We start from the raw sequence: 117,141 nt of genomic DNA, 5'->3' as shown, positions 1-117,141 counted from the left end.
ACTTGTTAAAAATATTTCCCAGAGAAATAGGAAGCCAGCAGCAGCACAGATCTGTTTTTTCCTCCAGCTTGTTATACTTACAATAGTTTTTAAAGTTTCTTCGTGTCGTCGTAAACAACTGGTTTATGCTAGAAACAAGCTAATTGTGTTTGGCTCCCAGTCTCCACTGACCCACACTGAGTCAGATATTTGCAAAAAGTTGTAGCTGAGCACTTTTTGAATCTGGAGACCTCAGCAGGGGACACAGCGTTGCAAAGGTAGGTCTCATTCACAATGAATAGCAGCTGTCTCTGTCCCAGCTTTTTGAATCCGTATGTGTGAGCGGTCCATTAGTCTCGTTAAAAAAGGCTCCGTAATTTCTTAAAACAGCTGGTCTCTGTAGTTTTTTCAAAAAATGCTACTCAAACACGAATCAACACTGCTATTTTAAACTGTGAATGTGGTGAGATTAGGTGTACATTGGGGTTGACTCAAAATATCCCACAGTGCCTGTGTTCATCCTTATGAAGGAACATGGCAGTAAGTGCAACCATGTGGCTCACTGATGTGTTTTTGACAGTTTTTGGACAACGCTGTATGTCTATGGCTTCCGGCAGATGGGTAGTACTTAAGTAGAATCAACACATTATTTGTTTTGATCTGTTCATCAAATTTGCTGACAGTCAGTAACTTCTGACTGATTCTCATCTTTGTTGAAAGAGACTGGCAGATGTGAATCTGTCACTTGATAGTCTTGATTGAAGTGGTGATTGTCAGACCTCTTGACAAAATCAGCAGCTTACATTATTTTATTTTATTTTATTGGCTCTACTGGCACCTCGATGCCCCACCTAATTTATTCTCTAAATAGGAAAAGCTGAGGAACAGCGCCGCTAGCAGAGAAGCAAATTGCAAAAGTGTATTTTCAAATTACTGTTCAAGGATTGTGTTAAACCTCCAAATGGAGTGCATGTGTGCAGCTGTTATCCTCACATGATAACACCAGACTTGCTAGAGGCCTTTTTAGCAATGCTGGTGTGTCACCAGATCACCAAATGGTATCAAAACTCTTAAGAAATTATCATCAAAACTACAAAATGAGGTTGTAGAAATCCTTTATGCCTGCCTGATACACAGTGGATGAAGCATTTTCTCTGTCCATGGTCCTGAAGACAGAAGTAAAAGTCTGTGTAGCACTCCATGGTGCTGAAACCAGACACTAGAAGGAGAACTACTGAGGCAAATGACTGCCGTGAATACTAATGCTGTGAATGACCTAGACAGAGCATTTGGCAGAGACTTGGAAAAAGATGGTTGACCCTAAATGAGCCCAAGGAGAAATCCAGAAAGGAGAGAAGAGAGACTTCAAAATAGATGACAGTAAGTGGGCAGATGGGAAACACAAATTTAATAGACAGAGGTAGAGAGGACCGGGGGGAAATGAAAGAGACTAATGAAATAAGTTAGACAAAGAGAGATAGAGAATAAAACTATCCCCCACAAAGAGGGTGGCCATGTCCGGTGTGCACCACGTCTAAGAAGTGAACCTGCGTCATATGCTGTGCCCTCCTCCACTTCCTCCTTACCTCCGCAGAGAGTTAGGACGGCCCTCATTATTTATCACCAGTGAACACAAGCTTCATTAGAGGGCTAAACCGTGGTCTTTCTCCTGGTGACTCATCCCGTATCGCTCCATGTCCGTTCTCTACTCTGCTGGGCAAAGGTGGCGGGATGGTAATTGTCATTCTCCCTGGTTAACGGGAATCCCCGCTGTCACGTCGTCCACCCACGCCCCTCTGACATTCAGACAGCAGCGATAAATGAGCCATGGAATCCCGTAGATGATGCGGAGGATTAAAGGTCTTAATTCGTTTGCGTGATGAGGGGGACCACCACACAGACACTGCACTCGCTCATCCCATCTATCATTATTTTCTTCCCACTTTCTCTTGAACATTTTGTTCACACTCTGGCCTCTGTATCAGACACTTGGAATCATTTAATCATTAACTTACAAATGTATTCAGTAAATCTTTTCACTTAGGATCAAGCATATTGCACCAGTTCAATAGCAGATTCCTTGAGGATTTTTTCCCTCAATAGTCATTTTTCATTAGTTTTCAGGGAAATATTCCATATTTAACACTTGATATCAGCTGAATACAAAGCTTTCCGCCTCCTCTGAGTGTGTACAGTGAATTGCTTCAGCTGCACCGCAAGCACTTCATCCTGCAGCATTGCATGGTGTTGACAGTGATGAGATGGCCCTTTGCTCTACAAAGGCAGCTAACACTGTCAGCTCTGTCATCTGTATGCTCCTGAACAAAAGCAGGCTCTCTTCCTAAGAAGAGCCAGGGCAAAGCTCCTACAGCTATGCGGTCAAGCAGTCACATCTCCCTCCGCAGTGCTCTCTGACAACAGAGGCTGTTAATTCAAACATAGCACTGGTTAAGTGTAGTTAACCAGTACGAATACCTAATACCCAAACTGTTCAGTTTTGGCAGAAAACTATGTACATGTACTATGAAGCTGACTGGGGAAAAATGACTTCAGGGGATTTTTAAAGTCAAGCTGTTACGAAATAATTGCTATAGATTTACTACAGATAGTAATGTAATGAACAAAAGACTTGACTGATTCATGATTCGTTTAAAAGACCTACTGATCTAGGTAGAAAATTTGAAGTCAACAAGCTGAAACACATCTTATTTTATGATTTCATGTGTATGTAGTAGATGGAATACAATATGCCAAGAAAGGAATATATACAGCTTTACTAATGTACTGCAGTAAGATATAAAGTGAGTATTTGTATTTACTGGCTCTATATCACATGGAACCATTCAGTACAAAAAAAAAAAAATCAGATCAAGAAAATTGAAAAAATCAAGCCGCTTTTATTCAGATGTGGCGGGAGATGAGTTGTCATGTATATCTGCCCACTGCAGTGTAAGCGGGTGAATTTATGGTGTTGTAAAGGGTGATATAACTCTCACAGGGCAGTCCCCCAATCTCATTACTGGCCCAGAATCACCTCTGAGACTAATGACATTCGTGTCAGCTCTTAAGGTTCAACCACAGTGCGTGTGTGTCTGTGTGTATGTGTGTGAGTGTGTGTGAGAAAGAGAGAAAGAAGAGGGAAGGCCTTCTCCGTACGTGACACCCATGCCTATCCCCACCTTGTCTCACCTTGATACTGCAGCACACCTCCCTCCTTCCATTTCTCCTCCTCTTCATCCTTACCTCCTTACTAAATCACTCGTAACATCAGCTCCCAGGTGACATATTTCCACTATGGTGCTTAATAGGTTCCTGTGCTTGCTGGTTGGCTGAGGATCTGTGCTTTGATTCTTTAAGAAATAAAGGAGAGACTGGTTAGAGAAAGGAGAAAAGCTGATGGGTGGAGGAGGAGGTGTGAAATGAAGGGGGAAGGAGAGAGGAAAGTGGAAGAGATTGGGATAAATGGGAGCAAAAGTGGAGAAACAGAAATGGGTAATGTGCAATGGAAAATACATGATACATGTTGGGGTGGCAGCTGCAGGGGGAGATAAGAGTCATGGTTAAGGTAGTAGGTGAAAGAGGGACTGAACTGTTTCCCTTTGTAGCTTGGATCTGTTTGGTGAGATTTACTGTCTAATGTAGTTTTTGGCTCAATCTGTAGCTACAGTTCGACCCCAACAAGGCCAACATCAAACAACATACGTCAGACTTCAGTGAAAAAACATCTAATTCATATTGTATTTATTCGGATCAACCCCAAAATGTATTGTGTTCTTCTCCGCATATAAAGCTGCACTTTGAAGTTATAATCCTTCAGATTTCCAAGAACTCAAATGAATTTATGATTGTCATTTTTTTTTCACTAATAGCCACTCGGTTTATTAACATTCTGTGAATACCTCCCAGTCAGTAGAATTCATCCCCTTGGGACCGTGGATGCCTGTACCAAATTTATAGGCAATCCATCCAATAGTTGTTGAGACATTTTCTTTTCTTTTTTTTTTTCTCATTTGACCAATTGATATAAAAGAGAAAAGCCACAGATCCTCACATTTAAGAAGCTGGAAGTAGCAAATGTTTGATATTTTTGCTAAATAAATGTCTTAATCTATGAACAAAATTGTTGCAGATGAACTTTAATTGACTAATAAACTCAGCAAGTAATCATTTCATTTGTAGATTTTTCCCATCTTACAGGCAGCTCCTGGTTTCACTTCAGTCAGTGTATGAGAATCATTTTATAGTAAAAAGGTTACTGTTTGGCAGCCAAACCTAAAATCTTTCATGTTGTCCTTGAAGACACTGGCAGGAACCTTTTAAGACATAGTCCCCTGCTCTAAGTGGCATGAAGAACACTTGAAGTCCCCTCTTGAGGTAGCAAGCTGCATGTCACAGCTTCACTAAGCTATAAAAATGGGAACAGTACAGCTCTGCTAAGCTATGAATGTGATGTGCTGTGTGTATGTTTGCATCATATAAAACTACAAAACAGTCATAGATACCATGAAAAGGCTTATTATTTATGCTACAACAGCATGAATGTGCTATTCTCTTATCCAATGGTCACCCCCCCTGCAGAGCTGGCAGGTACTATATTGTAAACAAATTTGAGTGGTTCCTCAGGAAGCATCCACTGGGTATATTTAGGCTTTGCTTAAAGTGAATGGGGCTCCTCTACATTGGTGTTACTCTGCAGATGAATGAGAGACTGAAGCCAGTGCTGGCTGTCCTCCCAGAGGCTGAATGATGAATTATGGAGGCCTGTTTGTCTGTGTTTACACAGACGAACGTGCCCTCGCTCGGTTCACTTACTTCCAGTGTGTATGCGAAAGAGGGAGAGACGCTAAGGTTGTAAAACTGCATCTCAGTGATGTCACCAGACGTCAACTGACAGCAGATTTCCTTCTCACACATTCACAAACAAACTAACCCTTACTCTGTCAGTGCACACTGCCAGAAAAACCACCAGGAACAATGTGTCCTTTGCAGGGAGGGTAGTGATTTACTGCTGCTCGGGGAAGCTGAAGCTGAATGTGAAGCCAAAGTGCCACAAAGTGTCTGTCTGTCCTGTGCTGCAGCTCTCCTCCCTGCACAACCACTAACAGGCAGACAGAGGCAGAGACGAGCAGAGGTACAGGAATGTGTAATGACACAGACCAGCTGACAGACACACATAAAGAAAACCAGATATGGAGAGGCGACTGGTGAACTAACAGGTAGACAAGTAGATCAAAACAGGCACACAAACAGACTGTGATGGATTAAGGGTGCAGATAAATAAAAAATCAGACACCAAACACAAGCACAAAAAGCTTGGTAAGATGCGTCATATACTACATGTCACTGTGTGCATCAGTCATTAATAAGGGAAATTTCCAATGTTAATATATATTATGATATGACAGATGTAGTCAGATTCACTGAAATAATCAAGCTTCTCAACCAGTTCAAACCAGTGAACTGTATTCAACTGCAGTCCATTATATTAGACCAAACTCTTCACATATGTAAAACAAAACTACCTCTCTACTATAGATCAGAGAATGTTACACCTGTCATTAAAAAATAAACTTCAAATACCGTGACTGTTTTTACCCATAGAGACATGGCTCTAGGGATGGAAGTGTCGGTTGCTGGTGAGTTGGTCAACAGCTTTGGTCCAGACTGTACAAAATTTGAATCCATCTTATAGTTATCAGGATAGTTCAGACATTTATGGTGCTCAGAGGATGAATCCTACTGACTTTGATGATCCCCTGATTTTTCCCCAAGTGCCACCAGCAGATCAGACCTTTCACTAATGGTTGAAATATCTCTACATCTACCAGATGGACTGGTATAAAATTTTGTGAATTCATGGTTTCCAGAGGATTTCTCCTTTAGATTTTGATGATGCCCTGACTTTTGTGTGAAGTACGAATGAGTGCTACTTAATAAGCTAAACTGGTGATTAAGCTAAATATTACACCTGTTTAACAGTGTTCAGTGAGTGATTGATGCGAAAATGATTTATCATATGATTTTGATAAACCTGCTTAACATTAATTTTGAATTACTGATGTATTATTATGGATGTATTACCGATGCATCAATATTAGCAAGTGTCATATGATACGTAACAAGAAACTTTGTTTTAAGGTGCTGTAGAAACAGTGTTGCCATGACACCTGTGGTGTCACAGGTAAAACAAATCAAGCAGATTGAAAGGCAGAAAGACAGTTGGACAGAGATGGATGGCACACAGAAAATGGACACGTTGAGGAACAAACAGACAACAAATGGCAGACAGATACACAGACTGACAGGGCAGACAGCGAGATGACAAAGGGCACATTGATCTGATTAAACCTCTTTGCTTCCCAGCTCCCTGCTCTGTCTCACTGCTTGGCTTGGAAAAGGTCATTTCTTTCTGACTCGGTTTCTCACTCACTGTGGCCTAATGCCTCTGAGGGCAGCCCTACCAAAACACCTTAGATCTCTGTGGGTTGGCAAACAATGAGAGAGAGACGGTTTACTGTAGGTAGTGGGGCTTTCCTGCAACAAAGACAAAAGAGAGGGGACAGCAAGAGCAGTGAGAGATGCAAATGTACTGAATGATAGGTGGATAGGTGCAGATAAAAAAAAGTAACCCATACATGAACCTATGAATGAGCTCAAAAAGAGAATGGGGAGATGTTTTCACTGATGCAGAGCAGGAAGGGGATGAAAAAAGGGAAGGAGAGTACAAGCCAAGTACATACAGAAATGAAAGATAGAGGGGAGGGGGCCGGTGTTGACAGCCCATCCAGCACAGAATCGAACAGACAGGCGAGCGAAACGAGAGAAGAAAGTGATAAATGAGCGGTCAACGGAGAGCTGGGTGGGTGAGCTATGGCAGACCGTGGTGCTGACTGACTGTGCGCTCCCTCAGACCCCTGACACTGATGCACACACTTCCACACACACCAGTCTCAAGGGGAAGGGCGACGCTACAGTACATGTCGATGACAGCATGAAGAGAAATGGATCCGTGTTTACAGTATTGCTCTGGGTAAAAGAGAGTGACACACACACACAGTCAAGTCTTATTTCTAAACATACTCAACATGGTCTGCAGAAAACAAGGAGTTGGGTTTTTCCGCCTTCTTCCTAATAATTCCTAACAGCTACTTAAAAAACTGTCACCAAAATACACATTTAAGAATTAAGAGCAAAACATCTCATGGAAAAACTTCTTGAGAAAAGTTGGTTGATTTTGTTCTGACTTTCAGAATGCATCCAGTGAACTGCATCAGTGTAATTTTACATTCACCGGTTTCTGCTTCTTGTCAAATATCCTCCTTTGCATTCAGTAACTTGTCTCCTCCCATGATCCCGCTGCTATAGTCTCTCCCTTGTGATTTGCTTGTTGAAATCACAGCTTTAAGTCTAGTTTTACGTGATCTGGCTTCAGAAACTGCAAACTGGATCCTGATGTTTCATACAAATGTTGTTTGGTAAATCTTCTAAGGGTTTCTTCTCACAGAGTAGCATGTCAGAATCAGGGGTTTAAAGTGTTTCTGTTTATGTGTTTGTGATGTGATTTGTAAGAGTTCAGTGAGTTCAGTGAGTTCATTTCTGATCCAAGACAAGGACAAGGGGGCAAAGAAAACTACTCATAATAAGAAAACATGAGACTTAAAAGGCCTAAGAAAATAAAAAAGGAAGAAGAAGAAAAAGAGTGTGTTTTTCAAAGCCTCTGCAGAGGTGAGCAATCACACTAAAAGTCATCAGAACTGTATTAAATGTATCTTTTACATAAACCAATCCCAAAATACAAAACATCTGACCAAACCTGAAGATGCCAGGTGTAAAAATACATTATTCACGTCACTGCATTCTGTCTTTGCTCTTATTAGGCTTTAGCAAGTGCATGGGAGTATTTCTGTTGCGCAGAGAATATTGAAAAACCCATGGCCCTGTTTCTATCTGGGGAAAAGTTGTTCTTCTTTTAGCAGCTGCAAACCCCAGTGACGTACTTGGACAGCAAGGTGCTCTCACCTCGTGTTCCCAGTCAGCAGCGTTAGCAGGATATTATTAGCCTGGCAGAGAGCTGATAGAGGCAGCAGCTCTGCCCAGACCTTATGCTGGATCAACCAGCAGCTGTGACTCAATCTTTGTTTTCATCCCGACCTCCGATGGCTGTGTGTCTGCTAGCGTATTACACAGCACACAGGACCCACACTCCCACGCACAGATCCGCAGCCATATTCTTAGTCTCACTGGGTTTTTGCAGTCTCATATCCAGGCCCACATAAACTGCCATCGGAGCATATGATTTTATTTTAAGCTGGCAACATAAGTTGCTCATACTTATTTCCTTTCCACTGTACATCTACCTGGAAGGTTGATGTTGATTCTTATTCCTTTGCATTTGGTTTAATGAGGCTTGAAAGCTGCGCTCAAGGGGCAGTTTGCGACATGATTTAGAAGTAAACAATATTTAGTCAGCAGTGTTCACTGGCAATGGGATAAAGTTGATTAAAAATAGTTGATTAACAGTGTTTCCATCACTGTGGTCTGTCCTCTCGAGTGAACAGCAGAAGTTCCAGTATTCCAGTCTCAAAATGGCCCTTTTTTAGACAAACCAGCGGTCGTGTCAGTCAGTCAGTCAGCCCACCACTTAAATTCAGACTAAAATAACAACAATAGATGAATTACCATAAAATTTCATAAAGACATTCATGGTCCCCACAGGATGAATGCTTATGAGTGTGGTGATTCCCTGACTTTTCCTCTGGCGTCGTCATGAGGTTCACCTTTATGGTTTTGAATGGGAATCACTTGCCATGAAACCTGACAGAAACATTCATGTCCCCGTCAGGATGAATCACTCACTTTGATGATCTTCTGACTTTTCATCTACTGACATCATCAGGTCATAGTTTTAGTTTGTCCAACACTTTTACATTCCCGTTAGCCTCGGCTTTACTTTAGGCTTAGTGCTAAATAGAAAATTTTAAGCATGCTAACATGCTAAACCGTGATGGTGAACAGTAAACATTATACGTGCTAAACAATAAAATGTTAGCATTGTCACAGTGAGCATGTTACCATGCTGACATTGCTCAAAGCACCTCTGTGCCTTCGAAAAGCTTTACAGAGTTGTTAGCATGGCTGTTAGCATGGCTATAACATGTTTCCTAATTGTTCATGGCTACGAGTGGTAAAGGTTATCTAAGGTGAAATTTCTATGTGAATGTGTCCTGCATATGGCTTATTACTTTATCGTTGACAGACATTTCCCCAAACACAACAGTGATGCACTTATATTAACGATTGCAATGGAATCAAATTCCCAGGTGTTGCTTTAAATTAAGGCCCTTGTATACATGTTAATTTTATATTAATTTTATATTTGTGTATTTGTTTTTGTAGAAATTGAGTGTAAGGCTGTAACAGCTTGATACCATTATAAATCCCACCAGAAGTCAGTTTTACAAAATATAAGTCTGTATTAAAGGAGAAGGGAAAGGAAGTAAGAGTTTCCATAGTGGTTTTGACTCCTGTTCAGTTGATTCTTGACTATTTATGTTCCAGATTTTGCCTTCAGACAGGATACTTCTTCCTTCAAACACGCCTCTTTTCCTGTGATCATAGCAAAAGCAGAAACCTGTGTGGTGGGCGAGTGTTCTCTGGTTATTCCTACGTTCTCATGTCCTGAATTCATCTCCTGTCAGACAGTAGCACTCACCTACAACAATGATATTGTTACAGGCAGCCTGCAAGTCTCAATTATATTTCAGCATTTTGTCATTGGTAATTAGGTAATCAGTGATGGCTGATTTGAGTGTTTGAGTAGTGTGTGCTTGTGTGTGTGTGTGTGTGTGTGTGTGTGTGTGTGTGTTTTGACTGATCTCTGCAGTAATATGAAGGCGTTTAAGTGGTGAGCTGTACACAAGAGCAGTTCAGGCATGCAGAGGTCAAATCCTGTTACGTACAGAGGCGCTTCAGCGGCGTATTTAAGTGCTCCATTACATTTACTCTGAATGTTTAAGCATTTATGTCTGAGAGTCAAAATGTGCGTTATGTAAAGTAAAATATGAATCATCACTTCTGTGGGCCCACATACTAGAAAAAAAAAAAACTGCTGAGAAAAACACCCTGGTAGCAACAGCTGCATGTTGATGGTGTCTGTACTGGTACAGCAGACAATCTCATTTTCTTCTTATCGCTCCATCCTGTACAGGCCTGAGGCAGTGATCAGCTGACTCACACTGAGACAGATTGAAACCCAGACAAAAAAGGGAAAAATCACAGACACAGCCTTAAATTATTGGACCCCACTGAGCCCAGAGATGAGGAAGAAAGTTGTTGGATACAAAGTTCTAGTTGAAAAATTACTTCGCTGGATCTTGCAGCTCTCATACTAAATAAATCTAGTTTGCATTAGTTTTCTGTGCATGACCAAAGAAGAGTTACCAATATGTGAATATTTTTGTGAAATTTTAGATTTGGTTCTCTGGGTGCCATTGCTTTGTCACTGATGCTGTAGTTCTTTTAGACAACAGAAAATTAATCAGTAGCTATTTTGATAACTGATTAAACATGTCAGCCATATTTCAAGCAAAGATTACAAAATACTTTGGTTCCACTTTCTCAAATGTGAAGATTTGTTGGTTATTTTGTTTAATCATATATGAAAGTAAACCGACTGCCTTAAAACAAGCAAATGTAAGACATCGCCGTGGTTACTGTCATTACTGAGGAATCATTAGGTTTGTAAAATATGAAAATGCGAAAAGTGTCCATCACAAGTTCCCAGAGTTTACGGTGAAGTGCTCTGATAGCTTGTGTTATGTGACCAACACATGCAAAGGATGAAATTGTAAAGATATTCAATTTACAATGATAAAAGAAAAAAGAAAAGCATGTTCTCACATTTCAGAAACCAGAGCCAGCAAAGGGTTGATATTTTGTATTCATACATGGGTAAATATTAATTGATTATCACATTTGTTCTTCATTAATTCTCTAATTGATTTGATTTATTGATTAGTTAGTCAGTTAATAAGCACATTGAGATGTCTGAATGAATCTGGATATGTCTCATTTGGCCTGTTCTCTTTGCACTTTTGGTTGCAGTGCCTTGACAGCATGGTAAAAAAAAAAAAAAAGCAGGTAGCTACTGTGAATTGAAATGATTAAAATGGTCCACTGCCAGCAGGAATTATTTGCAAAATAGTTTTAAACATTCAGAAAAATGTAGTTTGAATGTTCTTCAATGTCTATTTTATTAGATTAGATTCAACTTTATTGTCATTGCACAGGGGACAAGCACTGAGACAACGAAATGCAGTTTAGCATCTAACCAGATGTGCAAAAAGCAGTAAAGTGTAGAGTAACGTGTGTATGTATAGAGTTACAGTGAGGGGTATATATGAATATGCAAAGATATGTACAATATGTACAGTATTAGCAGTTTGAACAGTGAAATGAATACACAAAGATATTTACAGCATTAAATGCAAATTCCACGCTACTGTTCCAGACAGCACTTGGATATCATGAGCTAATTTATTCTGTGTACAATACATAGTCACATCTTTTGACTGGTGCTGTATAACTCCCCCCATTAGGTGTAGCCACTGACAAATCTGTGTTTCTGTCTGAGCTCAGAATCACTCTTACCACAAATACACCAAGTGCCACACAAATACAACAAATTCTTGAAAACACAAAATTTGCATCTGTGCTAACCTGCAGACTGGAACATCAAACACACACCAAACCGATTATGTGCAATAAAACACTACCGAGACAGACACTTCCAGAAATTAGTCTGCAGCCGTGTAAACGTTTTTACCTCAAATGAGTCTCGGTGCTGCAGTTAGAGGAATCACATCCATCAAGAGCTGTTCACTAAGAAGGGAGTGTGTTGGGATCGGCCGCTGCTTCTGTGCTGGAACAAAGCACATGTCTGGTGTTATGGATGGCAGAGACAGATTGAGAGGGAAAGGTTTACACAAGCGATGGCTGCAGGGCTGATAGAGCTCCGACCTCGAGGGTAGTGAAGGGAAGTGACTGCTGCAGAATGATTTCGCCTGCCGGGCCTCGCCTCAAAATCAGTCGGAAATGATTCCTGTGCTTTGGTGTAGCCCAACCTGAACCCACGCTCAAGATGGAGAGAGAGTGGTGTAGTCGGACGCACTTTGTTAGGACTGCATCTGTCTAAAATACCTCCTCACTGCTGTCTCCTCTAATTCATGGCTGCCTCCTTTTGTGGTTTAATCAGTCATATTCATGTAGAATAAAAGAACTGAGAGTGAGACAGAAATGTGCAAGTCATTCTTATTTGTTTCTTTCGCACATTTAATTGTTACTGAGCACCAGAAACAAATTCGTGGATATGTTTCTCCTGGTGTTTGTCTGATCACTGACCAGCTGCAATGGGACACAGAAAACTCAATTAACTGCAATCAGTTGATGGAGATCAAAAATGATTTATATGAGTATATGAGTACAAATGAGTATATATTCTTTTTGCATTTAGAGTGCTTTGGCTGACTGTAACTAATGATTATTTTTATTATCGATTAATCTATTGAATTATTTTGGAGTTGTCGTTTCATCTTTAAAATGTGAATGTGGGACTTCAGTCAGTCTGAGGTCTCCGAGGCTGTACTTCGGCACACTGGTGCTTTCAGCTAAATGCTTTGATGAGGCTAACATGCTAAGGTTTAGCATGTATAATACTTACAATGATCACCATCTAAGTTTGTTTGGTTTATGACCAAATACCTGTAAAACTAACGACATTCCCATAAAGCATAAGTATCAGACAAAGTGATGCTTGGACCTAATGATGGCACTACAGATGTCACAAAAGTCAGTCCATCCAGCACTTGTTGAGATTTTCTGATGTAGCTAATTTGTTGCAAATTTTTTAAGTGTAATTTAAAAATTATTGTTTATTCAACTTTCTTTTCAACTGACAAGTTGCAAGACAATGAACTGCTACGTGTCGTCTTATCACCTTCACATAGTGGTTTTGAGGTGAATAGCATTTGGGAAATTAGCATTTTGCCTTCAATAAGCGGTGCCAACACACTTTTGGAAGGAGACCTTTCTGTGTGCTGACACACTATTTTTGTATTCACACGTCACCGAGGTACTTTCACCACAGCAACACAAAGTGTGACCCACTTACCTGGTTAAGTCTTTTTGTCCCCATTTTCCAAAAGCCTGTAGGCAAGGGGAGAAGAGCGAGAGGCGAGGAAATGAGCGGGAGAAAGGGAATAGAGCAGTGCTGTATGGATGGAAAGATGGAGAGAAAGAGAGAGAGGGGTAGATGCAGTGTGTGGCTCTGGACCATTACATATAACCTTCTATAAATCAAACTGTCTGTCTGTTTAAGGTCAGAAACTTCCCCTTGTCTCCCTCTCCCTTTCCTTATGTTTCCATAAATGGCTCTTCAAATCTCCTGCTACCTGTCACAGTAATTCAGTCCAGAGTGGGGTCACTGTCTGCCGACACACCGGCACAGTGGCACCTCCTGTTCACTGTCAACCTTGACTTCTCCGTCAAAAGGCTCTAATTTCCTGGAATCCCGCACTCGTTCACCCCATGTTTTGGCCGTCCGATTCCCTCCCTGTGATGGTATCGATCGACGGCAGTGACACTTACTCCCCTCTCGTGCTCTTCTCCCAGCTCTTCCTGTGACCTAAATTCCCCCCTGTGTGCTCATTAATTAGCTGATGAAGGTCTGCGTTCCCCAGGGAGGGTGGGAGATTGAAAAAGCTCGTTATAGGACACATCAATAAGGTGGGATTAATCATCCATTGGTATGTGGGCTCTGTGTGTGCGTTCGTGTGTGTATGTGTAGCTAACAGGCCCACAGGTGTGACAGCTCCTTATTATGATAATCTCACACATTCTCCCCCGAGTTTAAAATAGCACAAATATGGTTTCTTCAGTCTGTATTTCTTCTTCTAAAAATCGGAGTCTTTCTCAAACATTTACTCATCGTACATCAAGGGGCAGTTTAGTGTTTCAAAATGACCCGGGCTGCAAGTCTTTGTATTGTCAGAGAAGTCGTACCTTAATGTATGTTATAGCATTGACTTTTTTTTTTTTTTTGGGGGGGGGGGGGTTTGTGTGATCTTGATCTCTGGCGTTGGGAGGGTACTGGGGTATAGTAAAGTTGAAAAAAAATACCTTCTAGGACAGTGGTTCTAAACCTAGGGATTGGGGGTCCAAGATAAATCTGAGGGGTCACATGATGATCAATAGGATAAATTTCTAGTTTCCTTTTTCATGATTTTACATGTTTTAATCTCTTACAGCCTCTAAAATCCTTCAAATTAAAAAGTTTGAGAAGGAAAATACACACAACACAGCGGTGGTATGTGATGATGGCTCACAAGTACACGTTGCCTCATTTTAAGGTGTCAAAAGCCAAAACTACGGCTGCACTGTGGACTAAATGTTAGGCACACCTCTCAGTAAAGTACAGTACACTTCAGCAGCACCGCAAACCTCTCTGTAAGAGTTTCAATACTATGACTAACGAAGGTATGATTTATTGCTGGACTGTTGAACTGGACTTGCAGGGTGGATAATCACCAACTCCAGAGTTGAGCTCAGGCTGCTCTCACTTCAGGCCATTTAACAATCAAGCCACCCAGCGGGACCATTTCCTCATTATATGATATTTTATTTATTTTCTTACTGATGCTTTCTTCACTCAGGTGTGTGATCTCATTTGGAGATGCCTGCAGGAAACGGCACTAAGCATATTTCTGAATTATGGCGTTAATTAAAGTAAAAACTTGAGATCTTTGCTCAGAAGTGTCACTCCTCTGTCAGGGCTCTGAGAATCATTTCCCACTGGCTCATGTGGTCCTGATTAAAATCTGTTGGTTCTCTCTTTCACATAAACTGCAAATGGTCACGCTGCAGAAACGATGAGCTGATTGGCCAACAGAAAAGCAGTAATTTTGACAAATGATTTATCTTTGCAGTCGTTTGTTGTTCCAGCTTCTCAAATGTGAAAATTTGCTGATTTGAAAATGTGGTTCTCACAAAAGAAAAATTTGAGGTCATTTTCACTATTTTAATTTTATGGACCAAATGAATAATTGAAAAAAATAACTGGCTGTTTAATCATCTTCATTTTCATCAGGATGAAAATAATTATTTGCAGCCCCAAATGGTCCCATTTCACACAAAAAGTACAACAATAAACAGTGGTTTATTAGTAACAATTGATTATCAATAACAATATTTATCAAATAACATAAATATAGACAAGTAATTGAAGTCATATAGCACAGGCTTCTTGGTAAACTTCATCATTGTATATTAATCATCAAAACAAATACCAAATGAGGGCACAAGTGGTTGATTTTCCATACAGGTCATCTAAGGCTTTGTTACATTAACTTCATGGCACAGTTCCACACATTACATAAGCACGTTATCCATCACCTTGTCCCATTAAATAAAGTACTGAAACATTCATTCTGCCAGACAACATCAATTCATTGTGCTCGGCTTTTGGAAACCACCCAAAAGTACAACAAACACAAGTGCAAACACCATCACCTTATTGGTAAAACAACAAACGGTTTCCTATCTCCACTTTGCTCACACTTTCTGTGTCCAGACTGTTTAACCAACAACATATGGAAGCGCCATCTTGTTTATCACAGGGTTTCTCCAACTGTCTACACATGCAATGTTGCAGGCACTGCGGCACTAGTATTGTCAAAGATCTCAACTTGATACAGTGAGGCTCACAGGGTGCTACATCAAGTGGGAAGGAAAAGAAATAAAAGAAAGTTGCATTGATGAACTAATAATTAGAGCCTGACCAATAGGTTGGCCAGCTGATATTAGCTTATTGCATGGTATATTGGTGGTATGACCTACTGTATGTGTCGCCTGGTAAGTAACAAGTAAACTGCAGTAGAAAATCCCAAAAATATGTTGCACTAGTTAAAAAAAATGGTGTTGCCATTTATATTGTTTGTCTGCCAGAGAGCACTGGCAAGATTATTTTCCTACTGCTTAATGTCTTTCTCAGTCATTTATAATGTTTTGCTATGCATTTACATTAACATACCCATATATCTGCCCATGTACTGGTATCTGACTTTTAAAATCTGAAATGTTTTTATCAGTATCAACATCAAAATCCAGTACTGGTCAGGCTCTGGTAATACTGTGATTAAAGCTTAAACAATACATCAACAGATCAACAGAAAACTAATCAAATTATTTTGAAAATTAATTAATTGTTTAAGTAAATTTTTAATTTGATGGTTCCAGCTTCTCAGAGTTAATATTTGATACTTTTCTTGACATCACATTTATTGAAGAAACTGAATATCTTTGGGTTTTGGATTGAAATTGTGATATCCATTTTTCATCATTTTTTGACATTTTATCAACTGAGCAATTAATCTGTTAACTGTTAACTAAAAAAAAAATCACATTAATCATTAGTGCAGCTGTAGTTAAGATTGATAGTATAATGTCACGCACAGGCATGTTAATCGAGGCTATATAATGAGTTGTTAGTCTCATTGTGCATTGCATTGCATTTCTGGAATGATTGTCCAGCTGTCGTGACTTGTGCATAAAATGTTCTACGGCTTATCTAGGCTGCATACATTCTTGGTTTAAACATGAAAAATATTTAAGTATTCACTTGTTTGTAAAATATGGATGTAACAAAAATCAGATCAACTTTACGTCAGGACACTACAAATTTTTTTTTGTTTTCTTGAAACAAAAAAAAAAAAAAAAGATTTAAATCACTGGGGAATAAAAAGCTAAAAGACATCTCGACGAGCCAAATAATTTGTGTTTCATCATGTTCCTGTAAAGAACTGCCCTGCTGCTGCAAATAGCCCCTGTGCATAAACTGTACTGAGAGTTTTTTTCAGAGTTCACCCACTGTCTGCTGCTCAGTCTGTGTCTGATAGATTCAAACTAGAAAACAGATGGGGGGGAGGGGGCTCTCACCAGCCGAGAGGGAAACTAGTGCTTTGAAGTATATTGCAATCATTACTTCCCTCCATGTCCCTGGCACATTGGCTATGAAAAAACTGTGCTGACAGCCATGGCCATGGAGTGTGCTGCTGGTTTCGCTCTCTGTTTTTAAAATAGTGTTGGTTGCCAAGTGTTGGTGAGGATCATCACAAAGACTGTGTACAAAGCGTGTACAAAATGTTAAAAGGACAGGTTCACATTTTTTAAAGTCTTTTTTTTTTTTTTTTTATATACTTCAGTACAAGACTCAGATGCCTGCAGTTTATACACTGAGAGTTATTGGTTGTTGTAGCTTAGCTCGGCAACGAAGCACCGTTTACCCTTGGAAGATACCCTCTTAATTTGTCAAACTCAGACTGTTGAAGCCATTTTAGCTTCTTTTTTTTTATGGCACACTTGGTGAATGAAATAGCCCTGTCTTCATACCCAATCACTATGCACTTTGCTAGGGCAGTTAAGACACGAGTTGCATATTACAAGATGCAGTTCACTGGGTTTGTGTGCCTGTTAACAAATCATTTTTTGGTTCACTCTCTATTTAACCTCCCAAAAAACTAGAAAGTTATCAATTTGCAGCCAGCATGGAGGAGAAGGAATGATTACAGTGTGCATGAAGGCATATGTATGCGATTTAAAAAATCTAAACCTATCCTTTAATGTATCCTTGGTACAGCGTTTTGTCACGTACTGACATGTTTTAGTCTGTTTTAAAGAGTCGGTTCATCCAGATTACATAAATAAATGTGTCAACTTCTAAACGTCCATCTGTACAGTCTAATCCAATCCAATACAGCTGTCCTGCCATAAAAGCTGCTTTCATGATAACCATAATGTTAAGTTTTTGTTGACACTGTCAGAGTGTTAAATCAATTATGTTTTATCACTGAGGTCGTAGTCAAGTGTTGTACTAGACTGCATTATACTCAGTGTTGTTTCTAATATTCTGCCCTCCTCGTTTGTAAAAAGAGAAGACAAAAGATTAGCAGCACCTCTTTACACAGTGCTGTCCAATACAACACCATCTTTAACTATAACCTCAGTAATAAACATATACATTTACATATTTCTAACTGACACCAGAAACTGAACATTATTGATTTTGTAAACATAGGTGTTAAAGCAGTGTCGCTGCGTTGGACTGTAGTAGATTGTACAGGTGTATCTCATAAAGTAGCCACTAAGTGTATCTTTCTTACTCACCTCTAGTCGTATCTAACCATGCAGACAGTTTTGATTTTATTTGCCCAAATTTCAAAATATCTGTCTCTGAGATTTCTGCTACTCTGGAATTTTGTTTTATCAATGGTGTGAGAACCAGCATTGATAAAACATTTTAATCTCACTCATCAGAAACGGTGTCCCACATCCTCAGGACTATCCACAGACTTCACTGTCGACTGTTTGCATGAGATCTACTTTCTATTGAAGAATCGGTCCCTAAGAAAACTATGGACAATGTGTCCTGTGGATTATACAAAGTAGCAGCTGACATCATTTTTACCTTCTTCCTCTTTTAAAATAAAGTCTACTTGTACCCCTCATCACAGGTTATGGTGTGATTTTACCGTCTTGGGCTCTTTCATCTGAAGGATTTTCAGTGGCCTGAGGAGGTGCACATATCCAGTATTTGACAAGAAAGGGGCAAACTTAGTGAAACCCAGTGAAAAATTAACATAATTTTGAAAAAAAAAATTTTTTTCTTAAACCTTCAATCATCTTTGGACGTGGTTGCTGTTTTTCATGTTATATTTTAATGCTGTGTTTGTCAGAAATCTCAGAGGTGGAAACTATCTGCATGTCTAGATAACAGAAGTGAAAAACCAAAATGTTTGTTATTTAGGTGAACTGACCCTTTAACTCTCCCAACAATCTTACAAGTGTTATCAACAAAGATTTCATGTGATATATATATTTTATGGACATAGTATCTCCTTACCTCCGTCTTCTCATCATCTTCCACTAGGCCGTTGTGATTCATATAAAGCTACAGAAACTAATGGTAACTGTCTCAATATGAGAAATAACTATGTTTGCATAGGACCTGCAGCTGAATAAATGTTGTACTTAATAATGTTTGGGTTTTTTCTTAAAGGGGCGGTCAAGTTGGTATCAACCACACAGCTAATGAAGCAAAATGGTAATCCTGGTTACTCTGACAGTCTCAGGGCAGGGAACAGGTTTTGGGTAAATGTGGGACAGACTGGAAGGTAAAATGTGGCAAAGACAGGCAGGTTAAATAGTTTGAGCCCAGTCCATTCGACTAATCCTCACTTGGACTGTTAGGGAAGGACTTCCTGGTTTGGCGGCACATTCGGTGGAGTGTCAGGGACGGCAGGGGACTGAGTTTGGCTCCTGGTGAGTGAGGTAATGTTGCACACACGTCTCCCTTCCAGCTCTTCATCCTGAGAATCAGAAGCAAGGTGAGGTATCGGTTAAGAGCCGAGGACTTAAAATTACATTTCATCAGAATAATATTCGACACATTTGATCAAATTATAAAGAAAAAGTGCACAGAAATGCTTAAGACTACTACTGAAGGGCTCAGTCTCAAATGACATGCCCCCTGTTTTCTATTGGTAATTTAATTTTGTTCCTTTTGTGTTATTTATAAAGCACTATCCAAGTCTGGAGAATTTAGGAAATTTAAGAATTTAAATTAATATAACTGTGTAGTAAGAAACGGCTTGTATTAAAGTGTGTGTGGTACTTTCTTGTAGTGTCTCAACATACAGTGTTATACATAGTATTTGAAGTAGTGTAACAGCTCTGATCTAGTCAAAATATCGGACTTTCAATTCAACAATCTGACATTTCATCAGATTTGAACTGCTTCTTAATCCATAGATGTCTGTCATAACCATTAATCCTCTTATTGCTATTATGATAATTATTTCATTTGACAGTGGGAATGATTTGGTTTTTTTTCAGATTTTCACGATACTACACATCCCCATTCACCACAGAGTCCAGTACACAGAACAGGTATTTCTCCAGTACCTTCTATAATGGCTTGGGCTGGATGCCTCCAATCTATTCTCACTAATTATCTCCAATTAACTCCAGTTTGTGTCTGAAGTACAAGAGACAGATGTGTATAATCAGCTGGTCGATAAAGAAGAAAAGGTGTAAAAATTCAGTCATTCCTGTTTAAAACGTACTAACACAGCTTTTCAGGCTGAGAAATGCTCCAGCCAAGTATTACTTGACCTTTCTGCTGCTTTTGAAAATGAATCACAAGGTCTGAATTTACAGTCTCTGAGACTTTGTTGGAACTTTACATTTATCTCAGTTGGTTTGTTTCAGTCCTTACAGCTGAAATTACTTTCACCTCTTTTGGCAAAGTTGAGCTTTATAGATTTTATCTAGTTTTATATCAGACACACACTTCTTTGTTACACAGCTGTGCTAGTGAAACCCAGTGAATCAAGTAAGGTTTATTCTTTCATGGACTGGGAAGCAGATTTGATTTTGGATCAAGTCATACTCTTTTTGTGAAGAAAATACAGTTGCTCAGTCTTTCAATCAGCTATGAAAGAAACTGAGTCAAGAATATGTTCTGTTATTTTATTTTTTTCATTACTCAAGGCCTAATTGATTCTTGGAGTAACTACAGAAAATCCCTTTATTTTTGACTCAAAGTCAAAACTCTACAACTTCCCCTTAAGCCCTGCCCCTTAACTACAACTAAACATTATTTTATGTACTAATTAGATTCCACAGTGTCCACACGTGTACCCAGAGGTCCCCACCGTGTCAGCAGTCTCCTCCCCTTCAGTGTGCTCTCCATATCGACTGTATAGCTCCATGTCAGACAGAGCGCTCTCCACTGCGTCCTCCTCATAGTCAGTGTGGTAGTCTGACTCCTCTGATGAAGGGAAGGAGTGGACGACAGGAAGCAAAGAAAGCACTTTGTAGGTGAATAAGTAGGAGTATGTGGAGTGTAGAGGAGGAGAGAAGAAGAAAGTTGGAGATGGAGCTAACTGAGAAAAACGAGATTTGTAGCTTTTTTTTTTTTTATGTTGCACGTAAACATGATATCCAAATATAATTTAAATATGCAAATTGTTTCCATTTGGTTGAAAATGATTCATCTGCATGTTAAATTTGCCTAGGCCCTACTTTCCATCAGCATGTTACAACCTGCATGTGTGCAGTGAACACACATACTAAAATTTCTCCTGCAGTGGGGTCGCAGCAATCCATCTCCTCTTCCACGTGAAACAGATTCATTTGCTAATAGAGTGTGACAGGAAAACAAAAAACCCTTCGAAAAACAAATAAGAGCTAGCATAGGAAAGACAAACATGAAAGAGAAAAAGTAACAGTATCCCTTCTCCCAGACACTGTGTACACACACAAAAAAAAACATGTGCTTGTGGGTGTGGCTGAATGTGAGAGCGAGTGTTGCAGTGTGTGTTGGTAGGTTTACCATCCACCAGAGCAGGTTTGACAGGCTCGATGCGGGAGACAATTTCTGCCAGGTCAGTGAAGGAAGCATTGGGACATGTCACCACCTGGAAGACACACACAAACATATACACACATTAAAGAAATGCTGAAAATAGACTAAGCCAACAAACAGACTCTGATATTCTATTGGTAGAAGCTAACTAACCAATTGTGCTCTAACTATGCCAGCTGCCAGGTGTCAACACCTCATCTGTTAAAACGCTGTGATGAATTCCTGCTTACGTGCACTGATGAAAGCATAAATAGCAGCCAGCAGTTTCATTAAGGACAAAGGGGGAGAGCTAGGCTGTATGAAATCTTTTTGTCTCCATTTAAGCAACATTGTGCTGATGTACCACACCTTTAAATTGCTGTACTGTGAAAACTTGTGAAAACTGTTTTTATTCGGAGGGTGAAAAACCACAAAAACCACACCACAACACAAGACTGAGCCCCTTCTACACAATGTAAAACAAGATACTAATTATTATAGGAAAGAACAAAAAGGAAACCAGGGAAAGTTGTGATGCAGACTTTCTGTTGCAGATCTGTTTTTCTGTTTTCATTTTTCGTTCTGTCAGGCACATACGATCTGAACTGGATTGGATTTACTACTTTTAATGCACCTTTAGAGTATATTACATAGAAATCTACGTATTGTTTAGGGACCAAATAAAATAGTACTGCTTGTCACATTTTGTCATTTGATCACTTTTCCATGGAGTCTTCAGCTGCTGATACTGGGTCTTTTTTTTGCAACACTACTGAACATACAGTGCTATGTAGAAACCATCACAGGAAGAGCTGCATTATTTCCCCTGAGAGTTGCACCCTACAGTAGCATCTGAAAATGAAAAGAAAGGCGCTCATTAACTGCCTATGTGGGAAGGCTATTGTTTTAAAGAATGAGAATGGGATTTATTTATAAAACAGTCTGAAGCATTATTGTTCTTCTCTCCACTGTTGTTCAGGTGCATTTGTTAGTTTGTTGCTTTTGAGCTACTATCATGACCCCTCAATATGAATCCTACTATTCTTCCCTTCATCATGTTGTTGCTCAGATTGTAGGTAAATATCTCATATCCATCATCCTGTCTTTTCTCTTGTTTAGTTGGTCCTTCGTCTTTCTTTGACATTGCTGGGGGACAAATCTGGTGTACGGTAACTTTATCTCTCTGTACTTTAAGAACAGACTGATTCATAGTTTTAATGCTGTTACTTTAACAGCAGTGTAGCCCAAGGACTAAAATATGATTATGGTATCAATGAACTGCAGCAGACAATGAGGATATACTGTAGAAACAATAACAATAATGAGAGAAAATGTCAAAAATATTTTATAACCATTTGGTCGATTACACATGCAGGGACTGCAAATGAGAGGACAGATACTAGAGAAACTCAAGTGAAATTTGTCTTGCAGATGTGAGGGTTTTAATGGCTAACTGTTAGACATTTTAGATGTGTGAGCTCATCTATTTGATATTACATTAAGCATGTAAGATTACTATACTTCTCTTTGTTTGATTTTCTTTCTGACCTTTTGTTTTTTTTTCAAATTCAGCCAAATTTTCCTGCCTGTTAATGGCTCAGTTCACTTTATCAGGGTTTTACACTTACTGATGTGTTCATTATGTGTACACAATGGTTAAAATGATTTGGGCAGTCCTACAGAATCTACGAACATTTCTGGTGAGGTTATAACTTTTGTTGCATAGAAATGTGTTACAATTTAAATAAATGTTCACTGTGAGGGTGTTTATTTTTTTGTATATTTGCTTAACTTAGTTTGTTTTGCAGTGATTTTCCTCTGTTCATTTCAATTGTTCTCTCTCTGTGCAACCATGCAAAACTAATTTTTAGCTCTGAATTAAAATCTTTGGCTATACATAAATAAATAAATAAATAAATAAATAAATATATATATACTTTTTGTGCTTCCACAAAAAGTTATTCTGACTCACTGTTACGTTGCAACCCAGTGATTAGATCCTTTTCAGTTATGACTGAGTCTACAATGACAATTATTCCCTTGTGGTTTTCCCTCCCTTCATTCTTACATTGTTCTTGCTTTGGGTGTTGTGGAACTCCTCCTGGTGTCTGTCCTTCAACATTTTCTCCACCACTCCACTGCGACTCCACACATCAAACACAGTCTTGCCGTGCTGGTATCCTACCTCCTACATCACACACACAAGCACACCAGAAAATGTTGAACATGAATTAATTCAGGATACTTTGTGGCAGTTTGTCTGATATTTGCTACTGAAATCAACATTTTGATGAGCATGGCTGAAACAGAGTAAAGAAACAGAAAAAACTGCCTACAGATGAGGAGACAACAAAATAGAAATAAGAATCACAAGAAGAGAGTCTCTCTCAAACTTACAGCAATCTCATCGAACTTGCCAAACTCCAGTGTACGGTATCTGTCGATTGGAGGTCTGATATACTCGCAGTAGTCACTGTTCTTCACAGACTCCAACTGCCTCACACAGCACACGTAGGCTAGCCGAGTCTGAATCTCTGCCATGTTCAACACCTAAGACCACAAGTGTAGAAATGAACATATGCATCACTGAAAGAAAAAAAAAACACATCCAATAATATCCTCATTGGTATTCATTGGACTCATTTATTTTTAAGACACATCCTTACACAGTATGTTGTCTTTATTTTTAATCAATCCATTACCTTGACTTTCTCAGCTAGGGGGTTGAGGCGTTTCCATAGCAGCCACCAGCCCGAGAGTGAGTCGCCATAATTAGTGAGGTTGGTTTCATCCCGGCTGCCTACGTCAATAGCTATCACCACTTTGGCCCCCATGGAGCGCGCCACATCAGCTGGGAGAAGAAGAGACAGAAACAGAGGTGGGACAAGGGAAGGATAAAGTTTTTTGCTTAAGAAAAAAAAAAACATAATTAAACATAGGTGGTAAAACAAACAAAATGACACGAACCAACTAATTCACCACAGACAAGGGAGTACTAAAAGTGGAAAGACTGAGTGTAACAAACCAGGCAGGTTATTGATGTAGCCTCCGTCCATCAGTAGGTGTCCATCTTTGGGGTCACAGAGAGGAGGCAGATACCCAGAAAGAGACATGCTGGCACGAACATACCGCCACAGAGAACCTAAAACAGTAAACAGGCAACTCTTCAAGTTTTATGCCTATTAAGCACCATGTACTTAATCGAAAGCAACCAAGCTGAACCAACAGAAAATTAAACTCATGCATGAGACTAATGAAAGGGTCAATTCATCAATGAGGACAGCAGTGGCAGATATCTCAAATAGTTAGAATTACCACTTTGCACTTCTATGCCTCTGCCAACCAGTTGCAGAAAATATGTCCACAACCTTCACTTCTGTTCCTCAGTTACAGCACTGATTAACAGCCAGAAATGTTTTTACAGAACATTATGATGTCACCATGAAGTTGACCTTTGACCATTTAAATGTCATCACGTCATCATTTTATCCTATTAGACATTTGTGTTAAATTTTGTCATAATTAGCATATCAATTCTTCAGCTTTGGCCAAGGATCAAAAAATCTAATCAGTTCGTCCTTAAGTTCAAGTGAACATTTGTACCAAATTTGAACATTCACAAGAATGTGTTGGACCGTCTCCAAATGGACGACCCAAAACTATAATAAAATCTAACAAAAACTATCTGCACGGAAAAGTCTCACTTTACGTAAACAAAAGTTGGGGGATGAACTGACCTTTTAAACAAACAAGAACAAAAGGATTCCTTAAAAGTGGAAAAAAAAAAAAAAAAAAAAAAAAAAAAACTAGAATTACCGCCTTGCAGTTGTGTGCCAGACTACATCTGTGTTTATCCAGAGTCGTATAATTTGTGTGAAATTTTGTCTGTGTGAAGGCTTGAGTGATGGTGAAAAAGTGTTTTGTGAGGTTACACTGACCTTGACCTTTGACCACCAAAATCTGATCAGTCCATCCCTGAGTCCAAGTCCACATTTGTACCAAATTTGAAGAAGTTCCGTCAAGGTGTTACTGAGATATTGTGTGGGGATGGGAATGGTATGGACATACATACGGACACACAACCTGAAAACAATATGCTTCTGGCCCTGGCTATCGCCAGCACAGAGGCATAATAAGATACCTAAAAAGAACACTGTACCTACCATCAGTATGTACTCTCATGGCTGAGGCAGTGATGTCAGTTGTGATATTGAAATACGGGATCCAAAGGTCCTGCATACACAAAAGGTTACATCGAAACAGATCAACATAATAATGTAAGTTCATGATACATTGGCTTATCCAGCACCACAACCAGATTTCTCTGCATCTTAAGCAGCTGAAACTAATTCAGTGCCATCTGTCCAATCTCTCTTCTTTCTTCTTTAGTCCCCATTTACATTGTGATTCTGTTGGGTGTTTGGTAACCTCATTTCACTCACCTCAATCTGTTTACTCTTGAAGACATTGCTGATGCTGGAGTTGAAGGCAGCACCAGAAAACATGGAGGTGACTGGGTACGTCAAATCCAAAACCTTCTTAAACACTGATGTCATTTCCTACAGGGGAAAGCCAGAGAAAAGAAAGTTCAAGTGGTTTCTCTACTCCACACAACTGCAAGATGTACCATTACCTCAAGTATAACGCAGAAATAATCTGTCAATATTAAAGTTTAATGTGATGTTAAAGAAGGTCTCCTGGATTTTTATTTATTGTATTTGTGGGAGCTGTATATGAGGGATTTTTTTCATTACTTCTTCCTCCTCGTGTGTACACATGCTTTACTTGGTAAACCTTCCAAAAGATAAATTCACTCTCTATAAAGGGCATGATTATTTCAACAGATCAGCCCATCCTGTTCTCACTTTATTCATCTGACTTTGCTAAGGATAAACTTTGTTCTTGCAACAGTGGTTCTTTTAATTTGACACTAAAGGGGCAACAAGCCAGCCAGCTGCTTCTACAGGGAAGGTTCAGAACCAAGGACAGAGCCAGAGCAGGAGGCGCTGGGAACACTGAGGGAAGATAAATCCTACCACATGCTCTGCCTGCAGACAGAGCAGGTGTCTCAAATTAGCCATCATGGATGGTCACAGTATTATAAACCTGAGGATGAATTTCATATCACAACTCCGTTCATGAGTTTAATGTGGAAGCCATCCAGAGCTGTAAGTACAACAATAACTCATTACTTTTGATGGTTAATCAGCCCAGCATGGTTAATTACAGGACCCCACTATATATAGTCTGCTAAACTACATGAGAATTAAATCTTTAGCTTTAAGAAAGAGTCACCTTCACATTCCCCTTCATTGTGGAAAATCGAAAACCAGAAAATTGAAACAGCTTGAAAATATTCCTCTGTCCAAGAGACACTGGGTTGTAGGAGCTGAGGAGCTGACTCTGCTCCTCTTCTCCAAAACACAACACTGTTTATCTACTAAATGTTCCTTTAAAGTATTTTGTCACAATTATTTGGATGGATTTTTGCAGATAATAGAAATAGATGGAAAATGCCATTTAGGGAGAAAATGTTTTTTGGTCATCTATCCAAGCTCTACACAGCTGCATGATGTTATATAACATCCAGAAGATGTTTGATCAAGGCCATGAATCATTTAACTGTGAGCCCCCATCTTTCTACACTAATTTCCCCCCACAAAATACTGAGTTATAACATTGTGGAGAAGAGCCTTCAGGATAAGTGTGATACAATTTGTGATGCAGATCAAACTATCATCAGCTCTTACATTTGGCTCTTAATATTTGCATTTCTTACAAGACTAGTGTCATGTTGTTTTTGTTGCTTTGACTCTCACCATTGCCCATTCTCTGGCCCTCATCCTCATGCGGCTGTGGCTGCGGTCCTCAGCATACAGTGCCCCCATCAGAGAACCAATAGAAGTGCCACCAATGAGGTCGACTGGGATGCCAGACTCGCAAAGAGCTCGCATTATCCCCACCTGGGAACAACCCCTGAGTAGGAGGGTGGGGACAAAACACAGAGAAATTTAACTACTTAACCGAAAAGACACAGATATACCCAACGAGCAATAAGATTATGAACCAAAAATCTTTGATGCTGTGATGCTCTGACAGTTCAGACGAGGCATCACATTTCAAATGATATACATAATTTCTTGTCCTAGATTACAATTTCTTCTCATATGAACTTAGAAAGAAAGACAAACTGTGGGGTGAATGTTACCTAGCCCCTCCTCCTCCCAGGATAAGGGCAATAGCATTGCCTGTGAGGACTCGAGCCAGGCGGGAGAAGTCAGAGTGGCGATCTGCTGGCTTCTCAAACACACGTTGATACAACTCCAACTGAAAAAAAAAAAAAAGTAAGTGACTGTAATAAAAGTAGAAAGAAGGAATGAAAGGATGGCGAAGAATTGAATGGATGACAATACAATATGAAGACGCTATATTAGATATAAAAGATCATGAAAAACTACTAAATGTAGAGGATAACAGGAGATAAATTGCTTTGATCTGCAGTTGAGAAATGAGGAATGTAAACAACACTCTGGCCATATTTTCCATTCCTACCAGTTTGGGCAGGCTCCTTTTAGAGAAGACCCTTCGGGGACAGGAGAGGTGCAGGTGTCTGGAAATCCAGCTTCGCATGTTCAGCCAGTCCACAGTTCCTTTGGGTGGGGGACCATCTTCTCTGTGCAACAGCACCAGCTGCTTCTGGGCACGCACTGCACTTCCTTCCAACATGCGCTCCAGCTAGAAGGGAGGTATCAGATAGGAGGACAGATATTTGAGAACATTTTATTCTCCTCCCGTTCTTCAGAGTGGCTCCTGTGTTGTGCTTGCACGGTTGGAATTTTGAGCACAGAAAAATACTGAAAACTCGCGACTACCAGAGACTTCATTGAGTTTAAGTGAGCACAATATCAGCACTTGTATGTATGTGATTGCAATTCCATGTTTATGTTTGGGAAATAATCTCAGGTGTGCTTTCAGGGATGAATCAAGGATCAATTCCAGAAGGACTCTTATTTTGAAATTTATCATTTTTATGTGAACAGCCACATTGTATTTATATTAATATTTTAGAATTATAGGAAGCAAGCTGAGCAACAAGAACAAAATAGGAAGGTTATCTGAGAAATGGGTTTTTAAATGCATTTTTATGTATTTCATTCACAATTTCTAAAAGTGTAATCTTCCAGCTGAGGCATTTTTATGAAGGAACTGAATGAGCAGTGGAATTAAAAAAAGGCTAAATAGTCTGAGAGCAAGGTCAGATCTGCCACACAATGGGCCCTCTGCTAAAGGTTTAGAGTATGTGCAAGGTGAGAGGGTGTGTGTGTGTGTGTATGTGCCCTGAAAGATATAATCAACCCAGAGCAATAACTCGTTCTGTGCCAGGGCAAATATTGATCTATCTTTTCATTTCTCCTACCATCTGCTGTTAAACAGGCATAGATTTGTTTCTTTTCTCTATGGCCATTTTCCCCATAAAGGCAATTACCTCTCCTTCGTTGGACGTGAACTTCCTGTCTTTCCCACCCCGCCACTCTTTCACAACATCTATCCACCCTTTGCTCATTTCTCCCATGCCCAAAGGTCAAATACAAACCATTCAGAGCCTGTGTGACCATTATGTTGGTTAAACCCCTGGATATAACCATTATTCAAGAGGAAAATGATCAGAACTGACCTTAATATCACACCAGACAGAGCTCTACCAAGGCTCCTGCCTGATAACACTTTTGCAGTGTGCAGAGTGAACAAGAGATCAGTTCAAAATAATTGGTGTGATTTCTCTGGAGAGAAAACTCCAAACAAGGCTATACTTTTTAAGTATGATTAAAGGGTAAGTATAGTGATACTCATATTTTCCTTGTGGTCCACAAATCCCATGAAGAGATCAAAATCAATGCTGAATTGATTATTCTAGCAATTATTGTCTGTGTATCTAAAGCCTGTAGCTTAATGCTCTGTACCATAGACCGTCATGTGTTGTACTAAAACAATTCAAAACACATCAGTGATTCACCCTCTTGCACTGGGTGACATGCTCTTTCATTAAAACTTACATGGGTATGGTAAATTTTTTTTTGACTCAGTCCCACTGTACACTGTCTTGCTGCATTAAATATCACTATCTCAACCAAATCTGCAACTGGAAATAAACCCAAACCATTACAGCATTTACTTCTGTTTGCATAATGTTGACTAAAAACTACAGTTCCGAGTAGTTTTAGGTAATGAAGTAAATATATACCGTATATGTAACCAGCAGGATTAGTGCCAAGACAGGAATAAAGATTGAAAGAAGGACTTCTGCACTTCTCGTTTTTTCATTGCAATTGTTGGCAAAAACAAAAAAATGGAACATGGCCAGTTTCAAAATGCCAAAAATTGACTGGTTCCAGCTTCTCAATCTTGAGGATTTGCTGTTTTTCTCTGTTATATATCATTGTAAATTGAGTAAAATGAATATCTTTGGATTTTGAACTGCTGGTTAAACACAACAAGCAATTTGAAGACATTTATATACTATTTTATGACATTTCATGGAACAAATTAATAATCAATTAATTATAAAAGATAAGAGGTTTATCGATGTTGAAAAAACATTACTTGCAGCCCTAATAAATCACTGTTCTTCTAACGCTAATTATAAATAGCTAAGTTTGTAATTAATTCAAATCTAACTTCTCCTCTCACCTACCCCTAACACCTCACCTCCCCAACGGCAGGGTCCTGCTCCCCTAGTCCCACGATGATAATGCAGTCAGCCTGACGGATGCACCGCTGTGTCCACGGGGTCAGTGTGTAGTCCGTCTGGTAAAGAACGATACGATGGATGTCTTCCTGTTGGCCCAGCCAGCTGGACAGACGGTACTCGTGGACACTGAAGAGAAAAGGAGTCCATTAATGACTGGTGGCATTGCCTGTCTGGCAGCACATAGTAGATCCATTTTCCTGCTGTGCCAATAAAGCATACTTGAACTGAATTTAATGAGTCAGAAAAAGGGAAAGTCCACAGAAAAAATAAAATGGACCACACAGCAGTAGGACAGAGGAAAAGATTAGATGTTGTGGACTGTTCTGCCACAAATATACCTGTCTAGTGCTGCAGCTCCAAGTCGCTGTTTGATAATATCACTGGTCAGCAAAAGAGTGGGACCTGTATGTGATAGATCACATCAGTTACAGTCAATGTCTGGTTGAAACACTTGATTAAACCCACTTGATTTAAGTCACTGCTCTGACAGTCACTTCCTAAAGAATTCAGTGCTCATTATTGTGAAAACCTTAATTCAATTTTAATTACTGGTAACCTGTATTGTCTTACTTGAGCCAAAGCACACACAGCTTTATTGTCAGCTGAAAGGAAGTGTCCTGGGGGCTCAGACCCAGTTCAATTTAGGGACGGACGTAAACAGGAAGTCTTTACCTATTGCGATAAGTGCATGCTGCAGCTCCAGGGTGAAGGCAGTGAGAGGTACCTCCTCTGACACAGGCAGGACTGTCACAGTGGAAAGGTTGGAGGCTTGGTTCCCTGCATCCCATTTACTGCCTGGAGTGTGGAGGGCCAAACTGCGAGCTGGGGAACGAAGTACAAATTAGTAAACCTCTGCTTCAGCAGTAAGCTGTGTTGAGCGCCAAAACCAGTGGGACAACCCTAAGGTACCCTTAGTGCTGGCGAGGCGGGTACATGTGTTGAAACAGGATAAGCCAAAACCAAACATTATGGACAGCAATGCACACACAGACACACACACCTGTCAGAGGACCATTGACCTGCTGGAGGATCTTCTGTCCAAGTAAGTGGATCAACCTGGTGACAACCTGAGATGCACAAACATTTTCCAAGCAGCTCTGTTAATCATCAAGCAGACAGCTGCAGCTTCCTCACCATGTGTATAGCAATGCTTCTTTGAAAATGTAATTCATGTACAGTAAATTGATCTTGATTTTATATTCAAAATGTTAAGAAATGTAAAAGAAAAATGGAAATAATTTTGGTAACCCTTTACCCACACTATTGTCCAGTTGAAGATTCATTATTCAAGCTGCTCATTGTTTGAGACAAGGCTCAATCAACTTCATTCCTTTTTAAAGCAATCGATTTCATTCATTTTCTAAGCTTGCTGTTCAAGAAAAATAAATTGTGGTTTCTCATTTGCTGAATTTAACTTAACACTTGAGGTTCACCCTACCTGTGGGAACTTCCTCTTGATGGAGCTGAGAGCTCCTTCTGGTAGCTTGGCCAGTTCAGAGTCTCGTACAGCGTGCACTGTGGTGGCTCTGTTCTGATGGGTCAGGGCTTCCACCTGCAGAAAAAAAAAGGACACATCACACTGTTAATTTGGTCAGAAACAAAAAGGTTGGTCCCAAGTGAAAAGAAATCTGAATCATTCCTAAACATTACAGCACATATTATGATGTAAAGAAATAATAAAGACAACAATAATTTACAGAATGTCCCATTTAAAAAAATTAAAATAAAATAAAAATGTATGTATGTAATTTAAGATTTAAGTCAGTGTTAAGTTTTAATTGTCCATGACTGCTGAGCCTTGAACTGTCACTTGTAAAATTTGCAGAGTTGACTAAGTTAAAAAAAAAGAAGCTATAAATAAGATTTCTCCATCTCATCATCCAGACCTGACGTCAACAGAGAAGTGCTAAATATGTCTCTGAATGTTAGCCACCTTTCTAACAATCTTATTCCCACCATCACAGAAGCTGCAATGACAGCTTCCCTGCTCCAGGTAACAGTAACCATAGCACCCATCAACCCAGATTTTATTAGAAACATCATCATGGCATGAACGTCATGGCAGAGACCAGTCAGAGCAGCCAATGGGAAAGTGAGTGAAGTGTAACAGTGATATTGCTTGACAAAACTGATACTAGTCTACATTAGTATCCAAATTAGTATCTATTTTTAGATGTTAACCCATTAAGGACCAGGACTGGGAAATATATAATGACATGTCGTATATGCTTGGTAAATGTTGCTATGCTGATATGCTGGATAGCTTAACAGGTACTAGATACAGACTTTCTTCTTACAAAAATGTAATCAAAACAAACAAGATATGAAACGACCAGACACATTCCCTCCGGCAGACTGACTAGTGATGTTAGTGCAAACTCCTGTCTAAATGTGTTTGAAGTTGTCTCAAAAAGAGCCTGAGACCAAGTGTTTTTTTAATGATGTATCCTGAATAAAAGTTTCTGAGTGTAAGTACAGCATGTGAGGATAATATAGATTAAGTGTTATCTTGATTATTTTTTAGTTAAATGCCATTTCAGCTGGCTTGCAGCTACTGGTTAGATACATTTTCACCCTATATATTCCTAACATGTACTTCATAAGATGTGTTTTACTCACTGGCACTGGTCTTATGTTCATGCTTTTGTAAAACACACTGGCGGCCTGTGTTTTGTCAACAGTATGTACTAACAGTGAATATGCTATGAATGTGCTGATTAACTATTGTTCATTTTAATGATCTTCCATTATGCATATTCAAATATGCACATTTTTGATAGATCTTCAAGAAAAACATTGTTTATGCTGATCTACAGTCATCAATATTTATGAAGCTACTTGAAATGAAAACAATATCAACATAGTGCACACACAGTAGACATTCATAATTTGTCACCCACTATCCAACATCTGTCTTCCCCCTTGCTATCATTTTCCTTACCACTCCAATCAGGTCACCACGTCCATACTCTCCTATCAGCTCCTTCTTGCCATCCTCCTTCATGATTACAGAGCGCAGTCGACCACTCAGCACTATGAAAGTGCTGTCTGATTTCTCTCCCTGCCTGAAAAATATACAGATAAATTCACTGCACATCTGTAAACAAGTTTGTGACCCAAAACCAAATTTAAGATTTGAGTTGACTTGTTTGGAAAGGATCTAAAAAATACTGACTGCTCCCACATGAATACAGAAGTCCTTGTAGAGTTGGTGTTATTTTCCAAAAACCCTTTTTTTCAAAAGATACAAAGCTATCAGTAAAATACCTGTAGACGGCCCTGCCAGCTTCCACGGCCATCCAGTCGAGAGCAAAGTCTATCTGTCTGACAAAAGAAGACATCCTCCTCACCACTGTATGAGCAACATTCAGCACTACTTTTGGCTCCACACGCATTATCCTGAGGAAGAGAAAAGCATCAACAGACAAATGAGGTCAAAGAAAAAGAACACACCACTAATTGTTAGGTGCAAGTATGAATACACTTTTTTGCATGGATGAGAGTGTATATATACGTTAACGTGACTGACTCATAGAAGTGGGTTTTGGAAATGGAGAGGAAGCTGCAGTCTCGCTGGGCTCGGACTGTGAATATGAGGGGCTCTCCGGTCAGGACAGCAAGTTGACCGACAAGCTCTCCGGGGTGCGTCACAAACAGACGTGTCTCTTCTTCTCGGTCAATCATCCGCTGGTAAACATGGAGGAGGCCAGAAATCACAAACTGGATGCTCACCTCCTAAAGCATCAAGAGAAAGAGAGAAGAGCAAACATTTGACAATCTGAAGATGAATGCCAAGACTCAGGTGTGCTAATGGGACACCTTGATCAATCATCAAGTTGAAATTTTATTTCACAGTAATATCACAGCATTAGCTTTACTTTTCTAGCATCTCATTTAGATATGAGAAATTTCAACAGCAACATCTTGATATGCAAATTTTATCACACCAGAATTACATCGAAAAAATAAATAATACTATTGAACCACTGCAGAGACCTATATTTGAGCACGTCATTTGGGACAATAATTATCTACTTGCTGCCAAATTAAGTGTGCTAAAATACAGTAAACAAATAAAAGACACAACGCTCTACCAGTGAACCCCAACCCATGGCTGCCCCTGAAATGCCTCTACATCTGTCAGGGGAGATATGCCTCACAGTTTTAAGAACCACAGCACTAAGGCATATCAATAATAAGGAAAAAAAATTACAATTACAGTTCTGACCTGATCTCCCTGACGAGCCACCACAGAACCAGCTTTGACATGATGGAGTGTCACTCTGCCCTCAAGGAGAGTTGGATCCTGCAAAAGAAAAATATATCCAGAATATCTGTTTATTATAAAAAGACACTAAGCTCTCCTGATGTAGACCTGCAGTAGGAATTTCCCATAAAGTATGTCACATTGCACAACATGGAGTACAAGCAAAATTATGATTTTGCTTTGTTTTAAAATGATGTAATCCCTGACGTATTTATACCAGTTGATGTTAATTTTCTGTGATCAACCTCCCACCTGCAGCTGGATGATTCCCAGCAGGTCCTTCTTAGCAGCCTGGAAGATTGTGCCGCTCTTACTGAGGTGGATGGCATCAGAGTGCCCCCCACTGTCTGTGTAGTGAAACACTTCAGAGGGTGTATGCAGCATTGTCACACTCTTCTTCAGGCTGGACTAGTGACACAGACATAAGAGAGCGACTAATAAAGCAGAACATGACAAACAGCAGCGTCAGATGCAGTGGATGCTGGGATATGGTGTTATATCTACACAGCCAACCTCTGATTCAAAGGAACAGGGTGACATGGCAGGGAAGTCTTACCTTTTGAGTGACAGGACTGGATGGAGCCTCATCTATAGTGACCCGAGCTCGTTCACAAGCCATGTTCAGGTCATTACCTATAAGGAAGAGGATTATGAGTTTAAGTACGTCTGCATGCGTCTGTATGTGTCTGTCCCTGCTTTCAGAACAGTGACGATGATAAGTCTGTACAGGATATTAATACAGGCATATGGCATTTGGTGATCGCCTCTGTTCAAGACACTGACCCCCACCTGCGCAGTCTGTCGGCATCGAGATTGAACGCAACTTCCTGTAGCTGTTTGGAGGGCTGTCCTTTACAGCATCTGTATAATGTAAAGTGAGGTTCCAGTACTCGATCAGTCTCAGCACAAAACACAATTTTAAATGTATGTTGAAAATGATATCTGTGTGACAATGTGACCTGTCTCTGTAGGGCTCTCCGTGGTCCCAGCAGATAACTCGTCCTGAAAATGCAGACGACGAGTTGTCTTCCCAGAATTTGCCTCTCCAATTACACTGTTTATATTGGACAAGGGTACCGCCTGGCTGTCCTGTCAATTAGCAAACAAAACAAATCAGTTAACAGTCCATATTTTAGTTAGTCAGGACTACAGTTAAAAGTGCAGTTACCCTAAAAGGGTTTATTCAAAAGCCATGGGACATTGACATAAAAGATCATCACAAATTACAAATTTCTAGAAAAAATAAGTGTGGGTGAGTGGGTAAAGCACAGCAACAACACTGACAGTTTAGGTGCTTTGATTACAATTGCAAAAAATAAAATAAAAAATAGTATGCAGCCAGATTCGTCTATTAAAAAATTTAAGTGAAACAACTTCTCAACAGAGTGTTCAATAGAAACCAAGTGGCCCAGTTTTGTGAAAAAACTGTTTCTGAACATCCACAGTTCAGACTATCATACCGTAGTAATGATATCCAAATACTATTTTTTCCAGGGGATGCCAGTTGCGTTTATAATATTTCAATCTGTGATATCCCGTGGAAGAACACGTAATGGTATTTAATTTATTAGTTATTTGCATTAATACTTTTCTAAAGCCTTCAAAAAAGTGGACGCACTTCCACATATTTCCTTCCAGAAAGCACAACACTAAAGAATATTTTTGGTGATCATGAATGTCAGAGCCAAGCCAGGTTTCAAGGGTGCTGGTCTTGTAATCATTTTTATTCATTTTCACTTCAGCTTTATGAAGGACTGTAAGTTATGACACTGTGCTTAATGTTGTGTGAAATTAGCTAGCATGTGTGACCCAGTGTGTATGTGCCCTTCTGTGCTTGTTTATGTACAAATTTAGAACCACTGGTGCTTAGGTATTCAATGAGAGCCTTGCTGTGTGAGTGTGTGTACACACAAATAAGTGTGTACTAATTAATTTCCCTCCTACCGGATTGAAGAGCTCAGTTGTCAGGCCCAGATAGTTATGTAACGCCAAGAAGGTGACTCTTTGGAGGCGCACCATGATTATCTGCAACACACATCACATCAAATATTGAGGTAAACAGAGCAGAACATATTCTTCATCAGATTGTAGTTACATCCAAATAGGATCGAAATGACAGCATTAATTTTGTTCCAGAGGGAGGAGAAATTGTCTCAAGGAAAAGAAACAATACATACTGGTTATTTATTGTTAGGCAACCTGTTACCTGAATGACGCGCACAAGTGTCTCTGGGTATTTCTTAAAAACAGATTCAAAGGCCGATGCAGGTAAACGTAATATAGTGGAACGAGTTGCAGCCCGTGCCAGTACAGTCTTATATGGAGCTGGATAACCCTGGCAAAGGCAAGAAAACAACTGTTAGAAAATGAGCAGACAGAGGGCGCTAAAATCTCACCTCCACCTTCGACCTCAGTGTTGATGGCCACCTCATTAGAATGGTCCACAGAGTAATTAAGGCATTTTACCTCTCAATTTTATAACTGTATGAACTTGTACTTAGTGCTTGCAGCATTTTAAACCTGAAGCATGATTAAATGTACAAATGCTGTCAAAAGTCTGACGACATCACTTCAGTTATTTTCATGTTGTGATTAGTGTTAAAAATTTATATTTCCAACAAGTTTTTCTACACTATAATCCTTTCACGTTTATCAATTTTCAGTGTTTGAACTAATGGGTTAGTGTTAAATGAAATCTGATCTGAGCAATAGCAATATGAGTGGCTGGAAAATGCAAATTGTTCAAGGTGAGGACAAATTAAATACATGTTCTTGACCATCAGAGGAAGCTGAAAGGAAGTTTCATCTGAGTGGATTAGCAAAGGTATGACAGGAAGGAGAAACAAAACAGAACATGCCCTGAGCAAAATATGAGGGTATGAGGGTAATAAACGAAAAAACTGAGTTGACTAGGAAGTAGAAAAAGAATTGCTTCTAAATGAATGCATGCACTGAAATAGAGCCTGGATGGAGACACAGAGAGATCAGAGTGCAAAAGAGGACGGAAGCAGTACAAGGTAGTCTGATGTGAAGATGGAGGAGAAATAAAAAGCTCACAGTGATGATATCCAGAATACTGAGCAGGCTGTGGACGCTGTCTCCTGGGAGCACATCTTTCACCAGTGGTTCTGTGCCATCCTATTTTTAAAAAATAGACAGACACAATTAAAGAAATGACACCAACAACAGTCTTTACTCAAACTTAACTGTGAAAACAGTTATTTTGCACCTTTCAAACAAATGTACAGGATTCCAGTGGTGTGGGAGGAGAACTTCAAAAAGTAGCCATGACGGGGAGAGGTAAATTAACTAAACTATGGAGTGCGATGCCACTCATGATTTGTACATAACAGAAGCAAGCACCAGACATGAAAATACATTTATATGCAGATAAAGGTGTGAAGTGCTGCCATTTTTCATCTTCTTGTGTTCTTAAACAGCAGAATGCAGAATCTAGTTAAATATTACATTACCTGTAACTGTCATATCCTGTTCATATTTTTTCATGAGCTATGCACAATGGGTATTGGAAGGTAGTGGACAACAATGAAACTTACAGAGGGCTAAGTGTGCACATGCCCTTACTTACTTTCATGTATCCCAGTGTGGGATTCATGTTTGCTACAGTAATGTACAGTAATGACTTTAAACTTATTTCATTGAGTTTATCACCCTGCCAAAAAGCAAGAGCCTTGTAGAAGCAATTTTAAAGCTTTTCTGTTTGAGATTTTTGTGTATTAACAATCATCAATAACTGCATTTACACACAAATACAGCAAAAGAACAGCTATATTACAAAACCAAATTAATTTAGTCTGAGAAGACCGTCAACTGAAAACCATCATGTTATCCACATACGTTCTCCTGGATACAGAGCTCGAGTCGTCCATCCTGCACCACGTAGATACTATCATCATCGTCTCCTGGCCTGAACAGACCTTCGCCTTCCTGCAGCTCAATAAACACCATGTGGCGACACAATTCCAGGAACAAGGGCTTCTCAAAATGACCCAAAACCCTAGAGCAAGTTGCAGAACAAAGACATTATGAACAAATAATGGAAGAGGCTAAACCTGTACAGAAGTTGTTTATTTGTCTACCTGACATTCTTCAGCATGTAGAGGACCTCAGAGGGCAGGTTTGAGCTCTGCACATCAAACTCTGTTAGATCAGCCTCCAGCAGTGAGGGAGGGGGTTCCTTGGGCTGCAGGGTGGGAGGGTCTTTACGGATCCTAAGGATTCTGTTGAGAAGTACAGAAAAATTATTCAACAAATTCCAATAAATCAATAAGCTCAACAAGGTTCAAAACAAATCTAAGGAAATGTTTCAGGTTTTACTTGCACACATAGAATTTTTTTTTTTTAAGTATTAATAGAGCATACTTGCGAGCTATGCTCAGAACTTTGGTTCTTTTGCGTATGCGCTGCGGTTGCTTTGATACTGAGGTGGAGGTGGGGGGAGGAATCGAGGAGAGCGTCTGGACCTTAAAAACAAGAATACAGAGACACATTTAGTTTCATGCTAAGAAAAAGTAGAAAATTCTATTTTGTACTGCACAGGTAGTAAAAATACATACCTAAATTACCTAAATTGTGTATAAAGATGAATCTACCTGACTGCACATGTATGTGTGTGAGTGTGAGACAGAGATGGAAATAGAGAAAACCTTTCGCATTATCTTCCTTCCATAGAAGAGCACTTTATCTCTTTTTCTGAAGCGATAATGAGGTACACCAGGCTGTTGTTCACCTTGTTACACAAGCCAAAAACAAAATGCAGATAAAGTCATGTTAAGACCACATTCTGGAGAAGATTGAAGAGGCTATATATATATATATATATATATATATATATATTTGTATTTCCCTAAAGAGACCTATTATTTTAAGTACACAATAAATAAATGAAAGAAATATTACAGCCTCAGAATAAATATGAGGTTCAGGAAGTGGTTGGATAACTCACGAGCAAGCTTGAATCTCCTGTAAAGGAATAGTACCACAATGCCAATCAGTGATACTGCGACTGCAGCTCCAATCAGTACACCGGTGAGCTAGAAGACAGACAAGAGTATTGCAACAACATATGGTAACATGAGAAGGCACTGAAGTCTAGTTGCACACAGCAATGTGCATTTAAATTGTCCATTTACTAACATTATCCTTCAAAGTCCAAAGTTGTGTCCCTGTTGAATACTACGTACTTATTCTAAACAGGTTTTGAGAATGTAGTGTTAGAAATAAAGTGACTAAATAAATTCGCAAAATACCAAAACAAGCTAGATGTAAGTGTGTTGTTGATGTGCAACACTGTGCTACGTTGAAATATGAAAAAGAAAATGCTGCTCACTGCTGGGGGAAAAAAACCCAACAAATTTTGAACAGTTAAACAAAGAACAAAGCAATGAACAAATAAATACAAAAGAACAAATAAATATTAGATCTTAGGTAAAACACTTTGCAGTCTGTAAAGTTTAATTGGCACTAGCACTCCAAACATACGGATTGTTAGTACATGGTACCGCATGGTAGTGATTTCTTGTTCTCTAACTGGAATTAGCTGTGTACTATGAAATTTATAATACATATCGAAAACACATAATATTCTATGACCTTGGGACATAGCACAAGTTTTTGACTTGGGATAACTTTATATTCAAGGTTAAAACTCCTCACTTTTTGTACATGAACAGATAGAAGTCTTTAATCTCATACTTGAGGAAGGAAATGTTGAATAGGAAAAAAATGTAACATAATTGTAGTAAACTAAAATAAAATGTGGTCTTGACAGTTATCAGTTATCTATTACCAGTTGAGACACGCCTACTGAACGTAGTTCCCTGCCAATTATACTAAACAGGGGATTGGGAGGGACTATATGGTGGATTATATCATAACTTTCAATGAAAGTGAAAACCGGGAAAACCTCTCAATCTGCCAAATTCAGCTTGTTGAAAGCAAAGGCTGTCAATGACTGGTATTTCATACCATGGTGGTCTGCATCCTCTCCTCCACAAACTGTTGCACCCGTGCTCTGATGTCATTTTTGCTGTTCATCAGCACCTACAACACAGGTTAGGTTAGCACAGAGTCTGACTGACTCAACTGCTCATGAGCTGCTACGTCTGTTGTTTCACACATGTTTTAAAAGAAACTGTGGCGCTTACTGAACTGGCCCATCTGCACAGGTCTCTATCATCCTCTCCACGGCAGTCCATCCTGTAAGACAACATTTCTCATTAACGCTACGCCTGGGACCCACACACGGAGCGACACTTGGATACAATCGCAAATGTAGTCAATCGAGACAGTAGCGATATATGTGAGAGGTTAAATTTCATCACAAGTTCTTGGAAAAAAGGGAAACTGTGAAAAGGAGAACATGGATTTGTGACTTAGCAGAACTCCGCCTGCCACCCTCATCTACTGGCTCCCCTGCCTTTATTTAAATATAACTTAATGACATAACAACTCAACGACAAGCTAGCATAATTAACCAGCGACAAATTAACTCACGGTTCATGTTGTTTATTTAATATTTTCTCAACGTTAGCTATACCCTACCGTTAGCTAATATAACAGCTAGCAGCTGTCTGGTTGATGTCAGCCGTTTAACCAGTTATAATGAATAGCCAAAGTCGACTATGCTGTGCTGACTGTACAGAAAACACAAGGCTTACTTTTCGAGGATTTCTGTCGCGCTGCTTTAGGCCAGTAACATTTCCACACCTACGATGGAGCGAAGTTAGCAGGTAGCTAACAAAGTTTTCAGTCCGTGGTCACTTGCTTAGCACCGCCTATGACTCCACGTCCACCAATAGCGTTATGGATGTCTGCCGTTGCCTTGGTACCGCTTAAAGCAATCAGCCAATCAGGAGCCGAACAGCCACATCATGGTCTTCCTGTTTACAACATTAAAAAAAGGGGCTCTCCTAACAAAGACCTTCTGCACCATAACGTTTTAACAAAGATATTCTATCTAAACTATACTCTAAAATAAGGCTTTTAACAGTGTTTGGTCAGAAGCACAGTGAGACAGTATCATTTACTGTAAGCACTGTTACAGATAAAACCTTAAAGCTGCAGTGGTGGAAAGGTACTAAGTAGCCCACATTTACTCAGGTACTAATTAAAATGCTGTTGCAATGCTTAAAAATGCATTAAAAATCAAATTAATGAGATAAGAATAAAATAAACAACTCAACAGTAGCCTATATAAAGTAGCTAGTTACGATTACCACCACCTTGACCAGTTACAATGCTGCTTACATGTTAATGCCTTTGTGATGATGATAATCCAATGATATAATACAGCCTATAAATAACAATAAAACATTAACAGATGCAATTTTGCTTGTGGAATAAAGGAATGAATGAATGAATGAATACTTCAGCCTCTTATAAAATGTTTATTTTATAACATAAATGTTTAAAATATATATTTTAGATATCTCATGATTCCATGATAATACGTTCCTTCTTTTACGCTTTTATTAAATTTGTGTGAAATTATTTCTGTTTCTGGAGGAGGAGAGACATGGAAACACATTCCTACAAGAAAAGGTTAAAAGACAGACAGACACACACGTGCAGTCATGCAATATATACACATTTTCATTCAGCACAAATGTGTACAGATTTGCTCCTTTCCTGAAAAAGATTATCTCCCTACCTCTTTATTTCTTTATTCCCTCATCCAAACTAGCCTTATAACCTCTAACAGTCAACATTTTTCATTTTAATATTTATTATTTTATTATTATTTGCATCATTATTTTTATATACTCTCATTCATTATTCTCTTTCAATTGATTAAAAAGTTGGAAACGTGGACATTGATTCTGTCCTTGTATCCTCTGTCATGGTGACAAAGGTTATTTGTCAGTTTAAAAAGTGTGTGTCTGGCTTATCCATAGCAATTTGTTTTTAACTTTCTGAATGTGTAAAAAGACATAAATCTAGATTCTGTTTCACCAGATTCACACATACATAATTAATTATCTGCAATTAACATTAAGTAAATGCTCAGACACAATACATGCGTGTACAATAAGACATAACATTAAATATTCTGTGGGATTTACAGTGCTTTCTCACTTTTACAGGGACTGAGGAAGGAATCCACATCAGTATAACCAGAGCATGCCACAGTACAAACAGTATACAGTGTACAAGAACAAATTTGAAGCTACTTTGAAGTAACAACAACACTTTTTATAGAAATATAATAAAAACAACTCGTTATTTTCACACAAATACGTTTACAGACATTTTGCCACCTTTTCTCTGTTGTTTTTTGGCATTTTGATTCTCCTCTTCTCCTCCTGTTCTAACTTATACTGCCTCATCACTGCCCCTTGATTTATTTGTTTAGGTACTTGGCAACAGACTGGTAGGCAATGAGGATCTCTGAGTCATTTGGGCAGGTGTAGCGAAACTCATCTTGTTTGTAGGCGTTCTCCAGGTAACGTGTCAGACCTTTCAGCTCTGTAGGGATGTCAAAGTCACGGTACTGCTTACAGACAACCTGGAGGAAGAAGGATTGAAAGATTATGTTACTTGCAAAAACACATCAGTGGAATTTAGATAAAATATTGGAGGGAAATGTCATTGCTATTTTGATAATGCCAATAACATTGAATCCAGAACATTAAACTCATTTTACAGTAAGTCCTCTTCACCATTGAGATGATAATGAAGAGATTTTTGTCCTTCATGATGGAAATAAAGTTTTTATACAGTGAGTGCTATCAAACTCTGCTCACCTTGACAATGTTGAGCTTGGGAAGCAAGTTACAGTCTGCCAAGGTGAGGGTGTCACCATCCAGGTAGAGGCGTGAGGACCCAGTGGCATCCGGGTTCTTGTCCAGCTCATGGGGGAGAGGCGTCTCTAGGTACATGTTCAGCTTCACCAGAGTTGATAGGAATTTCTTCTCTAGCACTGAAAGACAGTCAGGTGTTATAGTCTCCCTTATGTGGCTACATATGAAACATCATATACTGTAAATTCATTTTTGAACTAATGCCCTTACTGTCATTTAGACTGGGAACGGGATTCTTTATATACGCTGAGAATTTTCGGAAGATGTCTTCTCCAGCACCATTGGACTCTTTGTATCGACAGCACAATTTTGGATACCTGCCAGTGGTAGAAACAAAAAGGTTATTGTGCTGGTGAGTGTGTGTTGGTGCAGAAATGAACCAAATATTCAGTATTTTTCAAGAACTGAAAAATCTGAAAATAAATTAAACAACAAGCTTGTGTCTTTAAATGTCTCTGTGTGTTTGATTGAAAAGAGGATGTAGTCCACTCACTGTGGGGGGGCTAAGGTCTCCTCCAGGAACTCCTCAATCTTGTTGGTGTCTGTTTTGACCTCATCGTTATAGATAAGGAAGGGAGGCTGAGAGCCTGGGGCCAAATCCTTCAACACATCAGGTGCCCTGCAACAGAGGCCAAACACAAGCATCTCTTTTACATAATAACTGACTGTTTCCTCTAATTGTCTTTAGTTGCATTTCCTTATTCCCAAGTTTGTCGTTTACAGTTTGTTGGTAAATTAACAACAACATTTATTCTCACCATTTAATCTTATTTTGGTGCTACTGTTTCTATGCCTGCTTCTTACTGTTCTGTGAATTCTACTTCCTATTAAGTGGAGTTTGATCTTGCTGGAAAGGTATGCCTCTTATCTGTGTTTGAGCTAAAATGGATGAAGGACTGAAGTCCAGTTAAGGAAACAGTTAAACGTGAGTTGTTTTTTTTCTTTCAACCATTACACTTTCTTTGCAGTCACCATGAAACACAAGAGGATGGGAACGAAAGGTTGAACCCCAACAAAACATAATCCAATACAATAGTCCTGCCATAAATGCAACCTTCAAAAAGCTTTAACTGGGTTGAGATTTCATCAGAAAGCAGCTTAGTTAATTATGTAAAATAAATATATAAAATTATATATTACAGATAAAACGTACACTATACTGTAAATGTATGTGTTAATGTGTCTAACCTCTCTAACCTCTGTCAGTCTCAAAGACAAGACTGAATATTTTATGAAGAATGAAAAAAAGTGCTCTTACCTCTTCATGTCCACAGTGGTGAGGGTAAAATTGACCCCTTTTAACCAAAGAATCATGAAGAGTCTCTGACAGAAAGGACAGTTCCCCACACTCTCAGCATCCACACTGGCCTGACAGACAAACACACATTACATTATTAACACACACGTTTGTCACTGTTCGCAAACGCTGAGGCGAAATCAAAGCAAATACGTTTCTGAAATAGCATGCGGGGTAAGGTGTCTTGGCATTAGTGCAGTAATGTATCCAACCATACTGTGAATACCTTGCACAGGCATTCTTGTCGATCCTGCTCTGCTCTGACAGTCTGACAGCAACTGCTTAGGAATTTTAAATGGAGGGCTGGGGCTGCCTCCCACACAGATTAAATCTAGTATTTAAATGATGCTCGCCATCTCAGCTATATCATAGTATATTTTTTCCACTACAGCCTGATATTACTTAGTCACAGGCTCGTGTGGGAGCTAAGGCGTTTTGAAAGGGCAGGACACAGGTTTCCAAACTGGACAGGCCTCTTTTCAGTTTCTATTGTTCACTGATACAACAGTCCAGCACAAAGGAGACACTACAGCTGTATCATTTCAACTATAACCATGAAGTGCATTATAGTACGATCACATTTGTCTTGCCTTTAGGCGCTGGCATTTTGTAACAAAGACACTGTGAGTAGCTAGACAGCCATGTTTTAGAAGTCCCATACAATATCAGGAAATAAATAAAAGATAATCAATTAACAAAGTAACTAAGAAATACTTGATACTTGAGATTGAGGTCCACAAGGAAGCCAACTAAAGTAAGTAAGGGAAACTACTGATTTAATAGATACTGCATTTATACTGTTTTATCCACGCCTGTTATTCAGATGTCAAGCAGTTGTTTTTTCAAACACAAAACACTTCACAATTATTGTAGGTTTTACCTTAACGAAGAGTTCAATCTTCGGGGCCTCGGCCATCTTTCTTTCTCTCTTTCTGTCTTTTTCTCTCTGTCTTGTGATGTCCACCTATCTCCTCTGGATTTGTTTCTGTCACTGTGGATGCAAAGACAAGGCAGACACTTTGATAAGAAGCTGTGATTGTGAAGTTGATATTCCCATGTAATGATGTCTATGACTTTTGCAGTCTCATTCTTTCACTCACACACACGGTAACACACCCCTCTCAAGCTTTTGAAGAAACTGGTATTAAGAAGTATTACTGAAGCTTATACTCACACACTGGTTGTCACAGTGCCCCGGGTGCTAGAACACTGCTTTATCTTCACTCCACCTGTAATTTACTTTTTTAATTCCACTCTTTCACCTCTCCCTATCCTCCCTCTCTTCTCTTCTCTTTGCTGCGTGTTTCTGTTTTTTGTTCGTCTCTCACCACACCTGTCATACTTTGAGAGACAGCCTACTCCCCCTCCGGCCTTTCCAGTCTAACCAGCAAATCTGGATCTCTCCTCTCAACCTTTCAGGCTTCCAACATATTCTCTAAAAGGAATATCTCACTCTCAATCTGTTGCTGTCCCAGTTTGTCCACTTTGGTCTAAATCTGTCTCTGTCCGCCCCTGTTTTCTCTCTGTCTCTTCCTCTTTGTAAAATTGATGAGTTTCGTCAGTAGTGTAGTTGGATTATTATAGGTTGATGGTTAACTTTATTTCAAATCCTTAATGTTCAGAAAATATATGACAAAGATCCAGTAAAATAAATAAATTAGAAAAAACATTGCATATGTACAGCACCATTCATTTTGGTAATGAGTTTAAAGGTGTATAATCATTGTGCACAATGATTAAACACCATGACTAAGTTTATTTCCCTCAAGTACTAAATTTAATTACTTTTTGCATTATTTGGCTAAAAGTATGTTGACGACCAAACATTACACTCATATTTGATTGCTGATCATCTCAAGCCAAAACTGTATTATGTTGCTGTCACAGCTCCTACACTTCTGAGAGCGCTTTCCACAGGATTTGTGGAACCTGGCTGCAGGGATTTGCAGGTACTGAGTCACAAGAACATTAGCAAGGGATACTAATGTGAGGCCACAGGTCTGGCTTGTAGTTCGTGTTTCATCCCAAAGGTGTTGGATGTTGCAGGCCAGTCCAGTTCTTCCACCCCAAACTCAGACAAATGCAGTATTTTTGTGCACAGCTGCATAACTTTGTGCGCGCGCCACCGTCATACTGAAACAGGAACGGGCTTTCCCAAAAACTGCTGCCACAAAGTTGGAATCCTGTGTAAAGTATCATTGTATGCTGTAGCATTCAGATGTCTCTTAATTAGAGGAAAGGAGACAAAAGACAAAACAAAGCTATACAAAGTAACTGTCCACACACATTTGGTCATATAGCCAGTTTTTTTTTTTTTTTTATCATGTCAAAAAATCTTTCGGATTGGGGACATGGTCACGCTGAGGACACGGAAGTCATTGCCATAGAAATCAAATACCTGGCCTCACCCCCCCCATCCTCTCTCTCTCTCTCTCTCTTTCTTGTAAACAGTGTTTCTGTGTTTTGGTGTCTCTAGATCATTGCCTGCCTTCTCCTCAGTTCAGTGTGTTTGTTTTGCCTTCGGTTGCTGATCAGCGCTCATGACCTGCACAAAATGCTCTCATGTAGCAGGTATTTGCTGAGGACACAGAGGTTTCTGTGATTGGAGACAGGAGGAAGATTGTTGTCACAGGTTGTGACAGTCAGTCATTAATAACTTGTGCTGTGGAACAAGTGAGATCCATAGATTATTTAAGGTTAATTAAACTTTACTTTCTTGTAAATAATATTGTTTCTCAGTGAAAGGTGTTCTCCCTTCTAGGATTTCACACATCGCTGCTAACAGCAAAAGCTTTTCTTTATTAGTGTATGAAGCCAATGGATAATACAACATGTTAAAATCTCCAAAGCAACCATGACGAACTGAAAGGCATTTGCTGATTATCAACACCTTACTTCACTATTGTTCGAGTTGACTGTTCAAACAATCCAGAAACAAACTAGTGAATATCTCTACGATGACATTAAAAAATATATTTTGTTGTATTGTGTAATACAAGGAGTAAATCAAATAGCATTAAATATCTTTCCCCCCAAAGATTCAAGAGTTAGAGTGAAATGTTAAGCAACAACCATAGTAAGATACTAACATAAGAATGAACTTTATTTCTCCTAAGGGAAAAAATTGTGCCCAGGCTCCTCAGTATACTGCACATGGTGTAGAGTGGAATAGAATATAATACAAGTTAAAGGAAAAAATACAATTTTTGTATTGTGCAATACATAAATTAAATTATAGGGTACTAAATACAAGTAATGTGCAGAATATTTAGATATTTTTTATATGCAGATGTGTTTATATTTCAAAGATCATTTGCCCAGTGATAATTAAATGCACCAACAGCATTGGCTGGATTTTTTACAGATAAGGTAACAATGCAGGAACTGCACCAAATGGTTTTCTAATTTATTGCTTCAGATTACTAAGAAAGGAAGGGAGGAGGGAAACTGCAGTCAGTCATATTACCCACGAAAAACAAAAGACAAAGCATGACCATGCATTAATAAGGGGCATTAACTTTACCAAGTCCAACCTGAATGCATTGTCAGTCTTACGCTGTAGCACACTCCCCTCTTGTGGTCTTTATAGCATATAGCATAACTGTAAACTTTGACATGAATTTAAGCTGCAGTTTAGGATGTGGATGGCACACAGTTTTGATAGCACATGCAGAAGAAGCTGGTACATAGATAATTTAGCCCCTCTGTGGTGTGGAAAAGGATCTCTGATGATTGTTTAGGTATTCATAAGATGTGAAAGTCAGCTGGCAAAGAAAAAAACTTGTGAGCTAACAAGAATCTACAACTGCATGACTCAGTCATGTCTGCACATTTGCTCACCCAAAAAACATTTTGTAGAAATGAGGTGACAACCAGTAGTGGAATAAACATACATGTTTATAATGAACACAATGAAACCCCTTTTAGACAAAATAATAAGAAAAATTTGTAAGAAAAATGTTAGATAATACAATAAAGCAATCAACATTTGTGATGATAATGGATGAATAAAAAAGTTAGCATCAACATTATACATTTCAACAGAGCCAAAATCTCATGAGGAGTCATTTATGACCTGAAATATAACCCTTTTTCTTGAGAAATAGTTGTCGTTTCCTGCTGCTGATACTTCTGCTTGTTCATGTCTTAGAGCTAGAGGTGCCAGCCTAAGCCAGTGGAAATATGTGAATAATATTCTAAATCAAGTCTAACTTTTTAGTAGTTTTTGGCTTTTTTCCCCTCTACAGACAACAATACACTTGTTCACACAGCTTTTTGCTGCTCAGACTGGTTTGGAACAGAGTCCGAGTGAAAAGAATATTTGTAATGCAGTTTTACTTCACTGATGATGACTCACTGGTTTATGTAACCACCATCCACATTCTGCGCCATACTCTGCATTTCCTCTTTTTCCATCAGTGCACATATGCAAAGCAAATTTTACTCTATTGTTTTTACAAAGTGCTGCCATATCGATAAGGAACATATTCATTCATATTCATATTCATTAGAAGGCAGGAACTGAAGAGGGAGGGCGCAGGCAACACAATGCTGAGCTCAAATCAAGCGCCTCAGCTTCCTTAAAAGCAGCTGTCTGGTTTTTACATGGTTCAAACTCAGCTTCATGCAACCTACCTACCAGCAGTGACCAAAAATGATATCAGTGGTGACTGAGGAAGGAGCACAAACCACTCGTCTCATAAACAGGTCAGTGGCGGAAGCTTGGGGTTTTCTGTTTCTTGTATTTCTCTGGTCAATGGGGTGAGACTTATGAAATGTATTATATATCTGTCCTCTCTATTACAAGTTGTACAAAATCTGTATGTCAGAGCTTACTCTTTGCGCTTTGCACTGCCAGTGAATACATACATTCAGGATTAAAAGTAAATTAGCATGACCTTGGCACCTTCTAACCCCCATAACGCCTGGTGAAGAAAGCAGCACAGCTGCCAACGTAAAGCGTTCACCACATCCTGTTCAAAATTGTCTTTTAGTTTCAACTGTAAAGGCTAAAAAATTAATTCAATCAAATCTTGATGCCCTCATGTTTTAATTATTCTGGTTATCAAATTCTACAAAGACATGTACGTATGGTTGTCTCTGTATATCAGAACCTACTTTTTCTCATTATATAGTTAACAACCAAATTATGTTGTTTAAAGTAAAGATTTAAGACTCAAGAGAAAGTGAATGAAATAAAATGTAGCTGTGGTTTTCCTTTGAGCACCTCTGTCTAGTTTAGCAGCCTGGTTCTGCTTATTTTATGCAGTAGACTGCTAACAAATGAATTTTGTGTTAACTGCCTCAGAGCACACAATTTACACAAGACTTATTGATACAAATATGGGTAATTATAGCAATGGAGCTTGCAAACTGATGAAGGATAAGTTTAGCTCTGTTGCTTACTGCCCTGTTATAATGTGCAGAGCAGTGCGAAGAGCAGTGCAAACCTGAACAACTGGACTAAAGCAATATTAGTGAATCAGCCTCAGTAAGTATTCAGTAACAGCAGCAACATAATTTATGAGGTGGAATTTAAAGGAAAATTAAGCATAGTTTACATTATGCTTGTTCTGTTATTTTAGACAGAAAAATGAAAATAAAACAGATAATACCATCTGCTCTCCTGTAACCAATAAGAAAGTTTGAATTTTCAGGTCCCATCCAAAATTCATAATGTTCACAGTTATAGTATGAGACTAAAAGGTGCTCCTTGATAAAATAAGAAACATATAGAGGGTTATCCGTGACATCCTTCCATCTTTATTTACTGCACATTTTGCAATAGTTTTTACAGATTTGTGCAAAAATTGAAAGACTAAATACACGTGTAGTTATGAAATTATTAATTAAAGTTATTTTTTCATATGTGTGCTCAATTTTCCACTTTCATGCACACATACCCAAAAAAGAAAATATCTACCTCTCAACAGCTCTATGTCCTTAGTGTTTCTCACATCCGTCCTGATGTTTTATAAGTTCCTTATTTGTACATAGTTCAGTAATAGGTCTTTTCCTTTGTCTTACGCAAAGTGAAACTCTGTAGTATGAAGTCTGCCAGTTTCGCCATTCTGCTTTCTGTTCATCTTTAAAATTTCACATTTTCTACTGTACTTTCCCCATAGAAAACGCATACATGTAATTAGCCAATCAACTTTAAAAGAAGGGAGAGATTTATCACAAACACAAACAAATATCTGTAAGTAGATGATATTCAATTAACTATTTCTCCTTTTAAACACAATTGGATTTATTACAAAACAAAGCAATAGAAGAAAAAAAAAAAACCGAAAAAAAACCCCCTTTGAGTTTCATGAAATTCTTGTGGCCACAACCTGACAGTGAAGTTTTGTGTTTCCTAAGTGAATCCTGGTTAATTCTTGATTTTAATGATGGACGTCAATAGATGGGGCAGCAGTTATTTCTCTAAATACTCAATTTCTTTTTTCTGCATAGGAAAAAAAACAAGCTTACATTCATTTCTCTTGAGTTGTGGTGGAGCAGAGACATGTCATGGTCTCTGATTTGAGTGGGTGACGTTGAGTCATCTACACACTGGCAGCCACAAGTTGTGCTGGAGTATCTGACGGTAAGTCTCCATTCCAATGCCAATGCTGGAACAAACATGCACAATTATTCATTGTTCGTCTGTAGCTCTGAGGAAATTTATTTGCATTACTTATTAGTGTTTATACTTTACACTTAAAAGCAAAAACTGCCACACCCCAAGAATCCCCTTTTGAGTTGGTGTCTTTTCCTGTTTGTATGTCAGAACAAGGTCATGCTAATCAGCTGTGTGGTAACTTCCTTCCCCGATAAGAGCTTTGAGTAAATTTTAAATGACATGAAAACTTTCTAAGTAAAATGAAATATTGTCACTGAATGTGCAGGGGTACTTTTTATTTTGTCATTTAACATTTGCTCAAGACAAAAGGAAAAGACACAATTACTTAATTGCTCCTTCATAATACCTCTACATTTCCTTTTGTGACAGGGGAATGATGACACTAAAAAGACTCTACTCAGTTCAATGAAGAAGCACATCTTCCTCTTCTCTCTCAGTGTTTTATTGCTGTGTCTCTTCACTGAATGGCCGAGAGGATTCCAGCCTCTGACAGCCATAAATTCCATCAACAGCAGTGAAAATGTGACCACCATCTTGCTGTGGTACTGGCCCTTCAATAAATCATACAGCCTGAAGGGTGATGTGTGCTGGGACCTCTACCGCATCCCTCACTGTAGACTGGTGGACCAGCGCTCCTGGTTCTCCTCAGCCGATGTGGTGGTCTTCCACAACAGAGAGCTGGTTGAAGGCCGCCAGAAGCTGCCCTTAGATTTTCCACGGCCACCGTGCCAGAGGTGGGCCTGGATGTCCCTGGAGGCCCCTGCTCACAATGGAAACTTGCGACCATATGCGGGTATCTTCAATATGACCATAACCTACAGGAGGGATGCTGATATCATTGTACCCTATGGGGAGCTGATACCAAAGGAGGCTGAAGAACATCTGGTGGAAGACGTCACTCTGAATAAGAGCTCTCTGGTCTGTTGGGTGGTCAGCAACTACCAGAGGCGCCACAAGAGAAGCCAAGTGTACAATGAACTCAAAGCCGTTGTCCCTGTGAAGGTTTACGGGCGCTGGACGAAGACACACCTCACCTCTGGAGCCCTCTTACCTACAATCTCTCGCTGCTACTTCTATTTGGCTTTTGAGAACACAATCAGCAAAGATTATATCACAGAGAAGCTGTGGAGGAATGCTTATCAGGGTGGGGCAGTGCCTGTTGTCCTGGGACCATCGCTGACCGATTACAATGCTGTAGCTCCGTCTAATTCTTTCATCCATGTTGATCAGTTTGCATCAGTGAAAGATTTAGGAAAGTTTCTACAGGAGCTGGCAGAGGACAAAAAACGCTATAGTGAATATTTTACCTGGGAACAACGATGGAAAGTGAAACTGTACACAGACTGGAGGGAGAGACTGTGTAAGATATGTTTACAGTATAACAGTTTACCTCAGCAGAAAGTTTACTCTGACCTAGAAGCCTGGCTTAAGGCTAATAACGAGTGAGCTTGCACATTTGTGGTTTTTCATAAATTTACAAATTGTGAATTTAACCACATTTGAGACATATTTACAGACATAAAACCTTTATTTTCTGCATTGCAAACTAATTTCTCATCATTCTATGATTTGTAATACATTTTTTATGTTGTTTCTTTGCAAGTAAAGTAATTATGCAATCAGAATTAGTCAGATGAACAGAAAAGGGAAGAGAAGATGGTAGAAAAATAGGGGGAAGGGCAATTGTTATGAAAACTGTTATGAATCACATCCTCGAGACTCATGACACCTTATTTCACAAAAGTATTCAGATCCTTTGCTGTTGCACTCCAAATTGTGGTCAGGTACATCCTGTTTGCTTTAATCATCTTTGAGATGTGTCTAGATGTGACTTGACTGAAGTCCACCTGGTAGATGAATCGGCTGTATATAGTTTAGAAAGGCACAGACCTGTGTATAAAAGGTCCCACAATTTACACTGCAATTGATTCATTCAATTCATCATTTCAATTCAAAAGACTTAAAGTTAGAACAACTCCTGTTTCTGGAGTGGTCTGAAACACAACATTCAGTCCATCTAAAATTAAATCTACAGCACAAAGTGTGCAAAAAGCAAAGAGGTCTGAATGCTTTCTGTATGTACTGTGTATAACTTGCCTTAACTACTTCATATTAACAACATTGACCCAAGTGATGTAAATCTCTAGCACTTTATACCAAATAGCTGACCTCTCTGTGGATAGAAGAATAGACAGACATTCTGGGAAATAAACTTATTCACATCATTGCTGAAAGTTAGATGTGAAGATAAATCTCATGATGTATGAGAAGTGTAAAGCTAGAGCCAGCAGCTGGCTAATTTAGCTTAACGCACATCAATGTGTGTGAAACCGCTAGTCTGGCTCTGTCCCAACTTAGAAAATATAAACAGTTAGCTCGTGGTTGCAGATTGAAAGATGCTTGTAGGCAGGTTTTGTTACCTTTGGACAGTGCCAGGCTAGATGGTTCCTCTGTTTTACAGCAACGCTCAACAGCTGCTGGCTGTGGCTTCACATTTATCATACAGATTCTCATCTGACTCTCAGCTCATAAGTGTGCTTCCCAAAATGTTGAGCTATGATATCCCACTCATTAAAACACATTCTGTGCATTAATGCCCAGGCTTGAACACATATAAAAGCACATAACAGTCTGACCTAATTTAATCCATCAGTTAAATAAGTACATCTTACATACATCATCCATTGAAGAATGCTGATCCCTGGTAAACACATTGTGGTCTATACCTTTAAAAGGCAGACATTTTGGTTCCATGTTAAACTCTTTCGTATGGATGTCATCTTCCTTGAAATTACAGGAAGGATCCCCTGAACAAATACAAAAAGTAACCAATCATAATACAAATAGTTTGTATAAAGGAGACAAAGCCTCCAGCCTGAAATTGAATCCAGGATTCTTTGCACCGTCACAACTTAAGTGTCTGTGCTGAAACCAATTAAACAATCACTGTAAATTAAATGTCTTATAAATGTAACCTTTTTTTTAAAAAAAATTATGCTGTTACCATTAATAGGGTGGGACTGTGCTTAATAATCGATATCAAAATCCTATACTTGATTTATTTTATCTGTATTGTATTTGTCTTCAGTTGTCAAAAAGTCATTTCATGTTTAGTCTGTTCAATTTTATCTTCTTGCTATTTCATGTCTTTCTCCACTTCCTAATAAAAATCATAACACTCCAACATCCCAGTGTGTTCAAACCTGTGTAGAACAGGAGATATTCTCCGTGTCATGACTCAGTTTGCCATCATGCTTCGTTTAGATAAAATAAACCATCATGTCTGTTCCTCACTCCTGGTTCTGCAGGCGTTAATCAAACCGGATTGTAAATCAACATTGGCCTGGTGCAAGAGTACAGAGGCACAACAAAGGAGGGTTTACTTTTGGTGAGACATGTGCAAAGATTTACTGGGAGAAAAAGACAGTAATGCAGAAGTTTGCATAGAAAGAAAAAAGTTCATTTTGCTTGATGCAGATACACATTTAGGTTTAGGGTGTTATGAGTGGAAACATCCCAGTGTAGCCAATGTTTCAATAAATTATAATTAATTTACAATCTTTTGATGAAATTTGTTATATTGAACTAATTGCTAGAGTCAAACTTATGACTGCACTCTTACAGTAAATATTCAAGTGAGTTATTCATAAGGCAAGATCATCTTACCATTGATACTGAAGCAACTCTGGTGCTATCAAAGATTATTCTAATGTTTAAGTGGCAACTTTAAGTTGGCTCTTAATAATTTCATGGTCACTCAGGGATTCAAAAGTCACGTGAGGTATTGTGAAGGATAATAAGTGACATTTAATGTCTTCATTACTAAAACTATGTCATTGGAGTAAAAAGCAATTTAAAATACAACTCCAGTGAGCAACACTCAGACGACTCAACTTAGTATCCAGTGTTATTTCATCATTTACATAAAAAACCCTTTACAATAAAATCAAAATGAGGTGTTTGAATACAGTCCGTCAACTTGAGAATGGTTGCTTGAGTCAGGTCAGACTCATCTCACTGCCATTCACCTGAGACATTTAGAGAAAAATATTGACGGTGTGCAGAGGTAGACTTAGCAGCTAAAACATCTGTGAGTAACAAGACATTTGTCACATTCCCTCAAAAATATTACTATGAATCTCATCACCCCCCCACACTGATGCCAAAATATTTGCTCAAGGAATTCAATGACAAACAATAGGACAAGATTTGGGTTTGGTATACAAACAGGACATATTTTTAAAAAAGAATATTCAACATTACAAAAGCAACTTGTGCAAAAATAAATGGAAAAATTCACCCAATAAGAATTTATATTTTCCATTTCAATGGAAGACAGTTTAGACAAATACTGCAGCTGCTCTTTTCAGATGGGACACAGAAGTATTGCACAAATATTGACCCAACTGTCTTTGATGAATTGTGTTTAAAGAGGCATTCCTCACGCAGTGATTCCCTTGATAACCCAGGTCTTTCCTCCTCTCCACCACAGAAAACCTCCCCAGGATTTAGCATAAGAGGAAGGAATACCCTGGTTCTTTAACCCTGCTCATACTGACACCATGGTCGTTTCACACCTGTGTTAAACTGTAGTACTAAAACCTACTTACTGTTTGAAAACTGCAATAATTAAAGCCTATGGAATAAGTTACTATGAATAATCCAAGAACACAAAGGCACATTTAACATTCAGTTCAAAGCAGTTGTTGGTGTGGAGTTTCAGGTTGTGGTTGGAGGATGTGGCCCATGGCAATTTGTTCAGTTTCCATGTAAGAACAAAAACAAGAAGCTACTTTGATCCCTCTCATTGCTGGAGCCAAGAGAAGAGCGTCCTCCCTTGATTAGTTTTTATCATGAGATCCACCGATATTATCGGCCAATCAGGTGATTGGATTCAAGGGCTCGTCTCCAGCTTGAGTTGGGATTGGATAGAGAGGCTCGGGAAAGTAATCTATGGATTTGGGAGGGAGTACCTGAGCATGTTTATCCAGTCAGGTGACTAACAAGTCCGGGGTGAAGGGCTTGTTTCACGATGTCTGGCCGATGAAGTTGGGGCATGTACAGTGTGGGAGGAGGGGCTCCAGGATAGCTGGAAGCAGGATAGCTCTGACTGGGAATGGGGGAGGGAGCCATGTTCAGTGGGGAAGGGCTCTGCTCGTAATACTGGCCGTCACACTCCTCATCCAGCGGTAAAGCCAGGCGCTTTCCTTTCTGTCTTCGGTTGCAGAACCAAACACGCACCACCTGCCAAGGACAGCATTAGTCATTTAAAACTGAGACCAACGTGACACATTCTTTAGAAGGCAAACTCCTTCACTTTTGTACTTACGTCTCTCTCCAGGCCCAGATCGTCTGAGATGTGTGTGATCTCCTGGGTGTTGGGTTTGGGACACTTGATAAAGTAAGACTCCAGAGCAGAGCGAACTGCTCCCTCCAAACTGGTCCTCCTCTTCCTCTTTCTGGTGTCAACAAATACTCTCTCAATCTTGTACATCTGGGGAATGAGAAATATGTGAGCACATGTTTGTGTAGTGTCAAATACACCATTAATTATGAGGACGTGTGTGCCGTACAATAAGCACTAACTAGGACCAGTTATGTAGGCTACTGTAGGCCTTTTCACATGAGCGAGGTATGGAGGTTTAGGTTCAAATAAGGTTCCAGTAATTACTAAAAAGCCAAATTACAGCCACTAGAGGGCATATAACACTTCATGAGAACAGAGCTTTGATACAGGTTAGCTCAGCAGGAAGTTAGCTCAGCCTGAAAAGACCAACTGATGTTGCTGATCTTCTGTTGTCTTGTAAACTAGTCGGCAGATGTCAAGAGTTGCAGACTTACGTCCTGGGGATTATCTGAGGTCTCTGCCTCATTCAGCCATCTCTGAAGAAGGGGTTTCAGTTTGCACATGTTCTTGAAGCTGAGCTGCAGAGCCTCAAAACGGCAAATTGTCGTCTGGCTGAACATCTTGCCTACAAGCAAACACAAAACATCAGATTTCACATGCATGAAACAAGACATTTAACAAGATTTCAGGGCTGACAGATCATGGACATCCATGTAGTTTTTAGAGTAGCTCTAAAAATATCTAGGTTTAACAACTCTGAACTGAAGTGAGCACAATATGAAGTATTTCTATATGGGAACTACACTTACCATAAAGGTTACCCAGGGCAAGGCCAACATCAGCTTGAGTGAAACCCAAGGTGATGCGTTTGTGTTTCAGTTCCTTAGCAAACTGCTCCAGTTCTTCAGTGGAAAGGTTTTCCTGCGTGAAAAGAAAAATGAAAACTATTTGAAATGGACAACATTTGTAGATGGCCTATCCTATAGCCTACATAATCATCTGGGCAGATTCCTTCCATGTTCTTACCTCCTCGGAGTCGCTGCACCCGCCACTGGAGGAGCCGCTGCTACGCGTGGAAGAGGCCGGGTTCTGTGCCTGGGGTCCGGGGGCAGCTTGGGTCGTGTTGACGCTGAAAAACGCGTTTCCTGGAAGCCCATTGCTTGGGGGTGAGGGGGACATGGAAGGCGACGATGCAGAGGATGTTGAGGGATTTTGGTTATTGCTACCGGGCGGGGTGATGTGGGCGATCCCCGGCCAGAAGGACGGGTTCCAGGCCGCAGGGTAAAAGACTCCATGGGGCATGGCGGCTGAGGCTGGGGGTGTCGGGTACTGCTGACCCTTCATCTCCGTTGAGTAGTCATCGCCGGTGTCCTTCTCAGTCTTTATCTCGGGCAGTTTGATTTGCTCCCGGGTCTCGGCTATGGGGGGACTCAGATTTGTAGGCTGGGTGACTGCAGTTACGCCGGGTACCTGGCCGGTGTACTCGGGCGCAGCAAAGGGATACCAGTGCTTGGGTTGCCCAAACTCTCCAGCCTGCAGGTCGGATCCCCTGTAGTCACTGGCCACGGATGGGAAAGGGAAGAACGTCTGCGCAGAGGCCGGTGTGATGCCACTATAAGCGGTTTTGTTGTAGAGCAGGCTCGGGTCTGGCAGAAGCCCGTGAGGAAGCTGGAATGACGCAGCGCTGCCCAAACCATCCTGACCCAAAACCTGAGTGCAAGGGTTGGCCCGGCTGAAGTCATAAGGCCTGCTTTGGCCCTCCGGACTCTGCGACCTTTCAGACATCTTCCAAACGGCGTGAGGGGCTGTTAACAAACAAGGCGTCCGAAATTTAAAGTAAAAAAATAAATAAATAAAAATTAAAAAAAAAAAAATTAGCAATGGTTGATTTCAAACGTGCTCATTCGTTTCAAGTATACACACAAACCAAAAAAAAAAAAAAAAAAAAAAAAAAAAAGAGATAAGAGTAGGTGATGTCCGAGTAAAGTCCGTTTAGGGGGAGAGTTTGCGCAAAAATGTAGGCCTACGCAGTCGCCGTTTGGGTGCAACATAACCACCAATACGCCTACGACCTACTCCATGGAGTCCAGTCTTTAACACCGCCGCCACTCACCTCACTTTCAAGCTCAAATGCTCCTCTCCTGCCAAGGCCCCGCAGGTTTTCCTAATCACAGCCGCGGGTGTTGGAAAGCCTCCTGTCTCCTCGCCCATTGGCTGGCGCAGACAATTGCCCACAGCTGATGGTGAGTTTGTGAATGACCTTGATTCCTCCCAGAGTAGTGGGCGTGTTTTCACCTAAACTTTGAGCCTTTTTTTTTTTTTTTTCTTTCTTCTTTTTTTTTTATGTTTTCTGCTTTTACAGTGAAATTAAAACTACTCGCTGAAATTAAACATTACTCAGGAAAACATTAATAATTCAACAGTTTTAAGTCACATTAAAAAGCATATTTACATTGCTAAATAGGCACGAGTCACAGCTGCTGTAAATACATACTGTAACACTATAACCTCATACATGAATTATAATGCCAGGTTTGTTTCAATCATTCCCCTTTAAGGAGATGGCTTTGATATTAAAATCCCTGTCACTGAATTCATTTCGATTACTAACACTTAAAATAAATAAAGTGAAGTTGGTCATTGTGATAAACAGGTGTTTTGACAGCTGATTTATTTGGACAACAGATATCCTACTGCAAAAGAAAGAATTTTAATGTCTGAAAGGGAAACTGAAGCGAAACGTGTAGACAGCAGGAAATAGACCTATGCCCAGTGCAAGGGGAAATGTGCACCCATGAAAGATGGTGGCAGATAGGGAAGTGGTTTTAAACTCGGTTGTGAAAGTCTTTAGAGCGAAGATAATTTAGTCTTCAACTGAATTTTTTTTATTTTTAAGCACCTGCATTTTCTGTAACTATGCTCTATCTGAGGTATGTGACAGCTCTGTATTTGGATCAGGGGTTAGGTTCGCCTCTTTTACATCAGACTTTTTGCACGTTTAAAGAGTGAGACTTCAGCCTTGATACTGCTTTGTCAAGATGGATATCTGTACAGTATAGCTCTATGGTTCCACTAAAACCTTGTATAGGCTGGATTTGGACATAGTGATTTTTTATACTTATGTATTTATTTATTTTAGACTTCTTGCCATACAATAAATTAAAAAAAAAAAAAAGGCGGCTAAATCAAAACCACCAACAACATTCAGGTGAACTTCTCTCATTCACTCTTGATCGGTGGCCATTCAAAAGCCTGGATGGTCGATTCACCGGTGCAGATGCGCTCCCCCAGAGCGAGTCGTTGGCCGCAGATTGCGGCAGGAAGACGCACCGCGGGGAGGGAGGGGGGGGGTACCATTGTACGACCTGGCCCCGGGGCACCCCGTGGATTTCAGATCCCGAGTTGCGATGGTCGACCATTAGCTCCTTTTCAGATTGAAACAATAAGTCTCAACCCTTTGATTCCGCCCCACACCCACCTCCTCCCCCCTCCTCCTGTCCCCTGAAACAAACACCAGACACAGGTTTCACTCTGGTCTGCGGGTCCGGGGGTTCACTGTGGGCAAATACCTTGGCATCCAGTCTGAAATGCCCTTAAGGTCCAGAACAGGTCTGAGCACCACGGTGTTGTCTGCAGGTGCAATCGTCCAGCGGTGTAGGAAAATCTTCTGCATGGGTGGTCTCCAGCTTGAAATGAAGGACCATATTTTTGTAGCTTGTAAGTTTCAAAGTTTCTCAATTTTTGCCTCCTGGCCCCTTATAATGGAGTGGCTCCTGACTGGTGAATAATTTGATTGAGGGATCACTTTCACTTTTGCACATTGTGCTGTTAAATTACATATGGGGGGTGGGGGGGGGGGGGGGGGGGGGGGTTTAGAGGCCTAAACTGTATATACATGTAAGAAGTGGAATGGAAAAACACCAGATAATATGACAATGAAGATGTCAAGCAGAAACATAGAATTATCTTGCACCTCCATCTTATCCCATGGTCTTCTTGGGGGCCCATAGTCCCAGACTGAGAACTGCAGTTGGACTGAATTTCTTCTTCTGAACCTCAAATATTATTTCTCCATTCACTATAAGCAGCATATCAGTACTCTCTCTGCCCTCACAGATATAAAGCCATGAAGGTCCAGGATGAGGAAACCTTGTGGAGACCACGAGAGCTTGCTCAATAGCTTAAAAGACATCAAACCCTAACTATACAAGCATTGTCCTGGGCCATGGACTTGGGAGTACGATTGTCATGCAAAAGACTGACAGCAAGAGAGATGGTAGACTTAAGGCAGGGCTTCAGAGCACAGTGCTCTCAGGGTGTCCAGGGAGAGGGGGGGGGGGGGTCTTGAATAGCTCGATACAGTGAGGAGGAGATGTGTGAGGGGAGTATCTAGGGATTTGGTTGAAACCCCCTCCCCAGATGTCTCAGATCTTGTCTTTAGTTCTTTTTAAGTGGCCTCTTCAAGACACCTCAGAGGTCTGCTCGCTACTCACAGGGCAGGTCCAGTCGAGCAGAGAAAGGAGGAAAGTTTGAGATAAAAGAAAGCCTGTTGGTAAAGCAGCGTGAATGTGCTGCACACCCCAACCAGTCACGCCAGTGAAGAGAAAACTACCTCTAACAGTTTGACCAAAACAACCCCCAAAGTATCAGGCTTTAGTTGTTTTCACTTGCTCTTCCTTTAACCTTTAATGTTGCCCATGTAGATTTAATGGAAAGTTATACTGGTGATATATGTGTGTGTGTGTTATTGAGATGTGTTGTTAACGTTATTATTTTATGGGCAGTTGGCCCTGCTGTAAAAATGCTGCTGTCCCATCCTGTCCTAAATGTAGAAAATAATGGTTACAACAATTGTGTATGTTCAAAAATCCCCCAACTGCTGTTTATAGCAGCATATAGCATCATCTTTCATTTGAGGATGTATGGGTTTGGTCATGTCTATACAAGCACTTCTGAAAATTACACATTGGTTTAACTGCACTTGTCACCTCAGGACGAGACAGTTTCATACAGCGGTTCATGTGGTTGCAAGAAAAGCGCTTCTGAGAAGGTCATAAGAATGTAAATGTAATAGCTCATAAAATAACAGCTCTATAGTTTAATTCACCTTCCCCCAGAACACAACTGAAAGGTTGTTTTATCGCTTAATTGTGGGGTTTTTTTAATTCAAAAAAAAAAAAGAAACATGAAAAATGTTTCTTTTTTTTTTTTTCCAAGAAAAGAAACATGAGAAATGAACCTCAGACATCATGAACCTTAGACATCATGGGCAAAAATCTCAGTCAAAAGTTACTGATTGAAAACGTCACTGGAATCTAAATACCGCCCCTCCTGTTGAGCAGCACAATCGTCTCCCACAAACAAGTCTGATGGCTTTTTGATTTTCTTCCTAATGGCCCTGCCTTTGACTCCCACCTTCACAGACCCTCCACCCACTCAGGTCTTCATCCGAGGGCCAATGGCTGCCTTCCTTCCACTGTGCAGCGGCACAAAGGGCTTTAATGGCCCTTGGCATGTGGCTCAATGGGGACAGGAGACTGACTTATCCCCTCCCCAACACATGCAGACATATAACCACACATACAACACCCAGATAAAGGTACATACAAGCTTTCTCTCTGCCCCTACCCCCAACACACACACACACCCTTTCCAAGTATCGTCATTTGTGCCCTTAAGGTTAAACAGACACCAAAAGCCACACAGAAAGTCAGCAACACCTTGAGGCAGAGAGGCAGCAGCACGTGTGTCACTGCACGGTGAAGCAAGTTTCTGTCACGGAAAAAGTATATATAGTCTTGCCAACTGAGCAAGACTAGATATATATATATTTAAATCTTTGGTTCCTTTATACCGTCTGCTTTCCTGTAAGTATTCTGTGGGTTGAACAATGTAAAGCCCCTTCTTTCTCCTGTTTTTTTGTTTCATTTTTGCTTGTTGCTTTATTGTAACTTGAGTTTTAAACCTCAGAGTCTCTCAGTTGAATCTGGCCAGGGAGCTTTACATCCTTCTCCCTTATTTCTTGTCATTTCTTCATCATCACTATCTAATGAAGGCATAAAATGTCCAAAACAAATCTTTTGAGTCTATTGGATGCATACCATGGAAACCACACAAAGAAAGGCAAAACAAAGTCATTTTCACATGTGGTAAAAAGTTTTAATTCCTTGGTCTGCATGTACAAATATCTATAAAAGGTGAACACTTTCACGCTTTGTATGTACATTTTGCAGCACGAGGTTAACTTGGGACTGACAAGAGGACAGAGAAGAAAGAGGGACGATACAAGATAGTGATATTTACCACCTACACATCCATCGGTATAGTTTGTCTCCAAAATTTCATTCAAGTGCTAAGAAGTCACTTTTACTGTACATTCCTCCTCCATCAACAGGATGCATACATACAGGAGGCAGAATAACTCATCAAAGCATTGCCATGATTCAAACACAGTACAGTAAACCATGCAAACAGACTTTATCGAGTACTTCATTTCCAGATATATATTTATATTCTATAATCTTAAAATCTTTATGTGCAGCTTATATGACAAGACATAAAATTAGGAACACCACTGGTAACATTTTCAATGCTAAACCCTGTGTTGTGTTAGGGAGTTTTTACAGAGGTATCAGAGGTCTGATTTTACATATTTCCTGTGTATCTGTTGGGAATGTGGTTTAGCCACTAGCTAGGCATGACAAAATGCAAGGGAGGGCACCTGTTTCTCAACTTATGTATGTGTGTGTGTTGTCCACATGTCTGATATTGTATCACATTCTTTGGAAATAGCTGCAGGAATAAAGGAAAAATAACAAAGGGATGTGAGGAGAAAATTAGCTTAACTCAGACTTTAACATTTAAACGGGACAAACACCTATAGAGACAAACCTAGGAGGACTATGGAAACCATATATTAAAGGACAGGGATGCTCCAAAACAGTAAGACAAATAAATTAAAAAGGAACCCAACAAACATTTGTAGTATTAAAAGCCGAGCTGGGGCAGATATAGTAAAGGGCTTACGAGAAAATAATCAATTTTATTACCACACCCTCTGCCAGGATCAAGCAGTATCTTACAGAGAAATGGCTTGTACGCCTGCATGTGTGTGTTTGTCTAAGTGTGCATATGTGTGGATGAAGTGTTCAGCATTCATTTGTGATTCCCCTGATAATGTAGCGTTGAGTCGTCAAACAGAGGGTTCTTTACTTCCATCTCTCCAGTCTGTTAAGGAGGGAAAAAAGGATTCTCGGTCATAAAACAAACATTGGAAAAGATAAGTTTTGTGCATGCATGTGTGCGAGTGTGAGTATCTACCCACCGGTGCAAGTCCGGGGCACTCATATACTGTAAAATCTCCTCCCACCTCTTCCTCATCTGATGTGACCTCGTTGTCGAGGACTTTCTGTTCAGGTTTATGACTGATGGGGAGAAAAAGACATTCAAGTTAAGACGGAGAGGTTACAAGGTCAGAGGATGTGGTTGACATTTTAAAAAATGCATCAAGACATAAGGGCCAGAAAAAAAAAGGGAACATGAGGGTGTAGCAGTAAGTGTGAAGAAAAACAGGGGAAAGGAAACATACTTTCCCATTGACAGCATCTGTTGTTTCTGATGTTGATAGTGATACATTTGGGCGTTTTGGGCCAGAGTCTTATCTCCCATCTGGAGGCAAGACAGCCGTTGTGTTAATGATACAATGACATGTAGAAGTCTAAGTCATAGACCTTGTGGTTACTGCAGATGAAGAGGTGTGAAACTAAGGCAAGCTCTAACAATAGTGGTACAGTGAAGGAGGAACTGTGATCTTACCGAGGTACCAGTGGCTGCGGTAGCAGACACACCCGCCTCTCTGAAAGCAGGGTAATCCACTTTCTGAGCCAGATGCGATTCTTTCTGCAACCTGTGTGTGTGTAGGGGGGTTTATTAACTTATTAGTGTTAATTAATCTATACAATTAACAATTACACAACAAACTAAGATTGGTCTAGGGTATTGTAGACAAAATCTAGCTTCCTCTTGCCTTACTATAAACTTTATGAGTTCAGACTTACTTGATGAAACAGACAGTTGCCAGGATTACTGCCACAGTGCCCACCGTGACGCACAGCGAGATTATGACTGCACATTGATACAAAAGAGAGAGGGTAAAAAAAAAAAGGGGAATACAGAAGGTTAACCAGTAATAGCAATAATGAGTGATTAACCCTACTGGGAAATGTATCATGACTGCTGAATATAATTATATTTTAAGTCATTTGCTCATCATGAGTAGTTATCGTCATGGTGAGTAAAACGATAAGCAACATAAAAGCAATAAACACCCTGGGATGTTAAGGATTAACTGCTCTGTTGGGACAATTAGAAAACATAAGCAGTGAAATCTTGCTTGAGAACATCCAGGTAGTGGACACCCACATTTTTTAACAACATGTAATTACATTTAATTTGTATCCGTCATCAGTTTAAATCAGTACTGAATTCCCCACCATCAGGCTTTCACTTTCTGAGTGTAATAAAGCCTTCTAGTCTCTTACATTTTGCTGTGTCACTGTGTTGAGGGCATAGGGTCATACTCACTGACAATAACTCTGTCATCCCTGGGTGCTGGAACCACTATAGGACCAGCTTTGCCTGCAGCTCCAGTGGCCCTGGGCTGTGGGGTCGGTGTGCTGGGGTGGGCAGTGCCTGTAGGGCCAGGGGCTGTAGTGAAGGCATGCACGCTGTCAGATGAGGGACGAGCCTCGCTTTTCTGTTGGTGTCTGGAGGCATTTGTCTTGTTTTTTTTAGCATCTGTCTGGGAGGTGACGGCAACTGAGAGAGTGAGAAAGACATAAAGAAAGAAAGAGTCATAATCAAAGGCTACATGAAGGGAGAGTAGTAAACACTTCCTATACAAGAAAGGCAGCGTTAGGGCTTGAAGTAAAACACACACATCTTAACTCACGGAAGTGACATGTTTCTTGCTTACCTATTATTATATATATATATATATATATATATATATATATATATATATATATATATATATATATATATATATATATATATATATATATATATATATATATATATATATATATATATATATATATATATTATATTTATATACGTAAATATTTTTGTCTTAAGCTTGTTCTCAGGTTCTTACCAGGCCTTTTAGGTGATTTGATCTCTGACACTTCCTGTTTTTCAATGACAGACTGAAGGTAATCGATCTCTTCGTCCAGCTCAGGGAAGTATGGTCCTTAACAAGATAAACAAGTTTCACTGATTAGCATTTGGCTTTGATAGTCTTGAAGCATGAGCTAATGATAAACAGCAGGAAATTCAGCGTGCATAAAACGCTGCAGCATTTACAGTGACACTGAAGGCCTCTTATAATAAACAAGGCAACTTCATTCATACACGTAACATACAAATCACTGACAGCAAATTCATATACATCACATACAGAGTTACCAGGGAAACACACCTACTGAGATTTCTACATTAACAAATATTTAGCCACAATCTACAATTAATCTGAATACTGAAAGGAAGTGGTGTTTTTTTCTTTGAGAGGTGCAACTAATCCTTCTTTTGATGATCATATTCTATTTGTTCATCTGCCAATTAATCGTTTGGTTTCTGAAATATCAGACAACAGTGAAAAACTTCCAGGATTATTTATTTTACGATCACAAACAGAAAATCCTCACAACACCGTAGCTGGAGCAAGGTAATTTGTGATATTTCTGCTTAAAAAATGATTTACACGATTAAAATATCAAAAAAGATGCAGATGAATTTGCTGCCAGTCTTAAGGCTGGAAAATCTAGTTGGTTTCATGACTGTAGGTAATGTGTAACTATTGCTGTGTGTAGGGGAGGGAGAGACAGAACACATGCACTTGGTTTAGGCTTGTGTTCAGGCCTGTTCCCAATCTTCACATGTGTTTTTCAGGGCCTTGTCTCTGAAGTGATGGACAGGGAGTGTGCCCATGTGTCTTGTTTGTTTGTGGACTGGTAAAAAAAAAAGGAGACAATACTAAACTGTTGTTAACAGCCCTTAAGGCCAGACAGCGAGCCACATTCCTGCTGTACTGTCGCGGTCTCCAGGGAGACACACAGTGTGTGTGTGGCCGGGGGGAGGAAGCACCACGGGGGGCAGGAGCAATCAGCCAAACCTTTGCCTCTCTGGGCTTGAGTTGCTATGTTTACAATAGATCCCATAGCTCGCTGCTAATGGAGGTGATCAAAGTGTTGTTTCCCTCTGTAAAGTTACGCTGCAATATATCAAATATCAAACTACAGGTATTCAAACTGCAAAGAAGCTAAAAGTTGCTTGATCATCTCCGAGATCGTTTGTTCAGCATTCTGGGCCAATATGTCCAGCTGATTTGTGTGACATTGATGTCATATGTGCCAATGTGAAAAAAATAAATGACAGATGCCAGTAAATTTATCTAAACAAATGTGTTATTACAAATTATTATGACCATCCACATCACTTTTAATGATTACAGTGTCACTTTCACTCCAGAAGGCTGGCCATCTGGCTGAGCTAATGTGTATGATATGACATGCCAGCACTTTCACTGCCTGCTTTGTTATTTTCTTACCCCCCTCTACTAATGGCCATTTAGTGCACTCCATAGCAGGTGTCTGTGGAGGCGGGATGCACCATCTGCACTTTGCAGGTGGCTGAGAGCTCCAACTGTGCCCGAGTGCTTGGCAGGAGCGTGTGGTAGTACAGCTTTGCATTTTAGAGAAGAGAAGAGATTTACTGGTGGTGTTTTTTAAGAGTGGATCGATTTAAAATCTGCAGGGAAACAGCTGAAAATGGTCGAGAAGAGAATTTATTTATTTACTTAAGGAAAAAAGCCCGACAAGGCCAAAGTTGATGACTCACCTAAAGGAGTGTCAATTGTGTGTATGTGTGTAGTTTGTCACACACTGACTAAGCACGCACACCTCTCCTTGTGTAAGAGAGTTTTGTCACTGGCTTGATAATGACCCATAACCTCTTGAGAGGCACCCAGGGGGCAGTCGGGTACAACAAACAAACACTAAACAGCTCAACAGGGATTGTGGGTCACACACATCTGTTGCTGCTCTCTTTTCCCACTTAAAAACCATTCACATTTCTTCCCCCCCAAACCCACATGCAGGAACACACACACTACTTTCCTGCCCCCCTTCTTCTTGTTTAAACCTCACCTCTGAAGAACGTAAAGACTTTTGGATCTGAGTATCTGTTTTAATTAGATTTGGAAAGGAGATTATCTAGTATTTCAGTCTATGGTCATTTCATTTGGGATTAGATCAGAAAATTGGAATCACTTAATGACTAGTATTTATATGGCCTCAACCAACAACAACAACAACAACAACAACAACAACAACAACAACAACAACAACAACAACAACCATCATCATCATCATCATCATCATCATCATCATCTAAGTGAGGAATACCATGCATTTAGGATGCTTTAAGGTGTATTCGATAAACTACTTAAATGATCAATCAATTAAAGATTTATTGTTTGACGGATGTTCTGTCCAACAACCAGTCATACTGAAACAAAATACTCCCTTGTTTCCAAACTACTAAACCCACTTGATATGTCCCTTTTTGATTTTTTCATGCCACTCCCTCACTTTGAGTATAAGTCAATAATCTATGAGTATGGCTAAGGACAGGTTCTGTGTGTCGTGCTGCCCTCTAGTGGGTAATTTATGGCATATGTAGAAGACAGGCTACATGTCAGTCTTACATGTGGTCTGTTCATTCTCTGTTCATTCTCAGATCCTCTGAAACCAGATTTCCTGGGCCTGCCAGTTTCAGATCTTTCTGATTCATGTGCTAGTTTCTGTGTTTGGAGGAAACGGTTGACAAGATGGTTCAGTTAAAAAGGGCAGGAACCAGAGAGGTCACAGTTTTAAACAGAGACTCATGTCTGTTGAGGGAGTGCCATCCAGTTAAAATGCTATTTTGCCTGTGAAATCTAAAGTTGGAAGGGTGGTGTACCTCATCATTTTGGCAGTGAGTCACCCTCCCACCTGCTATAAAAAGTCAGTCCTAGCTGAATGCACCGCTTTAAGCCAATACGGGAAATCTGAACAGCAATATTTTACCCTTCAATAAACAGTCCCACCTGTCTTTACCAAAGGAGCAAAGAGAGAGAAAAAAGACTGCAATAAAATACTGTAAATGTTTTACTCTTTTTCTGGCTGTTAGACATTAGGTCAGTTGATAATGTCATGTGCTTATTAACAAATTGTCACTTAATTTCTAGAATATGATATAAATTCAATTGACAATTATTAAAATATATAAATATGAATATTCATAATATAAAAATATGAATGTTTAAGATTAAAATGAATATACCTGACAAAGTGAACAAAGTGAAACAAATATATTCAATTTGATATTGCAACAACAACAATTACTCAACATTAAACACACTAACAGTTACAATGTATGACTGTTTACAAGTGTAAAATTGTAAACAGTTGACAGTAAATGTTACGCTGAAGCTATCTGACTGATTAGATCTTCTAAGTGAAATAGTGGAAGTTGTATAAATGCTGGGAATGACATCATCAACCATAAAGCTGTATAGAAATGAATGTAACTTACACAAAACAACACCATTATCAGAAAGTGGTACCATTCATTTCAACCAGTTAAATGCAGTGTGCCTGGTAAGAAATTCATTTCAAATGAAAAGCTGTGAAACAACGTTTATGTTTCATTTGTTGCTGAACTAACCAACTTGTTGTTTGGCTTTCCATCAGTTTAGTGATCTAATCTCATGCCAGCAAAGTAAACTGCTGCAGGATATTTGTTCGTACTGCACGTCCCTATAAAAACAGCTGTCAGAGTGTCTTGGTCTTTTTGCTGTTGTCACTTTGTTGACTGCTCTGTTGTATATTACGTAATGTAAAAATGTCTAAACCAAAGTGGATGTGGATGTAGGAGAGAGAAAAAGCTACAGGAGGACAGAGGGAGACAGTCCAAAGAGACAGTCCAAATAAACTCTGGGCAACAACTCTGCTTTTAGCACAAACACAATTTAACTGCAGTAAAGGATACATACTTAGTTTGTGCTGCTTCTGAACAAAGGACATGGCTTCAAGGCATAGTGTATGTTTACCAATGGCACGCCTCTATGTCAAATACAAGCAGGTTCTACTTACAATAAAAAGTGCTGCCTGCCTCGCTTGTTCACCTGCTGTGCACTCTCATCCTCCATGGCCTGAGTATGTGAAATTTAAGACTCCATTCAGAGTGATTTCCAGTGAGTACCAGTAACTCTGAATTGCTCTGATATACAGGCAAAATGATTTCAGGGAGAGATCATCAAGTGCAAGTGCCACAAAGGTATAATAACTGTGAGTGTGATTTAGCAGAGAGGAAATTAGAAAGAGGAGCATCAGTTTATATTACAGTGAAATACGTGGCGTGACTAGAGTGTGGAGTTAGTACCTCCCACAGTCAGGATAAGCCCATGAAGTTACAGGGAAGACAGAGCTTAACACTGGCCCTGCCGTTGATATTTATTTAATAGAGCAAAACCTTCGTCCCACAATTTCTTTGATGAATCAATTAAATCAATTTAATCCAGAAATAATGTAAAAATCCAGTGTTTCACTTCCAACTGTGGATAAGCTCGAATAATTTTGTCTGACTTAACATATACCCTGCAACTCAAAGGGGAGCACTGGTCATCCACAAACTGGACTAATGATCTTGTGGTTATGAATGCACAGAAGTATATTTATTATTATTAATGTGATTCCAGAGATGTGACAATCATTTAATAATGTAAAAGTGTAATATTCTGGGCCACAATATATGGCTAATAAAAAATGTTGCAATCAACCAAGACACTAACGGCTGATTATTCAATAGATCAGTTAGCAGAGGCAGCATGGAGGCTGAGCCATGGCCTGGTAGTATGAGGTAAAGCAATCTTATGGGAGCATCTATAGTAGCTTCATGCACAGTACTTCCAGGAGTCTGAATTTGATGCGACTTGCTGCAGGCAGCCAGAAAAGGCAAAGCAGGAGGAGACTGACAAGGTAGGTGAAGAGGACGGCAGTATCCTGGATCAACATGACTGCCCTTCAGTCTCCTCTATTCTAAGGACATAAGTACATCCTGCCACTCTTGTGCACTGTGGGCTGCTGAGCTGAGAATATATCAGCATCTATAATTCTCTCAAAAAATGTAATTGTTTGATGACATGATCATGATTATTCTATAGATCAGTAGAAAGCTGAACACTAAACCGTGCTGCAGAGCCAGTGAGTCAGCTTGAGACGTGGTTTTGTAAGACTGAAATTAGAAGCTAAATCGGAAGAACAGCCAGGTAAAGGAAACTAGCTATGAGCTTGAGTGTATATGTGTATGTGTGTGTGTGTGTGTGTGTGTGTGTGTGTGTGTGTGTGTGTGTGTGTGTCTGAGAGAGAGAGTTAGATAAAAAGAAAAAGAGAGAGAGAGACAGAGTTAACTGACATTTGGTATGCTGGCTCATCATGTGACAGAAATTCAGTGCATTTCTCATGCCTCAAAAAGCACACTAACATTTTCGACAACTAGATGTTTAGTCCTGAAAACACAGCCACCATATTTCCTCTAAAGTGTAATTTGCAGTTAGTAATGTTGCTAAACAACAAAGTCAGCAGCTGGACTGCAGCTCATCATTGTGTTTGATGTGTGCTGCATTTTGTGCGTATATATGTGTGTGTGTCTGTCAGTGTCAGACTCCCATGCAGATCACTGTGTACTGTGGTCTCTCTGGGGTTTATGTAACCACTTTAGGGAGCTTAGCCGTGGCCTATGATCTGCTGGATTCACAACACCACACACACACACACACACACACACACACACACACACACACACACACACACACACACACACACACACACACACACACACACACACACACACACACACACACACACACACACACACACGTTAAGCTTAAAATTGAAAAATGCACAGAGGCACAATCCAAAGTATGAGTGAACTGCAAAAAATAAATAAATAAATAAAATAAAATAAAATCCTCTGTACTTGTGACCTTTCTCTCCGACACATCCTCACACTCTTCCCCTTCTCATGTTTACTTCCCTCTCTGGTGCTGCCACCAATAATTTGAGCCAAGTTTGTACTGTATCCTCTCCTGCTGCAGACCCATCTTAATTATTAATCCTGCAAGAGCACGCACGTGCCCACCAACAGACACAGTCATGTACACTCGCATTCGTGCAGAGGCAAGCCAGTGCACTCATATATACACAAGATGTTTCCTTTTCCCTCTCGAGTTCCTGGAGCGCCTTCTTGAAACATGGTGTAAGTGCGAGCAGTGCGATGCCACGCCGTGGAAATCAGAAAATAAGATCTATTTTCGCAGCTTGGCTCTATCTTTGAGTGGTATTCGACTCAGTGATGGAGACGAAGGGCAAGAGAGAGAGGGAGAGAGAGAGATGCATGTCATCTAAGTGATTAAAGCTGGCAGTGTGTGGGGGTGGTGCGTGTGTGGGTATGTTGCAGACACAGCAGGGGTAGGGGCGGATTAAAAAACACAGAGGATCAGACTGCACCATGATGCGAGACAAGGAGGCAGAGCAAGGACCACAACAAGGTCGTAGAGAGAAGAGAACAGGACAAAAAAAGAACGAGAGACACGAGATACTGAAAGGGGGAGAGGGAATAAAGACATCAAGCTAAGACTGATAGAGGAGGAGAGGGAAAGAACAGAATCAATAGGCAATCGAGAGAAAAGGGTGGAGAGGAAGAGAGATTTGGGCAGCAGGATAGAGACATCAACTCAGAGAAGAGGCTCTGACAAAGAACAAATGTGGAGTGAAGGAACAGAGAAAGAATGACAGTGAGTCAGTCAGTGCTTTAACATTCACTCTAATAATTCAATTATAACTGGAGAGAGGGAGTTGTTTCAGCTGTCATTTAAACCCAGCGCAGGTTATTTCACTGGGACTGAGGCTGCAATCAGAATAAGCATAACCTCCATATTCATTATATGGAGGTCGTAAAATTTTCATTCAGCAAACAGGCTAGTCATGCAGTGACTAAAATACCCATTACAATTTCCTGTAGCACAGAGTGGCATCTTCTTTCGACTAAAAACTCAAAGATATTCAATTTGCAAAGAAATATATTTGAGAAGCTGGAACCAGAGAATATTTGACATTTTTGCTCAAGAACTACCTTGAAAATTTACTTAAACAATTAATACATTATCAAAATAATTACCTGCTTGTACAACAGCTAAAACTAACTGATGGTTAAACTAATCATGTCATCTCCAGTTCCAACAGAAGTAATGCTACGTATTAAGGTGTGTTGACTGTGAAAACATCAGGGGCGATGATGGACTTCATCGTTCTGTCCCTGACAGTCTGATGTATTTTGTAAATACTGTATTTGAGAGTGTTGTCTGTCTAAATCAAAGCTCTAAATTCACTGATGTGAAAGATAAAAGAAAGAAGTCAATCCATTCTCCTTCCTCTTCTGTTTCTTCGTGACGTTTTAAGACACGACCCTGCAGGGTACTGTACGTCCTTCCATTAATTTCACATAAAATTACCTTTACATGTCAAGTTTGTGATCACCTGTATATATACACACAATAAATGACTTCGAGTGTCACTGTGAGTGTATCAGCTCAGTTTCTTGCGCTCAAAAGAAACAGCGGTAGCTTGTGTGTACAGTGAGTGTGTATACAGAGTCATATGAGTGTGTTTGTGTGTGAGCATTTTTTTTTCCTCATACCACGCTGATGGTGCTTCCTCCTGTCCACACAGCGTCCTTCCTCATTCTCACGCAACGGGGAGATGCAGGGGCCACAGTGAGAGGAGCCGGGCTTGCAGAGGTGGCGTCCCTGTTTGGCACAGTCTATATGGCGGGGGCATTTACTGCCAGATGGGGCTGGGTTGGCGAGAAAGAGTGACATCAATAGTTTTATTAGTGTCCCAACCACAATGCTGTGAAACAGAAAGAATGCTAAGAGCTGTTATTACTATTTTTATTATTATGAGACAGTTAAATGAGGATTTTTGTGAGGAATGAAGCACTATAAAAATGTTCAGAATAAGAGATGCTTCAACTTTATAACCGACACTCTTTGCATGAGCAGATGTGTCAGCTCCATTCTGCTCTAGAACGGTTACGTCACAGTTTTCAAACAGGTTGTTTAGCTTCAGCTGTAACCTTATCAAGCCTTCCACAAAGGCAGGGTTTGTCAGATATGACAAGAATGTTTGGGCAGTAAGAGAAGTACATTTTGAATAATCCTCTGCATTTCACAATGTGGTGAGCCCCACCTGTTTGGCAATGGAGGTCAGGTTAAACCAAAGTAAAGAGTTAGCGACAGCTGCACACAGATCTGCCCGCAATCAGGTGAGATAATCCCTTGACCTGATTACTGCCAGTTTGACACAAAAACGTAGCCCAGACGCTGTATCTAGATATAAATATATATTTATATACACGCACACACACACACGCCCACACATACACAGCTTGAGTACACCACAAAGAAAGAAGTGGGTCACAGCAGGTCTGTTAGGTAGCAGAGGGCAGGTAGAGCACCGGGGGACGCTACCAGAGCGGATAATGAGGATGCAGCAGAGCGGGCCAGCTAAAGGTGAACAGCACAGTGGGTGATGATAGACAGGAGGTGGTAGCAGGTGGGAAGAAAGTGGAGGAACCCAGTATTTGTAGGGATAATGGGTCACCGTTGTCAGCGTTGTTCAAGTCCACAGGTGAGAGATCAGCGTTGTAAAAACAGAGGAATCAAACGATTTGAGCTTGGTGGGTCATGCCATTGCTGTCGCTTTTTTCTGGATGCATTATTTTGAGATTCAATGTCTTTAAATGATGAACAAACAGGCTTATTGTATTAAATATTTCAGGTTTAGATTCTACAAAATTCAATTAAAAAAAAAAAAAAAAATGTCGAAAACTTTGGGGTTTTTTTGTGTGTTTTGCAACAGACTGCAGTCATTACCCCCCAACATTTTCTCAATTGCTACATAAGAGGAGAGAAGTACACGGCGGGAGATCGCTGTAGGAGAAATCTCAATGACCTCCATGGCAACAAGGCCCGTAATATCAGGAATGATGTGTTTTCCAAGGAGCACATGTGCAAAGAGGAAGTGTTGGTGAGATGAAGAGCAGCTGGAGGAGGAACACTGTGTACACATACTTATGCTTTATTATTATCCATCCATCAATACATTTTTATTCACACTTTTGCCATTTAGAATTTGCATTAAACTGAAACATAAAATCGAGACTAATCAGTTCATTTCTAAGACTCTTTCTAAGGCTCATAACTTTGCACTTATGTGGATGTGGATACATATATATATATATATATTATGATGTTTTGAGTCCACATATGCTACTGCTGCTTTGTCTTATTTTCCAATTTGACAAAATCCACAACTTCCTCTCTCAGTTCCTCTGTCTCCCCTACACTCAGATTTAGTTTTTGGTCAATTTCTGATGTATCTGTTGATTTCTGTTGTTTAAGGTCACATATATCTGAAACCCCACTGCTAATTTCATTTTTTATAACACAATCCCTGTTGCAATAAAGCTGATAACACCTGTTCTAAACTTCTGTCAAACCTTCCCTGTCAGAGATACTGAAACTACAGTTGAACTAAAAAAACAACATCAGCAACAAGAAAAGTGGTGAAAATCTCAAACGTTTAACAACATCACAAGTGTGCTAACACCACAGGTGGCAAAACAAATACACATGCACGCCTGTGAAAACACACAAACATTTCAACAAATCTACACATCACAGTTACACCACAGGGAGATGGACACGCACGTCCACATCTTCTTATGTCACTGACTGGCCGGACTCCTCAGGGAGAGAGCGGTGAGTGACGCATGTGTAACCTGAGACGCTTTGTTTTTGTAGTCTGTTTGAGTCAAAGATACAGAAAGGAGGTGAGGGTGGTGGGAGTGGTGGGGTGGGGTGGGGGGGGTGGTGGTGGGGGGGGGCTGGAGATGGGAAGTCATGAGCATTTCTAATTTTTGTGAGACATCTGTGGCTGACAGCAAATGGAGTATTCGCTGTTGTATTGTTGGGTAGAAAAGCAAATGTTTTACTTAGTGTCACAAAACTAACATGAGGGTGGACAACTCCCTGAGCGCCTTTGATCGCTGGTTCTTATTTACTGTCGACGCGCCGTCTCCGCACCCACGATCCACCAACAACTCAGCCACCTGCAAGTTTAAATGCTGCCTCACCTGCTCGGCCCCGTTTCCAAATTATTCAACATCCCTCTGACTGCAACGTGGTCATGTGCCGAGCCCCCCCGCCCATTCCTGGTTACGTCAAACACTGCTCTCTGTCTTAATCATTTTCTCTCGGTTTCCTCCCTCAGTTGTCGTGGCTTCTATTTTTACCTGCCACGTGCCTTCCTTTTCATTTCCCTTCAGAATATCAAACCTTTGCCTGATCTTTTCACATGTTCTCATTCATTTCCTTCAACCCTTTAACCTTAGAGAGATATATAGCTGTCACTTGAAAATAGCTTGTTCTCTCCTTGTGGTATTTCATATGACTGTGTCCACTTTGTGTCACTGGGAATTAATTCTCAGGCACATGTTTGTGTGCATGTGCATGTAGATGTGATGAGAAAAAAAAAAACAATAAAACACAGATTCACTCACACGCAACATACATCACAAATCTGTCCCTTTTACTGCCACAACTGCAGACTCTGGTTTATTCTGATATCAATTTTTTTATTGATTTAATTTGGATTTTATGTTGACTTCTGCATGGCTGTTAGTGGTTTAACACTAACATTAGTAAATGTCATTGTGAGGGGAAGAGCAAGAGCCTATAATCAAGGCCAGCTCAAATAACACAAAGTCAAGGCTCAAAACACAGGACCGTGCTGGTATCTCCTAAAGCACACCGAAAGGCATAAGGTCTCCTGCTCATTATAAAAACCTTTAAACCTCCTCCCTTAATTAGCTCACGCTCCCTGCCTGTCTTCTGTCATCCTCATCACCTCAGCTATGAGTCCCATTGTCAAATCATTCCATCGTCCATTTTTCACGACTCTTTGATCCGGTAAGTGTTTCAGGAGCGAGTGCCGTCTAGGTGAAGGTCAGCTGCAGATGACTGCACCGACTCATGTCATAAAGAGAGCAACCCATGCACGTCTCAAACTCCACGCCCTTACCTCATGCTGGCTAATCCTCACAATGAGGTAAGGGCGTAAGGGTAACATTTGTCAGAGAAGAGCCTGTGTGTTTGTTTGTGTGCGTGTTTACAGGGCTGGGAATCACAGGCGTATTCGCCAAGTGATGATTACCAGCACTAAAAGAAGATTAAATCAAACTAAAAGAAGAAAAACTACCCTGAAAATATTTATTTTTAGCCGTGCTGGAGTCCAGTGCCGTAATCTGGTCAAAAGATTTTAATATAGCCAATAATTACAAATGGCTAGCATAGCTGACTCTTAAATATTCTTTAAACAGTGTAAAATTTTGCCCAGATGCTGAGTCCAACATTTTCACCCACTATATTTAACCTGTAATACAAGAAGTTATAATACGCCCTCTGAGCAGCTCTGTGTCATCAGGGCAAATTTGAGGCTACAGAGGCTACAGGCTACTGTCGCTCCACCACTGGAGAGTCTTCTAGACTTGTAAGTAAACAGCTGGTAAAGCAGCAATAGCAAAACTTAGATGTAACTCCTTTAATCATGTTTCATACTCATATTAATTAATTACAGTAAAGCGTTTCAAGACCAAACTAGCTCTTTGTCAGGCTGCAGTTTGAAGGATTTTTTTTTTTTGTATAGAAGCAGGGATTTATCACATATTAATTAATTTATGGACAAATGAGATGAAGAAAGGCTTCAGTCTCACACTTTTTAACATACGCACACACACAGTATGTTCACATGTGCTATCATTTAAATGTCAGCCATCCAGTGATCATACAGCACCAGAGTCTCTTTGCATTGCTGAATCACTTACTGTATTTAACCCAACCCCTGAATAACATCCTGCAAAAAAACAGACATCCAATTTTACATTTGCTATTCCAGCCACATAAATGAATTGCTGTCGTCAAAGACAAAATGAGAAGAGGGATTTAATCACTGTTATGAAAGGGAACCATCAGGATGTGTTCTATTTTCTAAAATATCTGCACTGCACTCTTGATGATAACAATGCAGCTCGAATCTCAACACCTCTGGTCAGCACTTCATCTGTTATTCATCACATGGGAAGTTAATGTGGTGGAACCTATTGCAGTCACATGAATGCAGATAATTATTCTCCTCACACACTAGAGGCCATACAAACACAAACACACTCACAAACCCAGTGCATGTGCTTCATTTCTAAATGTGTGGGCCGGTGAGAAAAAGATGGTACAAAAAAGTGAGAATCAGAGAAGAGCTGCAGCCAAATTAAAACTGCATTCATTACCGTTCACCAGCTGTTGTTGTGTAAACCTTTTCTTATAATTCTAATATGTTTATGCTGAACCAGTTGGGTTAAAGTATAAGAAGGCTTTATTAGTATTATTTAACCAAACTTACATAACAGCACTTTTTCTAAACACGGCTGAACCAATAAAAGACTCATCATGATAATCACGCGACAAAGCAGCTCAAATCAATACAGGAGAATAACAAAGGAGCCAGAGAAGAGAATGTGAAGTCGCCACAGGACGTGGCCTTGCATCAACGTGCCTCCCACGCAGTGCTGCCGCTAATTAGACAGCTCAATCAAGGAGACAGAGGAAGAGACACAGACAACAAGAGACAGACAGGGAGATGGAGACCGGAGAAACAGACATGGTACTGCGGTATATCAGGTGGTTTAGTATCAGTGAAGGCTGTAGAGGTGTGAAAAATCATTATGCAACTCAGGGACTCAGAAAGTAGTCCTTGGAACGAGAGAAAAATGACTTTCCTAACCATCTGCTGCTGCTGTTGCCAGGCTGTGTGCTCAGCAACATCTCTGCCAGGAAGAACAGAGAGGCAAACAGAGGCATTCTCACACAGCCTGGTGAACACCTACACTTACAGACACATGCATGCAGGCACAGGCACAGGCACAGGCACAGGCACAGGCGCACACACACACACACACACACACACACACACACACACACACACACACACACACACACACACACAAACACTTTCATGTTCATAAGCAAGTGCACAGTTTCATGTCACCGTTAACCTGTGCTGCTTCAAGAAGCTCCACAGATATAATACAACAAATGTCACAGACTCCCTAATTGTGTGTGTGTGTGTGCGTGTCTATGTGTGTGTGTGTGTATATGAGTGTGTGTGTCTGTGAGAGGTTTAGAGGGGAGGTAGGAAATGGGTAGGCCAGGAGGGTCATACCCTCCCATTGTGTGTGTTTCCTGACCCTCTGATAGCAGACAGGAAGTAAGCCAAACACTCCAAATCAAGTGGAAACATTAAAGAGCTCTTCACTTGATACGCAGCCAGTGTTCATTTCCACATGGATCAAGTGCGTGTATTATGTTCCCGTTTGTGTATATTTTGTGTAGCCATGCTGCTATGTTCCTGTTTATCCACCATGCCTCACTCTCAAATGACAAAATCAAACAAATGCCAAGCAGCCTGTTTCCGAAGCTTTGTTTTCATTGGCATCAGACGGCAAACACTGCCATTGCATGCTGGGAATTAGAATCAGGCCATATGATGATATACCCTGGAAACCATGAGATTTTCATTTTCATTTTCTTTTTTACAACTATTCAGTGGTCGCTATCCTTTTTGGCTTCTGGTCATTCACCATCTAGGTGGAAACACAGTCGATGGCCTTTTGAAGCTTTCCTATAAAAACACAGTGGACCTGTGTTTATATCAAATTTTGAAGTGTTGAAGTTGCTTTGATTTTACAGCTTGCTCTTTTAATGTATTAGACAAAAAAATCCTGTGTGTTTATTTCATCTCAAAACAAGTCCTCAATTCATTTTCTAGAACATTTCCATTATATGTTGATAACAGAACATCAGCATCAACAGTGACAGAGGATTTTTTTTAAGGCGGTTAACATAGCAGCTATCATCTATATTAATTTTTAACTTAAAATAACATTTTTGTACAAGTTGTAATTTTCTAATTACATCATGCAGCCTTAATTGAACCACTTACAGTAAGGTAACTACTGACCACACATAACATTTAACATCAGTCTTCAAGTTTACTCAGAAAAATCTCACATACAAAGATCGAACTTGGGATTTCAAGAATCGACAAACCCCCTTGGCGACAAGACAGATTTTCTGAGTCTTTAACAACATAGTGGAAACGATGGCAACATCAACCGAGGTTAGTTAAATTCTCAGAAACCAGCATCACAAAGCCATGACCCTAATTCAGATGACTTCTGTGGAAAGTTTGTACCTTATCAGTTTCAGGTAGGTGTTACAGTTCTCACATAATCTGATGCAATGACTCCTACGTGTAAAACTTTTTTGCCTCAGTTGGCGGAAAATGGGGCATGACATAGCACCTGTTAAACACATGTGCAGGCACCAACACATAGACGGACACATCGTAATGCTGAAGCAGGAAATATACTAGTGATTGCATGAGTATAGAGAGGTCAAGGTGAAAAGGAAGCAAAACAAAAAATGTCAAAGAATTTCTTTGTCGGTGGAGTCTTTGTTCGTCCCCCCTCGTGCTGCTGTCGTGTCTCTTCTGCCTTATCGCTCCCTGCGTCTGTCACTTGTCTTTTCTGTTGCAGTAACTTCTGTCATGTCAGACAATGGCGAGTCTAACCCATTACACAAGGGATAATTACTGTGTCATTATAATTAGAGTGGAGCAGAGCAGCACACCCCGCAGCAAACAGAACAACGGTTAAAGGGATTCATACAATGGCAACATGTTGGTGGCGAATAAAAGATGCTTTTTTTTCTCATTTTCTTTTTCAGGTTCGTCATGTTTGTTGGTCTTTGGCTGATTCACTTGTTACAAAAGTGTAGTTCAACTGTTCAGTTTCCTTTGAGAGCTGATTCAGTGACTGGGTATTTCTTGAAACAGTTACTTCGCCAAATTGGGTCACATTTACCTTCATTTACCTTTTACTAGATATCAAACAGATTACTTGGTATGAGCACAAAGGAAGAAGCGTCAGTGATGCTTCTACTTAGATTATATAGCACAGACGCTGTCATTCTTAGTAAGGATGTGGCTACACACAAATGCAAACCTGGGCATGCAAAAAAGCTGACACAGTAAATTAAATAAGTGAATAAGTAACAAGTAATTTAAATTGGGCCGTTTTCATCACAAAATGAGCTTGACGAAAAAAACTATTGTTGTAAACTAAATCTGAAGGAGCAATGTGTTCATTCCAGCTAAAACTGTGATGACTGCGGTTTGATCAGATTTCTGTTAGTGATCTGTAAGTTGATTAGATAATTGCGGTCCTCCAATTTCCTGGAGAGGTCTGCTTGCCAACAGTGCGCTCTCAAATGAAGAAGCCAAATATTGCGCTAAGAGAAGCCACCACAGCAAAGCCTTGGCTGACTTTTTTTTTTTTTTGTCAGACCTCGAAGTTGAGACAACAGGGACCACAATGGGGCCAATCAATATGTCTTTCCTGGCTGTTACGTAATTTCAGTGTGATGGTTACCACCGTTTAACTGGGTGGTAATTTTCCCTTTTTCTCGCTTGTGAAACAGCAGTTGTCAAACCCCCTCAAAGACCACACAGGCAATATCACAAGTCCATTTGAAACCAGACCACTTGCTAGCATTAAACTGCTTTTTCTAAATGACTTCCTGGAAGCACTGAGTTCACACACAATACGTATCAAAAAACAAGGTCAAACAACTGAAGGCAAGTATATGTATGTGGGTAAGTAGAGTATATTAATTTGGCCGAGTACCAGTGATCATTTGCGTCACTGTCCACTGTCTAGAGTTTTGGAAAATAATCCCTTCTTCATTATCTTTGGGTAAACACTGTCTTGTTCCTCATTCCAGCCAGACCGTCACTACCTGCGTTTCCTGAAGTCTGGTCATAACCCTGCAGCTTTTCAACTGTTCAACCTACAGAGCATTAGTGATTTTCCATCAAAAGCTTTTAGAGGTTATTATTATTATTATTATTGACAGGTCTGGACAGAGCACCACTTCAATCTGATGGCTCTCATTAGTTTAAGGATCAAATTTATTCTTGAACCCAAAGGAAAAATATTATCCATCCCATAATTGCATACTAATATATGCAGACTACACTTCATCTCCAGTCATATGAGGATAGGGATCATTACATATGAACCTGGTCATGGAGTCAGTGGTGTGTTTGTCCCCTGGCAGTGTGCAGGTGTCGTTCCACCTAAGTTTTCACTGCTCTCAACACCCACTACAACGCAGATGGCTGCAGGGAAAAAATAAAAAAAAAAGGTCGGTAGCCGTGTATGCATGAGAAAAGAATGACAGAGCATGACACTGAAGATATGAATCGTTAAAGTTTAATCCTGGTGGAGGAAAAGGCCGGAGGCAGCTGCTCTCTGAATAATAATGACGCCAATTCTATGTGTGGCTTGGTGAATGACAAACCTGGCATTTAAACGTGGCAGCACAACAATTACCAGGCTGAATTAGAATATTGAGAAGTGAAGATGATGTGTCTGCGGAGAAATGCTAAAATTAGAAAAGCAAGACCATGCAAATAATTTGATTTTTTTTTAGGGAAAAAAGTGACTTTTCTGGTGATACTAATTCAAAATGCCCCCGCTGAACCTGAGTTAAACAACAAATTCTGCATGCTAAGATAATTAATTCTGTATCTTGGCCAGCAGACTAGACGTAGTTTATGTAATTAATTGGGTTTATGGAGATTTTGGATTACTTCCATCCCAAGAACTCAATGTTCTGTGACAGCTTTCTGGCGTATTCACACATGATGATGTGTCGACACCTGATTGCTATGCACTTCATGCTGTTGTCACAATCCAGCAAAATCACCCTGAAAGCTGACTCACTGCAATACTGGATGTGCTTTTTGATGTTCTGTGGAGGCCTCCAATGTAATTAATGATCTTTAATAAAGTCCCTTACGGCCCGGTGGCGTAGATATGATCCCAGTAGCACCGCTGTACAGCCACATTATACAACAGTGCTATAAATCCTACTCATCTCATATTGGCTTGACACAAAACTGTTATTCCGCCTCGTCCTGTGATTTCAACACAACATACATAAACAATAGCCCACGTACCGACATACTGTCACACGCTGCTGTGAACAAGCTGCATTCAAGTGTAACAGGTGTCGTGTCGATATCGCAACCCCCATCACTGTGGAAAAATCCTACTTCTGCCAAGGAGACCACTTTTTTCTGAGCATGTAAAACAAGAGCCACGTCACAGACTACGGTGTACGGACAGTTTCGTCTGTCTCCAGCTTGTACAAAATGCTGATTTTTGAAAAACTTCTCTAGGTCATCTTCCTCCTGCACTTCTGTTTCCTTTGCACTTGAGCGAGGAAAATAATGACATTTGCATTGGTAGAATTTCGATCTGTGAGGAGATGAAAGGGGAAAACCACTGGACTTTTCAAATTTACCCTACTGGGGAAAAAACAGCGTCATAGCCTCTCTGTCCTCTCTGTTGTGCAAAACAGTGCAGCTACACACCCTTTTGATTTCACGCACAGACTTCGATGGACTGAACTGCTAGATGAGTGCATGGGTGGGTTTAATGGGAAAAATATATTGACATCTATAAATTCACACAAATCTGTGACCAGACCAAAGCAGTAAATGTTCAGTGAGCTTGTCTCTCTCTCTCTCTCTCTCTCTCTCTTTCTCTCTCTCTCTCTCTCTCTCTCCCCAGATAAAGGCTAAAGATTACATGTGATAGTCCATCTGTTGGTTCTCCCACAGGGTTTCTGTGTTAAAAACTGAGACACAGATTATCTCCACTGTGAACATCAGCGGCAACCATCACTGTGAAGGGACCCATAACACACACACACACACACACACACACACACACACACACACACACACACACACACACACACACACACACACACACACATGCTCATAAACAGACTCAAACCATTTTCCAGCCTCCAGATGAATTACTTATAATTAGCTTACTTAATTGAGAAAATGTGAATTAACAATTTCCTGTTTCAGAAATGTTTTGCTCAGTTACAGCTCATGTAAATACAGTTACAGTTTAAATATACAGAAAAATTATAAACAGTTGCTTGCACTTCTCCTTTTTCCAATATCTGAATTGTGTGGCTGCTGCTCAGATTTAGTATTCAAGCAGACCTGTTTTCAAAATGTGATTATGGACTCTCAGTAACTTTGTGAGGATTTATGGTGAATCACCATCATTCGTCAAAATAAGACTAGATCAGTGACCAAATTATGAAAAAAATACCAGATCTACATATCTCACTACATTTGGGCTGGGTCAGTGTTACATTATCAACATAAAAAAGCTTTTTCAAGAGCAGTGCATAGGAGGAAATGCACTGAGAAATCTGACAAGGAAGGAATTTTTTTTTGTTTTCACTATTGTCTTTTCCTTGTGCTCTTCTCACCCCTTGAAAGGCACATACATAGGCCTGCTTTCTTGTTTAACCTGTCCAGAGCGGCTATATTTACTACAAAACTGTCGCGCCTGTTCTCCTGAGGTAGAGAGCCTCTGCCTTTCTGCCTGACACCTGCCCACCGTCTGTTTAAAGACGCGTTGTTAGAAAATGAGCTTACGGTATCGAGGATAATTGGTTTGTCTGCTGCCGGTGTTAGTGTGGTGTGTATTTACCAAGGAGGCCGGCACCGACAGAGACGACACAGAGCAGGACCGCGGCGAGCGGCAGCCACAGCGGCGAGGCCCGGCGCTGGCGTCCGCTCCGGGGGCTAGAGAGCAGCAGCATCCTCGGGGTCTTCTCGGGGACGGAGAACCGCAGGCGGGGACGGAGACTGTTGTCATTCCCCCATTGCTTTTGTTTTAGGTTATTATTTTTGTTTTTCTTCTATGCGAGCGAAAGCTTCGGAGCGACACACACACACACGCAGCGGTGAGCCGAGCAGGTGACACCGGGAGCAGCCTGTCCACACACTGCGCACTGTAATCCGGGGCAGAGCTAAAGATAGCGGAGCTTCAGGAGGGAAGGAGGGGGCGTGTGCGCTCCTGCAAGTGCGCGTCCGTCTCACTTGCTACCTTCACGGTCTCCTCGTAAACTCCTGAAGGTAGTCTGTGTACATGTGCATCACATCTGTCCATGATCTGACAACAATAAACGATTGAAAGATGTTTTTGTACTTTGTTTTTTTTTTTTTTTTTTTTTTGGTGTGAGCGTGTTTAATTTTTTTTTGGGTCAAACTGCTTTCGAAGACAAACGTGCAAATGTGACAGTGAATATTAATGTCAGCGAAATAGTGCAATGATTTAAAATGTGCATTTGAACTTCAGGTTTTTTTCATATACAGTCTCCACTTTGACACCATGACAAATAAAACACCAGTGGAAATTTCCAAAAAATGTAAATGTCTTTTACCGTAATGACAGTTTCCCCCCGCAGCACCTGAAGGCAGCATCTTACCGACGGGCCACCACGCAGAATTACGTGTAACGCGATGACGTCGAAAAACCGGTTTCAGTGCGCTTGTGTGCGTGGTTTAAGCTCTGCTGGAGAGAGGGAGGCGTGTGTTGACACAAAGTCACAATCTTATTTGGATGTTGGTGAATTTACATGTTTATCAACCAATCACTCATGTATTTTTTTTTTTTTTTAAAAATCATTTCCTAATGAAGCAACATAGACGGGTTAATAATAACCTAATGAAGATGGTGGTAGAGGGAGAAAGATAATGAGCAAATAAAGCAAGGGTTTGCCAGTGTGGCAGGATGGAGCAGGTGCAGCAATATTATGCCTTGGGACAAATTTTGAGAGGTATGAATACACATCAAATGAACAAACATCATGTATAATTTCTTTCTATTGTTGTCCGTACAGCCCATTAACTTTATTATTCTTTACCAAACACAGGCCAGATAGTGAAAGGCAGCTGGTGTTTGTTTGCTTTGAGCTGAAAGACCATGTCCAAACAAAGGCCAAGATTCAGTGACCAGGGCAGAAACAAACATTTAGCTGGCCAGCATCAGTTAAACCATCTACCAGTACCACACATTTGCTTGTTGCTAACTCTTCCAAGTGGAATACATCAACACTGAATATGAATTTTGTGAAAATGAAATGACTCATTTATCCTGTGGAAAACAGATGTTATTGAATTTTAAGGCAGTAAAGGTGAATTTTAATGTGCCACATCACCACCAGTAACCTAAAACACTAAGAAATGTTTCCAATGCTTCATCTTCTCACACATACTACACTACAGCATGTGACTCATTTGAAATTTTGCAGTATAATGTTTTCCCATTGATCTTGTCAGCATCACCGTCATTCTCGGTAATGTCATCACTGTTGTCATGGTGCTATTCTGTGTCAGCTGTTACCATCTGGCACAAAAGGTTTCAAGGTCTGTCTCATATCTTACCAAAATACAAGTACACAGGCTTGGTTTTCTGCTTTTTGGACACATTTAATCCTCATATTTCCTCTCTGAAAGAATATGTCATAGGAAAAGACAGAATAAGAAATTGCATAAGGAATTATATTGTTGTGCTCAACCCTTTACATAAAAAAAAAACTGCCTCTTACCGAAGTAGAATACAACCAAATTGTTTTACAGTAAAATTCTTCAGCACTTTCAGCGTTCAAGTTGCTTGAGTGGCCTGATTCCAGACTTGATTTCTTTAATAGAATAAAAAAATGTATTCCTACATGGGTGTGTACCAGTTAAAAATTAAGGTGGTCATTATTACAGTAAGAAAAAACTTGTCTAGTTGTTTCCAATTACAGTTGCGGTGCAGATTAAATTACAGGCATAAAAGAGGAAAATTGTCAGATTGAATTTATTGACAAGACTGCCTCAGCTCACAGCCAGAAACCAAATACAGAGAAGATGTGGAACAGACACCGGAGCCTTGTCATGCATCTCTTTTGGCACTTTTTGAGCTACAGCCATTTATCAACAGAAAGAAAACAGAACAATGTTAAATAGCACGAAAAATAATAAAAAAGAGTTCTGTACTTCTTATCCATGGTCCTTCTTTCTGTGTGAACACTAACATACTCAGTCCTGAGGTATACGGGTTGGTAGTGCCTCATACAGGCTAAACAAAAATAAAATGTCATGTTGGATTAAGACTTGAATAGAACTCAGCAGCATCAGGAAAAGGTCCACTGTACAAAGGTAAAAGAAAACATAGTCTGGCAAAAAAAAGTGCTTTCCCAACACCTCCAACTTCAGCTCACATACCATACCACGAAGACAAAAACATGCAATGAATTAATAGTGAGAATAAAACAAGTGAATGTGAACAAACTGATTAAAGAGTTCTGTTGCTCTCAATTGTTGCATAAAATTTTTACACATAACAATGCCCAAAAACTACTAAGTTTGTGTAGAGTGCGAGTGACAGAAATAAATTTGAATACATTTCAAAGATGCATCCAAGAAATTTGTGGAGTAGAACTGTATTAGTCATATTTTGGACACAATGTGCATGATCCCATTGGCCTTTACAGTTTAACAGTTGGCATCTTGGATGATGCAAAAACCTTCTAGTACTCCAGGAATCCTACCAGACATCACTATTACAACACACACACACACACAAACACACACACACACACACAGGCTGAATGGTCATTTCTCACAATCACAGATGATCAGAGATGCAGACTAGATCTGGAGCCAACCACAGTTACCGTGCATGTAGAGTTTAGTTGCAAAAAAACAGCTTTGGTGATTTTCGCAATGTTTTTAAGATGATATAATTATTACAACTTAACAATGATTACACAGTTATTTATCGGTGCGGAAAAGAAGTAGTTTACAGAAAAACAAAATCATGGTGATCAATTTTACAGACTTTTTACTCTTAATTCCTTGGATGATGATTCTGTAAAGATGGGAGGGTTTCTTCTGATAGTGATGATGTTCTAGCTGAGATTCTGTCTTGGGTACTATAGTTATTACACACCTTTGTGTGTGTGCGCACACACACACACACACACACACACACACACACTCTTACACACACACATTATAGCAAAAAAAAGAAAAAAAAGAAATGCAGAACACACTTGATGGTGTCAACCTAGCAAACTGCATTCACTCTTGAAATTCCCTGAAGTAGCTTACTATTAAAAAGTAAAATAAATTTTCCAAATTGGCCCCAGTTCTTCTACTTCATCTCCCAACATAATAGTACTGAGGCCGCGGTAGCTAACACCACCTACTGGCCAGTAATTCATCATTACTAAGTTTTTAACAGTACTTGTTGATGTGAAAGGTGCAGTTTAGACTGAAAACAAATGGCATTGCATAAAAACATAGCTGAGTACATTTCTGTTGCCTTATCTCCTCTAAGATGAGGTAATTTCAAATTCTAGTTAATTATCTACGTCAGTATCACCATGTACACCTTCTATGTAGCTACAGTAGCAATACTACAGGCTAGGTCTAGGCAGCACCAACCCAGCCAGCTCATCCTACAGTTTTTGGCCACTAACTACCTAGTTTAGTCACATGAGATCATAAAACCCCTCATTTCCTGCACCACACAGAATAAGAGCTCCACTTGACCGTCTGCCTAATAAATTAAGAGCCATCTTCATGTTTCAAAGTCAAGGCAGGATGTGAGTGTGGCCATCGCACTGCTTGATCCTCCTCCATCGGCTGTAAACATGCAGGCTAGGTCAGTCAGGGCTCCATGTAGGGCAGTGAGGGACTCTGAGGCACATGCCATTCAGAAACTGACAAGATCAGTGTTAGGAAACTTGGCTGCTTCGTGATCTGCAGTGGTCAAGGATTTGTGTCTGGTCCAGAGTTTGGGGTTTGTGATGAATCTGCTGAACATGGTTCAGTTCTTTCATTTTCTGTTGCCTTTGCACAAAACTGCTGCTGCTGTGATTGTCGTTCTTCTCCAAGCGCCTCTTCTTTAAGGAGCACTTCATCTTTCTCCAAGACAAACTCCAGGGTGGGTCCTCTGGATGCTCCTTCCTCCAGCTCCCCCTCCTCTGCCAGGCGAAGTTTGATGTTCATGCCAACAGGTTTTTCTGTTTTATCTGGACAATGTGGAGAGCCAAGGACATGTGAAATCAGAATGAGAGCACAGAGAAGAATTACACCTGAGAGAGTAACCAAGATTTGACCTTTGATGCAATTTTGTTCTTAGCTCCAACTACAGGTCACCTTCTCAATAATCAGTGTATTTTTGAATGCTAAAATCCAGCTGTGGGACACATCATATGCCCCAGTGTCATCAAAATGAGATTTTGTATCTGACACACAGTAGATGAGTAATACAATGTTGAAATGCTCTGCCATGAGCTGGTCAGAGCTCAGTAGAAGAGAAATCAAAAACTCAAAATGCCAATTCAGTGGTGAGATTTGTACCTAACTTTTTGATCACCAACGGTCAGTGCAACGTTCACAAATGTACAACAGAAATGCAGATGGGATGTAATTTTTAAGCACTTTCAAGACCCACAACACAGACCAACAAGTTGTTAAAAGGTCTAAGATGGTGTGCGTAAGAGATGGATAAAATGCAACAAGCCCCTTCTCAGATTTTATCATGAAAAGTCATTGTGAAGGTTTAGGGAATTGTGATAGGCCAACATCAGGAAGATCAGTTAATTCATGAATATGTCATTCAGTTGCTGCCTTTATACATGGATTAATTTTGAATACATCCTACATATACAGTCATGCTGTCTTTAATATTCAGTACAGCACATAATCTACAGCTGACAATAGTCCTTAGCAAATACAGAAAAGAATACTGTATATAAAATATAACTGCATATTTGTGGCCTGTTTTTAAAGATGTAGGTCTTCAGCTAAGTACTGAGACATGCTGGAGAAATGATAAAGTACTGAAAGACAGTTGATTGGTTTTGTCTTGGAATAGGATTCTTCTTCTTCTTCTTCTTCTTCTTCTTCTTATTATTATTATTATTATTATTATTATTTATTATTATTATTATTATATTGCCTTATTGTCTTATCCTTCAAATCTGTCTCTTCCTTGTTCTTACCATGTCCCAGCTGCCTCTCCTTGGGCAGCAGCAGCACGTCCACATTGTGATGCTCCTCCAGGGCAGCTGTGAGCACTGCACCCTCGCGGCTGAACAGGAAGACCAAAGCTATGGTGACGTCTTCAGTGGAGTCTCCATCTCCAACCATCTGAAAGAGGGGAGTTTCCTCGCTATTACTTCCTTCACGGTGGTCTGAAAAAGACAATAGGAGAATAGTTAGAATCAATTAATTTCTCTGAGGTCCACTCTTGATAGTATTTGGCAGTTATTCTAAACTCTAAATACTGAGCAGCATATTGATTTCAGTGATTTCCATTCCTTACCTATAAAGATGACTCCTATGGCTCCAGCCTCCTGTAGCCGACGAGCCTTTGCAGCAAACATGCAGTCACCCCGCAGTGCCAGAGCGATACGGCCTTTAAGCTTCGCTGCGTTATCTATTGGCCCACAGGCAGTGTAGGGGGAGGCTTTTACGATGCTGCCCTTCACCTGCGCAACATGAGTTTGAGTGTTTTAGCCATGGCTAAAAACAAGTCCATAGTTGTTATTGTTATTATTGTTATGTTGTTTGTAAAGGTCCATTTTTTGGTCACACTGCTAAAACATTAGTGATTTCATAACATCATTAAACACCTGTTTCTATAGGGGTAAGCTATATGACTTGTTTACGAGATTTGATATGGAGACTGTATACCATATTACTGTCACATTGGAAACTCACTCCGTGCTCCTGTTTGGAAAGGTCCATTCCAAACTTAGCAGGTCCCGCTGTGAGGACTGTCCGACCAAGAAATGGGGGGGATATAAGCTGAACAACATGAGGCACCACCTCCTCCTCCTCCGGTGTCTGGCTTACCTCTGCCACAAGTTTTACCCGGTAGACTCCTTTATGCTCCTGAAGGGATTCATATTTAGAAAACTGGATTGAAAACAGTGTATGTAGTAGTTTCGTAACCTACATTCCAGGCATTTTACTATTAAAGCGGTACATTCATTACCTTGATCTAATTTTCACTCAATTAGCTTAGCTATTAAGCCAATCCTTATAACCCTTTTAAAAATGCAAAATGAGAGTAACCCATTTGCTGTGACTGAAACACTCCTTTCCCTTTCACTGTTGGAAACCTCATGATACCAGAGAAGGCATGCTTACTGCTGAAGTAAACACAAAGCATAGCATAGATGATAAGATGATCAAGAAAGCTGTTAGAACATCTTTGGATTATAATTTTCTAAATCCATGCAGCTCAAAGCTCAGTTATTTGTATAAACTGAAAAGATATAATTGGTTCCACAGCAGGTTATATAATTAATCTGCTCTGGTAGCTCTGGTAGAAAAATGCACGGATCAATTTGTTTGAGTGCTTCACTGAAGCCAAATGAACCAAATACAGTGTTACATGAGGAAGTGAAAACATCAGGCAAGTACATAAAGTAGATAAATAAGGGCCCAATCCTTGCCCCTGCCTCAACCTCATGTCACCCATAACATGAATTTCCTATATCTTTTTAAATATCTGCAACTCCATGATTACACATCTTAGTGACTGTATGCTACTTCAGAGAAACATCTTGCGATGCATTATCCAAAACATATTATCATCATGGTTAGGTGAATCACTACAGCTTTTTAGAGAGATTCAGTTTGGTGCACTGACTCAACTTTAAGGGGATGTTTTCAGTTAAATATGTCATTGGGACAATGTTGTGGCTTAGTATATTCATTGTAATGATTTGGATTTACTTTCCTACAGTTATGGGTCAGTTTAAACAAGGATAAAAATAGGCAAGACAGGCAGAACTTCAGGTCTTGAGATTAGTACAAAGTACCTTCTGACTTCCGGTGTCTCCTGCTGCAACCTCATTCAGTGGAGTGAGAGAAATGCCCATGCTTTTCAAAAACTCCACTGGCTCCATGCCATTATCATAGAGTGGTAGTTCAATTTCCCTGTAAATAACAAACACACACAGGTTAAAACTCAAAAATAATAATGGATAAAAGGTTCCACTAGTGATTTCACTGTAAAATCAAAACCCCCTGGCGACTGGACATACCTGACAGGTAAGGGGCGGAAGGCTCGTCCCACCCCAGTGAGGTACTTGTAGCTGTCCCGGATGGTTTTTGCAAACGAAGGGTTGTTAGGAAACAATGTCTCTGTGCTGGGGCAGGAGTGTGTGAACAGATCGTCTTCTTGAGAAACAGGAACAGTCTCCTGGAGAACATGACATACATATTAAAGGGTTAGTTTGCATTTTAACTGTGCACAACATCTACAGCACCATCATAAAAGCCAAATGAATTATGAAGACTTCATCTTGTAATCCCACACAGAATTATAACATTGATTTGTAATACACAACAATATAAAGTCATATATTTATAGTTATATAAATAATATCTTCTAATTATATTATATAGAGTAGTGTCATAAACTAAATGAACAAATAAGTGTTTTATACAGAGCTAAATTACTCTTGTCATGCATGTTTGAAGTATCAGCTTATATCAATCAGAGATTCAAAATCAAAAACTGTACTATAATGTGTGTACCTGCGTCAGTGATGAAGCAAGAGCTCTCACCGTAATGTTGCCTTGGCAGGGCCGTTTGGTGGTAGAGAGAGAGACAGGGAGGAGGTGAGCCTCTGTGGTGAAGATGTAGTCATCAATATCGATGGGCAGCTGGCTCTTCTCCGAAAACAGCAGGTACAGGTATTTAAACATCTCTGCCAGAAAGAAGGAGTCCATCCTACACACACAATGACACACATACACGTTCATATATACACACACACACACACACACACACACACACACACACAGAGGATTGCGATGTATTATTAAAATGCATTTTAATAGACCACACATTTTAAGTTAAGTTTAAACATGTTTGTAATGGTATTTCTCTCACATGATACCTGTCTTCATGCGCCCCAGTGCGGACATCTTGCACAGCAGCAAACCCGCAAGGCACCCTGGCATAGGCATTGAGCTTTTCCACAATGGACTGTCCCACTCTGAGGTAGTAGGGGTCACCAGTGGCCTGCAAAAATCAAAATATCATCTTGACCACACGTCTGTGTGATGGAAATCTTGCGAGGTGGATCAGGATGTTTTCAGGAGGCATCGATGTCTAAAGCAGAAGATTTATTGTTGCTCGATGCACTGAGGAGATAGGCAATGCAGAATTACAAACGTTAACTAGCTCACCTGTTACCGACTATATTTCCAAATCAGGCTATTCCATATCTCTCACATACACATGGGAAACTTCTATTGGGCACTGAAACCCAAACTTTATCTCATGTCTTACCTAACTCACATTGAGGATCTTCCTTTACTTTTCTCTAAGTATGCATACCATCTGTCTCTGGGACTGTAGGCGCCTTTTGCTCTCCCTCAAAATTTGTATCTTCCTACACTCATTATCAATAAGCAGCCTGCTAACCTTGGTAGCTATGGCAACTGCAGATGATAGTGGAGCAGCCGCAAACTCACAAGGCTAGAGATAAACAATGGGCTTTGGTGCCCTGTGACCGACCTTGTGTGTAGACATTTACAGACTAAATGAAAAATGTGTACATATATGGTTATATGGTAGTGTTTGCCATGAAAAAGCGTTGTGTATACACTGATGAGCCAAACCTTCATGGCCACCACTGCCTATATGTTGTTGGTCCTTCCATGCCACATGCACCATTGTTATGACATAATAAACATTATTCACTCATGTTTTTGCTCATTGGTGTACAGTACAAGAGTGGAGTAGTTTCATTGATTAGCGTACTTCTAAATGATCTCAACTTTCTTTACTACAGGTTTATTTCTGTCTGTGACACTGTCCTCCCAGCTTTTTCACCTTATAGAGGTAGTAGGTGCTTTCTGCAAACTCTGGTCTCAGTAGGTGTTGGCCCCAATGAACCCTGAACTCTGTAGTGAAAGCCTGCAGAGATATTAACCAAAGAAGGAGACTGTAGTTAGTGACAATTGCTTCTTTTAAAAATATTTTCATATTTTACACTGATGAATAAATTTGACAAAGAAGAAGCCACAAGAAATTTCAACTTTGCCAATTTGCCACAGCTGCTGCACACATACAGTATTTGTTGATTATGTGGATTAAATGGATACATTACATACCAACTTTAGCATATATATGTCATAACCTGAAATATGCTGGGTATAGGGGTACATACACTACCAGTCAAAAGTTTAAAAAATAAAATGTGTTCCATATTTTAAATGCTTTACCTCAATGACAGCTTTGCACAATATTGGCATTATCCTAACCAGCTACTCTTGAGTATTATAAATATACACCAGTAAATACTACACACAACTAAATAGAGCAGAAAGAGTGTTGAGAGACTAGTTTACCTCTGGAAGAAACTTGTGCTGTTTGGTGACTTGGTAAAGCATCTCATGAGTCTCAATAGCTGGTTTCAGATCTCCTGTTAAAACCTGAGAGAAAAATAAAAAGTCACTTCAACAACATGCATACATGCATTAACTGAGCTGCTATGACGTTTTATATATAATTAAATGAAATAAGAAGGTTGAGTCTGTTGTTGGTCTGAGGCTGGTCACACTGGAGGAGGTGGCTGAGGACTGGACAATCATGGGCAATGTCACCCTACACCTCCATAAAACTCTAGACAAAGAGCACATTCAGCAGCAGACTGATACTACCTCGCTGTGTAAGGAAACGTTACAGAAAGTCACTTCTGTCCAGTGCAATCAGACTCTATAATGCATCTCTATAATTCACCTAAACACCCTTGCACTCTCACCCATGCACACTTGTCCAAATACATATACATATTTATCTATATTTATGTCCTTCTCATTTGTATTTGTATACTTGTGGCATTTCTGTGTATTTTTACACTTGTATTTTACTGTATTTTAACTGAGCTGATATGATGTTTTAATTTCCCTCCAGGGTGTCATAAAGTCATCCATCCATCCATCCATCCATCCATCCATCCATCCATCCATCCATCCATCACCTGTCGACACCTCTCTGCTATCACCCTCTGCAGCACCGTTTTAATGGGAGGAAATGGGATAAATTGAGCGCATCTCAAGACAGGATCCCCGACCTGTAAGCCAGGGAAGAACGCCAGGAGAGAGTCCATCCAGCTGCGTACGCTCACAGTGGGGTTGTGCATGTGTACATTGAGCAGTAGGGGAGGCTGACTGATGTACTTCATTATGGCACTGTAGTGCTGTTATAGACAAAAATCATGAAAAATAGATTAGCAAACAATCAATGCAAACAATATAAACAAAATCAATGTCAGGCTAATAATACTGCAATATAGAGTGAGAATACTGCAGGTGCCAAATGGATAAGACTCTAGGTTTATAGACTACTAGTGTATGGAGGGATGCAGTGATGGAGAACTTACAATGTTGAACCTCTCCAGAAAAACATTATCTCCTAGAAGAATGTAGGCCTTCATCAGATATTCATAGTATGAGTCGATACCAGCACCAACTCCACTGTCTGCAAACACAGAAGTGAGACGACAGTCAAATAACCATGATGTGGTTCAAGGAGAGAGCTGTGCATTTATGTTTATGCGTTTCAGTTTCTGTATTGTGTGGACTGTCCACAGAGAACATCTGTAGTTCCAGATTTCCTCCCCTTCCTTTACCAAAGTTTTAATGATTTTATACAATGCATGTGTGTGTTCAAATTGCCTCACCCCTGCGGACCCATTCTCCATTGTGGATATTGATGACAGTGCCCACCAAGTCACTTCCTCTCTGTCTCCTCTCCCAGAGGACATCCATAGCCTTCCTTGCATGTTCCTGTAAAACAGTGAATATTTTGTCCTTAAAATCTTTCTGGTAAAAACATAATTCAATCATGTTTTCATCTTTCAAAAAGTGAAATCAGTCATAGCCAGCTTTATTTTGTAACAAAATTAATACTGTGCTGTATTCTTATGTTAGATCTCAACAACTTCACATTAAGTGTATATTAGAAAATCAAAACAAACATTAAAAAGCCAAATTTTCTTGAGGTGCAGAGGGAGGTAATACCTCAAACACAGACTCTCCTGACATTCTGCTGAGGGCAGCAAACTCCAGGATCATTGTTCCTGCACAGGCCGTGCAGGTGTCTGATTCGGTGCCTGTGCGTGAAAGTGGGTTCAGGACTCCATACCGAAGATTCACCTGGTAAACAAAAAAAGGAAGGTTTATGTTGTCACTGCACTTAGCTTGTTTTTATTAGTCACTAAAATCAGAAATATCTTCTTCACTAGTGTCTCTGTGGTGAATTAACTGAGGAATTGTTCTCTATCAATGCAATGACTCAAGTGTCAGGGTCACTCATAATGAGATCTGACAACAGGCTGTCTGCCCCATCTGCAAATTTAAGACCTAAAAGAAGATCCTGTGATATATAACAATACAATAAGGAGTACCTTAGGGTAGGGAAGGCCACTTGTGGTGTTGAAGGCAGGCAGTAATCGATGCCCCAGTTCTTTGGCCATGTGTAGGAGCTCATCTTGATACCACAGCATCCTGTCTCCACGCTGACGAAGCAGGTCAGCCATCACATGGGCACCTAAAAGCCCTCTGGTGACAATTAGACAAAGGAAGAAAAAAAAGTTCTTCTTTTAAAAATACAGAATTAAGTGGAAAAATTGGGGCGGACAGGTTGAGATATTTTGTACAGCAGGAAATTTCTATTGAGTAATGTTGATGTGGAATAATTCAACATTCAGAATAATTCAAAAATCCAAAACCTTCCACATCAGACAGATTTTGTTATTAAGACCATTCTATTAAAAAACATGATAAATGTATATATAAGTAAAAAGGGAAATAAATTACAGACATGTTTCATACCCCAAAACTCTGATGTTGGTCTCAAACACAGACACCACCACATCGTTGTCCAGGCGTACATCGCTCACAGCCTTCCTCACTGCGTCCTCAAACTCATCAAGCTTGTTTAACACCTGCTTGCACACAAGCAGATGGTGATTAATACATTTACTGCCACAAGGGAAAAAATACACAAGTTGAGAAAAAAAAAAACAAAAGCAGAGAAAACTAGCTTCATGCTAGAGAACACGAAAAGTACTCACCACAAGGGTATCAAGGGTGTCAATCAATGTGAGAGAAAACCTACAGAGAAGGAGGAAGAAATGTTATGATGAGAGGCACAGCACAGTGGAGCTGGTGTCCCAATTTACCACTAATCCAGTTTAATTTGTAACAAACCACAGACTGTTAAATTACAAATCTGTTGCATTTGCAGTGAAATTACATTATGCAACATATCTGGCACATAAATGGATGTGTTGTACTGTAAGTCCATGATAAAGACTTAAATTAGCATAAACTTTATGTATTCCAGATGAAAAACAGGGCATCTATTCCATGTCAAATTCAATCTGTTTTGAAGAGAACAGTACTGCATAAGCAATTTACTCAGTCAGTTTACTCAGTCCCTGTCTTATTTGAAGATGCAAAATGTTTTGCATGAAGAGATGACATCACATCACATAAACATCACCATTTATGTTGCTATATGTTTGCTCAATTTAATGCTTTATTTTAATGTAGCCTCTATCATGGTGAGAGATATAAACACAAAGACAAATACAATTTTAAAAAATTGCAAAAAAAACCCCAAAAAACGCCCAGGCCTACTTTTATAGTTAGTGAGGAGTTTAAAGAACAACTGTGGCACAGCTCTTTGAAGGAATGTGGTAACGACACACAGCACTCCAAGCCAGTTACTGCAGACTTTCAAAAGACACATGATGGCTTTGGTCTGAAATGATGGCGACTGATGGATTAAAAATAAATGGCTTGTTTGCTTGAGTGAATTTAGCTGTTATGTCTGAAGTAACCTCAGTGGATCCTTCCAGACTCCAGATGCCAAGGGAGGATGAACTTACTTTCCCAAGGAGTCATCTATGTCGCCTCTATTGGGCTCCTGTCCACGGACTCTCCCCCTGCAGCTTAGAGGCATCAGCTCGTCTGCTGGATAGGCATATTTCTGCAATACAACCAACAGTGACTGTCTTCAGGTTTCATTTATCGGTCTACAGAAAAACCTGTCTACAGTGAAACAGGCAAAAATACCCTGTTTTGCACATAAGATGTCATTGCCTCAACTAGTGCGAAAGCATGTTAACACCTGCTTCCCCAGTGGTGCAATAAGTAAGTCACCTTCCCTTGGTATACCACAGTCAGGGGTTTAAAACCCCAGATGGCTGAGGTCCTGCTTTGGCAAAAATTCAATAGCAATTAATTAATATAGTAGTTACAATGCTTGTGAGCTGCTTGGACCCCGATAATTGCAGCTTTCTGTATCTCTCACTCTGCCAGGCCCAATTTTTTTTTTACAGACCCAGGTCACATTAACATTCTGGTCTACTGAATTAGTTGAGCCACCCATGACCCATCCATCTTTGGCTTGTTTCACATGAGGAAAAGCCTGACTCCTGGATCACAGAATGTTCAGCTGGCATCTGTTGCACCAGGCTGTCGCTGTAGCTGCAACCAAATCCTGCATCTGCACAGCCCTGCTAAATCAGATCCAAATGCACTGAGGACTCTGTCCGGCCACTGATTCAAACTTTTCTTTACTGGAGACAAGACAATGTGTTCTTGTCACGATTGAGTTGTTCTTTATACTACAAGTGTAACTGGAGTTGTGACTGAAACAGCTTTTTTTTTTTTACTTTCCTCCAGTCAACTGCAACATGCAAATATTAATGTAGTAGTAATAACAATTAGTACATCCAAGTGAACACCTTACCATGTAACTGCCATAAGCGTGATCGAACATTTCAATAATCTGGTCCCTGCGAAAATAGAGAAAATATAAAAGAATCAAATGAGAAAATTGCACGTACTCTGTGATATTTTTCACACTATTGTAAACTTCTGCAGTCGCAAATTTAGAAACACACAAAAACAGCGTTATAGTGTCTGTCTAGACATTACTCACCTGATAACAGTCTTCTCCTCCGACGTCATGCTCTGGCTCTCTTGACATTTCACCCAGCCAAGAAGACTGGTGATCAGTAGGGTCTTCAGCATCATCCCAACGCCAGAAAGGTGGACCCAGCAAAGTTTATTTTTTTATCCTCCTCATGTAGGGTTGCCTCAGGTTTGGCTTTAAAAAAGGACAAACAAGCTCCTGTCCTTTGTCCAACGCCCGCAGAGAAATCAAACAGCCCAGCAGACACAGCTGTCCTCCTTTAGAGCCCCAATATCCCTCATTTTTGATGGAGAGTCGCCTGAGCAGCTCTGGCTAACGTCGGCGGACGTTAGCTACCTTCCAGCTCCATTTCCATATCTCCAATCTGGTTGTTCTGTAGTCGATCCAGTCTTGTTAGGACCACCACATGCCACACACGGAGCAGTCCAGCTGACCGCTACCCATGTAAACACATGTAAACAACAGAGGCAGCAAGCTACAGCTGAGCCTCCTTATTGAGGAATATGTATTAACGTTACCCTGTAAATAAAAACAAGCACCCAAAACAGCGCTGATTGAACATTTCAGAGATCCAAAAGTGTGAAGTGGTATGAAGAAAATAATTACCAAGCTAATATCAGAGTGAGACAGTGCGGCTAATCTTCGCTAGCTGTCACAGTGCCGATAGCCGGCTAACAAGTTGCTAGCACACCGTCGGTCTTTACGCAGTGGCAGTTAGCTACAAGCTTACCGACATATACAGTGTCGGCTACAGAAAGTTAGCTTGACGCCTTCGTTTGAAAACAAATGATCCAATTGCCGTGTAAAGTCACGGTCGTACAGTTGAATGGTCGATGACACGTCCTCAAGTATCGCTACCACACGGTGCCCTGATAGCCGTCGAGTACCGAGCTGTCAAAGTACGGGCAGGGTACTTCGCTCCTCCACCGGCTGCGGGGGCTGTGCTGCCAGCTGGTGAAATCCCTGCCCTGAAATGGGGTCTCAGGCAAGCCTCACCTCCACGGAGACGAACGCGAAGTTTCCACCTACACAAGTTCAACCCTTGAAGTGGTTTAGGGTTATGTGACAGTTAGGTTAGGGCTGCAAACTGACTATGAAACTGGCGTCGGGTCGTTACGCAGGCAGGTGGGGGTTTCCTTGCAGTCGTTACTGAGGGCAAACTCTCCACAGCGCGGCAGACTGACGTCATTAGGTGGGTGGAGTCAAGGAGGGTGTATAATATACAGGCTATATAAAACTAGAAAATGCAGTTTCTGAAGAAATTACAGTGGGGCCGGACATAATGTCATTGTATTAAATAAAACGACAAAATCATTTTAAGCAGCTCTTCTTTTTACAATGAAATGTTTTTGAAGCATTCTTAGGACTTAAGAACATAAAAGACTTATCAATCATTAATTTAAACCTCATTGAACATATACTGTAAGAAAAACAAGACTAGGTGAATAAAAGTAAATAACTTTATGCATGTGAAAAAGATGTGCACGTAGAACAGATTTGTATTTATTTAAAAAAAAAAAAAAAAAAAGATGGTGTACAAATGATGTCAGTGGTGAGGTAAAACAAGGACACTGTGAAAAACGAAATGCTTTGGTCAGATACAGAGCAGGAAACCTGTCACTCATAGTTTCTACAGCGTGTGACACTGAAGTTACAGAATTTTGACCCTATTTTACACCTGAATCTGACTGGACAATGACAGTCCATTTACAAGGCAGAGTCCAATCAGAGGGCAGGTTTTATTACCTTAATCTCTGCTGCAGATCCTGAGGGTCTAGTAGGTTTTCAAGCCCATGCCATCGTCCATCTCTGCTCTGCTTTATGATTTGACTAATATAATATAATATAATATAATATAATATAATATAATATAATATAATATAATATAATATAATATAATATAATATAATATAATATAATATAATATTGCTGTTTCTAATCTCTCAAAAATGAGGATTTGATGCTTGTGTTCGATATTGAACTGAGTCTGATTGTATCTTTTAAATGGAAATGTCTAAATGTTTACTCAGTTAATATTATTTTGCATTTCCAACAAGATCACAATGGACCCGAAACATTTCATTCCTATACCCGCAGAGAAGAATTCATGCAGTTGAATCATTCACAAACCCTCATATCTTATCTCTCTATTTTTGGTCCCTTGCCCAGCGCTTCTGTTGTGTTAAGGGTCAGCCACTAGATGTCCCAACTGCCCCTCTCCCCTCTGCCCATCGGAGCAGATCCTCCTATTTTATTCATGTATTTGTTAATAAAAACACTTACAGGATATTTTTCCCATGGTGCAGCAGTGAGCGCAAGCACGCTGCCCTCAGGACCCGGGCTCGGCCCAGATGTTGGCAGCCTTGGTTACCTCTGGTAACAAACATCTGCGGTGAGGTGACACGGCTCTCACACACATTCACGTTTGCCTCCGCATGCAAAGTAGTGCTTAGCATTTCAGAAAATATTGCTCTGACTCCATAGAGTTCATTCACTCCTTCATTATTTATTGTTTATTACAAGTAGATTTGATTAATTTATTATTTATTATCATTATCATCTAAAAAAAATACATTTGAGTTAACTGAGGTTTGGTTGAGCTCTGCTAGAGGAAGAGGCAGTGATGAAATAAAGAGATGGGTCCGGCTTACAACAAATATTATTTTCCTGTTTCTTGATTTCCTTCCTTTCTCTGACTCACACCTTGATGCCCCTGCCCTGAGCAAACATGCCGTCAGACCCATCACGGAGCTTGGGTTGTCACTGAAATCCAATCGCATCCGGGCTCACTACAGTGTTGGGAAAAGCTCATGTGATAAATACTGTAGAAGCAGAGAGGGCGTGGCAGAAATCCCAGGGAGTATGCGCCTGTGTGCAGAGGACCATGGCTGCAGAGTTACTGTGTACACATGAGGAGGAGTCTCCATGACTCAACTTCCCCCCAGCTAATGATGGGCGTCGCCATCTCAACTTTTCTGAAAGGTGTGGCGATTTTGCCATACTGTGAGATTCCTCCTTTGACATCAGTCCCGTCCTCCCACATAGGTAAGACGAAAATCAAACAAAAATAATACAATATTCTGACTTCTCCAGATTTTTTTTCCCTTTCGTTTAACGCTTTGCATTTCAGACTGCAGCGGCCGACATTACAATGGTATGGGTTTGATTTTCTCCAGCTCTGCTCGAGTGTATGTTGGATTACTCAACCTGTAACCGCCAGCTCTGGGTTCAGCTCTGGGTGCTACGTGGATTTAAAGGCGGACATTTAGAGGAAAAACCCAGTGGATCTGTTTATGTTATGGCAGTGAAAGTCAAGAGGATGAAGTGAAAGAGAAATGTGCAGAGAGCAGAGATAATCTGAGGCAGGAGTCCATAAGTGAAGAAATACATTATAACACTATGCAGTGATGTGAGGATATTAATACTATGTGGTTCTTTTCTCCCTAGTTGAACACCTTCCTATACAAACACAACCATGTCTGTTTGGGTGAGTAGTTGTAGGCAATCTGAGAGTGATGGTGAGATTTGAATTTGATTTTATTCTTGAAATATGAGAAAATGACAGGTGATAACGTAAGCACGTGTGTTGACTCCTATTCTAGGATGACCTGGACCTGCTCCTAGACTCCCCCTCCTCACTGACTGTGACAGTAGGTTGGACATACCCTTACCTTTTCCTGTGCAGGGTCTTTTTCACGGAGATGATGACGATGATGGTTCCGATTATTATTATCACACAGTTTGCTAATGCTTGAATGGATAGGGACAAATGGGACGGCTTAGAATATAAGACATTGTCAACAGCAAGTAATACAGTCATGTGGTTACTGGGTGATAATATTTCATTGTTACGTGTGAGCCTGTCAGCATGTGCCTTTGTTCAACAGTCCAGTGCAAGAGGAACGATAAAGGACAAGGCAAACTTTAAAGCAGAGGAAGATGTGGCTGCACTAAGGAAGGCCATAGAGGGCCTCGGTAAGCTAATGGTTAACTGTTATCAGCATATATCAGAGAAACATGCAAAGCGCTTTATTTTACTAAGTGTGTGCATATTGTCTTTCGTGCAAGGTTGTAAACCCATGAACTTTCCCAGTGCAGTGTGAGTGGTAAGCCTGTTTTGTGTTGTCCTCTTCGTTACAGGTACGACAGAAAAAACACTAACTGAGGTGTTTACCCAGAGAAGTAATGCTCAGCGTCAGCTTATTGCCAGTGCCTATGAGAAGGCCACAGGAAGGGTACATCCGTGCATATTTATTCTCAATATTAATTGTAGGACAAAGAGAAAACGACAGGTGGAGTAAGACATGTATTATTATTATTATTATTACCTTCCTCCATCAGAAATTAGTGGCTGACCTGGAGGGTGACACCCATGGAGACTTTGAAGACTTGTTAGTCGCCTTGGTAACACCTCCTGCTGTCTATGACTGTCATGAGGTCATCAAAGCCATCAAGGTGAGAGCATGTGTCTGGCTCAGTGTTGCACAAGTTGCACAATGTAATTTGGCTGAACAGGCTTATTTTTCCTCAGATTTGCTTGGATTCATGAAATTTTACTATATTTGCATTGAGCTCTTAAGAACTCCATCGTCATTATTATTGTTTATCATCATTTGTTTGTGTAGATCGCATTTTGTGTGTATCACTTGCAGGGTGCAGGGACCACAGAGAGTACTCTGACGGAAATCTTTGCCTCGAGATCCAGCAGACAGATAAAAGCCATGTCTGAGGCGTACCTGGCAGGTTTGTACCGTCAACACACTGTATTTGTAATTTTGTAGTTTAGATAATAACTTTAGATGGCAGACGTTCATGATGCCATGTATCTGATCATTTTGGAATTCTTTGTTTGCTTCAAGAAACGGGAAGATCGCTGATTCATGATCTGCAGTCGGAGGTATCTGGAGAATATGGCAAAGCACTGCTCATCTTGGCTGAGGTATTCTATACTAAAATTAAAACTGTGACGTCCTATCAGAAGGCATTTCCAACAAATGAGATCAGACCCAAAGCGATAAATTTATTGTAGCCCTATCCTGTCTCAAAAAATGTCATGAAAAAATCAACCTGCACTTTCTTTTTCTTTATATCCAAAGAATGTACAAGATGAAAATCCTTATATGAAAAATGTTTCCTATTTCTGATCTAGAACTGGAAGTCATGTTTTTTTGTGTGAGACAAAACGCAATCAACACAATAATATAATCACTCTTCAGTTAGAGGCCTTAATTGTTTTCTACAAGATCTGTAAATCTTTGGAAAGCTTTGTTATGAGGTGACAGGGGTGAGATTAGATGTTGAATCGTGACAAGGATATTAAATATTCCATTAAAAAAGGCTCACCAACGTAATCAATTTCTGAGCAAATGCCAAATGGATTGAATTTATTCCATTTTCCTGTGCTCCTCCTCGCAGGGGAAGAGAGACGAGAGCACCAGTGTGGATGCTGCCAAGGCTAAAGCAGATGCTAAGGTACATTCACTGCATTTAAATCATTCGTTGTGTAATCCACCCTTGTTTTCCCGCCTCTTCCTGTGTTTTTTCAACTTCGTCTGACGCAGTTTAGCTACTGTGTCAGACATGTGTCAGTTTGATATTTTTTTTGCTTGAGATAACACATTCAGCGGGCTCGAAGGCACCGCTCACCTCAGTTAGCACACCTCACTGTGATGCAAGTCTGAACCTGCTCGCTGTTCCCGTGCCCGACATGTCAGTGTCCCCCTTTGTATTGCACTTACTGGATTTGACCTCGAAAACAAAAATCCTTTATGTGACGTCATGCGGTTTAGCTGAACTTTCCACCAACAGAACATTTGTATTTTTAGTGTAAAGCTGCATGTACACTTACACTCATTTTCATTCCAGGCGCTGTATGAAGCAGGGGAGAAGAAATGGGGTACTGATGAGGACAAGTTTATTGACATCCTGTGCCACAGGAGCATCCCCCAGCTTCGACAGAGTGAGTACACCCCTTACATATTTTTTTAGTACAGGTCAATTTCATTAAAAAAAAAAACCCAAAATACACTGAGAGTCTATAACCATGCTAGTGTACTCTCTCTGGTTGCATTGAGCTAAATGCTAATGCCAGCACGCTAACATGCTCGCGGTGACAATGCTTAAATGTTGATGCAGTTATGTTAACTATGCCAACCATCTTAGTTTAGCATGTTGGTGTGTTAAACTTTGCCAGTTAGAGCAAAACACAAAGCTGAGGTGCTGAAGTGTCATTACTTTTTGCACGTTTAGTCATAAAACACCATACTGGACAAAGTAACATTTTGACCTGATGATGAAAAGTATTAGTTGTTTATCAGGATTCATCCCCAGGGCACCATTGACACCTGTGTCAAATTTCAGTCTAGTAGTTTTCAAGACATTTCACTAATAGACAAAAATGTTCAGCTCATGGTGCCACTAGAGGCAAAATCAGGGGATGCCACAGTCAGTGTGGCAAAAAAACATAAAAGAAATATGATAGACCTTTGGAGAGGAAAAACTGTTGTATTCAAATCTCTGTCATGTTTTGGCAGCTCTGGTGGAGTACAAGAATATTAGCAAGAAGACTCTGCAGGAGAGCATTGAGAGTGAGATGTCTGGAAACCTGGAGAAGCTACTAGTGGCTGTTGGTGAGAAAAATGTGTCACATTGTCTGCCTATTTCTCTGTTCTCATGTGGCATAAATACATTTGGGACACAAAATTTATCGCAATTTTTTTTTTTTCCTATCTATTAACTTATTCTTCTGTCTAGTGAAATGTGTGAAGAACGTTCCTACGTACCTCGCCGAGAGGCTTTTCAAGAGCATGAAGGTAAGCTGTGCAAGCTGTCCAATGAAATCCACATATTGTTTGGCGGCAGTGTGTGCCCTTTTTTTACCCACAGTAGACAATTGTATTGGTCACTACTGGTGTGGAAAGGAATTTTAAGCCACCGTTTTACTGCTGCTGCTTTGTCAAATTGTGCAACATTGGTTGAAATGTTGCAGGCTGTAAAACAGCAGATAAAAAAAGGTAAAGCTACGCAGACACAGAAGCAGCCATTATTTCATAATACATGGTACTATATTTGAAGTGAACAAATAATAGCCATTGTGTCTTTATTTGATCTATCAAGAACCTTTTTACACCTTTTTGTTTCATCCCAAAATTCAAAATTCATTGTGCTGCTTTGTGCAGGGCTTGGGGACCACAGAGTCCACTCTGACCAGGATATTGGTCAGTCGCTCAGAGATTGATTTGCTGGACATCAGAGCTGAGTACAAGAAACTGTTTGGATGTTCCCTCTACTCCCAGTTAGAGGTAAGTACATACACCCAGAGAGATAAAGAAAAAAAAAACTCAGCATATGAATATAAATGTTCCGCAAAGGTGAAATGTTGCAGTTGTTGCAGTTTTAGATGTTGGACAAGAGCTTTGTTTACATGTCCTTCAACCAAACAGTTTCCCGTTTTTATGTTTCTGCAGTCTGAAGTTTCGGGCAGTTACGGTAACACCCTCAAGCATCTCTGTGGCCAAGACTAACTCCTCCCAACTCCTGCGACGAGAAACATATGGTGTGAAGCGCAGCATTATCAAAAAGTAGATGATGACCAGTCAATGGCCTTTTTATTAGATTGATACATTCGCCTGAGCTGAGTGCAGATGATGACTGGAACTAACCATGTAGAAATGCTTTTTAATGTGGAATTCCAATAATGTGCGACCTGAGGTTAATGTTTTCTCTACGGTGCTGTGCAGACTGGATGATTCAAACACCAAGACTTAAGCAGCAGCTGAAATTCATGCATATGAAGATGCTTTTGAATGTATTTTAGGATGCATAGAGTTGTTTATATCCCATGTGACTGATATAACTGCAAATTTCTTACATTAGTATTATCTTGTGGTATACTGTAACACAAACAGTCGGTAACATACACACAAATAACCAATATCATTACTTCCACACTTAAAAAAATAAATACAATGGTCTACTATTGCATGTAAGTGAGCAAAGAGGTACAAGAAAACATGCCATTTATATAAAAAATATTTTATTTTAGACTTTTGTTTATGTTGCTGTAACCAACTCCTACGCAGGTCATCAGGACCTTGTCTCCCCCTTTCCTTTCGTCTTCTAAAGGCTTCTGGACCTCGATCTTGAACATGATCTGGAAGAAGTCTCTAATGTGTCTGAGGAACTCGATCCTGGGGAGACAGTGAGAGAGATGGGAGGAGGGAGGGAGTTAGTAAGAGAAATTGGAGATGAAACTTAAGTCTCATTTTTATGCTTTATTACTTGTGACATGGCAATTTCACTCTATAATCCCAAAGGAGAGGCGTTCACTCTGTGTTGGATAAAATATATGACGTTAATAAATAACAGACACACATTCCTAGAACAGTGTTCTGGTCTACTTCATGCTGTCTGCTTTAGTAAAGGTAAAAGGTCATGAATCCAGTCTTTTATCTCTAATGCACATTACATTCAATTCTTAAAGCTTAGATGCCAAATGAAAATTAGGAAATTGGAAGTATAAGAAAATTGACAGAGACAAACAAAAAAGCATAATTTAAAACTGAAATTTGTTAAGAAAAAAAAATAGATGCACATCAGGAGGTAGCATGTTGTGTTATAGCATTACCTGAGTAAAGGTAGGAATGTATTGTGATGGCACTGCCAATCTTCAGTTATCATAGTACTGTACTTGAGAGGGACACAGCACCGGTACCATGATAACTGAAAATGGACAGTTCATAGATCGCTCTTCTTCGTGGTGACAATGTCTGAAAATCAGTTTTTATTTTTGTCTCATTTACCCTCATACATTTGAAACTACAAGCACCTCTGTATAAACAGACACTGACCATGTAAATGATTATGTAAATGAACAGCTGGCCAAGCACCATAAGTGTTCACATGCATGTGAAAAAAAAACTGCAATGGAAAAAAATACAGCTCAAAAGCTGACTGAATTTAACTAGGGCATGTTATTTACCACTTGTTAAAAAAATATATATGTATTTAATTACAATAATTCTGGTGCATAGTGAAAAACTCATCTGCATTTTCTCTTATCTTTGTATAACCACAAGTCTTTCTCAGGTGTTCCTATGACAAGCTTGTTTGCTGTGAACTGCTCTGGGACATCAGATTTAAGTGAAAACAAAAAGTTTAAACTGTTCCTCTTAAAAAAAAAAAAAAATCTCTATTTTTCAGGGAAAATCATAAAAAAAATAAACACGGCTTATATATTACAAACTGCTGAGTGTATTTATGACCTCTGTCGTTTATTTGTCCAGTATTTTGTGCCCTGCAGTGGGTCAAGACCTTTGGATTATTGTCACTTGCCAAGAGAGGACTAGTAGAAGAATAACTAAATGTAAGGTCCAGTGTGTTCTACATTCATAAGTTAATCTGTAAATTAACTTATGAATGGGCCATGGGTCTGTTTGTAAAGTTCACTGGGACAATGTCTTACGTGTATGGGGAGAGGGGTCCGAGCAGAACCTTTGACACATCCTGTTGGCCAAGAGTCATCAAGAGCAGTGCCATGCTCTGATTGGATGAATCCACGCAGCCGCCCTAAAACAGACAAAGAGGAGGAGGGGGGGTGTATTTCAGCAACAAAAACAACAGAGAAATACGTCATAGAGGTGGAGATGTTTAGCAAGAACTCAGTGACCCCTTGACAGAGGGATTGATTATTATGGGTTCAACACTGAAAACTATCTACATTTGAAAAACATAGTGACAATCCATGAGCGGTAATTGTGGGTTAGATGTTTTTCAGCTGTGGACACAAATTCAGGGTGATAATGTCTCTAACTCAAACACAGAAAGACCTTGATCCAAATTAAACACAAACGTATGCCAAATGGTACAAAACTAAGACAGTTTGAAGCACAGACATTTTGTGTTTTATGGGGCTTGATTTTATTTTTTAATTTTTTCCAAAATTCACGTGCATTTTAATCTGAAGTAAACCATTTTATTTCACCAGATTTTCTTGAAGACAGTGGACACAGTGAACAGTTTGTGCTACAGGTTGCAACTGTGGCATTTCTTCTTTCCTGCTCACATGACACTTTGTACAAATGCAGTTCTTTCTTCATATACCCTCGCCGCAGTTACCTATAACGATCTTCTCCTTTTTCCCCCCAAATAGTGCTGTGTTTTCCTGCTCCCTCTGACCTGATCTCTGATCATAACCCTTTACCCAATTCCCCCCGTTCCCTTCACGTATGAGATATTTAGAGGACAGAGGATCCACTCTCTGTATCCAAGTGATCACATGCCATCATGATTACTCGATAACTGTTATGTGCTATTCCCCCAGCTCGTATGCAGAGGCCTATGCAACACTGGACACACCCAAGAGCATTTTATAAACTCAACTTTAAAATGGCTGAGAGACATTTTTCCATTTCAGACCATTCCATGTCCTGTACTAACCTGATATACAAACGTGTGACAGTTTCACTGCAGCTACACAGGAGCACTGTCTTCTACCCTACTGTGCCTCCATTCTAACCAAGTAAGCATGTGGCCCAGTCATTCAGTATTCTGGCATCGCGACAACTTGTCAGCAGGAATATGATTCAATTACATAATCATATCACTGCGACCACATGGCAAAAATGTGGTGACATTGTTTTTATTGTTGATGAGGCAGAGATTTTGTTGACTACATTCCTTCCACAGCTGGATGAGATTTATTGGACTTGGTGAAAATGAATTCAAATTCTTCATGACTTCAATTATGCGCCTATGGACAACGACAACTTCATCATAAATTAGTTCCACCGTAACGCCATTAAAAAAGCCTAAAGAACACAAGTATGACCAACTGATGGATTTTCCACATTCTGATTTAAGTTTTACCATCTTATTAAAAATATGTTTTCACAGTACGCTTCTAACGTCTGGATACATGAGTGAGTTATTCATATTTGTAACAATTCAGATAATTGATTTTACCAAACACAGCATGCTGTTTGTGCTCTTTGGGAGGAAGAAACTTTGATTTACCTTGAAAGTGATGTTTTATCCAACTTCAGTAAATCCTCTCTAACACTGTCCACGACCCAGAGAGCACATAAGGTTTGCTATAGAGACAATGTTGTGCCCAAGCACCTTACCTTGTTGTGTTGCTGATCTGGACTACACAAATTTAAACTACCTCAAGCTTTTCCAGAGCAGGTTCTTCATTTCAAACTATGAGTAATAATACATTAACTCCATTTCTGACAGCTAGTTTCAGGCCCTGCCTTCTAAAGGAAACATCACACAGTTAAGATGTCCCAAGAGGCCAGTGGCCACTTACCAGCCACGAGGCCTTATGGAAAAGTCCCTTAAATCCTTCAAGTGAATCACAGCCCCCTTTCACAAGTCAAATACAGAAAACGTGGGCACAGACACAGACAAGCAAATTATACTGTGATGCAATACCGTGTAAAATGTACAGACTAATTTGACCTGAACCTGTAAAACTGTATAACACAACATTGAGTGGTTAAAACCATGTTTTGCATTTGTTACCTTAACTGTGAACAATGTGGTCGGTCAAGGCCACGCTTCTTTACTGGGAACTGATTTTAGCCCAATTCAAAACCCTTCTTATGACTGGAGAAAAACAACAACCTGAGATGTTCTGAATTTAGTGAGAATACCAAATAACAATTCTTTGTAAAAATAGGAAATAATAATCAAACTATAATCAATACCTGGGTAAACAATAATTACACCTATGCCTTGAATACTCAATGTCTTCAGCCTCATTGTGTAGACACTACTGTCGTCTCTTTTTTTTTTTTTTTTTTTTTTTTTTTTAAAACTTGTAGCTGTCAAACTGAATGTAATCACAAAAACAACAGGCACTGAGGCACTGACATGGAAACTCTGTCAACACAAGCCTACAGATATTTTCAAATTTCATAAAACTAAAGATCATTTAGTATAAATGAACATTTTGAGAGAGCCCCACTTACATCAGCTCCTGCCCAGTGCTGACGTTGCTGCCAAAAACAAAATGTCCATCGTGTAGCTTTGGTTTACTACAAGAAGACTGTACTGATTAACCATAAAACAAACAAGACGTGCACACACAGAGCGCCCATGCCCTTTAATGCAAATCCGGCAAATTTCATTTCCTTTCCCAGTTTAAAAAAAAAAACAAACAAAAAAAAAAAAAACAATCCCAACAGCAGAGTCTCACATCCATTTTACCCTGGTGTCATCTCCTCTTCTCAGCTGCAGAAATCACCCTGCCCTCCTGCTACAGTTAGGCATTAAAATGAACAGTTATTCAAATGCTGTTCAACACGGTGAATCTACCTCTTCCACCAGCAGCTGTGGCTTTAAGAAAAAAGGTACAAAATGTTTAAAACTGACAGATTATTAATCCACCGTCCTCGAAGTCTGCTGCACAGAAACATCAGCTCCCCACTCTGTTGCTTGGAGTTAAGAAGATGCATCCAACAATATTCCTCTTTCAGAGTTAATCAGCACTACCCTGACCAGCTAACTGGACTCACATGGCTCCTATGAGAGAGGGGTGTGAGGCAGAGCCATGTGGAGCAAAACTGAAGTCACAGAGTCACTGGATCTAATTGTATATATTCTGATGAAGTGGGCTCTTTTTCCTGTTTCACTATGGGAGATTCTTTGTGCGTGTATAATGTTTATAGTAACAACCAAGTTCCTTTGTCTTACAGCTACTATTGTAAGCAACCCTACATGAGTAGAAAAAAAAAATGATACATAAAATGTGACTTTGTTTTCCCTGTAGCTGAATAAACACTACTCAGCTGACACGTCACCGAATCAATTAAAACGCCGTTGTACAGAAATTAAACACAATTTATGAATGCAGTCACTGACATTTGACCTGTCTGAGGTCTATCTGGGACTTCTAAGTAGACTCAACTTGCATATTTATTACAAATAATTCACTGGCGCACAATTAACACATTAACCAAGTGGGAATTCTTTGTTAGTTTTGTTGACTTGGATATTCCAAGACAGACATTTAAAAAAAAAAAAAAAAAAAAAAAAAAAAAAGGGGGAAAGATACAGAGCTATCAACCAAAGTAACAGAGTAACCCTGAAGTTACCACAGTAACCCTGTGGTAATTCTGAGGAAGAAAAACAGGAAGTGATTACATGTAGCTCTGTTACTCAAAGTGGTCTTTTTTGCTGCAGAGTATTTTTTTTTAATTTTCAATTTTACTGACTTAAAATTATTTACATAAATATTTGCATTGGCGCTTGGGGCCTTTTATGTGTGGAGTTTACATGTTCTCCATGTGCCAGCGTAGGTTCCCTCCGGGTACTCCAGCTTCATCCCACAGTCCAAAGGCGTGCACATTAGGTTAACTGCCGATTCTAAACTGCCCGTATGTGTGAATGTGACCCTTTGAGGTTAAGCAGTATGGATAATGGATGGATGTGTAAATGGGGATGAGACATTGGACAGCCTCGGTCCATATGCTGTGAACAGTCAGCAAAGATGAGAAGTGTAACCTTGCTCCCTTTTGTTGATTCATTCTGTTATCTTCAGTGCCTCCAAATAAAACAATATGCTTTAAACTCTGTCTTTTCAGAGTTATTATCAAAGATAATGCCTTTAAACATTTTTCCAACCCACAGACACACTTACATGACAGCTTCATCAAACAGGCTCAAACAGCATCCGTCTTAATGGAACTAAAAAAAAAAAAGTCCATTAGAATGGAAATACCCTTTAGTTGTTTTCTACACTGTGGTTCTGCTCACAAACTGTTTCTCACTTGAATTCCACACTGGGATTCATGGTCATTACCAGAGAACGCTGGTAAACAAGGGCAATGAAGGTCACTGTTGCATGCTGGGTTTCTAATGTGTCTTGTCTGTGTATGTGAGGTATTCCCCAAGAATTCTGAATCCTACAGTGATGGGCTGCAAACTGGTCCTCCAGCTGCTGTGTGCAAGGTAACCCAGTCCTGATATCAACTTGCAGTGATAATGGGGATTTTCCAGCACAGTAACCAAACAAAAAACAGTGGATTTTTGAGTAAGTTAAACTTTAACATATATCATAATGCTGTATTTGTCGCTGTGGAAAATCATCATAGTACAAGGGGTTACAGATAAAGTTTCACTGTCATACTTGATGGAAAATTTGGCTTCAACAAGAAATTGACTTAAAAAAATACATCCCTCTGAAAAATCTTTGATAATAAATTAGCAGGAGAATCTATGTTATAAACCAGTGTCAGACTTGTTGGATAAGAGGCAGTTTCTTTGTAGATCCGTTGATGAAAGAGCCTTCAGTTGCCTGCAGTATTAGAGCGACTGGAGCTGAAAACTCTCTGTGGACAATAATGTAGCAAAGCCTTTTGTTCGCAAAGCCACACTGGTTTAATGTTGTCTACTGCCTCTCTAAAACACAAAAGCCCATTTTCACAGTAGGCTTCTGTACAATAAAAACGACACGCTTCACGCTGCAAATCATAAGCACACCTTCCCTTGTTCAATTAAAATACAGCTGGGTTGTTTATAAATACACGGCCTGTTTGTGCAAATGCTGAAAACTTTGGGCACATTCCTGATTATGACTGATTGTCTACATCTGTTCACTGTGAAAAGGGGTCTTGTGCACCTTTTTCACGGCAAAATAGCTGAACCTGTAGAATCAAACTGGGTTTAAACCATATGTCAAATAACAGACTCAATAAACATAAGTAACTCAAAAAGGCCAAAAGAAATCTGATCTAATCTTTTCTTTGATGATCAACCTCAAAAACCACAACACTGACACGTGTGTGAGAAATGTGTATGTGCTGTCTTTTGTACGTCTTTACTTTGCTTACCCGATGTACCTCCTCCAAAAGTAGCTTGGCACAGTTCCTACCGAGGTCCTCTGGCAGTACAGGGTCTCCCTGCCCCTGCGGCGTGGACGACATCTCAGCACTAAGTAAGGTGCCATTCAGCGTCTCAGCCACCAAGGTCAGACCAAAACCTGGAGACCTGTGGTTAACCGACATGAATTATTAAGTGTCTTTTTATGAATAAGAGCTTAGTGACATACAGGAACGTACAAATGGTTGAAACTGACTAGCTAATAAATGTACACTGAGATACTCACTTGCCCGAGTTGGCTCCTTTCATGTGGTCAGTGTAGATGTAGATGTCTGGAATGAACTGGTTGAGGACGGCTCTGGCAGAATCCACTATCCTGTTGGCCATTTGAGGAGAAACTCGCACCGAATACCTGGATTTAGACTGTCAAGGCTTGTAACAGTGTGAGTTTGTGGGCGTTAAACTAATTGTCACCTTACTGTGCACTTTCACCAATATTCATTAATATGAGGGTTTGCTGAGTTTCCTTGACTTATGAACCGTAAACTGAATATCTCTAGCCTTTGGACTGCTGGTTGGACAAAACAGGACATTTGAAGTTGTCAAGTTGGGCTTTAGAACTTAATGAGCTAGAGAAATTACTATTTTTCACAATTTTTTGATATTTTATTAATAAAATGATTAATCAAGAAACTAATCAGTCAATGAATTGAAAAAGAAAATAATTGTGATGGCCCTAATAGGTATAACAGAATACTATAGGACTGAGCTGTGTTTTTTAATAACTATTTGTATTACTTTCACATTGTATACAGATGAAAAACAGCCATGATTGTGAGCCTGAGCAGGATACGCCACTCCTCTGATCCTCTTGATCTTTCCTGGGTCAGTCAGCTGGACTGGCCTGATCGTCCTGCGAACGGGACATGAGAAAACAACCTCTCCTCCCCCACCCGGCGCCATCCCCCTCTTCACCACCTGAGGGAGCAGCAGCGGAGATGAGAATGAGACCAAGAAAGACTGACTAACTTTCTTTAAAGTCAGAACAACACAAGATATTTGATTGCAGACCTTAAGATCAAAGCCTTCTCCATCAATGCCAAACTTCTTCATCAGAGGAAGGGCTGTGGACTTCAGCAGGTCAACCTGCAGCAGACAGTGTTTAAATCCTAGTTTGAATATTGCAACTACCTTGCAGAAAACAAATAAATAAAAATGATAATAATAATAATAATAATAATAATAATAATAATAATAATAATAATAATCAGCTGACAATGGACCATTTCTCATCACAGTAACATGCAAAGATGCTGCTTCATGTTTCCATGACAACACTTCTCTCTAGTGTTTTCATATTTGTTATTGCCTCCATGTTCCTGGTTTGTTATCAACTTTGAAACAGTACAGCTCATAGCAAAGAGCAAAATAAAAACCAAAAAACAGATGATGCAGTGTCTGAGACTGGCTGACTGCTGTAAGAAGACATCAAACATGTGCATCTGAAGATAAAAATGGGACATTGAGAGGTAGTGGGCCTCGAGTGAGTCACAACAGGGAAAACAACAGGGAAAACAGTCAGCTTTTGCAAATGTGTAACGTGAACCATCAGTTGTGGGTGTTCTAACAATTTTTCAAATCAATATACCAACTACTAAATTGTTAGAAAATCCTGACTACAACCCTGACCTATTGTGCTATGTTCAGCAACTCCCCACCCTCAAACTGTATAGCTCTTCTATGCAACACTGTTGATCTTAACTGGCATATAATTGCACGTAATGATGTGTGCACTAGAGGGCAGTGTCCATTTGGATTTGGGAGGTGTGCAACCACAACATAGTTTACATAGCATGCAGAAGCATGCTTCAGCTCCACCCAGTATCATCGTGAGCTAGTCAAATCAGATTTTAACCATAAGGACAAAATTAAGAAACAAAAGGTATTGGTTGGACGTTGATCAGAGCGATGAGTGTGCATCCTCACAGTTGGGTCAACTGAGTCATTGGTGACTCCCTTCAGAGTGGCCTTCAGAGAGTTCTTCATAAATGGTGCCAGCATGAGCAGGGCTTCCAGATAGTAACCAACTGAGCGCTGTGGGTTACAGTCATGTTCCACACTACCTCCATATAACAGTCCAGGCTGGTAGAATAACACAGTACCTTGAATGGACAGAAACATGAGGACAGTGAGTGAATCTGCAGATTGTACTATTAGTAGTTTTATAACAGACTTGCTGTCACCACAATGGAAGAAAGCACTCACACAGAAAATAAAATATATACAATTTTCCATTAGTTAACACATTCAACTGAGATTTTTCTACATAAAAACAGAAGGTTACAGTTATAGCCGTGGACAGCTGAAGCAACATGCAAAAAGAAGCAGAATTAACACATTATAGAAGATTGTAAGAGGTAAAACGTGTGGAAAATGATGAAGAACTTCAACTAAAATCCCATTATTCACATTCAAGGTATCTGCCTGTTGGTGCTGACAATGTTTAAACCTCAACACACTATTACCCTCTGCCAGTAAACAGTTAATAGAGAAACTGCATAGTCTGTGACAAAGCTAACACTGCAGTTACATACTCACCAGTTTGGTTAATCTCTATTCTGGAGCCATTGGTCACTTTGTCTAATAATCTGATGAAGCTGGCCTCAAAATCTGGAGAGACAATAGGAGAGAAAACACAGGAAAACAGAGAAGACATGTTAATCTAAATTCGACCATAACTTTTTATCTCTTCAGGTTCTTTTTTAGAAATGTTCAAACTGTCCCAAAACATAAAAAGTCAAGCAAGTGGAATAACAATTCTTGTACTTACAAATTTAACTTCTAATAATCCTTCCTCACATATCCCAAGATAAGTCACTCAAACAGTGGAAAACAGAGCTCTTCGATGCTCTTCACATGTACAACAACCATACAACTAAGTACAGTAACATGAGATTGCATTTGTCTCACATTTGCACCACTACTCCATCGATTCCTCATGTCCGACGCCCAGTGATTAACCACACTCCCAACTGCGTAACAGCTAGCTGGTTAGCCGCCAAGCTAACTGCGACGCCACATGCAAAGTGAAGCTGCAACTCACCGCGGAGCCCGGGGTCGTCATCTTTAGACCTTATGTTCTTGATTTTAACTCGCTTCCCGCTGAGTGTGGATAAAACCAGCCGCTGTCTGAAGAAATTGCAGCCGTCGTAGGCGAGTCCCTGACTTGCCATGTTATTGTTGTTTCTGCCTGTCGTCAGTGGAAATCCACGTGTGTTTGTCCAGGAAGACGTTGATGAGCTGCGAGGGTACGGCAGAGCAGGAGGGTCAAAAATGCTTTTTTTTTTTTTTTAAATAAAGGGTGCACTGTTGAAGTTGGCCACTAGATGACAGCAGATTACCACTCGTTAACACAAAGTGGGCGTGGTTGAATGAAAACGTTGCGTCTTAAAGGCACAAGTCTTAATCGAAATGTAAACAAAAGGGAAACAACCAATATTTACATTTATTTATATATAACTGTACGCGTTATATAAAGTAAATTTACCTTAAACTGAACTCAAAACTCGAAATGATTTACAGGTCT

At 40.0% G+C, this 117,141-nt stretch overlaps 8 protein-coding genes across 17 annotated transcripts; 2 read left to right on the top strand and 6 right to left on the bottom strand.

The window, feature by feature from the left end:
• Positions 1 to 15,171: 15,171 nt before the first annotated feature.
• On the bottom strand, positions 15,172 to 41,284 carry pnpla7a (patatin-like phospholipase domain containing 7a). 4 transcript variants are annotated; one of them, XM_071465473.1, is made up of 36 exons: positions 41,133 to 41,284; positions 40,620 to 40,671; positions 40,441 to 40,515; positions 39,419 to 39,506; positions 39,120 to 39,202; positions 38,836 to 38,936; positions 38,553 to 38,693; positions 38,311 to 38,470; positions 37,510 to 37,590; positions 36,659 to 36,787; positions 36,397 to 36,477; positions 35,412 to 35,541; positions 35,236 to 35,313; positions 35,009 to 35,085; positions 34,705 to 34,860; positions 34,414 to 34,491; positions 33,715 to 33,920; positions 33,453 to 33,584; positions 33,127 to 33,250; positions 31,624 to 31,737; positions 31,186 to 31,252; positions 30,858 to 31,007; positions 30,524 to 30,587; positions 30,143 to 30,311; positions 27,989 to 28,171; positions 27,645 to 27,763; positions 27,256 to 27,412; positions 25,879 to 25,995; positions 25,600 to 25,669; positions 24,462 to 24,578; positions 24,139 to 24,287; positions 23,834 to 23,986; positions 23,505 to 23,624; positions 21,425 to 21,509; positions 20,745 to 20,902; positions 15,172 to 19,397 (listed from the first exon to the last, which is right to left on the bottom strand). In XM_071465473.1, exons 2-36 carry the CDS (start codon positions 40,668 to 40,670, stop codon positions 19,275 to 19,277), a joined length of 4,086 nt encoding a protein of 1,361 aa, XP_071321574.1. In that variant the 5' UTR covers position 40,671; positions 41,133 to 41,284; the 3' UTR covers positions 15,172 to 19,274. The 4 variants fall into 4 exon arrangements, with proteins under 4 accessions (XP_071321574.1, XP_071321575.1, XP_071321576.1 ...); XM_071465474.1 differs by having other exon boundaries at positions 35,242 to 35,313; XM_071465475.1 differs by lacking the exon at positions 41,133 to 41,284 and having other exon boundaries at positions 20,745 to 20,860; positions 35,242 to 35,313; positions 40,620 to 40,685.
• Positions 41,285 to 41,847: 563 nt separating this feature from the next.
• clic3 (chloride intracellular channel 3) lies at positions 41,848 to 45,904 on the bottom strand. The gene is made up of 7 exons (XM_071465480.1): positions 45,746 to 45,904; positions 45,452 to 45,562; positions 44,533 to 44,642; positions 43,768 to 43,893; positions 43,485 to 43,591; positions 43,218 to 43,393; positions 41,848 to 42,979 (listed from the first exon to the last, which is right to left on the bottom strand). The coding sequence occupies exons 2-7, from the start codon at positions 45,485 to 45,487 to the stop codon at positions 42,815 to 42,817; spliced, it is 720 nt and encodes a 239-aa protein (XP_071321581.1). The 5' UTR covers positions 45,488 to 45,562; positions 45,746 to 45,904; the 3' UTR covers positions 41,848 to 42,814.
• Positions 45,905 to 48,986: 3,082 nt separating this feature from the next.
• LOC139611124 (alpha-(1,3)-fucosyltransferase 7-like) lies at positions 48,987 to 54,175 on the top strand. Of its 2 annotated transcripts, XM_071465478.1 has the most exons (3): positions 48,987 to 49,278; positions 51,028 to 51,160; positions 51,566 to 54,175. In XM_071465478.1, exon 3 carries the CDS (start codon positions 51,602 to 51,604, stop codon positions 52,640 to 52,642), a length of 1,041 nt encoding a protein of 346 aa, XP_071321579.1. In that variant the 5' UTR covers positions 48,987 to 49,278; positions 51,028 to 51,160; positions 51,566 to 51,601; the 3' UTR covers positions 52,643 to 54,175. The 2 variants fall into 2 exon arrangements, with proteins under 2 accessions (XP_071321579.1, XP_071321580.1); XM_071465479.1 differs by lacking the exon at positions 51,028 to 51,160.
• Positions 54,176 to 54,980: 805 nt separating this feature from the next.
• Positions 54,981 to 58,696, bottom strand: pou5f3 (POU domain, class 5, transcription factor 3). Its single transcript, XM_071465477.1, has 5 exons — positions 57,570 to 58,696; positions 57,353 to 57,464; positions 57,038 to 57,168; positions 56,526 to 56,690; positions 54,981 to 56,440 (listed from the first exon to the last, which is right to left on the bottom strand). The coding sequence occupies exons 1-5, from the start codon at positions 58,326 to 58,328 to the stop codon at positions 56,180 to 56,182; spliced, it is 1,428 nt and encodes a 475-aa protein (XP_071321578.1). The 5' UTR covers positions 58,329 to 58,696; the 3' UTR covers positions 54,981 to 56,179.
• Positions 58,697 to 62,680: 3,984 nt separating this feature from the next.
• On the bottom strand, positions 62,681 to 84,540 carry npdc1a (neural proliferation, differentiation and control, 1a). Of its 2 annotated transcripts, none has more exons than XM_071466201.1 (9): positions 84,405 to 84,540; positions 73,341 to 73,496; positions 65,698 to 65,793; positions 65,127 to 65,360; positions 64,601 to 64,667; positions 64,359 to 64,449; positions 64,132 to 64,211; positions 63,868 to 63,967; positions 62,681 to 63,770 (listed from the first exon to the last, which is right to left on the bottom strand). In XM_071466201.1, the coding sequence occupies exons 1-9, from the start codon at positions 84,514 to 84,516 to the stop codon at positions 63,699 to 63,701; spliced, it is 1,008 nt and encodes a 335-aa protein (XP_071322302.1). In that variant the 5' UTR covers positions 84,517 to 84,540; the 3' UTR covers positions 62,681 to 63,698. The 2 variants fall into 2 exon arrangements, with proteins under 2 accessions (XP_071322302.1, XP_071322303.1); XM_071466202.1 differs by having other exon boundaries at positions 73,341 to 73,500; positions 84,409 to 84,528.
• A 2,005-nt stretch (positions 84,541 to 86,545) lies between these two features.
• On the bottom strand, positions 86,546 to 99,899 carry LOC139611540 (ER degradation-enhancing alpha-mannosidase-like protein 3). 3 transcript variants are annotated; one of them, XM_071466295.1, is made up of 21 exons: positions 99,339 to 99,899; positions 98,739 to 99,168; positions 98,547 to 98,592; positions 97,681 to 97,781; positions 96,862 to 96,901; positions 96,620 to 96,732; positions 96,193 to 96,346; positions 95,807 to 95,941; positions 95,467 to 95,572; positions 95,167 to 95,264; positions 94,858 to 94,983; positions 94,133 to 94,216; positions 93,615 to 93,698; positions 92,674 to 92,798; positions 92,309 to 92,504; positions 91,813 to 91,970; positions 91,588 to 91,705; positions 90,479 to 90,652; positions 90,081 to 90,246; positions 89,758 to 89,949; positions 86,546 to 88,782 (listed from the first exon to the last, which is right to left on the bottom strand). In XM_071466295.1, the coding sequence occupies exons 2-21, from the start codon at positions 98,831 to 98,833 to the stop codon at positions 88,520 to 88,522; spliced, it is 2,574 nt and encodes an 857-aa protein (XP_071322396.1). In that variant the 5' UTR covers positions 98,834 to 99,168; positions 99,339 to 99,899; the 3' UTR covers positions 86,546 to 88,519. The 3 variants fall into 3 exon arrangements, with proteins under 3 accessions (XP_071322396.1, XP_071322395.1, XP_071322397.1); XM_071466294.1 differs by having other exon boundaries at positions 98,739 to 99,899; XM_071466296.1 differs by having other exon boundaries at positions 92,339 to 92,504; positions 98,739 to 99,897.
• Positions 99,900 to 101,599: 1,700 nt separating this feature from the next.
• anxa3b (annexin A3b) lies at positions 101,600 to 107,115 on the top strand. 3 transcript variants are annotated; one of them, XM_071467051.1, is made up of 15 exons: positions 101,600 to 101,777; positions 101,863 to 101,886; positions 102,180 to 102,219; positions 102,335 to 102,382; positions 102,620 to 102,707; positions 102,873 to 102,967; positions 103,074 to 103,187; positions 103,385 to 103,475; positions 103,592 to 103,671; positions 104,148 to 104,204; positions 104,598 to 104,691; positions 105,266 to 105,361; positions 105,486 to 105,544; positions 105,911 to 106,033; positions 106,199 to 107,115. In XM_071467051.1, the coding sequence occupies exons 3-15, from the start codon at positions 102,208 to 102,210 to the stop codon at positions 106,253 to 106,255; spliced, it is 1,014 nt and encodes a 337-aa protein (XP_071323152.1). In that variant the 5' UTR covers positions 101,600 to 101,777; positions 101,863 to 101,886; positions 102,180 to 102,207; the 3' UTR covers positions 106,256 to 107,115. The 3 variants fall into 3 exon arrangements, with proteins under 3 accessions (XP_071323152.1, XP_071323151.1, XP_071323153.1); XM_071467050.1 differs by lacking the exon at positions 101,863 to 101,886 and having other exon boundaries at positions 101,602 to 101,777; XM_071467052.1 differs by lacking the exons at positions 101,600 to 101,777; positions 101,863 to 101,886 and adding an exon at positions 101,911 to 102,094.
• rcl1 (RNA terminal phosphate cyclase-like 1) lies at positions 106,748 to 116,865 on the bottom strand. Its single transcript, XM_071467048.1, has 9 exons — positions 116,659 to 116,865; positions 116,154 to 116,225; positions 115,542 to 115,717; positions 114,627 to 114,701; positions 114,409 to 114,533; positions 113,842 to 113,967; positions 113,567 to 113,723; positions 108,196 to 108,299; positions 106,748 to 106,921 (listed from the first exon to the last, which is right to left on the bottom strand). Exons 1-9 carry the CDS (start codon positions 116,786 to 116,788, stop codon positions 106,768 to 106,770), a joined length of 1,119 nt encoding a protein of 372 aa, XP_071323149.1. The 5' UTR covers positions 116,789 to 116,865; the 3' UTR covers positions 106,748 to 106,767.
• Positions 116,866 to 117,141: the final 276 nt, after the last annotated feature.

This window comes from Trachinotus anak, unplaced genomic scaffold (genome assembly GCF_046630095.1).
Source record: "Trachinotus anak isolate AG129_WGS33_773 ecotype Australia unplaced genomic scaffold, CSIRO_AGI_Tana_v1 ptg000028l, whole genome shotgun sequence".
NCBI lineage: Eukaryota > Metazoa > Chordata > Actinopteri > Carangiformes > Carangidae > Trachinotus > Trachinotus anak.
The sequence above is the reverse complement of the archived record's forward strand: the minus strand, read 5'-3'. Positions and strand labels throughout refer to the sequence as shown.

Bases quoted from the DNA above. Each gene is read 5' to 3' on its own strand.
- pnpla7a (XM_071465473.1), bottom strand. From the start codon at position 40,670: ATGGACTGCCGTGGAGAGGATGATAGAGACCTGTGCAGATGGGCCAGT. The intron at 38,471-38,552 runs GTAGACAAATAA...AACTTGCTCTAG, and splicing joins TACATGCTGAAGAATGTCAG to GGTTTTGGGTCATTTTGAGA. The intron at 30,588-30,857 runs GTAAAGACTTCC...TATCACATACAG, and splicing joins GCATGCACTTATCGCAATAG to GTCCCACTCTTTTGCTGACC.
- clic3 (XM_071465480.1), bottom strand. From the start codon at position 45,487: ATGGCCGAGGCCCCGAAGATTGAACTCTTCGTTAAG. The intron at 43,592-43,767 runs GTGAGTGGACTA...TACCACTGGCAG, and splicing joins GAGACCTTAGCCCCCCCACA to GTATCCAAAATTGTGCTGTC. The intron at 42,980-43,217 runs GTGAGCAGAGTT...TTCTTCCTCCAG, and splicing joins CCAAGCTCAACATTGTCAAG to GTTGTCTGTAAGCAGTACCG.
- LOC139611124 (XM_071465479.1), top strand. From the start codon at position 51,602: ATGAAGAAGCACATCTTCCTCTTCTCTCTCAGTGTTTTATTGCTGTGT.
- pou5f3 (XM_071465477.1), bottom strand. From the start codon at position 58,328: ATGTCTGAAAGGTCGCAGAGTCCGGAGGGCCAAAGCAGGCCTTATGAC. The intron at 56,691-57,037 runs GTAAGTCTGCAA...CTCATTCCCCAG, and splicing joins CCTCAGATAATCCCCAGGAC to ATGTACAAGATTGAGAGAGT. The intron at 56,441-56,525 runs GTAAGTACAAAA...TGTCCTTGGCAG, and splicing joins ATCTGGGCCTGGAGAGAGAC to GTGGTGCGTGTTTGGTTCTG.
- npdc1a (XM_071466201.1), bottom strand. From the start codon at position 84,516: ATGCTGCTGCTCTCTAGCCCCCGGAGCGGACGCCAGCGCCGGGCCTCG. The intron at 65,361-65,697 runs GTAAGAACCTGA...TCACTCTCTCAG, and splicing joins CAAATCACCTAAAAGGCCTG to TTGCCGTCACCTCCCAGACA. The intron at 63,771-63,867 runs GTGGGTAGATAC...CCTCCTTAACAG, and splicing joins AGTGCCCCGGACTTGCACCG to ACTGGAGAGATGGAAGTAAA.
- LOC139611540 (XM_071466294.1), bottom strand. From the start codon at position 98,833: ATGATGCTGAAGACCCTACTGATCACCAGTCTTCTTGGCTGGGTGAAA. The intron at 97,782-98,546 runs GTAAGGTGTTCA...GTTGTATTGCAG, and splicing joins ACGCTTATGGCAGTTACATG to AAATATGCCTATCCAGCAGA. The intron at 95,942-96,192 runs GTACTCCTTATT...TTTGTTTACCAG, and splicing joins GTGGCCTTCCCTACCCTAAG to GTGAATCTTCGGTATGGAGT.
- anxa3b (XM_071467051.1), top strand. The intron at 102,968-103,073 runs GTACATCCGTGC...TTCCTCCATCAG, and splicing joins ATGAGAAGGCCACAGGAAGG to AAATTAGTGGCTGACCTGGA. The intron at 103,672-104,147 runs GTATTCTATACT...TCCTCCTCGCAG, and splicing joins CACTGCTCATCTTGGCTGAG to GGGAAGAGAGACGAGAGCAC.
- rcl1 (XM_071467048.1), bottom strand. From the start codon at position 116,788: ATGGCAAGTCAGGGACTCGCCTACGACGGCTGCAATTTCTTCAGACAG. The intron at 114,534-114,626 runs GTCTGCAATCAA...CTGCTCCCTCAG, and splicing joins GAGAAGGCTTTGATCTTAAG to GTGGTGAAGAGGGGGATGGC. The intron at 113,724-113,841 runs GTGAGTATCTCA...GGTTAACCACAG, and splicing joins AAAGGAGCCAACTCGGGCAA to GTCTCCAGGTTTTGGTCTGA.